The sequence below is a fragment of the Vigna radiata genome, chromosome 11 (assembly GCF_000741045.1).
Source record: "Vigna radiata var. radiata cultivar VC1973A chromosome 11, Vradiata_ver6, whole genome shotgun sequence".
In the NCBI taxonomy this organism is placed as follows: Eukaryota; Viridiplantae; Streptophyta; class Magnoliopsida; order Fabales; family Fabaceae; genus Vigna; species Vigna radiata.
The window spans coordinates 18,625,142-18,769,320 of NC_028361.1; the positions used below are offsets into that span (position 1 = coordinate 18,625,142).

Consider the following 144,179-nt stretch of genomic DNA (forward strand, 5'->3'; position numbering starts at 1 on the left):
ACCCCATAAGATGACAATAATTGTTTGTCCCGAGTAGTGATAATGACTCTGCTGCCAGGACCAAACAAACAAGGTCTTTTAATAATAGCCTGCAATTGCTCGTATTTGTCAACATCATCTAGAATCAAGATAACCTTCTTTCTTAGAAACCTACGGCGTATCACTGAAGCTCCTTGTTCTACACTAGCAAATTTTGCTTCCTTCTCTCCAAGCATTTCCCGAAGAAGGATGCTTTGGAGGTGTTGTAACCCATGCTTGTTTGATTTTTCTCTCACGTTTTGAAGAAAACACGAACAATCAAAATGGTGAACAATCAAATTATAAACTGCTAAAGCAAGTGTTGATTTTCCTATCCCACCGATTCCATAGATTCCTATCATCTGGACATCATCAGATCCAACATCCAAAAGCTTCCTTACTGCCAGTGCTTGTGACTCTAGTCCAACTGGGTAATCCGCAACAGGTAAAGGAGCGTGATTAATCTTGCTGGATACCAACTCAACTATCCTTCCAATAAACTCATGTTCATATCCATCTCTGTTTCAAACAAAAATTCTTGGTGAAAAACTAATAGAGTCAAAATGTTGTAATGGATAACAAACATTTATTTTTTCTTTAGATAGAGTCAAAATTAATAAAAAAAAAAAAGTTGAGTTAAAAGATAGGTAATGTGGGGTACCCATGTTTCAAATGAAAGCCAGACAAGTTAGCTACTTGATGCAAAGCCTTCTTCCAATTCTCCAGCTTCTCCATGCTATGGTTGAACCTTTGCTCATGCTTAGCTAATGCTTCTCCATAACTACCTTTCTGGTGTCTAACATCAGAAGGATCTACCTTAAAGAAAACTGGCAAAACGAACATATATTTTTTGTTAAAGCACTCAAGGATGTAGTCAAGTTCATTTAAGCAAAATGAGGAAGAAGTATAGTTTATAGAGAGCACAGTGATGGCAATCCTGGACTCTTCAATTGCCTTCACAAGTGCTGGTGTTATTTCCTCCCCTCTCTGAATCTCCTCATCGTCAATGAAGGTGTAGATTCCCCTGTCATGAAGGGCTTTGTAGAGGTGGCCAGTAAAACCATGGCGTGTATCTTCCCCTCTGAAGCTGAGGAAAACATCATAGGTGAAGGATCCAATTGCCATGAGAACTGTGAAGAAATGACACTATGATAGTATGATTGTGGTGGATGGAGTGTTAGGTATCCAGAACTTGTAGAATTTCCAGCTATAAGCTTTTTGTTCGTTCTTATGGCCATGCATTATAATATTATGTATCTAGGTTTGTACTATAAAGTAGAATCTTCAACTTAGATAACACTCTCTTCACTCTCTCAAGCAGACATTCTCAACACTAAAAAATATCTATCTCCGGCATCTCAAATGACTCTCTGTTTACTTATACGTATATTTTGTTTTATTAGCTACGTATCTCTTTAAATTAAAAACCACTGATATTATGTGTTATGCAAGACTTTAAAATATTAATTATTTCATTAAACCGGTACCAACTTGTCCAAATAATACATTAATATGCCTGCCATAATTGACAGATCACCTTATTTCTTGAGGATAACAACTTTTCAGGATGGGCTAGAGAGTGTACTACAAGGTATAAATTGATCAAAAATATTTTTTTAACAATTTATTTTTACAACATTCATATTCATAGTTTTGTGATTTATTTATTTCAAATATTTTTTTAAAAATAAATTTAAATATATTAATAAAATAATGACACATAATTTATTATTAAAATTTGTTATAATTAAAAATTGTCCGAGTCATACATCAAGTATGTAACGTTACGTTACAACATCACATTCTTTAGCATATGTAGATTTCATAAGCGAAGACAAAATTTAGCATAGCATATGGTTAGCATAATCAATATTGTCATTACAAGATTCAACTGTTATCAATGTTCAATGATAACTATGCAAAGAAGTTTCTACATTCTATGGGGCACTGATTTCTGCAATAACTTTCTCCTTTTTTAGAAAAAAAAAAATAAAGAAAGAAACTGAAGGTATTATCTTGGCATGTGGATAACACAACGCAGCACTTTCCTTCCTTCATGAGATTGAAAGCTTTGTTGATGTCATCAAATGGCAAATTATGTGTTATGTAGTCATCAATCTGGATTTCTTGTTTGAATTTTATTTTATTAGTTTGGATTTAGTAATATTTAGTTTGATTTTGATAAAGATAAAATAAAGATAGGTAATTTTGATATTCCTTTTATTTGAAGTAGAAGGAAATAAGAAGGTGGCATATGTAACGCCCCGACAACTTATAGGGACTATTGACTGCCCCTACACATTAACACGAGACTTTTCAGTGTACTTTATCCTCACTCACACACTTTTTGGGAGAACTTCCCAGAAGGTCACCCATCCCAAATTACTTCAAGCTAAGCACGCTTAACCATGGAGTTCTTATGGGTTAAGCTACCGAAAAACAAATGCATTTGTTGATATGAGTAGCCAAATCAATTCCTTTAAGCTATCCTTCAACTGTATAGTCCCATAACTGGATCCCTCTTATTCCGGTGTATGTTCGATTCGTCCATGTGTCCCTTCCATTGGAAGCCTGCTAGGAGCCGCTCATTGTCTGTGCCTCTTACACTCCATGCCTCTTGTACCGGCGATCACTCCCCACCCTCGTCAGTGTCCGGGTGTCACAACATACAGAAGCTAGATTAACACTTTTAAAAGAATAAAATATGAAAGAACAAGCTTCATCTATTCATTTTCTCAAATTTGGAATCTCAAATCCGCTCACACATATATGGAAATAAATGAAAAACTCACTTGTTTTTCATGAAAATGAGTGAGTTTGATGAGAAAGAAAGATAAAAATGAAGTTGTTTAGATTAAAAGAAAGATAGTGAAAAATGAAAGCACATAGAAAAATTTGTGAGGTAATTAATTTGATAGATTAAAAAAATATTTTAATTAGTAAAATTGTAAGATTATAATTTTACCTTTGTGTTTAAAAAACAATTTAAGATAAAATGTAATTAGTATATTATTATTATTATTATCTATATTATATAATAATTATAAAATTGATTACTATATATAAGGCTTAAATAATCCATTTTTATATAAGAATCGATAATCGATTATCTCAAATTTAGGAGCTTATATGTAAATACACATAAGTTGTCTTGTGTCATCTCTTCTCATCCCATCAAAGACCCTTCATCCACTTATATCAATGGAAACAAATGAAAACTTACCTCCTCTTCCATCAAAGTAAATAGTGTGGGAGGGAAAACAAACATAACATAAGACAATAGATTTATTAGTATTTCTATTTATATATTGTCGAGTTTATTCATTTTTATCTAATGTGTAACCTTAGTTTTTTTTTTTTATAAATGTATGTGGGATCCGAACTAAATAAACATATCTCGGTTAGTCTAGATTTAAAGTAATTTGTTTTGGATGTGAATTAAGTTTTTCATGAGTAAGTTTTGATAGGTTATAGGGTGATAGGACATAATGGGAAATGGGTTTAGGATAGAAGGCAAAGGAATGATATAAAAAGGACTCTCTTATTTGGTTAGAGGGGAGTTAGACATATTCTTTGTACAGACAGGTCCTTGACCTTGTGAGGGGGATTAGGCTCCCGAATCATCTTTGTAATTGTCATTCTTTGTTGTGAATACATCCAGTTCATTCATTTATTCCTTTTTTGTGTGCTTTTGGGTGAGTGAGTGTGGTGCAATAGTTAGGTTAGTTAGGTTTCAGAACCAGGAACCTAACAAATTGGTTCGACCTGCCGGATACGGAGAGAGAAACACGAGATATCCATGGAGGGAAGAGTTGACGGAAGATTCAATGTGATGGAGGGGCAGTTGGAGACGATGGAGATTACGGTTGACAGGATTAAAGTGGAGACAGGAGCGTTGCACCAAGATACGATTGCTATACTCCAAGAATTGAAGGAAATTATAGTTGATAGAATGAAGGTGCAGACAGGGGCGCTACGATCAGATTATGCAACAATTCGCCAAGATTTGTAAGAAATCATAAGGATGTTGGGTGGTCGAGGCCACAACCAGGACGACCAACATTGGGATCGGCGAGAGGAAGAAGAAGGAGAGAGAGGGGATGGACACCATGTAGTGCAACCCAATGGGAAGAAGAGAGTAGATTTACCCGTGTTCAAAGGGTTTGATCCTATGGGGTGGATTGTTAGGGCGGAGACAACTTTTGAGAACAAGGGGTGATAGAGGAAGAAAAAATGCGACGGGCATACAGTAGTATGGAGGGAAGTGTTGGGTATTGGGTGCGGGCCTGGAAGGCTAAAGCCAAGAATCGTTCTTGGGAAGGACTGAAGGGGGCAATGGTGTGGCGATTTGGAGAACGAAACAGGGGCACAACCATTAAAGGGGTGGCGACCAATAAGCAGTTGGGAACCGAGGAAGAATACGCCTCAGCATCGACCGTGAGAGAATTACAAGAATCGATACGCAACCAGGTGCGTCTTCTCGATCCTCAGGAATTGATGGCCGCAATGCCAATCGCGCGGGATGGGGAGGAATTTCACGAAAGAGCGAAGACGGGAAGAGGAGGAATGGGAAGAAACTTGACGAATTGGAGTAGGCTGAGCGGTGCGGTGTCGTGGGTTGGACCCCGTTGACAAACCCAGAACCGAACAAGGCTAGTTGAGCGTAGTGGGTCGGTACGCAAGGAGGTGATACATGCGAGCGGGGTTACGAAGACAAACTTCGATAATAGTGGGAGAAATTATGGGAATTTACCCTACTCAGAGTTTGCGAAAGGTAGGGAGGAGGGTAGTTGTTTCAGGTGTGGAGGGGCTTTCAGCCTAGGTCATCAATGGCCAGAAAGAAGTTTAAGGATGTTGATTATGGCTGAGGACGAGGAGGAAGATGGAACACGGTAGAGACAGAGTTAGCTCAGATGCAGATAGAGCTTTCTGCGTTTTCTGCTGGGGGCCTGACGCAACCCAAAACGATGAAATTGCAAGGAGAAATTGAGGGAAAACAAGTTTTAATTTTGATGGATAGTGGCGCGAGCCACACGTTTGTAGGCAAGGGATGGGTAAAGGAACCGGGTTTACCCATGGAGGATACCCCACCATACCAGGTGTGCTTGGGGGATGAACAACGAAATAAAACCAACCCAAGCCACACGGTTGAAAGAAGGGGGAAGGAACCAGACTGTAGAAGAACTTATTTTACAGGGAAGAATAAAAAGCTCCTTACCTTCAAAGAAATAATGAAGACACGAAGATGGTCCCATAAATTCGGTCTCTTATATCGACCACCACCCAAGCCCCTGGATCTGAAGTAGTAGGTATCAATAGAAGCAGTGAAAATCACATGCCACAAGTTATTGTAATTGATGAGATTGGTACAAAACATGAAGCAATGGCTGCAAGCACAATTGCACAACATGGGATTCAGCTTGTTACCACTATTCATGGAATCACAATTGAGAACGTTATAATGAATTCGTCCTTAGAAATGCTTGTTGGAGGGATACAGAGCATGACACTCGGGGATGAAGAGACCAGTCGCAGGGGTGTTCAAAAGACTGACGGTGGACCTACTAATGACAGATCTCTTCAAAAAAGTAGTGAAACTTTTGAGTTCGAAAGTGAATTAAATGAACTTTCCTCCAATGGCCAAGTGAATGACTCATTCAACACCCTGGATAGATTACCCTTACTACTCGAGGAGGCTCTCTTGGGTTGTGTTTCAAGTGCAGGTAGTAGCACCGGGTTCCCTCCTATGATCAGACCATATTACAACGCCATGGGCTCAAGCTTCACTGTTCCAACCTTTAGGACAAGGTTGTTTTGTAGAGGGGGTGTAATGATAGGTTATAAGGTGATAGGGCATAATGGGAAATAGGTTTAGGATAGAAGGCAAAGGAATGATATAAATAGGACTCTCTTATTTAGTTAGAGGGCAGTTAGTCAAATTCTTTGTACAGAGAGGTCCTTGACCTTGTGAGGGGGATTAAGCTCCCGGATCATCTTTGTAATTATCATTCTTTGTTGTGAATACATTTAGTTCATTTGTTTATTCCTTTTCTGTGTGCTTTTGGGTGAGTGGATGTGGTGTGATAGTTAGGTTAGTTAGGTTTCAGAACCAGGAACCTAACAAGTTTGGACTAACCTATAACTTCTTAGAGTTTTGTAGAATTTTTTTTTGAAGAGCACAAGATCTAAACCAAGGGAAATCAATTTAATCTGTTAAGTTTATTTTGAGTTAAAAGATACGTGGTAGATGGAAAAAATGGATTTTTTTGTTGAATTGAACCTCAGGTTAGATACATGTTAATGAACTAGTGTGGTGTTGACTGATTTTGACTAAGAAATTAGTATGATTAATTGTATGGGCAAAGATGTTGTGATGAATGAAATTCAAATTATATATATGGCTGGAAAAAAAATTTGAAGTACGTATAAGATATGTACAAATCTTTGGAATTTGAGATGAATTATGTTATGTTTAAACAAGTAGAGATATGTTTGGATGTACATTAGCAAGGCAAGTTAAGTTATTCTTTTGTCACTACTAAAACACCAATTTGACCTATATGTATTCTTCAAAAGCAAAAATCTCATGAACTCTACTTGTAATACTTCTTTTCTTTTATTCCATTTACACAGATCACAACAATAAGGATAACCAAAATCGGTTAGTGTGATATTGCAAGCCACAACATAATTTAACTTACACTAATTATGCCACTTATTTAGTTTGACTCAATTGAATTTGAATACAACTTCACAATATTATACAACTCCAACTTAATAGATGTGACTATAAAGTTGTTTCAGTACTATTAAAATTTTCTTCTAAAAGATTAGAAAACAAAATATAATTTAATTGGCATGTGCCTTTAATATATAAATACACTACCGTTTTGATAAATTTACATGGATCATGTTAGGTTGTGGTGAGCAAATTAAACTCTTATAGACAGGATTGCAAACATAAAGTCTTAATTCACTTTATTATCTAGGTATTGAAAATTCTATATTATATCAATAAGTTAACATTTTAATAAAAACAATGATATTTTAACAATTTTTTTTAATAATTTTTCGATAACAGGTGTCACTATTTTATTGATTCATATATTTGAAACGGATTAATTATAAACTGTCACATAAACGGTTGTAAAAAAATTGTTAAAAATACATTTTTCTTAAACTAATTGATAGAAATAACACCAGGCTTGCTGCTTGAAGGAGGACAGACACCACAAATTAGAAAATCCCCAACTTCAGTTTAATAAACTAGATTAATTGCTTATGCTTACATATTTTTTCAATAACATAAACTAGATTTTTAGGTGTAAAACTTATAAGTAGAAGAGTCAGCAACAATATTCCTTAAGCCACCAATAGTAGATACCAACATAATGCACACTCCAACATATATTGAACCCTGTCATTGCCAAAAGAAAACAACAATGAACTGTGATAATCGAACTTTGCATTCTCTTAGAAATGTCGAAATAAATTAATCATTACCCAGTTGATGAACCAGTTGATGCTGAATCTCTTTGGCTTCTTGATGATCAGCCACATCACACTAGGAAGCTAAACAACCGACACACCAACATTAATCTTCTATGTTCTAAATTAACTCTTGTAAATTTGGTAGTTTGACATAAGCATGAGGAATGAGATGGTAAGAGAGCCTTACAAAGTATGAAGTAGGAGCAAAACCAAAGCCACCAAAGAACCCAAGAAGATCACCAAAGAAAGGGAATGTCACCCCAACAAATAATGTAAAAGCTGTAACATTTTAACAAGCTCTCGTTAGTTCAAGAATTTTCACACAATTGTTTTAGATGGTTTCAAAAATCTCACCAACAAAAGCTGATCTAGCTACAAGTCTAAGAGATAATCCAGGAGGGAAGTTCAATCTTTTGACCATCGACCTCTCGATCAAGTCAAAAACAGGCATAGCATAAACCTGGAATCCAATGTTTCGACATTAATAAGGTAACATAATAGAGTAGTGTGAGCATGTGCTTGCTTGTGTTGCGTTTGTACCTGGTAGCTACCAACAACATGAATGAATACCATCAAGTTAGCTGAGGCTATGAGCCACGCAGGTTTTTCAAATTCCATAAGCACATTGTCCTCAACATCTCTTCCAAAGGTCCAATATCCTACCAGTGCCAGTGGGAAATAGCATATAGCATTGATGAAATATGCACCTATAGCACCTCTCCACATTGGTATCTTTGAGGGCTTCTCAGGAGTTGATGGAATTGTGGCCTGAATTTCAAGGGTCACTGCATGGCCAGCAAATGCAAATGAAATTTGACCAAGTGCATTGAAGATTCTGAACATTAAGTCCGTAGAACTGGTTTGTTTGTATGCATAGCTAACATTGTCAACACGGCCTCTAGCCAAACATGCCACCCAAGATATAGTTGAATAACTGCAATCAAAGCACCAGAAGAGTAAGTTACTGCTCTTGAAAACAGTAGAATTCATCACAGCCTAATTAGAAGCCACTGGATTCACAAAAAACAATGAGTGTTAAATAGTATATACTATATTTTATTTCAACTAATCCAACCATGTGTTCTAGCAAAGATCTTTTCTAAAAGTTGGATTTTTTCAACCGACTCTGCCAAGTTTTAAAAGTCATGCATGTGGCTCTGCTTGTTCACAAGCATAGCCAAAAGGGTAAATTTGATGATATCTTTCTACAAAATATTTAGGCTTCATATCAAATTCTGAGCTTCAGGGACAGTTTTCACATGGATAACTCATCCTGGGAAGAATCCAATCAATATTTTTCCCTGGAATCTTCCTTACATGGATGCAAAAAGCCAAGCCAGCTCAGTATAACCCCCCAAATCTGCTAAATATTGAATAATAGTGATCATGATGGAAAGCTAGTGCCAGAAAAGTGAAGACAAGGGTGGTTTTTCCAATGGTCCCAACATTTATTAAGGCCAAAAATGATCCTTTCATCAAAACATCTATTTCATAGTAATCAGAAAGATAGATATTCAATAATTCAAAAGAATGGTTAGGACCACTATGGAAATCAAGAAGTACCTCAGTGACATCACTGCAGCTGCTAAAGAAACTCCTGCAACGGAGTTGAAATTGGGAAGCTGAGACAAGAGGAAATGGATGCCACCAAAAATGACAATCCACCAAGATTGCTTGAGTTGAGTACAATTGGTGCAAGCAATCTCCATGAACTTCTTCAGGCACTTCCCTCCGGTGACCATATAAACAATATTACACCCAACTTGCACAATCAGTTGCTGGGGCAGCACAATCCATGGTCCTAACTTCGGTCCAAAAGCATGTCTACCAAGATCAATGTAACGATCAAACCGGGTTCCAGGGACACACTCATGGAGTTGGATCATTTGCCACATTGAGTTTAAGGTCAGGCACCAAGTTAGAAACAGAATCAAGGTCCCTGGTACCCTTCAAAGATAAGGAAAAAGAAAACTCAGTTACGTAATATATTTTGCTAAAGTTGCCACCTTTATGGCATTTCAAAGACTTGAAGCTATAAGTTGCAGTTTACCATCCTAGATATGCCATGGCATAGGGCAGACTGAGAACACCAGCACCAATCATGGCTGTCACAGTGTGAAAAGTTGAGTACCACCATTTGGCATTGCGAGAGGGACCATTCTCCACCCATTTCTGATCTGATTTAGCTTCCTACAAGTGTAGAACATGCAACAACATGAATAAGAAAAGAAGAAAAAAAAGATGACATAACAGAAGAGTGTTGTTGAGAAAACAAATAGAGTAAACTACGTTGATAACAGTATAGTACCATTTCCTTGGAAGGGGGAGAAGAAGCTGAGACCATTTTGCCTCAGTTGAAAAATTAGAGCAGAGGTAGAGGACTTCTGGTGAAATGTGTCTCAATTTTATGTGAAGCGGCTGATGCTATATAAACTGTTCCAAAGTTTATGCATTTATTAATGGTGAACAGATCATCATCCCTGCTTTCTGTGGTACATGCTTTTACAGTATTCAGCAATACTCAATATAGAGGAGCATTTGTGGAACCGTTTTGGTAATCCACTAACATTAATTCAGACCCATTTTTGTGTGTACCTAGTTCATATTCTGGCCACCTACATCATTGAAACCTGTAATCTCTCCATCCAAAATGCTTGGTTTAAAACTTTTTTCACACACATAATCAATATCATAAGTGATAATGAATATCATAAGTGATACTGATGAGAATTCAAGTATAAGTTTAAATTTCGATAGAAATGAGAAAGGAGGATATTATATAAAGATGAAAGATACATTAATTGTGGACAATGATATTTTAACAATTCTTTTATAATAAAATACGTGTCACCAATTTATTGGTTTATTTGAATTTATTAAAAAAAATATTTGAAACAGATAAATCACAAACTGTTACGTACGTGTTATAAAAAAGTTGTGAAAAAAGAATTGTTAAAGAAACTTATTCCTTAATTTGTTGTCAGGTTTTAAGTAAAAAATGATTTGAATCATTAGACTCATGTGTTGTCTCCCCACTTAATCCCTCTTTTTATAAACTCAATAGATAGTATATTTTGGCTTGATAGGTTCTTTTCTCCATATTTAAGGAATTTATTATATGCAATCTTTCAATTTTCCTTTTATCTTAAAAACATGTGTGGTGAGTAGAATTGAAGAGACTGAATAGTTGGAGAAGTTCAGAGTTACTCAATGTGTAGATCAATTTAACAAAAGTGATCACAATAGATGGTGACCAAATTGAAAAATCACCTTAAATAAAACCCTCAAATAATGGGAGAAAGACACCGTTTAACTATATATATTTTCTAAAATTATGGATTAAATATATTTTCATGTTTTTAAAAAAAATTAAATTATATACTTATTTTATTTCTACACTTTGTAAAAATCATGTAAAACATTATCACTAAACATAATAAATAAAGTTAAAAAAATAGTTAACACATCTTTTATGATATATAAAGATAAAATAAATATATAATTTAGTTTAAACACGATTCACAATTTTTCAAAATAGTTTACATATAAAAAAACATGTATACCCTTTAATAAGTGTATTATATATGTTGCAAGTAACAAAAATAATAGCATTTCAATTTAGTTTTCTTCAAAAGTTTGATCTTTTACGGTGTTCAAACATGGGGGTATTTTTTTATGGATTACTTTTGGTAAAGGGTAACACATGGAATTAGGAACATATTTTAATCACTCTTTGGTGCAGTTAGGAGACAGCCACAAACTTTTTTTAGTGGGTTTAGAAAATTGGTAGAGGATTACATATAGGTGTAATGCAATAGTCATTCCAATTGGATAATAGGCAATGAAATTGATATATGTATTTTTTTTAAGGTGTGTTCACTCGGTGATGATTGGGGAGGGTGATTGAATGGATCTGAGAATAATTTTTTTTATTGTGTATTTGAGTGAATTTAGAGGTAAACAAAGATGAATTCTGAAATAAAATTTGTGAAAATTAGTGTAGAATTTAATTTATATGACAAATTAAAAAAAATTACTTCAAAATTCATTCTCATTCACCTCCAAACTCATTTAAATAAATAACAAAAAAAATTATCTTCAAACCTCTTCTGATCCACTTAATTACTTATTTTTCACATACCTATTTTTCTCTTGTACTGTAATGACCTCTAATATGTTATTTAATTTTGGAATTGACTAATGATGGAAACATGTTTCTGGTGAGTGAAAGGGATCCAAAATTTCATCATTACACATCTTGACTTAGGTCTTATGAAAAAAAAAAAAAAAGCTTTTTAATTTCTGGTTGATGATTAAAGTTTAAGGGAAAGTTGGTGGAGATTCCATTGAAAAGATGATTTCTAATTTTATTTCCAATTCAATCTTATTTAATGAAATAAGTTAGTATAATTTGTTTCATCAAATTTATGACAAGTGCTATTATACTAATACATGATGCTTATTGTTCATGTTAAAGATGCTTTCGTTGAGAAGTTAACTTTTCATGTATTAATGTTGTTATTATTAATTTTATCAAAATTATGATATTGACTCGTTTTAAAAAATAATAATAATTAAGTTAGAATAAAGCTAAAGCAGGAAATATTAAAAACTATTAATTACTTAATTTGATTAAACTTCCGAATTTGACCTTTTCCACCCGAATTAAAAGTCACTACTGTATTAAAGCTGATTTATTTTTTTAATTACTTCAGAATATGTTATTTTGAATAGTTGTCGCCATAAAAAAAAATCATTTTATTTGTATTTTGATAACTTTTATTAAATACATTGATAATTTTTATGTTGAATAACTTTTTTTCATAAGATTTTCAATAAAAAATAAGACAAAAAAAACTATATATATGACGTTCTTTCTGAATCAAAATTATTTGTAAAAAATATTTGAAAGTTTTCTAAATCCTTCATTTATGTCAACATGTAAATAAATAATTTACTTTTTATTCTTAAACTAATCACGAATCATTTGTGGAAACATATGTTAATTATTCGAAGAATATATTCATAAAACTGAAAATAATATATGGTAAAGTGTTATTAGTTGGCGACGCTGATGTTTGGTTGGAGGATCCATTTCTTCACATCACATCTGTCACACATCTAAGTTCCTTTTTATGATTTATTTTTGTTTTTTATTCTTCTTTGAGAAAGAGGAATTTCCAAAAGCTATACTCACAGATTATGATTTTTTTTTAGGGTTAAATATGTTTTTCGTTCCCCAACTATTTGTCATTTTTGTGTTTAGTCCCTCCTTCAAACTATAGTACAATTTAATCCTTCAACTTTAGAAAATTATGGTTTTAGTCCTTTTTACCAAATTTTTTTAACTTTATTTGTTGTTTCAAACGCGTTTCTCAGTTAACATTGAAGCAAAAATGTGTCAAACAGTGTAAATAATTCAAATGCTATAATGTAACGTGCTTGAAACAGCAAATAAAGTTTAAAAAATTTGGTAAAAAAGACTAAAACTATAATTTTTTAAAGTTGAAGGACTAAATTGTACTATAGTTTGAAAGAGGGACTAAACACAAAAACGACCAATAGTTGAAAGACGAAAAACAAATTTAACCCCTTTTTTTTATAACTTTTTATTTTTTATTTGATTTTATTTTTCTAAAATACAAGTTAATATAATTGTTCTTATATGATCGGATAATCCTACATGACCATTCAATCTTATTTTTTTCCTGAGTTTGGATTATATAATTTAAAAAAAATATATTTATATATTAAATTGTACAATTTAAAATTATACAAATATAAATAAATATTTTATACTTGCGATAAAAAAATATATTTACTATAATGTACAAATTAAACGTTGATTAAATTATCCTTCTATCCTTTCTTTTTCAAGATTTTAAATTTTAGAAATGCTAAAAATACTAGTTTGGAGTACTAAATTCATACTTGTGCTCTAACCCAATGATAAATAACAAAATTAAAACACTAGTTTCTTTTTTATTTATTAAAATAAAATATAATTAAATATAAATATACATATTGGTCGAATAAATTATTTTATTTATTGCTCTTTTAATGTAGCACTACAAGTTTTTTTTTTTTCATTCATCCTAATAATTTCTTGTTTTCTTTTATAGTTATTATGGGTGAAAATTGTAATGTGTATTATACATGTTGGTCTCTTTTTTCATTAATGGTTTAGTTTTTTCACTATTTTTATCAATCATTTGTCTCTTTCGGTCTTTTCATGGAATTTTGCATTTTCTTTTTAATATTAGTATGAATGTTAATTTTTACATACTTCTATTTTGACATTTAAATTTGAACATGTATGTAATAAAGTTACTGAACTATTATTTTGATATAGCACATAATTATTTTATTTTTTATTGCTAAACTTGTTCCTTTGTTAATTTTAGAATATTATCCTTCAATTCACTCACCACTCAACAAAGAATCTCAATCATTATATAATATATTACATCATCATATATGAGAGTTTTATGACAAGTTTACTTATGATATGAAATACTTTTTTTAACCTTAATAGATAATTGTTGTCGTTTATTTGGATACTCTTGTTGATACATAAATATGAAGTTGTTAATGATATAAAATATATTTTTCAAATGGTAAAAAACTCACCTTAGGACTAAAATTAATTGTTTCAAGTCTTATTGATTTTTGAGTAAAGTAAAATGTCAAGATCAACTTTAACAAAACTAAATAATCGAAAGAAAACATCAACATCTCTTTCTTAAATATTTATAATATTTAATTATATTTTATTCTAATAATATGTACATAAAAATATACAACATATATAGCTATTAGATAAAAAAATAAATAAATATTTAATTTTAAATATGGAGTTCAAATGAAAAATAAAACTATGCCGACCAAAGTAAAAAAAATACTAAAAATGAAAGATAATATATATATATATATATATTGAGTTACGAAAAGTTCAGAATAAAATAATAATCTTTTATTTATGTATTATGTAATGATATCAATTTTAGAAAACACTTTTTAGAATATTTGTAATGTTTTTAAATTTGAACATGTCAAAGTTTAATGGAGGAAAACCAATATTATTAAAATAGTACATTATATGGGTTGATTTGATGTACTTAATCACAAACCGACGTGTTTTTATTTAGTTTAAATTTGATTTTATATACTTTAATGATGTATTATTCTTTACGTTAATACATTATGAATTAGACAACTCACTCATATACTATAAATTTTAGTTTCTACATAAAAGATAACAGTTACGAGCACTTTTTAAAATATTTGTTATCTTTTTAAAATTGGACTAGTTATTGAATTAGTTGTGAAATACTTCAAAGTTTAAAGGAGGAAAATCAATACTATCAACATTGTACATTACACGATTTTATTTGATGCTACTTGATCATAAACATGAGGTAAATAGACCATGACCCACCTAGGCGAGTTAGAGTGTCTTTTGTACGTACACCATGATTTATACATGAAGGAAGAGTATAAATAAAATAAGACGAAGAAAACTCACTTGATGCATAAAAGATTGAGGAAGTCCATGAAGATTATCTTCACATGATACATTCCACTCTATAAGTACAAAAATTATTTTAATAATGAAAAATATAAAGAAACATTTTAAAGTATAAGATATATATTAAATTTTTATAGTTAAAAATTAAAATAAGACTAAAATATTTATTTGATATTTTTGTTTTAATTATTTAATTTGATTTTTTTAAATTAATGTCTAATTTTTGTTAAAACAACTCAATTATGTTTTCTTTGTTAGATTAATAATAATGTCGTATTTGTATATGTCAAGTGTCCTAATATTTTTAAGTTTTTTGTCAATTTTTTTTAAGTTTCTTTTTTTATCAATTATCATGTTATTGTCCTCTTATACGTGTGTTGTGACATCCGGGCACTGACGAGAACAGAGAGTGATTATCGGTGCAAGAGGCACAACCAAAGAGTGACTCTTGGCAGACTTCCAGTGGAAGGGGCAAATGGAAGAATCGAAACATACACCAGAATGAGAGGGATCTAGAGACTGTATAGGTATGAGACTATACAGTTGAAGGATAACTTAAAGGAATTGATTTGGCTACTCATATCAACTAAATGCGTTTGCTTTTCGGTAACCTAACCCATAAGAACTCCATGGTTAAGTGTGCTTAGCCTGGAGTAATTTAAGGATGAGTGACCTTCTGGGAAGTTTTTCCGAAAAGTGTGCGAGTGAGGACAAAGCACATTGGAAAGCCTCGTGTTGATGTGTGGGGGCAATCAATATTCCTTGTAAGTTGCTAGGGCGTTACAAGTAGTATAAGACACGAAGGGCACATGGAAGAATCGAACATACACCAGAATGAAAAGGATCTAAAGACTGTATAGGTATGGGACTATACAGTCAAATGATAGGTTAAAGGAATTTGAGTACGGTGTGGTTCGAGGACGAACCAAGCGGAAGATGGTGGGCATGTGACACCCGGGCACTGACGAGGGCGGGGAGTGATCGTCGGTGCGAGAGGCACAAACAAAGAATGACTCTTGGCAGGCTTCCAGTGGAAGGGGTACATGGAAGAATCAAACATACACCAGAATGAGAGGGATCTAGAGACTGTATAGGTATGAGACTATACAGTCAAATGATAGCTTAAAGGAATTGATTTGGCTACTCATATAAACAAAATGCATTTGCTTTTCGATAGCTTAACCTATAAGAACCTCAATATTCCCTGTAAGTTGTTGGGGCGTATGCGAGTATTTTGTATTCAATTCATCCTTATATTTGAAACTTTGACTCTATTGAGTTTTATTTTTTTTTTATAAATGGAGTTCTCTCTATCATTCCAATTTTAGTAAAAAAGTCTAGTGCGAATTAAAAACAAAACATAAAAAGTTAAATAGTATTTCCCCTCTCTCGTCAATCTACTCCATTTTAGCTACATCTATAACATCATTTACTCACTTAAAGGTACGATCATCTTGGGTGGAAACCACAACCACAACATGCAAGGGTGAGCAACCAAAATAATCATCATAAAACATACAATAAAGTATAAGAACAGTAATCATAATCCAACGCATGCCATCATATCATATTACATCACAATAATAAGATAACAACCAAACCATACACGAACTCTCGTCGTTTTGTTGAACTTTGCCACACCAATCTATTTCGCAAAACATAGCGATTCGAGTCGTCTTCCATCACAACTTCAGACCTATCTGCTCAAATCCTCAAGGACTAACGAGTAAAAACTTTGATATTACTCATATCAAGGCATTATACTCAGCATGGGTTGAAGTCATTGGGCGAAGCATCCAACCCTTCCTATCCCCTCACAAAATGAAGGGTGACACTCAAATCTTTGTGTCTACTCGAGACCCAACATCCCCCTCGAATCACAATACGAAGAGCTTTAACCCTTGACAAAAGTAACAAGGTTGGCTGAGTACCTATGAGGCCATGGTTGGCAAAGCATTGGATGAGGCCAAGGTTAGCTGAATTGTTAAGATTGCGACAAAAGTTCATGAAGAACATTCAATGTTTGTCGTTAGAGATGCAATAAGAGTTCACGAAGAACATTCCATATGGACCTGTTGATGGTGCCATAAGAGTTCACGAAGAACGTTCCTTACCGACCTATTGAAGGTGCAACAAAAGTTAACGAAAAACATTCCTTGCCAACCTATTGAAGGTGCTATAGGAGTTCATGAAGAATGTTCAATGCTGACCGGTTGAAGGTGCAACATGAGTTCACAAAGAATATTCCCTACTGACTTGTTGAAGGATCAGTAGGAGTTCATGAAGAACATTCTCTGCCGATCTATTGAAGGTGCGACAAGAGTTCACGAAAAACGTTCCCTATCGACTTGTTGAAGGTGTGACAGGAGTTCACGGAGAACGTTCTCTGTCGACTTGTTCCTATTGACTGAAATTGGCATATCAGTATACAGTGTCATGTGACCTACGTAGAAAAGAAAAAAAAAATTACATTGGATGGTCAGAAATATCAAAATCGAAAGGTCTATGCAAAATGAGACTGAGTAGTGTAATATTGGAGCCAATTTAGGCTATAAGTTGAATGGTGAACCTGGAGAGGTTGAACAGTCTATGCTTAACTCTTGGACAAAGATGGTTGTACACTAGAACGAAAGCTAAGTCGTTGAGATTGAGGTTGGATGATTGCAATGGGATGCCTGCTCGGGCATCATAGTGGGTGCCAAAATGTTTTAGGGTGTAGGGGTCTTAGGTCAAATTTGAGGTTGGAGATGGTTGAGGAGCACTATAGTAGACCGAATAGGACATGTGTAGGAGGTTGACCTATCACTGTAACAGACCGGGCAAGACGTGTAGGAGACTGACTGAGCACTTAACAAACCAGGGAAGATGTGCAGGAGATTGATCGAACATTATAGCAAACTAAATTGACTATCGAGGAGGTTGACCGAACTGTTGGGAAGCTTGGCTACACTTTTTTTCTCATCTAAAACATGTGGGAGGATACCTGCATAAAGCACTTTGATGCTTAAGTTAATATATAACCATTCGGATGACTATATACATGTATGTGTGATGCTCTATAGTCATATTTGAGACCTTTATATAATAGTTAAGATGAGTTTTTATCTTTTATTAATGTCTGTCGAATCGTATCTTAATATGTATTAAGGAGATAATCTATCGGGGATAGTCATTAGGATATGGAAGAAAGAGTCAAGCTATTGAACAAATCGGTCGAGCAATTGTAAAGCTTGGTCATGCCGTGGAAGGGAGCTCTTGTGGAACTTGCGGTGGAAAAGGCTAGCCGAGCTATCATGGAACTCGGCCATACTATTGTAGAGACCGACCAAACTATTGAGAAGTTCAAGGGAAACTGGCTAAACTGGTGGAGCTAGGACTGAGAAAAAGTCGTCGTACTGGCGGAGCTTGATCTCAAGGAGACGGGCCACTGTGGAGTTCGGTCCTATAAAAGACTAGCCATTCGGTACAATATTTAAATAATCAAATTGAAGAACAATTATTACGTTGAATATCTTCTCAACTAACTTATGTGCTTGCTGAGTCAAATAGCAATATAACCAAATATAATAACGATTTGTTAAAACTAAAAATAGTTAATTGCATAGCATAATTAAATATAATTACGTTTTCTTAAAATTACAATAACTTTTAAAATAAATTAAGGAAATAATGATACAGTGGATATTAAATTGCAACAAGTCTCCTCAAAACTGAACAAGTTACTCATTCTTTTCCGGCAAAAATAAGTTAATTAACTATTTACACATAAAAAAAGACAGAAATAAATTTAGTCTATCAGTTAATCTATCTAGTTATACAATAATAACAAATTAAGCACTAACTTAATTATACTTTTTTGTTTAGTTATATTTTATTTTATATATATATATATATATATATATATATATATATATATATATATATATATGCTGTATATTTATTATTTTATATAATAGTAACATATGTTTTTAAGATATAAAAAAACGTACTATTTATTTCATCAGTTTCTTTAAAATATATAAAATTGAATATATAGTATTTTATTTAAAAAAATATGAACTCTTTTTAAATAATTAAAAATTATATATATATATATATATATATATATATATATATATATATATATAATAAGTAACATAATCCTTAAAATTTTAAGAACCTACAAATATATTCAAATTAATAGGTGTTTAATTTAAAATAATGAGAATAAATATTATAAAATTAAAATAATTTGATAATATTAATAGAATTTCTTAAACTAGTCTCATTATCTAAAACATAGTTTATCTCAATATAACTTGTTCTCTAAACACTCTCTACCTTCTCTCTAAGTTTTCTTACTCCTCGATCATCTATTTGACGATCAAGAAGTTCCTAGGAAATCACTTTTGAGTTGTCTTCAATATCTACTGATCAATTTCTATAATAGAGCAAGTAAATTTTGATTTCTTTTTTCCTTTCTCATTCCTAATATGTTTTTAGAAGATTTGAAGGTTGTTGAATGTGTGATCATGCTTCTCCTACTCGTTTTTGGTTGATTTAGAGTTTTAAGGACTTTTCTTCTTCCAATTTGGTATTTCATAAATTCGTCTAAAGTTTCTTTATGTTTCAAGAAACCAGTGGGACATTCTTAGACTTAGGTAATTTCTTGTGAGGTAAGAGAAGTTAGACTTTTTCTTTAATTGATGTTTGTGGTGTAAGTTTAGTGTTTCTATGAGTATTAAATTGATTTGGTGTGATTTCTGTTTTTGTGCTAGTGTTAACTCATTAGAATAGGTGTATTTGAGTATTTGAAGATGAAATTATGATGTGAGATATCTTGGACGATACTTTGGTCATGAATTGTATGTGAATATGTTGTATTATTGATTGGAATATGTTTTTTAAAGTTTATGGAATAAGGAGTTGAAAATCTAGGAGTTTTGGTAGTTAAAATGGAGGTTTTGATATGCATTTTGGTGAGGTAGTGTTTGGATGGAGAAATATGGTATTGCAGATCTATTTATATGTCATTTGAGGTTTGTTAGCACCATGAGTTGGTATAAATATGATAGGTAAATTGGTATGAGTCAATGTGATGGTTTTAGAAGGTTTTAAGCTTAAATAAGTGGGTTTTGACATGTGAATTTTTATGCAAGAGTTAGGAAGGAAAAACAAAGGTTTAGAGGTTAGTTATTTGGTCATTTAGAACTGGTTTTGATGATGAAATGGGGAAAATTTGATGTAAGAGTGTTTATTGGTTGATAGGTGGAGTCTAGCTTGGTTTGGAACTAGTTTTTCGAGGTTTGGACTAGTGAGATTTTTGAATTCTAAATTCTGTGTCTAATTGGTCATTTTGGAAAGTGTTGGTAAGTCATTTGTGACTTGTTCGAGTCCCTAAGTTGTTTAAAAATGAGCTATAACTTGTGGAATTCAATTTGGGTCTCTAAAGTGAGGTTTTGATTAATTTTGGATTGGAATCTTGTGATCAATCAGTTTAAAATGAGTTTAGTTTGGTTTAGATACATTTGTTTAGGTCCATTTGAGTTTAGAATACAATTTAGGAGTGTTAGAAGTTGGGAAAGATACATAGAATAGGTCATGAGTAGTTGAGGGATGCAAATTCTGTAGTTTTTGTACTGCAGAATTATGCAGTCTAGTTGAACGAGTGTATTCTAGTTGAGAGAGTAGAACAATTCTAGCTGATAGAGCGTAGTCGTTGAGCGAGTAGAACCCATTATTTTTGTTTTCGCATAATGAGTTTGGGCGTTGAGTGACCAGTCCAGAACCTGTTTTGATTCTTTCTTTCTTTATTTTCTGATAACTTTGAGCTATGCTTTGACTTTGAGATGGTGTAGAAGTGTCTATTGTATTATATTGTAGTTTATTCTTGAGGTTATGTATATATTTGATGTATGATCAATGGTGTTATATGTTGGGATTCAATGTAAAAGTGTATGGACATATGCATATGGTTTCAAATGATTTCAAGGTTTGGAAGGTGGGTTCCAAGGTGGAACCTCTTGGTGTGATTCAAGTTTGTTATAATGAATGCAGGTAGCTCAGTCTTGGGGGTTTTCTTGACACTCTAATGGTCATACATTCTTACATAGAGAGGCTTGACGCATGTGGTGAAAGTAGTAGGAGGTCTTAGTCTAGGTGCTTCCAATATGGCCTATGATGAGGCACAAACTAACCTTGTGATGTGTGGTAGGGTGAAATCCAATTGGCAAGGGCTTTGCAAAGCAATAGTGACCACCACAAGTGCATAACTCAACATCCATTCTATGTCTGGAGAGTCCAATCTAGGTCATTGCATGTTAAGATGTTTGGTTTGATGATTCATGTATGAAATGTTTTAAACTTATGATGTATTGCTTGTGTATCTAGCTTACCCTTGTTTTTTTGTTGTTTGTTATATGTTGTTTTTTCTTTTGCGATGATCACCTAATGGTATGAACTTAGGAAGTCGCCTTTTCAGTTATTCCAACGAAAGACGAAAGTGAAACAAATATGTAGTTAAATGAATTCTACAAATATAGATTTCTTTCTTGTAGTAGGTTTGTTTTATTTGGTTGATTTATTATCACATATATGTAATGTTTTATTTTAATAATTTTATACTATTAAAAAATATGTTAGAAAAATGTTATAATTATATATATATATATATATATATATATATATATATATATATATTCTTAAAAGTAAAGAATATTAAACAAATTCCTACAAATTTTCGATATGCATTTTCTAAAAATAATATTTATTTTGTCTTGGTTCTTGAATATATGTTATTATTATTTAGAATTTTGAACTGAGCCGAAATCAAAAGGTTTAAATTTAGAGATATATGAAATCAAAGAAAAATTAAAAAGTTATTTAAATATTTCTTAGTTTCACATATTGATAGAGCGAGATACTAGGAATTGAATTGATAATTTTATATAAGGAATTGAGTTGATAATACGTATTTTAAGTGTAAAAGAGAGGATAAATATCATATTTTAAAATTAAGAATATTAATTATATTAAAATAATATCTTGTCAGCTAATTTACGTGGTGGCAAGTGAAATTAGTAATATTATTAAATTTAATTACGTTTTCTAAATATTTAAATATCCAATAACTTAATATTTGTAGAAAAAAATAAAAAGTAAACTACAATAACAAGAGAATAATGATAGTGGAGATTAAAGTACGGATTCCTGTTTCTCACAAGTGAATACGTTGCTCTTTCTTTTCGGGCAAGTAATGATGAAAAATGAAAAATGAAAAATGAAAAATGAAAAATGAAAAATGAAAAATGAATATTATAGATTTTTTTTTTTGAATTTTATCTTCGTATCTAATAAATTTTTATTTAATTTTGTCCTAAAGTGATATCTAAATTACTTTTTTTTTTAAAGTGTTATTTAAATAAACTTATTGACTAAAAATAATGTCTTTATATTAAAAACTAAAATTTATTTATTTTATTAATGACCCAAAAAAGATTGGTATATTATTGCTAAAATTTATTCAATCCTATTTGAATGGATAAAAATTAGCTTGGATTAATTTCATACCAATTAAAAGCTTATAGGATGAAACTATAATGATTGTTTATATGAAATTAAGAAAGCATAAGAACCATATACTTTGAGAATAATCTAACTCAAATGAACAAAGAAGGAAGTATCCTTTATTCTTCTTTGAGAACCATGGCATCAAATCTACACAACTTTTCTTTAATTTCTTTAGCTTTTGAGGGTCTATGGATGAAATTTCTTGGGAACAATATGCTCCAACATCTATGCTTATTGTATAATAATTCTATTTTTTTAAAGTGAAAACAATAATTAATAACAAAAATATAAAGCTTGTCTTTCACTAATTGTTCAAATCACAAAAGTAGAGATTGATTAAACCCTTTATAATAAGTCAGCCAAAACAATCTCAAATCATTAATTATTACAAACAATTTTTAAAAGATTCCAAGAACATAACACTAATAATCGAATATTTTTAAATAGTTCATTTTTATATATTATTAATGTAAAATTTGTCGTTTCATTAACTATTTACAGTACATGTATAGCATATGTGGTTTCAATCAATTAGAAACAAAATATTGAAAACAACCTTCGTTTTATATATGCATAATACTTTACTATTGTTTTTTTCAAAATTGATGATTCACTTTATGATATGCCTATTTTCTTTTATAAATGGCTGCGTGTATCTTGTAAAGCCCACAATTTGGAATAACAATTTTTTACTGATAGTTTTTATTATAAAATATATTTTCAGTCAAAAAAGTTTTTATAATGGTTTGCAATTAAAAATTCATTATTTTTATATTTTTTTTTATATTGTTAGAATACAAATAAAGTCTCACATCGAATAAAAGAAGAGTTAGACATAAGTTTATATACATTTAAATACTTTTATTGATAAAAGATCTTTTGAAATAGTATCAAAAATAAATCTGTAAAACTTTATACAAAGCGAATAATACCTTCTCATTGTTTATTGTGAAATTAGTGATTATAAGAATGTCAATGAATATAACTTGACCAACAAAATTAATTGAAATTATCAAATTAAAATGACTCACTATAATACTTGAGAGACATACCATGTGAAGCTTCTTTCTGTTCTTCTTTTATGGTGGTTACCTTAGCCTGCGAACCCACCAAAAAAGACAATCACTAGAATAAACTATAGATTTTTGACACCATGTCAAGAATTTTTTTTTTTAATATTCTTTATTCATTGTTAATTTTTCTAATAGATATATTTTTTATTCTTTTAGTCTTGATGGATATTTTGATAGTACTTATTGAAAAGATAAAATATAATGAGAGAAAAACTCAATCTACATAAAATATTGATTTTATCTTCAATTCAAAAATTAAGAAATTAAGTTTATTAGTCTTTTTTAATAAGGAGTTCCCTTTTCTCTATCTAATGTGGAACTTAATACATATTTAGATACATATTTCATCGAGGGGAAATATATTTTAGGTTAAATATATTTAGTTCTCATATTTGTTCTCCATTCTCAATTAGGTCCTCATGTTTTTTTTTTGTCCCAATTGCATCCTAATATTTGTAAATTTGTAGCAATTAAGCCCTTTCCGTTAAGGGGTCACTAACGTCGTAGACCAATTGAGAGGGCTTAATTGTCTCAAATTTACAAATATTAGGATGCAATTGGGACAAAAAAAACGGAGAGGCTTAATTCCTCAAATTTACAAATATTAGGATGCAATTGGGACAAAAAAAACATGAAGACCTAATTGAAAATGGGGAACAAATATGAGGACTAAAACATATATTTAATCTATATTTTAATGATAAGTATATCAGTGGTAGACTTCTTATATTATTGTTTCACCGTAAAAGGACATACTTAAAATTCTTCATAAGAAAACTTTCAATACAAACAATTCTTACATCTAGAATTGTTCATTTATGTTGTATTATTCGTCTAATAATTACTTCAATAAAAAAATGTTTTTGTTAACAAATAAAAATAATAGAAGAACCTAAATTATTAATGAGATTTTATTTACACTATCAGTCTAGCAAAAGCAAAGAAACAAATATGACCCTAATTTAATTATTAAAGGACATCAAACGGTGAGATCCATAAATTGTGATAGGACTAGAACATTATTCATTTTACAAATAATTATCACAACATATTTATAAATAATTAATATTCATAATTATAGATCTAGAAATATAATTATATACAAATTGAAGAGGATAAATTAACTAACCATTTGTATGAAGTATTGTTAAATATGTTTTAGGTCCCTTAATTTTTAATAAAAATTAGAATTAGTCACTCTTCGAAATTTTGGTCTAATTTAGTCTTTCAACTTTAAAAATATGTGGATTTAGTCCTTTTAACCAAATTTTGCTAAGTTTATTTAATATTTCAAACATATTTCATGATAACATTTGAGTTGTTTAAACTGTTTAACATATTTTTTCTTTAATATATTGAAAAATATATTTGAAACCTCAAATAAATTTAACAAAATTTAGTTAAAGAGATCAAATTCATGCAATTTTAAAGATAAGAGACTAAATTAGTCTAAAGTTTCAAAAAGAGACTAATTCCAATTTTCACTAAAAATTAACGGACTAAAAACATATTTAAGCAATTCTTAAATAACTATATTAACATATTTAAGAAAATAAAACATTTTTAAACCCTCTACAAATTTGTAGACGTTGAAGACTATCACTTTAATTATAAGACTTATTGAGTTCATTTATCACTTTCTCTTATTCTATCTTTTGCACTCATGGAACAAGTATCTTAAAAAGTTCACAATTTCATCTTTAGCAGCATCAACTTCAAACTAGTAAGAATCCATTGTCATTTTGTCGTCATTATTCTCTACTTTGAGTTGTTCAACTTTTTAAGCCACATTATATATTGTTATTGAAATTGTTTGTGGATAAAAAAATCTAGTTTTTCAATTATAAAATTGACTAACGCCTGCTCTTTTAATGTTTAAAGTTCAAAAGATCTTTTCAATTTTTTTTAAAAAAAAAATTGTCTAAAAAGAGTTTTAAAACTACTCTAAATTATAATAAGTTGGCGGCTTAAATATATTTTTATTCTTAAAAAACTACAAATTTTATATTTAATCTTTAATAAACATATGATTATGTTTTTGTCCTTGAATTTGATTATTTATTATTTGGTCCATGTCATTACATTATCTATGCATGTATCATATGACGATAAACTATACACAGTAACAGATCTTAAAAATATAGAAGAAACCTATGAGAGAGATTTTACAAATTAACTCATACAAAAGTTAATTTTAATTTGCTGAAAAATTAATTAAAATATTCTTTATATTTTCTCTTCCAAGTTATTATAGAAAAAATTGTTCAAATAGACTCAATTTTTAGTAGTAACTTCAATTATTGAAGAAAAATGATTAAATGAGATACTTTTACGTTCATTTAATACATAGTATAAAGATAATAAAAAACTGTTTTTTTTTTTTATGTTTACTCATCATTGAATCATGGCCAATAAGCTTGAACTAAGAATAACTATAGTTGTTTGTTACCATGTACTGAATGTGTTTGGAGTTTACTAGAGTTTTGATTTGTTATTATGTTCAAATTATAAAAATGTTTTTTACTTTTGATTTTCTAGTGTCCAAAACAACCCAACGACAATCATTGTGGGTATTACGTGTGTCGATATATGAAGGAAATTATCAAATACTATGAAGGAGGAACAATAAGTGAGGTAAGTTATCTTCATTGTCATAATTAATTTGTAGTAAAAATTTAATTAACTAATTTTATATTATTTTTCTTTCTTGCAGTATTTTTCTAGTTGCAAATGTCAATAATATTGTGACAATCAAATCATTAAAGTTAGAAAAGATTGGTGTTTACATGTAATTAGTATATGCTTATAGGTTATGTTATAGTCATGTACATGCTTATAGCTATTGATGCGATTATGTTATAGTTTTATATATTATCTTATAAAGCAATGTCATGTCATGACACGTACTAGACGACTTAATGATTATATTTTGAAATATTATTGTACAAAAGTTTTTATTCATATTAATGAACATTCTTTTTTAGACCTTTGTCTTTCTTATATTTTTCTTAATATGTTACATTTTTTTGTATGTAATAGAACCAATAGATAACATAAGTTTGTACATAATAAAACCAAGATTTTATATTTTTTTATTTTGTATTTTATTTTTTAAAATATATTATTAAAAAATTATTCTTTTAAAAAAAATTTAGATCAACAGATAGCGCTTATTTAAAAAGCGCTATCTATGATAAAAAAAAAACGCTATTTATGTACTTTTTTGTAGTAGTGTAAATTGGTTTGGAATATAAAAAATTTAAGTAAAAACCTGTCTGAAATTATAAGATAACCCTTCAAATTTGTTTTGGAAATCTGTTATTTGGACGTGTACCTTTAGTTCATAAGCTTATGCTTGGGAGGGTCATGTTGTCTGGTTTCCTTCATAGTGATTTCAAATTATTAAATTGCAAAGATTTCTCGTTGAATTCTTTCTCTCAAGCTAGCTGGGGTGAAAAATTGTGAATGAGTTCCGACTTTACTTAGTACAGATTTTTAATCCATTTTTAATACTTGTCTCAAGCCTTATATTGTCATATATGTTTCATGTTTAAGCTCTTTCAGTGTTACTTTTGCTCTTAATAGCAATTGCAATTGTTCTTTATAGTAGCATTGAAGAATGAAATTTTGATTTTTTGCTTGTTACCATGCTCTTAGAGGATTTCCTTTTAGTTACATTATCATTTTGAGTTGAGGTATAGAGAATTGATATGAAAGCTGAAACATAGTGACGAGGTTTCCGATTTAAAGTACTAGGTCATTAAATTTTGTGAGGTGTCTGTATTTTTTGTATTTGTCAATACATTCAAAAATATTCATCCTTACATAAATATATATAATTCTGGCTCACTATTACTAATAATGCACACCATATTATTGGTTAAGAAAATATAAGTAATCTCACATTTATTGATTTGTTTACTTTCAAGAGAAAACAAAATTTGTAAATGAAATTGAGAAACACAAGGAGTCTCTAAAAACGTTATCTAACGAGGCCGAAAAGCTTAAGATTGTTATTGGCAATCTTTTCGGGATAAGATTTTTATGTGACTTTTAATTCACATTCTGGCTAGCTGCATTGTATTGGTTAGGTGAATAACTTGTATTTTTGAATGGTTGAAGACTTATTTCTTTGTTGTATGGTATTGGTTAGACAAATAACTTGTATTATTGTGAAACTGGTTGGAGAAGTATACGGTTGTAAAACATGACTTACTATTAGGAATTTAAACTTGTATATGGTATATAGTTGTTTGTTACCATGCACTGAATCTGTTTGGAGTTTACTGGAGTTCTGGTTTGCTGTTATGTTAAAATTATAAAGATGTTTTCTACTTTTGGTTTTCTAGTGTTCAAAACAACCCAACGACAATAATTATGGGTATTACTTGTGTCGATATATGAAGGAAATTATCACATACTGTGAAGGAGGGACAATTCCAACTTATGTAAGTTATCTTCATTTTCATAATTAATTTATAGTAAAAACTTAATTGACTAATTTTATATTATTTCTTTCTTGCAGTATTTTTCTAGTTGCAGATGTCAACAAAATCGTGATAATCAAATCATTGAAGTTAGGAAAGATTGGTGTTTATATGTAATTAGTACATGCTTATAGGTTATGTTATGGTGACGTACATGCTTATAGGTACAAATATGATATATATGTTATGGTTGTATATATTGTCTTATAAAGCAATTCCATGTCATGGCACGTACTAGACGACTCAATGGTTATATTTTGAAACATTATTGTACCAATAGTTTTTCTTCATACATTAAAATAATGAACATTCTTTTTGAGACATTTGTCACTAGTACAAAAACAACATATAACGTCGAATATTTTTGGTTCTTAACGTCAAATTCGAGAACGACGTCATATCAGGAGACGTAAAATTGACGTCGAATTTAAAAGATTTGACGTTAATTTAACATTGAATTTTGTCAATATACGACATTAATCAATTTTTTTTTATTTTTTTAATTAATTGTGATCTTTTTTACAACTCTACGAGACCTGAAAAGCAGAAAAGACAACAAATTTCAATTTTTGGTATTTTATAAAGCATGAACTATGAACATATAGGATCAATCAAAGAACAATAAGAAACAACAAAGAAGTTCAATCATAAAACAAACAAGTTCAATCAAACAATAACAACAAACAAGTTCAACCAAACAACAACAACAACAAACAAGTTTAACAAAAAAACAAACAAGTTATCAACAAATAAGTTCTTCAAAACGAAAACGAAAACGATAACGAAAACTAACCCAGATTCATCGGAATAAAGTGTTGCCACCAGTGAGAGAAAAAGCAAAATGCGCCTATGAAGGACAAGAACACGAAAATAATCGGTGAAAACAAATGAAAATCATACATAAAGTAGTTAATTAACATGCATTTGTGTCAAATGAAATAAAGATTACATGTGATGGTCGTCAAACTTCGTTCGAAAAAAGTTTGAGCAAATAAAAGGATCTCGCGCGCTAAGATAAAGTGAATGAATTTTCAATCTCCCGCTCAATTGTTTTTTTTGAATTCACTAACCTTTTAACGTCTAACGCTGGGGCATTCGACGTTTTATATCCTTTTACGTCGAATTACAATGCTAAACGATGTTTAATAATTGTATTTATTTATAAAAATGACACCGACCATTTTTAAGGTTGACTATTGAGTGGTTTGACGTTAAACGTATGACGTTATATGTTGTTTTTGCACTAGTGTGTCTTTGTCATATTTTTCTTAATATTTTATATTTTTGTTTATATAATAAAACCAATAGATAGCATAGGTTTGTACATAATAAAATCAATATTTTATATTTTCTTTTGAAAACATATTTTATATTTTTTTGAAATATTTTATTATTTTTTTAAAAATTTAGATCAATAGATAATGCTTATTTAAAAAAGCGCTATCTATTTGTCGACCACCAATTGGTGTCTGACAATAAATAACACTTATTTAAATAAGCGTTATCTATTGTTGTTTGGCAATAAATAACACTTATTTAAATAAGTGCTATATATTGTCACACATCAATAGATAACACTTTTTTTAGAAATGTTATCCATTAATATATAACGCTTAAAAAGTGTTTTCTATGATAAAAAAAAAGCGTTATTTATGCATTTTTCTGTAGTAGTAGAACTTGTTGATGATCTAACAACAAGTATGAATTCAAATATGTAACATAAAAGCACTCAAAGACACACATAAAATAGTTTTGGAAAACACCATACATATATTTTTTTTGTGATTTTTCAAAGTTCAACTGGGAAGTAAAGACATTAAAATGACTACACATGACTCTACAACATGGATGGATTTGAAATAAAAAATGACCAAACCTAAAGATGAATAAAGACTCAATAAAAACTAAGAACATGATATCCAACAAATTTAGGAGCATTTAGAAGGCACAAAACAGTTGCCAAAACTACCAAAACAGAACCTAAAAAACATTGATGATAATATTCTGGCAACTCTGACCTTTGTAGAGTGTTTTACTAATAACTTTCTTCAAAAAACTCTAAATGAAATTATTTGTTTTTTTTTTTGAAAACTAGAGTCAAAGGGCTTTAATTTGACTATAAATATGAATTTTTTGGACCGCTAAGCTAGATGCGGTTTAACTTTCAATATCGTAATAATTTATTGCCAGAACAAATGATAGATGGAAAAACACAAGTCAAGTAAGAAAATAACATCAACAACACGTAACAATAAAGGATAGATAAGGACCAAAATACTTAGCTCTTGAAGAACCAAAGCTCTAATGATAACACTCTCCCAGCTAGGTTGGGCCAAAGCTGGAAGGATGCAATGGAGATGATCCCTTAAAGATATATCGTGCAAAAATGTGATGGATCATCAAGGATAGGGGCTGGAAATGCGAAAGCTATGGTGTTTGTGAGGCTAGAAACTCACAACCATATGGTGGTGATATGGTGTTTGCAGGCTCTAAGAGAGGTTAAATAAACTCAAAGAGGAAGATGACTAGAGGGGCCTCATGAGTTACTCTAGTCTTAATCTTAAGATGAGTAATATGGCAAAAAATGGGAAACATAACTTTACTCAACATCAAATTTGATTACAAGAGTGGAGACAAACCCTATATATAGGCAAGGGTGTCTCCTAAAAACCCTAAAAGCATGATCTTCCACCTTTACACTCATTGGCAAAAAATGAGGTCTTCTAAGGAGTGGACAAGTGTCCACAAATCCTCTCTAATGAGGGGAGGACATGTGACCACTCATAAAGCAAAATCCTCTCCATTCCTAGAGTGTCATGTGGCCACTACAAAAGCTAAATCCTCTCTATTGGAAGCATGACACATGACACATACTTTCCACATGGTTTGGATGTCTAGCTTAAGGAAAAATCCTATACTAATAAGGCTTTAATACAAGCCTTAAACAAACCTACCTACTTGGCCAAAATACATGGTCTAAAGAAACCTACACTACTTGCCCAAAATACATGGCCTAAAGAAACCTATACTAATCCAAGTTATGCTCCATGATGGCTCCAAAGGTGGTCCAAAAGGTAGAGTTTAGGCCATCTCCATGGATGACTTCAACTCTTCTTGTAGATTCTTGACCATGGCTAGGGCGTATGTCATCACATCCTTTGTCGTTTCCTTGAACTTTGTTGTACAAACTTGTTCTACAAAACAAGGTGATTCAAGTCGTCTCTCGTCGCGACTTTAAACCTATATGTTAAGAAAAAAATATTTATATGTCTAAACGCTCTCACGTTTTGAACTTTAACCAAATAACATTAAACGATATAAGAATATGAAAATACCATAGGATGACACATAAGACTTAGGCTCAAAAATCCCCAACATAGAAAAACCTTAGGAAATCTCTTAAGTTTGTAGAAAATATAAAAACACCTAAATCAAAACACCCAGATGCAATACTAAATGACTAATAAGTCAAAACGTCTAAGAGAGTTATGTTAAACACGTAAGCTTACTATACCCAACGGGTATTCATTTGAGCTCTCGGGAAAACGAAGAAGTGTCAAGACAATGTCTTCAACAAAAACACTATAAAAGCTTAAACCTAAAACATTATTACTCTAAAAAGTCAAAATCATAAAAAGTGTTTACATTAGTCTAGACGATACCATGAGCCAAAAGTGTTACTTCGTCCAACGATGAAGTTCTTAGTCAACGCTTGGTATCTTTAGAAGAAAAGCTTAATTGTTAAATGTCACTTCAACAGTAGAAAATGAAAAGAACTTTGTTGTTTTGAGCAAGCATTAAATGACATTAAATGCTTAACATTCAAAACCAACAAAAGTGATAAGAGATAACACATATCTACTGCATGCACAATCTACTCTATTATTTGCAGATAACCTACTTTACACATCCACATGCTTCAATTAAAAATCAGAAGTGGACATTAGAGACAAAAAAGATATTCACGGAAAGTTCTTCACTTGAGAAACAATGTCTAAAAGGAGGTACAACCTACTTCAAGCAAAGTACTGAAAAAGAAAGTTTGCTTTGACAAGTTGACTTTAACCAACGACTATTGTACACAAAGAAAGAGAAGACAAAAGAATCAAGGTCAAGAGCTTAGTCTAATGGACATTTATCCAAAAGCCTTTAAATAGAAAATCATTCAAATGAAGAATCAAGAGAAGTGTTCAAAAGAAAATATTCATCCTAAGAAAAGTGTTCAAAAGAAAAGCATATAAAAGCTCAAGAAAAGAAAACATCTAAGCAGAAGAAAAGAAAAATAGTCGAACAATACTCTGCAGCTTCATTGTAATATTTGCTTATTGTTGTAAGAAAGAGAGAAAGAGAAAAGAGAGAAACACCTACGAGTGTTTAGACTATGTTGTATTGTACTCACATCCTTTTTACGAGAGTAATAATTTAAACGACTTGTAAGCAATCGCTGATTACAATTCTGAAGAGAATTAAAATACTTGTTGAACTCCGTGGAATTAAGGAAATCTAGGCAAAGTTGTCTAGTACTAAGAATGATGTGAATTCTTCCATTAATATTATTCAAACCTCCCCACCCCCTCTTCTAGTGTTTTAATCACTATGACCCAATTAAGTATTCTTTTAACAAGTCACTCCCAACTTCAGACATATACAATGTCTTTTATGATCAAAAGATCACAATTTATGCTCACTAAAAAAGGTAGTGTATTTTGATGTGTACAAGGTTTAGGCTTTCTCTGTTGATTTTGTTGATTTGCTTGGAGAAGCATAAAGAGTGATCTTACAAAGCTTTTCGGACAAGGAAAACATTCAATAGAGTTTTGACACTTATAAGCAATGGTTGTTCATCTTATCATCTTCAAAGAGAGTGTTTACATGGGTTCATATAGAAATAATTGAAGAAACAAATGTTGCAATCCTTTTCCATTGTAACTTTGAACTCAAATGAATGTATTCTACTTCTTTTTGCCATCATTTGTCAAGCTTAGAGGTTAAGAAGCATTGAATGTTTCCCGAAACATTAATTTCTCTTCTCTTCTTTACACAAATTTTTTAATAGCTGGCAATAGCTTTTTGCTTCAAAGAGAGATAAAAATGTGTGTCGTATTGAATAAATAGTTGAGCCAAAGTTGACGTATAACTGTGTCAAAATTTGTCAGACATTTCACAACTTTAGCTTGAATCTCAAGAAATATTTTAGTGAATCTTGAATCTTTTGACAATAGATGGTGAAAACATTCCTTGCATCATCATTCACTTACTAGATGTGGTGAAAATCTTCATGCTGCTCTCTATTCTCTGTCAAGCAAACTTTTACGCGTCTATCATACACAACTTTTTCATGTTTTAAGACTTGTTATATTTAAGCACTCAATCAAAATAACATGGCGTTAAACTTTTTCTTTAATGGTCGAACTAATTAAAAGAATGAGGAATCTTTAAAACTTAGCTTGCAAAACTTTGTCTAGATCATCTAATCTTCAAATAAAAATCATCTAATATAACATCTCAAATGGTACATTTGAAAAATTGCAAAGATTTCAAAATATAGTTCTACCCATCCTTCTTGTGTTGTTTTCTAATTTTAACATCTTCCTTTTCTTTCTTTCTCCTTAAACTCCTATCCCGTAAGCTCTTGAAACTTCTAAAGCTCCTTATACCTTATTAAGGTTTCCAGCTCCTCCAAAGTAATAGTTTGCTCATTTCTAAATAGGAAAGAATCTTTAAAATATTGAAACATAGAAAAAAAACTCTAGAAATGAAGGATTTGAATAGTTTTTAAAACTTTTCACAAATAAGTGTTTCAGTGTTTTTGCAAAATTTAGACGGTTTGAAATAGGTGTTAAACACTTAAGTATTTCTAAAAGCGTTTAGAAAAACTTTTAAAAACGAAAACAAGACAAACTTATTTTTTTATTGGTTCGTTCCATACTAAACTACATCCATTTTTCAATTTTAAGAAATTCCACTAATCTTTCAAAAGTTTACAACACGTTTAACCACTTTTAGTATATCATAATCTAACTGACTAGAGTGTTTAACTCCACTGAGTTAAACAACCAAACATTTTAATTCACTTATGAATATACAAACATAACAAATGTGTTTTTAGAAAGCAAACACAAATTATACCTCTCATAGAGAATAAGTTTTCAATACAAAGAAATCTAAAGACTTGTAATAATTTTTTTTTTCAAAGACAATGCTAGACCATGAAAACTTGAGAGTAAATGATAACATAAAACCCAAAATGTATTTTTCTTATCTTCTCTTCATACAATCTTTTTTATATAGTCTTAAAAAAAATTCGTTACACGAAAACATTAACTTTCTCGTAGGTAAATAGTCATTTGAGTTTTCAATGATAACAAAAAAAAAACACAAAAAAAAAATTGAAAGAAAGTATTTTATTTACATTGAAAGGTTTTATGACTATTCAACGAAAATTTCTTAAGACAATTATAATAGGACACATAGATAATCTAACTAACTTCAACACTGTTAGACAATCTCTAGTAAACAGTATTTTATTCCTTCTATCAAACAATTTAATCATCTGATTGAGTTCAAATCGTGATTTAAAGTCAATCATCACAACTATGTCTAAAATATATACTAATACTAGTCAATCTTTTCATCAAATTTTTGGATTCTCTTTTATGGATGTTCTTGTATTAAAAATCACACTACACAAGGAGATTATGTCGTTACTCTCCAATGCAAACAATAATAAGAACCAACATCGGAGATAATTTAAGTTCAAATGTAGGGTAACAGAAAGGGTGGTCAAGTCACCCATAGTAGAAAACAATAAATCTACAATAACTTACCTGCAGGAATACCTAAATAGACATTTAGGTTTATACATGACAAGAAAAAAGAAACGGCATCGTTTACAAGTTTTCATATTTCATCTTTACCCAACGTATTTAAGTATGCATAAATTGTTCTATCCATGTGCCCTATTTGTGAAATTGAGCAACTAGCACTACTCTCGAATTCCAACATTCTCCAGTTCAAAAATATTTTTTAAAAGACAAATCTACCTAACTTTAAAATTAACAAGCTCAAAATAACTTTCTAACATGCTTTTAATATTAACTATTTAGCCAGAGTTTTTAATGGCTAATGGCTAAATTGCAGAAGAAATTAAATGGACATCCTAACGTTTTTCTTAGATAAGGACATTTCAGATAGTAATAAATTATGAGCCAACTGGATACCTGTCACAGATGTTTCATTTCATACAAATACCATACCCTGCGTGATCATGGGGAAACCTATAAAAAATTGAGCTAACTCATGAATCCCCCTCCACCAATGTTTGTTGTTCCCTGGGAAGAAACTTGTCCCTGAGAAACCAGCTGTGACCGCCCAGGGCCTTGAACATAGGCTTGACTGATTCCTGCCCCAACCATCTGTTGCTGCTGAGGCTGCAGTTGCTGTAATTGTGGAAGCTGCTGCTGTTGCTGTAGTTGTGGAATTTGTTGTTGAAGTTGAGGTAGCTGTTGCTGTTGCTGGATTTGTGGATGCTGTTGTTGTTGCAACTGAGAAAGCTGCTGCTGCTGTTGGACCTGAGGCAGTTGTTGCTGCTGTTGTAGCTGAGGAAGCTGCTGCTGCTGTTGTTGCATCTGAGGAAGTTGCTGCTGCTGCTGGAGTTGTTGCTGCTGTTGTTGCATCTGAGGAAGTTGCTGTTGCTGCATGTGAGGAAGTGGCTGCTGCTGTTGCAACTGGGGAAGATGCTGCTGTTGTGATTGCATCTGCTGATGCTGTTGCTGTTGCTGCATTTGTTGCTGCTGCTGGGTGGACAATTGTGGCTTAAATACAACCATATCCTGCCACCATTCAAGGCTTCAAGTAAATAGGCAAGGTATAACAGGCCCAAATTATAATAGAGCCTCAATCAAATCAGCAACTAAATGTTACCCCGGGAAAAAGCATCCCAATCAAGCGGAAGGCTTTGTCAGAAACAGATAGTAGCAAAGTCTGTGATGGTAATTGAATGACTGCACACTGAAATCAAACAACAAATTCAGCACCAGAAAACAATTCCTCCTACAAGAAATGAAACCAATGGTTCATAGCCATAGGGTAATTCTTCATATACAATGTGTTGATAGCAAAGGAAAGCAACCAGAATCATGGGATTTAATCTATGGAAATCAATCAAAATAATGTGATTTTATTTGGACATCAAATTATTAGGAATTGACATGATTAGGATCTTTTTTATTTCCCTTTTTGTTTCTTTTAGACATAGCATTTATGGGAAAGATAATTGTCTGATATTTTAAGGCCTAGATAATAGTGTACAGAATTAATCTCCTCTTCCTATTTACACTTCGCTATTGCATCAATTTCAAAGAATTCAAAAATGTTCACTTTTCCGCATGGTATAATGCATAATCTGAACGTCAACTGTGATACTAAGTTTCTACCTATCTTGTGTGAATTTCAGGCTTTGGAATTGGAGGAGACGATTAGCATTGCTGAAGAATGTGGTGGACAACCTCATTTGGAGAAAAAAGCTAACTCTATCCCGTAGCAAGTTTAGGGTAAAGACCCCAAGATGTAGCCATTCTATTCCAACCACACAGCAATGAACTGCGAAATGCAATTCCAAAAGTTTCAATCTTTTTTTTTTTTGGTAAACCTTCATAACAAAGTACCCTCCAAATTAGAGGAACACATCTAACCATCTCGTAAGGGAATTCTTTAGATTTAAATAAAAATAGTCTCGGATCTTTTGCAAAAAGCTTAAACCTATAGGTTAATTGACCTTTGACTGGTCATTTATTTAGACAAACCATTGCGAGACAGACATGAATGTAACGCAACAAACATAATATTCCTTGAGTTACAAGTATTATTATTCAAAATTGTTTGAGTTAAAATGCTCATAGTACAAAACCCGAATTACATCCATCTTTCACAAGAACTTTAGAGAATACATCGAGGGTAAGTGTACAGGAAATAATTGAAATTGTGACTTAGTACGTAGGAGAAAGGGGATTTAACCGACTGGGAAAAAATAGAAACAAAACACCCAAAGATAACATACCAGCTTCTTTTCCTGCAGCTGAACAAGAAATCCATGCAGGTTCATTGCCCGAAAAACTAGGAAATCTGCCTTTCCTACATATTGTCTGCAAGAAAACAATAAGGACCAATATTAATGAGTGGTTGTGTGTGTGTGTAAGGGGGGATGAGTATGACAATAGTTGAAATAAGGAATTACTTGTTATTCATGTGGTCCTGAGATATAAGCCGAACTATTTGCATTACAGAGGGCCAATTTGCTGCAAGTCTGACATCAAAATCAATAACATATGAGAAGATCAACAAATTAATGAAGTTAACAGAAGATACTAAGGATTCCAATCAGATAATAACATCAAAATCAATGATTCATAGACTCTAACAAACATAACAAGATCTAAATTGATAGTCAAGAATTGTATATACTCCTTTGTTTGATGATGACTGTCTCAAAAAAAAAATAAAACATTCATATCTTTTATACATAAGCAGACAACTTAGAATTTCCAGAAAAAAAAAATGTTATCTTCATCATGGTCTAAACATATAGAATTCATCATATGCATATTACAATCATGAAGCTTTTTCTCCAATAGTAAAGTCTATTACAATCAGCATTGTTCTTACTCTTGCTATCTCCTACGCATGGAAATAGTTTCAACTTAATGCAATCATGCCTTTTTAAATGGTTTCTCTGAAGAAAAAGTTTATATAGCACAACCTCCTGGATTTAAAGTGAGTGACTAATCTCTTGTTTGTAAATTGGATAAAGCTATATGTTGTAATTAGAGAAAATATCTTTAGAATCTTCCTAATTAGAGGAAATAGATATATAATCTTCTATTTTATTTTGTTTTCCTAGTTTTCCTATTTCCCTTTTTAGGAAAATTAAATTATTACAAATAGAGGATATGAGAATGTATTTTTTTATGATTGAGAATAATAAAATCAGTCTTATTTTCAACTTGGTGTTAGAGCTCCCGATTTTGGGGCTCCGTTCCGCTGCACAGTCGCACCGTCACCGCTGTCCGACCGCCGTCGTTGCCGCCGTCGCCGGTTGGGGTCATTGATAGAGCAGAAAGGTGCGCCCAACACCAGCGACCACAACACCGGAAGTCGCTCCGTGAGAGGAGCCGTCACGCGCCTCCACCCTCGCCGGCACGTGTAGCCCACACACCCACCTCCGGCGAGACCCACTCGTCGTCGCCGCCATAGACAGGGTCACCGAGGCCTCTTGAGTCCGTTCCTGGGGTCGATGACGACCCGTTTGGCCTATATTTGAGTAGATATGAGTTTTAAGTTCTGCTCCTTATTTTCAGTGTGACCCACTCGCTGCCGCCGCCATAGACAGAGTCGCCGGAGCCTCCTGAGTCTGTTCCTAGGGTTGGTGACAACCCGTTTGGCCTATATTTGAGTAGATATGAGCTTTTATGTTCTGCTCCTTTTTTTCTCAGTGTGATCCACATGACCCTTTGTGTCGTCTTTAAAAAAAAGGATCTCAAGCACTTGAAAGCAATGGTTGAATCAATGAGTAAGCCCTATGGATCATGTACTCTGTCCATAAAATGTAAGATTTGTCTCAATATTGTTGGTCATATGTCTGAAGGTATTTGGATCCTTGATTCGGGTGCAACTGATCATATGACACGTTTTAGTGCGTTGTTCGACTCATGGTAAAAGAAATAAAGAACAACTTATTACAGTTGTGAATGGTCACGATATACCTATATGCGGCTCTGGGAATATAATTTTTGACTCATCTATTGTATTGAAGGATGTTTTACATGTTCCTCAATTAGCTAAGAGTCTTATCTCTGTGCAAAAACTCAAAGGATTTAAATTGTTCAATAACATTTTTTCCAACTTATTGTGTTTTTCAGGACCTTGTCACGCGAAAGACAATTTTAACTGCTAAGCAGCAGAGTGAGTTGTATTTTTTAGTGTTTGATGACCAAAGCAACGCGAAAATCATGAGTCAACAAGCAGCATCTGAGATGTGGGCAAAATCCCAAATATGGTTACATCATCAAAGGCTTGGGCACCCTTCATTTACCAAAAAGTTTGTTGAGTCTTTTAATTGTGATATTTGTCAATTTTCAAAACACCATCGTGCATCTTATCCTATTAGTCATAAAAAGAGTATTTCTCCATTTAATTTAATTCACTCTATGTTTGGGGTCTTGTCATAGATTCTATTTCTGGAGCCAAATGGTTCGTTACCTTTATTGACGATTGTACCCGTGTCACGTGGACATATCTTATGAAAAATAAATCCGAAGTTTTTCAAATTTGTTAATTTTTCCATTTTGTTCCAATATCAATTTGGAAAAAATATCAAAAGAATTAGGTTTGATAATGATACTAAATATGTGAATCATGAATTTCTCAATTTTTTGTCTCATAATGGTATTGTTCATGAGCTAACATGTGTTAACACCCTTCAACAAAATGGGGTTGCAGAAAGAAAGAATCGTCATCTTCTTGAAGTAACTAGAGCTCTTCTTTTTCAAATGTTTGTTCCAAAAAAATTACTAGAGAGAAGTTGTGTTAACTGCCACATATCTCATCAACAGGTTACCCACTCGTATCTTAAATGACATTAGTCCTATAGAGTCTCGATTGTCTTTTGTTCCTTCTTCCATACTAACGAGTCTACCTAGTCGAGTCTTTGGATATGTTGTTTTTGTTCACTTTCATCATCATAACCGTGGTAAATTAGATCCCAGAGCTCTTAAATGAGTCTTTATTGGGTATCCTTCTAATAAAAAAGGGTACAATCCTTTTATTTCAGTCCACCACTTCAAGGGGAGAAAGCATTTGAAGTGGATGAACTCTCCTTGTCATTACCATGTTTGTCTTTGCAGGATGCTCAAGACCTGAGCAATGAAGCTACCATAGTCCACAGTGAGGAAGAAGACAAATTTTTTGGCAAAAAATATGAAAGAAGAAAACAACCCACTTCGACTCTTGAGCAAGAAGAATTGTCTAATCCGGAAGTGAGGATTCCTGAAGATATCAATGAGGAGGAGGTAACTATTACTGAGGATTTACCCATTGCATTGAGAAAGAAAAGATCATGTGCTAAATGTCCTATTTCTCAGTATGTTTGCACTAACAATCTCTCTGATAAGCACAAAAGTTGTATTGCTGCCATTGATTCCAACAAAATTCCTACCTCAATCTAGGAGGCCATGAAACTTGAACATTGTTATTGAGCCATGAAAGAAGAGATAAATGCACTAGAAAGAAATTCAACTTGGAAAATTGTTGATAAGTCAAGAGACAAGAAGGCAATAGGGTGTAGATGGATATTCATAGTGAAACATAAGGCAGATGGGACAATAGAAAGATATAAAGCTAGATTCGTGACAAAAGGATATACCCAAACATATGGGATTGACTGAGGAGAAATTTGTCCCAGTGACAAAGATGAACACAGTTCGAGTTATTCTCGCTTTGGCTGCTCCTTTTGGATGGGACTTACACCAGCTGGATGTGAAGAATGCCTTTCTTCTTGGAAATCTAGAAGAGGAAGTATACATGGAGATTCCCCTAGGCTTTGAAGTGAAAAATGAAAGAAACAAGGTATGCCTCCTGAAGGAAACATTGTATGGGCTTAAGCAAATCCCCTAGAGCATGGTTTGGAAAATTTACAAAAGCAATGGTTTCCTTGAGATACAGACAAAGCCAAGGAGATCACACCCTTATCATAAAGCACTAGTCTACAGGTAAACTTACTCTATTGCTTGTCTATGTGGATGATATAATTATTGCAGGAGATGATGAAATAGAAAAATTGGCATTAAAGGATAATTTGGCAGCTCAATTTGAAATGAAAGACCTAGGAAAACTCAAATATTTTCTTGGAATAGAGGTTGCCTACTCCAAGAACAAAATTTTCATCTCCCAAAGGAAATATGTACTTGATCTCCTCAAAGAAACAGGAAAGTTAGGATGTAGAACCTCAACAGTTCCTATAGAACAGAATCACAGAATTGGAAGTGAAGAAAGTCCTCCTGTAGAGAAGGCCCAATATTAGAGATTGGTAGGAAAATTGATTTATCTATCACACACAAGACTAGACATTGCTTATGCAGTTAGTGTTGTGAGGCAATTTATGCATGATCCAAGAGAGAGACACATGCAAGCAGTTGACAATATTCTTCAATACTTGAAGTCAAGTCTAGGAAATGGGCTATTATTCATAAGGAAGACACATTGACTATGAAGATATATACTGATGCTGACTATGCATGTTTTATCACTGACAGAATATCTACTTCTGGGGTATTGTGTGTTTCTTGGAGATAGTCTAGTAACATGGAGAAGCAAAAAGAAAGGTAAAGTATCTCGTTTTGTGCAAAAGCTGAATTTCAAGCTATTGCTCAAGGAATGTGTGAAGGACTCTGGATGAAAATCATTTTGGATGATCTTAAAGTCAAAGTGGAGAACCCGACGCAACTACACTGTGACAATAAGTCTGCCATGAGCATGGCCCATAATCCAGTACAACATGATAGAACCAATTACATTGGGATTGACAGACATTTCATCAAAAATAATCTTGACAGAGGCTTTGTGATTACAACTCATGTTCCTATAGAACTTCAAATAGCAGAGATTTTTACAAAAGGGCTTCCTCTGGGTAGATTTCAAGATCTTGTAAGCAAGTTGGGAATGATTGATTGATAATAAAATCAGTCTTATTTTCAACTCTATCATTAGACTAGAAGCATGCACCACAACAAAGATTTGACAGATTGCAAACTACACTACATCAATTTCGATTTGCAAGCAATAAATGTGACTATTCTCTTTTTATTTACAGAAAACAATCTCAGGTTATATATTTTTTGGTATTTGCTGATAATATCATTATCAACGGTAGCGTTGTTACTTTGACTCAACATATTACAACCAAACTTCATGCATCTTTTCTCTTAAACAACTTCGTCATCTTGATTATTTTCTTGGTCTTGAAATTAAATATTCACTTGATAAGTCTATTATTATGACTCAAAGTAAATAGATTTGAGATTTGCTTCATTCACAGAACATATATAGCAGAAGCTCACTCCATTTCTTCCCCTATGGTTTCTAATTGCAAGTTATCCATGCTTGGGGCTGATCTATTTTCTTATCCCACTTTATATCACTCAGTAGTACGTACTTTGCAATATGTCACTCCTACAAGACCCAAAATCAGCTTTCCTGTGAACAAAGTCTGTCAATGTATGGCCAAACCACTGGATTGTCAATGGGTTGTGATAAAACGGATACCACAATATCTTAAAGATTCTTTGTTTCATGGACTACATTTCCAACTTGCGCTTCTTGTCCAATCTTTTGTGATGCTGATTGGACATCTAATATTGATGATAGACATTCTACTTCAGGATCAGCCATCTTCCTAGTGATCTCAAAAGCAACAAGTCATTGCTCGTTTTAGTAATAAGGCTATGCATAGAAGTTTGGCTCAAACTACCACTAAATTAACATGTATTTCTATGTTGGTCACTGAATTGCAAGTTTCCTTTACTACTCCTGTTCTTTGTCACAATCAAAGTGTTGTGTCTATTGCTCACAATCCAGTATTTCATAATTGCACTAAGCACATTGGAGATTGATGTTTTCTTTGTGTAGGAGACGATTATGGGAAAGCAACTCTACATCTAAGCTGTTCCCACTCTTGATCACTGGGAAAATGTGCTGACCAAGCCTCTATCTTTAACTCAGTTTGCATTTTAAAGGCAAACTCTACGTGAAGAATTTTTCTTCTGAAAAATCTTCTCCTTGAATTTGAGAGGGGAAAGGGGAGAGGGTGTTAGACTGAATAAATAATTGTTAATTTTTAAAGCTGTCAAGTATTATTAACAATAGCTTTTGCTATATATGGTGCCTGTAGCATTTTGTGGTAAGCAGTTCCTATAAATAATTCTGTACTCATCTTATTTTAAGTACGCAGAAATAATAAACAGTTTAGTTTGTTCCTCTCGTACTTGACCTACTTGGCTTCCCTGTAGGACATTTTCATTGCTCTTGTACATAATTTCCAGGCTAAATGTTGTATTTTATCACAAATTTTAGCTGCTTTGACCATTTTCTAGGCATTGAAGTAAAATCCCAAAATGACGGCTCCCTTCTCACTCAAAGCAAGTATATAAGGGATGTATATATCTGAAGCAAAGCCTATCCTCTTCCCATGGCTATAGGATGCATACTCAACACTGGGTGTGAACCCCTTTTTGACCCTTCATCATACAGATCAGCATTTGGGGCCTAGGCCCAAAATTAATGGCTCAATGAACAAAGTTGGCCAATTTATGTCTTGGCTACGAGAATTGCATTGGGAAGTTGTTGAGAAAATTCTAGGATATATCCAAGGGACTATTTCATGAAGTCTTTTCATGAAACCTATTACATATCTTGCTCCTACTCCTATTAATGCACTCTTTTATGTTGATTAGGCTTCTGATCCTGATGACAGAAAGCCCAGTCCAGGTTCAGCAGAGAATGAATATCACACTATTGCCCTTGCTAGTGTGAAAGTGTATTGGCTTTAATTCTTGTTGACAGAACTTAGAGTGAAGTATGCTGCTCCTACCATCCATTGTTGTAATGATTACGGTATCCCTTGCTCACAATCATGTTCTTCATACCCACAACAAACATGGAGTCTAACCTATTCTTTGTCCGGGATAAGGTTCTCACCAGGTCAATCCAGATTGTGCATACCCCTACATCTGATCAATATGTTGACATATTGACTAAAGCTCTCTCTCACTGAGTTGGTTTGAGTATATGCGGTCCAAGATGAGTTGGTTTAACTGCATCCCTTGTCTCTTTCAGACTCTCGTCCACCATGAGCTAGCGGTGGAGACTTAGAGTATACCTACTCGGATGTCTACCCATACATGTGTCTATAATGTACATTTTTTCTTTTTCTTTATGTTGTTATTTGACAGTTGAACAGTAACCAAAATCTGTTTATTAGTGACAGCTGAATCTTAGGAAACGTGGCTAACACACTTAGACTGCCTCTGTCTCTATATATTCAAGGATCAGCGCCCTGTAATCTTTTTCATTCTTCAGAATCAATAAAACAGAGTTTGTAGTTTTTCTCTAAATGTGAGATATCTAATAATCACTATTCCAAACAATTATAAAAATTTAACAATTTATACATACTACATAAATACAGATGCTCAAAACAATGAAAGATCATTAAAAATTTAAGACAAATTCCTTGGTAACAAAAAGGCCATTTGTTTAGGTAAACAAGCAATTATATAATAATAAAAGTCAAGGAAAAAACAAATTTCTGAAGACACCCTTTATTTCAAATACAAGACAGCTTAATCATTCAACAAAAAGGGCAGGTGTTTCTCCGTGTGAAAAAAAAAAAACAAACAAACAAAACAAAATAAAACAGGGTTGGGATTCAAAGGTAATTCAGAATAGAAAGGATACTGAAGGGTGGGTGCCACTGGAAATAGTATTGGTTGCACAGTCGGACAGTAGTACTCCCCCCTTTCAAAAACAAACTATCAAGGGTTTCTTCAAAAAATCACGCTATAGCTGCCATACTATTTCGGATGCAATTATAGCAACTGTGTATTCGAAAACAGCTATGAGGGCATAGTTGATAGTAGTTCCAAATATTCCAAAATGTGTTGTTTATGATAATAAATCTAGTCAAGTAATCGAACTTTCAGAAGTTGGTGATGGGGGACTGAAAGTCGGTGGAAAGGTACATCTATAACTCATTACCAAATACTTGATTTAAACCAAAATCAATTCAAACAAAAATAAGAATATTTTGGAACATTTTTAGTATAAATTTCAAGCACACAATATCTTCAATACTACTGGGAAGAGATAATACAATGTCCTGCACATACGTTTCAGAAGCCGAAGAATTCCTGTAACCCTGCACAAAAAAAAAATGAGCACGAGGATCATACAGGAAAGAGCTAACGAGTTGCTATAAAATTACATCAATCTCCAATACTAAGAATGAGACGAAAACAGCTATACAGGGATATGAAAATAGGCTGTCCAAATTAAAAACAGAAATAACAGACTAAAGTAAGATTAAAATAATGTTAGCATGCATATGAGAACATACTTCTAGCTTGGTGATAAAGACGGGCTGTCCTTGTCTTTGCCCAGACAAGCCTCCCTGCACAAATTTCAATTATTATATATAAAAAACCAATACAAGCATGCCAGAGTAATCCAAATTATTGCTATCATCTCAACACTTTCAGATTATTTTTCATTTCAGAATAATATAAATATAACTATAACCAACATACAGTATAAATATGATGTTTTCTATACAGTATTTTATGATTTAAAATGATAACTTAATGAGATATTAGAAAAGTTCCTATTGATAATTTAAGGTATTTGTAAAGAACCAAGGAACTAGAACTAACCTGTTGTGGACCATAAGCTAAGGGAGTATTAGACAAGGTATGGTAGTGTAAATGCAAGAATAATACAAAGGTGTGGAAAGGCACATTACTAACAAACCTTCCATAAGCAGTAATAATATTCCCACAGCCACTCACTCTCAACATGGTAGCAAGGTATTAAAAATTTCTCACTAAAGAACATAAAAGATTGATAGTTTGTCAGAGGAAAGCTCGTACAAATACTGATAACATAGCTTGAACTAGAAGATGTTTTACAACCTCTGATGTTACTCTTACTAATTTTAACCACAAACAGCAGTTGAGTCTGAGAAAACTCGGTATAAATAATGATTAGTATCATTCATGCAAGTTAGGTAATTAGCTTGAACTAACAGATTTTTCACAACCTTTCAACCATGAAACCTGTATACTTCTGTTATATGCTAGGAAACACAAACAAAATAGATATATATAGGATATAACATAATAATATAAATTATATACAGATAACAAATTATTTTTTGTTAAAATACATATATTTTTCCAAAAAATAACTTCTTATAGATTTTTGAATGATGAAAATTATAACAAATTATAATGCTAACTAAATTATATTTAACCTATTGGCAGCTACTTTCTTCAAATTTATAAAAAATGAACAACACTTTTAAAACTATAATTATTGTTCAAATATTTTTCTTCAAAACTATTTAAATATTTAACATAAAGATAGTAATGTGAATAAATATATATAAATAGAATTGTCACTAATTACTATAATTATCAGATTTACATACTTACAAATATTCCAACAATATACATTCACCAAACAACCTTTATATTTCTCCATATATGATGCATAGTTGTACATCATAAAATAGGAATGTCGAACAGACAGATATATCAAACAAATAATGCAAAATAATAAAGGAAGAAATTAATGTACTGCTGATAAATAAATAAAAAATTATTTAGTTTTAATGGTAAATACAACTCCACAACTATAAAATGAATGTTGTATAATGAAAAGATGAGGAAAACAAAAAATACGGCAAGGATCAAGATACAGTAGAAGTTAAAGGCAGAAAGACTGGTGTTCTCACCATCCAACATACTCTAAGACCATAATAGCAATAGTCAAACAAGAGATGAGACAGCAAATGTTAATACAGGGAAACCATCATTGAAAGAGAAATGCACTGAAAAAAAGAAATTGCAATCTGGAAAATAGCCCAACGCTGTAAAACATAATTCTGCCAAGTGAATTTCCATGGGAAAAGAGAACATACCTCCCAGACCTTGACATATTTCGATTGAGCAGACTGCATACCACCTGATGTTTGCTGTGACAAAGGCTTATTAACTGCAGTATTGTTCACAATGGACTGCATGCCTGATTGTTGTTGAGACATTCCAGGAATAGGAATCATTGTGGCATTCCCAGAAGACACAACTGATGGACCAAGACCACTCATTGCATTTTGGCTCATGGGAACTCCACCTTGCACCATTTGGGGCCCTGAAAGGTTTCCTTGGCTCATACCAGATGCCTGTTGTCCTATACTAACAGCCCCTTGAAGATTACCCAATGGTTGTGAAATCCCAATGTTTGAATTTGAAGACAAATTAGAAGTGTTTGAAGTTAATGAACCGAGGCCTGGGTTTTGTCCAACCTGTGCAGGAACAGAAAGAGGCCCAGAACTAGTTATTGATGTTATTCCTGACTGTCCAGATGAAAATACATTTTGAGCCGCAGGTACAGATGATGTCATCCCAGTAGATATCATGTTTGACATGTGCATGGCAACAGGAGTCTGACCCATTGATGGAATTCCCTTAGAGGTTCCACCACTTAAGGCAGCAGAGCTCATCACCTGCCGAGCTTGAGAAAGATTGTTCAATATGCTCACATTTGCTTGAGTGGGATTCACTGGACGAAGGGGCTGCAGCATTGACACTGTAGGCTTTGTATCCTGTGTATTTTCATTATTTGTTATAATATCTTGAGAAACTGAAGATGGAGAAGACGTCTGCAAGCTTGGAACTCCTTGACTAGTACTAGTAGCACGAGGAACAGACGAATTATGAGGAAAGGAAGGCCCAGATACCATGGAGGTTACAGGAACTTGCTCCTAAAGATTTATTACAGAGAATCAAAGTTCATGTGAAAAATTGAGTCGAAAAAAACAAAAACCAGTCCCATAGTTTAGACACACTATTGTATAGTCTCAAGGATCTTAGATTTACCACTTTTACAGTAGCAGGAGGAGCCACATTACCAGCAGGAACTGGTTGCCGGTTTGCAATAGATCCATTAACTAAAAATTCATAGAAAAATCATGTTAAATATATAAGAAATCCTCAATCAGAACATAGAAAAATAATAAACCTGATAGGATACAAGGTGAGAGGACTTAATGGTTTAGAATAGAAGGTGGAGGAATTCTATAAATAAGACCTGGTTATGTGTGAGGGGGATATCAAGTGTTTTGTTGTGTAAAATCAGGCTTATTGCTTGTAGAGAGGGGTTATGCCCTCAGCCAGGAAGGTTATGCTCCCAACCCAGTCATTGTAAAATAGCTTTCTTTTACTGTGAATAATATAGAAGACCCTCTCTTTCTGTTTCTATCTTTTGTGAGTGCTCACAGTTAGGTTCCAAACCCAAGAACCTAACAAAACCACTTATGTATCTTGTAAACTGCTGACCAATGACCAACTAAAAATTATAAACTAGTAACCTAAAGCAACTATCTGATTCTAAATGCTACAAATTAGTACCCTAAAGCAATGTATTGTAAACATAGATCCACAACGAAAATAAAGTTTTTGTTAGAGGATTAAAAGTATGAGAGAATAAAGAAGAAAGGAGCGACCTAAGAGCGGGAAAGGTCGTTGTTAGTTAGTTAGTAGAGGGGCAGTGGGAGTGATAATATAAATAGGAGCCTGTTTGCTTAAGGGGGGATTATTCTTTTGTAAATTTGTGTATAGACTGGATCATTGTTCCAGTCGAGGGAGAGAGGCTTCCTAGGAGGGTGTAATACTTGTATTCAATTCACATTACATCAATAAGAGGGTGTAGTACTTGTATTCAATTCACATTACATCAATAAAACCGTGTACATTCAGTTCTGTTTGTGTGTGTTGTGGTGAGAGAAGAGAGTTGATTGACTTCTAGACAAAAGAAGTCCATCAGTTTTCCATGCAAATAGTGAAGATAAACAAGAAATATAAACTAACCAAGCAAACAAGAAATATTGCAGTACATGAAAATGCCATGATTAAAGGAAGCATACACAATGCAAAAATGACCTGATGGCATAGAAGTTGGGGGTGCCCCAGTAACCGGCATTACAGAAACAGTGTCTACTTTAACCGGACTTTGATTTGAAGGCAAACTAGTGATCCCTGAACGACTCAGAGCAATGCGAGCTTCCCTGAAACCTTCTGATATTAAAATAAGAAAATGAGGTGTTTTAGCCTCAAGTGGTGGATCAGCTGCTCTATTACTTCGTTTTCCCTAAAATTCCGAAGGAATATGATCAATATTATAACAACTCTATAGAAGTAAAACATATATATTCTCTCTTTGAATATTTGCAAAATATTTCATAATATATGCATTCTATCTTCAAATAGATTAGAAATTCCTAATATCCGGTGCAATCTATAGAATATATTGTAATGTCCTTGACATATCCTAATGCAACATCCCATGTCTATGTCAAGTGCCAGGCTTCTTCGGAACCAACAAATATAGAATTTAAGAAAAGGGAGCTGAAAACATTTAGCATATACGTGGTCATTAGATTTTTCAGTAGCAACCTTTCCTTGTGAAAATTATTAAATGACAATTGTTTATTTTAGTTTATATAAATTAACTTACTATTTTGTTCAATTTACAAATCCAGAACTTAAAATGAAAATTATTTCAAACATTACAATCTTATACCATAAATTTTTTTATCTCAAAATTCAATGATGAATTCTCAATACTGAACCAAACACATTTTAGTAGAAGAGTGAGATGTCATCCTTACCGCATTGTAGATGGCTTTAATTTTGGGAAGTTGTTTTGGGCAAATAACTGACAGGGAAATAGAAAACTGCATGCACAAGATCTCATACCATTAATCAAAGTGTAAATGCTTTCACCAATGACAAAGAATTAAAATTGACATATACTAATTTCACAGCCAACAAAAACACAGTTCCATTAAAATAAATAAACAAAGAATACCTGAGGAAAAGCTTTGGCCACAGCTTCAGCATCATATAAACGGTTCCCTGAGTCAGAGTCAATGGTTTCACTCTGCTCTAGGTTCTGTGGTCGTGGAACATAAACTGGTGTCTGCAATGGATAGGGATTACTAGCTGCAATAAGTATACAATGTTTGTGCATATCCACATTCTGCTGATTAGGACCTCCGCTTTGAGAATTTGGAAACATCTATGCATTCCAACATTAGGCGTGAGGATCTAAATTAATCTTTTCAGGTCAAAGAGATGTGCATAAAGTTTAAACTATCTAAGCAATAATTTTAAATTATGTACTTCACTTTAGAAAAACCTACGACAGATTATGAATAGTGGTGTGTATCACACCAGAATTGCAGACCTTACAACCAAAAACGCATTCTAGCTATGATAAGATATCCAAAAGAAGTGTACAGAGAGCCAGTAATAAGTGCACTAATTACCTGTGTAGCAACACAAAGAAAGGCATTTAAAGAAATAAATAGAAACCTTACACACTAGTATATCCATAACCAGAAAAGAAAAGCACAAATTCAAGAAAACTGTAGCCTCAAGCCCTCAAACAAAGTACTAGCCTCAAAGAACAAATCTTGCGACCTAGAGTCTAATTGGAACAATCACTTTAGGTTGCTTAACATTTATTTTAGATTGAAATATAGTTTTTCTTCTCTAATAGGAAAAGACATTGGATAGCTTTCATGCATTGTTTTGGATTAAAAACAAATTCAAGAGAAAGAAAGAAAGAGACAAGTAAAAAAGGTTGAAGGATAAGAAATCCACAATGACAGCAAAGGAGGGGAAAGGATAGAGTTAGACTAGGGGCTCCTAAGACCTTGAGGGGGTGCTGATGGGGATTAAGAAGGAAGTATTTGGCCAGAAGAAAGGATAGTCCAAGAGGCAACCACACAACACAAAGAGTGGATTGTCTACAAAAGAAAAGGGAAAAGATCAAACATAGAAAAAGAGAATGTTGAACAGGAGGTTGTTCCTGTGGAGGGAGAGTGCTCCCTTGGGGAAAGATCGTAAACACTTCATTCTTTGATTAGAGAAACAATATACATTCATATTCTTTCTTTTGTGTGTCAGTGGGTGCTGTGAGGAGTGAAAGATTGTTTCTTGACAAAAGAAACCTAACAAATTGGTCTAACCTACCGAATCAAAGGTTGCAGATCAAGAAGTGATCCAAAAAGGGTGGAAGCATGGAAAGAAGAGACAATACCTTGAAGAGGATGACCAGCGAACAGAAAATGAGCAGGACAGAACCGAAAATGAGCATGACAGAATGGAGAAGAAATATGCAAGAAATGTGGCAGAAAATCAAAGAACTCATGTGAGTTCTTGGAGGAAGGGCGCAGAACTAGGAAAAGGGAATAGAAGGCAATCCAGATATCACCCAAATGTCAACCCACATTAAATCCTTCGCATAAGAATATTTTATCAAAATAAATATATCCATGACAGAGTACGAGAGCAAAGAACACGTGAGTTTCTGTAGAAACAGAAACAAAATATGTAGAGGGTAACAACAAACATGAATGATTCAGATCAGATATATAGACATCAAATGAACACTAAAAGAATACAGCCAAACAAGAATCTAAATGTAGACAACATGCATACCATCAGAGCTTCAGAAAGCCCTTCAGCAATTGCTGCATCATTAAAACCACCACCATTAAATGGTATAGAAGATAGCCACAGGAAGAAAACATCTGGGTCTCTAGTCCAACCTGTCCGTTGCACAAGGCAACCTGCATGCAATGATGCTCAACAAAGTGAATATACTCAATAGACTATTCCATTGAATGTAAAATCACCAGTGTAATAGCCAGAGCACAAGCAGCATATTTCAAGAGATTATATTTTCAATAAAAAGTGTGCAGATAAATTTTGTCAACTTTCTAGTTTAATTTCCAATTAAGAAAAAACCACACATAATGCACAAATTTTATATTTAGAAACTATTTGTCCTTCCAGATACAATATCAGCAGAAACTTTATATTTTAGAAATTATTTTACCTTATTTTTTAATATGTAAGGTAAGATGTGATTTGAAATGATAAACTAGGTGCAAATTAAAAAGAAAATGAACTGGCAAGGGATAGATGCAACAATATTAGTTTAAAAATTTTGTAAACAATCTAAATAAACAACCAACATGTAACATGAAAAAAGAAAACTAACAGAACTATACCAGAATAACATCCATGAGTATTATAGGTGATTAGAGCAAACTCCACATTGGGAGCCAATGACTTCTGCCAAAAAAAAGATGGAAATGTCAGATTAATAAATAAAACCATATGATCGTCATTAAGTATGATAGAAATAATATCACATCTAAAAGTATATCATCAAATTCAGCTCTGACTTCTCTAAACAATCAATAATTCCATAACAAAACCTTTTTACCGATCATAATTAATATTACTAATATACATAATAGTGTTGTTGCCACATCACAAGGAACTTTAGACTTAAAGAATAGCTACTACTGCTGGCTGCCATAAGGAAAGAATAATTTAATTTTTCTCTAAGTTTATGAAAATAGTCAATACATTCAATAAATATTATATAAGACAACTAGATCAGAAGTGTGCAATGACAAATTAGATAATAGTATATTCTTTTACTTTTGTCAAAGATTATGAAATTTTCCAGAAAGCAAAATGTGTATTACCTGCCCAGTTGAATCATTTACACCAAAAGACCTGTACAAATACCATGATTGGTTAGGACAGGCAATGACAGTATATAACCTTTAAAATAACCTCATGAGTAAGACAACATGAGAAAACTGAAATTTACATATAAACAAAAAATGGAAACTTTTGGCATAGTGGGCAATGGATGATTTACCAAAGTCCAAACCAAAGCAGGATAGAAACATGACTATCTATTTTTAGCTAAGACTTTTGTTGAATTCCAGTTCAAAAAATATTATTTACGAGTACAGGACTAATAAATATATTGTCCTACACTTTGGTACTTCATCAAACACCTTTAACTACTTACCATTGCAGAGCAGTCACTTTCATTCATTGAAAAAAATTGGATTTTTTAATTCTTGGTGAATTCAGTGTTGTAATTTGTCAGAGTTAGAACAGGTTCTTTCAGGCCTTCAGCAGAAACAAGAAGTGGATGACTTCGTGCCCACATGCTGTCAATTGGTGTATTTGACAGAAAGGAATGTTTGCATATTTTAAGTGTTCTACCCTATCTTCAGATTTCTTGTAGGACAGGATATTTTGAGCTTCTTATTTTGGTAGAATTTGGTACAAGAAAGAAATTTTATTAGTGAGATATGAATAACAAAAAAACTCAGGTGCAGATAAGAAATCCTCCAATGGAAAAATAGAAAAAACAACACAAAGACAAAAGAACTTAAGGATGTAATCAATCTTTCTAAGTCTTGGTGACAGCAACCTCCTTGGAACAACCATGACCTTAAGCAACAATAAGGAAAATAGAATCTAAACCTTAGAAAGGGAAAAAAAATGAACCATAAATAAGTGACCATTCTGCTCCAAGTGAATAAGCATAAAAAGAAGCTTCCTTTTACATGTTCTTTTTATGTCTCTATCTAGGAGGGTATATTGTCATCAACAAAAAGAAGAAAGGTGTTATTGGTCACCTATGGTCGGAGAGGAATTTTTTTCTAGCTGAGAACACCATTTTATATATTCAGCCAATATGGAAGTATTAAATGAGAACAATGAGCCTGAAAGTTCATCTTTATAAAATTCTGATAATGTTTTGGTTTATAAGCTTTTAATATATATGCTTGACAAGGATTTGTGTTTACAGTATGATTAAGAACCGTAATTGGTATCCCACTTTTTTTTAAATATTCCTTTGAGCAAGGAAAACTTGTAATGACTACCATTAAGTATTAGTTCAAGTGCTAGGATCAAATAGTGTCAACAAAAAGGCATGGTGTTGGTATCAATATAGTATGCATGTCCTATCTTTGGAACTAGGTGACCTTCACTTTTCTCAATCTAACCCACTACAAGAGAGAAGATCAACCCAAAATGAAAAAGTATTCTATTCCTATAAACTAAAATGACACAGAAAGAAACACGGTTACGTTTACCGAGTAGATATCTCGTATTCAAATAACCCAAATAAAGACGTAGTTATTGCCACTAAAGGCTAAAACAACTCCCAAACCAGAAATTCGAACCATGTTACACCTTAAAAAAAAATCATTAATAATGTTAAGAGCACAGCAACAACAAATGTATTCGTCTTTCTGTGGTTGTAAATCAATTAAAACTACTTTCAGCAGCGCAGCATTAAAACTCAGAGCCTCCACATATACACCAAAACAGAAATCCCTAACTTTTATGGAAAGGAAAGGAAAAAAAAAATACCGAAATTAATATTAAAATTGGTTGAAAATAGAGGTATGAAAAGAAACCTGATCATCTTGTCGAGATAATCCATGAGAACAGTCTCCCAATAAGGTCCCATAGCAGAGGTACTCTCGACGACAACGATAAGCTGCAACTCTGACATCTCCAAAACTCTAATTTTGATCTGGTGCGTGGGAAAGTTTAGGTCTCTAATCTTAACTCATGTTACAGAATTTGTGTAGGAATACTCGAGTCACATAATTGTAAGGTAGAAGAAGGGCGTGTTCAATCTTTCAAAAAAAAATGAATATACACACTATTTCTTGAGAATTTCGGGACTGGTCACCATAAAAAAAAAAAAAGTCTTTGGTTGTTTGCTGTTTTTGAATCTGATTCCTTTAAATTAATTAAGATGCAGCAAAAATGAAAAAGTTAGAGTCGTTTATTGTTGACGCATGTCGTTTGTGTTCGATGGTTGTCGTTTGTGTGTGCACTTCGTTGGTAGCTTTATTTAAACATTTTTAACTAATTCCATAGAAATTTGTTAAGGAACTTAGTGTTTCGAGTCTAATGGAGCATACAAAAATAAATAGGAGCTGCTCTAAATGCTCAAGTAGCAAACATAATCTAAATTAAAATTGAAATAGGAAAGAGTGGAAGATAGTGTCATCTATGTATCATGAAAGACACTTTTACACTATTAAATAAATTATATCTTTAACTGGTAAGAGTGGATTAATATGTTTCTTTTTTCTTTGTAGTTTTTTCGAACTTAATTTTGATTCTTATATTTTAAAATTGGTTAAATAATCCTCAAATTCTAACACACTTGTGTATTTAGTTTTTTTTATTAATTTTGTGATGATAAAAAGTTATTACTAAATATTAAATTTAATTATAAAGAATTATTTAAGATAGCAAAATGTGCATATTTGTTCTTTTTTTTCATCTAGTTTTATCGATAAAAATGAGATGAGGAAGGTTGTTACATTATAATTAGAAAGAATGGTCAACTAGAGAAATTGTTGACGAATTAATCATGTAAATATTTTCAAGTCTAGGATACATGTAGTTGCATTTTAAAATTTTTATTGTTTAATGTTTCAATCTTTTGATGCGTTATGATATGTTTTATCATCATTATATGTTTATGCTTCCACAAACTTTATTTAAGTAACTTGGAGGAAACTGCATGCATAATCAACTCTAGAAATGAAAATATATGATGATGAAGGATACGAGATGTAAAAAATGATGGAAATGCATTTTGAAAGAGGTTGGATCAACTTTCAAGGAAAGATTAGGAGAAGTCAAGAAGATGACTATCCTAATGAGTCTAGACGGAGGGAGATTGCAAATGGGCAGAAGTTCTCTCTATTATTCATTCTAAACTCTTCTTACAAGAGGTGGTCACTCTTATTTATAGGATATAGGAATGAATCTATATCAACATGAATACAATGAATCAGAAATATACATTGAACTTCCAAGCTTCTTGAACCTTCCTCAAGAGTAGATGCAATGTATAGGAGCTTGTTCATTTAAACCAAGTTCTAGAAGGTTCCTTCAGGCCCAAGAAAGTCCAAAACTTATTAGATTGCATCCCACTCAAGAGGATAGTCCAAAAAGACTCAAAATTAGTATGCAATAAAAAATTGATTGAAATAATCAATTATTTCGGTAAAAATTACATATTTGCTTAAAAACTCTTTTAATAATCGATTATCAAGTGAAACAATCGATTATCTCATAAGCAAATCCAAAGAAATGGCCAAAAACAAGCCTAAATGACATGAAAACTTGGCTAAAATATAAGGCCTAAAGAAATGACTTATTTACACATTTACAAAGCTTAAGAAAAGGGACAAAACAAGCTTTGAAACACCATCTTCCACAAAATAAAACTCCTTGAAGTCCTTCTTCTTCTTCTTCCATCCTCTTAGCCTTGGTGCAAGTTGTAGCTCCCTAAATGGATATCCATCAAGCTCCTTGGATGGTTTTCAATCATTGAAATACATAGATAGACACTAAGGAGGGGGGAGTGAATAATGCTTTCTAAAACTTTTCGCAAAAGGTGTTTGACGAGTTTTTAGAGGATTACCAAGTAAGGATATTCTTCAAACGATGACATAGAAAACTTTCGCAAATGCTTTTAAGGAAGAGAAACAACAAGGCAAAATTTTTTATATTGGTTCACTCTGCCAGAGTTACGTCCGATCCCTTAAAAACCTTTAAGGGGTTCCATTAATCTTATCAAAGATTTCACGAGTTTAACCCACTCCTAGTTACAAGTATTGTTACCACTCCTGGTCTCTTAGTCAATCCTGACTAGTTCGAGTATTATAAACCACTCTCGGTTGCCCTAGTCAACATGACTAGTCTAAGTATTATAAATCACTCCTCGTTCTCCTAGTCAATCATGACTAGTCTAAGTATTATAATTCACTCTTGGTTCCCCTAGTCGTCATGATTAGTTTGAGTTTACCTACTCGTGGTTGTTGAGTAGTATGATCACTCTTGGTTCCCAAATATTGTCAATCACTCCTAGTTCCATAGTCTAACTAGACTATTTCACAAATAATGTAGTGTTTTAACATAAACACACTTGGTGTTTGATTGCAAATACAAATTGAATAAACTTTAATGGAGAGGATTACAAAAATACAAATAAGTCTATAAACTCATGAGGTTTCTTCTCTTAAGTTGAAAAGCATTAGTGATGGCAATCTCCTCAGCTAGGTTGGGTCAAAGCTAGAAGAGAAAGCCATGGTAAAGGTGGAAAGGTGAGTATTTATGGAAGTATGGTGGAAAAGAGAGCTAAGCTCACGATTTTATGTGGTTTATGGGTGATGGAGATGGTGTTTAATGGTAGTCTAAGAGAGGTTAGGCTAACTCTAGAGGAAGGTGACTAGAGGAGACCACATGGGATGCTCTAGCCTTTAGTGACCTAAGATGAGTAGTATGACACAAAAATGGCAGCATAACTTTTCTCAAATTCAAAGGTAACTACATGAAGGAGAGACACTTCTATTTATAGGCTAAGGTGTCTCAAAATGGGTAGAAACTTATACCTAAAAGATCCAACTTAGTTAGCTTGGAGAGCAAGGAGAAAATCCTCTCCATTAGGAGAAGGACAAGTGGAAAAATCCTCTCCAGTAAAAGGAGGACATTTGGCCACTACTTATGGAGAATTCTCTCCATTCCTAGAGTAACATGTAGCCACTAACTAGGAGGAAAAAATCTCCAAAGAGAGGGTGAAATAAAAATTTTCTCCATTCCTAGAGTGACATGTGGCCACTAACTACACCATCTTATATGCAGAAATAAAAATGTCGTTGTAGGTTTTATAAGAAAAGTATTTAGACAAAGGTATATAAAATTGTATAGATACTTTTATACTGGTTCACTCCAACTGAGCTACGTCCAATTTCCTCCGTTCAATTGAGTATTCACATCACTCTTGTTCTCCTCAGTCAACGAATAACCTTGTGTTACCCTATACCATATGAGTATTTGCACCACTCCTAGTCTTCTCAGTCAATGAATAACCTCCTGTTACCCCAGACTGGATGAGTATTCGCACCACTCCTAGTCTTCGTAGTCAACGAATAACCTCCTATTACCCTAAACTAGATGAATATTTGCACCACTCTTGGTACTAGAACCCTTAGCCTAAATTTCCTTAATTGCACAAAGTTCAACACACGTTTTAATTCTCTTCATAATTGCAATCAACGATTGCTTACAAGTTAATTCGACTATTACTCTCGCAGAGAGGATGTGAGTATAATACAATGCAGTTCAAACACTCGTAGGTGTTTCTCTCTTTTCTCTTTCTCTCTTTCTTACAACAGTAAGAAAATATTATAATGAAACTCAAGAGTATTGCCTGACTTCTTTTCTTTTCTTCTACTCAAATGTTTTCTTTTCTTGAGATTTTATGTGCTTTTCTTTTGAACACTTTTCTTAGGATGAATATTTTTGTTGTATGTTATCTCTTAATTCTTCATATGAATGATTTTCTATTTAAAGGCTCTTGAAGAAATGTTCATTAGACTAAGCTCTTGTCCTTGATTCTTGTGTCTTCTCTTTCTTCACGTACAACAATCGTTGGTGTTAAAATCAACTTGTCAGAGCAAGCTTTCTTTTTCAGTACTTTGCTTGCAGTAGATTGTACTTCCTTTTAAAAACTGCTAGTGAAGAACATTCCGCAAATATCTTTTTATTTTTAAATGAAGCATGTGGATGCGTGTAGAGTAGGTTATCTATAAAGAATAGAGTAAATTATACATGCAACAAATATGTCTTATCTCTTATTACTTTTATTGTTTTTTGAACTTTAAGCATTTAATGTCATTTATTGAAAAGGGGAGCATTAGACTAAAAAAATATTAGTTTTTTATGATGAGTGGTTGATAATGAGTAGAAAATGTTCTAATAATTCTTACACAACCCAATTGGTACGCAATTGTTTAAAACATTAAACATGTTTGTGTTAGACGTATAAATAATGAGCAGATGAATGAAATAGGCCTATACAAGTCAATAATATATATTTTCGGTAGCACTAATTGATTACATAAGTATTCTAATATATTAAAAGAAGCCAGAACTCATAAAAAGTAAAAACAAGGTAAAATTATCTATTATAATCGATTACATAAGTAGCATAATCGATTAAAATAGAAAGTTAAGCCTAATTTGTTATGCATATAGTCTACTCTATTAGACAATATGAAAAGGAACATAACAAGGCATAATGTCATTTTAATTGATTACATTAGTTACATAATCAATTAAAACATAAACATTGGTCTAATCAATTATGTTAACTACCTAATATGTTAGGTTAGTTAAAGGAAGCAATATAAGGTATAATTGTCATTTTAATCGATTATATAAGTGACATAATCAATTAAAACAAAAATAAAAGCCTAATCGATTATGATATTAATCTAATCGATTAAATTGCGACAAAATATGATTTTCTTTATAAATCAAATTTGAAACCTAACTCAACAACTAATTCATTTGCTATTACTAACATTTTCATTGAGTTTGAGTACAAGCATGTTCAAGAAGAGTTCTTGGAGATTTCAAGTTTCATTGGTGAAGAAGTAAACAAGAAATCCATCAAGACTCAAAGAAGCTTACTTGTTCTGAATTATCTGCACTATTTGAGTGTAATTCATTCAAGTTCTTGTTCATTGCTTTGATTTGTTACTTGTGCTGGATAGGTCAGGTTGGTGAGAGTAAGTGTATTCCTCCATTGTATTGTTTGTATTAGATTTGAGTGCGGTGAGAATATCAATTGAGTGTATCATAGTATTCTTGAACTCAAATCTTGATTAGTGAATTATCCCCTACTCTAAGGTTGTTGAGGGAAGACTGGATGTATGCTTCTTGTAAGAGCTGAACCAGTATAAATCTTTGTGTGTTTTAGTATTTCTTTCACATTTATTTGCTTGATTGATTCAAACACCTTTGACTAGTGATTTCAAGATTAAAGATTCTTTAATGATTTAAAAAGCTTTTGAAATCCAATTTACCCTCCTCTTGGCTTGAGATATAGGGACTACTTTTCTAACATCATTTAATGCTTGCTTAAAATAACAAAGTGTTTTTCATTTTCTACCATTGAGGTATCATTAAAAATTAAGCTTTTCTTCTAAAGATACCAAACGTTCAGTAAGAACTTCATCATTGGACAAAGTAACAGTTTTGGCTCATGGTATCATCTAGACTTATGTAAACACTTTTTATGATTTTTTTTCTTTTTAGAGCAATGGTGTTTAACATGTTATGCTTTCTTTTGCGTTTTAGGTTTAAGATTTTATTTAAGGTTTTAAAGTGTTTTTTTCGAAGACACTATCTTGACACTTCTTTGTTTTCCTAAGAGCTCAATTGAATTCTCCTTGGATATAGTAAGCTTACGCATTTAACATACACTAGTACAAAAATATTGTATAATGTCATTGATTTTTGGTCTTTCATGTCGAATTCGAGGTCGACATCATATCGAGAGACGTTAAATTGACGTCGAATTTAAAAAATTCGACAGTAATGAAATTGACGTCGAATTTTGTCAATATTCGACGTTAACCAATTTTTTTGTTTTTTTAATTAATTGTGATCATTTTTTACAACTCTACGAGACCTAAAAAGCAGAAAAACAACCAATTTCAGTTTTTGACATTTTATAAAGCATGAACTATAAACGTGTAGTATAGTATCAACAACAAACAACAAACAAGTTCAATCAAACAATAACAACAAACAAATTCAACCAAATAACAACAACAAAAAAGTTAAAAAAAACAACAAACAAGTTCAACAAATAAGTTCTTTAAAACGAAAACGAAAACTAACCTTTTGTGGGTTCGTCAGAATAAAGTGTTTCCACCCGTGAGACAGAAAGAAGAATGTGCCTAATAAGAACAAGAACACAAAAATAATCGGTCAAAACAAATGAAAATCATACATAAAGTAGTTAATTAACATGCATTTGTATCAAATGAAAGAAAGATTACATGTGATGGTCGTCAAACTTCGTTCGAGAAAAGTTTGAAAAAAGAAGAAGGTCTCACGTGCGAAGATAAAGTGAATGAATTTCCAATCTTCCACTCAAATTAAAACGGGGAAACTTTTGTTTGATAAATAATACGTCTAAGCCTCTACAAATTTGACGTATAATTGGTGGTTTAAAAGAAAAAAGAGTTAAAAAGGGGTAACTCTTTGGCTTCTGGATGAAAAATAATACATCGAAGTCCCTAATGAATTCGACGTATTATATGTGGTTTAAAAGAAAAAAGAAAAAAAAAATTAATAAAGGTTACTTTTTGGCTTTTGGTTGACAAGTAATACGTCGAAGCCCCTACAGAACTCATGTACTATTAGTGGTTTAAAAGAAAGAAGAAAGAGAATGACGCACTAATTTAAATAATTACCATAAAATAACTTCGAATTCCATACAATTCGATGTTCTAAAATTGCATTTATTTACAAAAATGTCACCGGTCACTTTTAACGTTGGTTATTCAGTTGTTGGATGTTGAATGCGTGACATTATACGTTGTTTTTGCACTAGTGATAACTCTCTTAGACGCTTTGACTTATCAATCGCTTAACATTGCGTCTAGGTGTTTTTGATTAAGGTGTTTTTATGTTTTCTACAATCCTAAGAGTTTTCCTAAGATTTTTCTATGTTAGGGATTTTTGAGCCTAAGTCTTATGTTTCATCTTATGGTATTTTCAAATTCTTATTTCGTTTAATGTTATTTTGTTAAACTTCAAAACATGAGAGCGTTTAGACGTATAGACGATTTTTTTTCTTAATCGAAACCTATGTAGGGAACTAGATGGATATCCATTAAAGGAGCATCAACTTAAGCTAAGGCTAAGAGAGGGAAGTGGAAGAAGGACTTTAAGAAGCTCTTTCTAGTTTTTCTCTAAGCCTTAGAAGGACTTTGACTATTGAATAATTGTATATTCTTATTTTTGTAGGACTCAATGAAGCTAGGACATCATGGACCATCCAACCAATTTGGACAAAGGAAGCAAAATAGCAAACACATAGGGATTTTCTGCATAGCTTTCGGATTAGGGTGTTTGGTTTCCAGATTGGAGTTGCAAAGGAAATTGGCTTGTGGATCGGGAATTCGCCCAGCCGAAAGCCTCTGAAGCCTAGTCATGCAAGTGGCATTTTTCATGTGTGAGCTTGGTTGTCCTGTGAGCAAGCCTGGTACATATGTGTCGCTAGTTGGCCTATCCAACTGACTTTATTTGAAATTTGGAGGGAATTTGGGTTAGATTTGAGGCTCCTCTTCACCTATAAATAAAAGATCCTATGCATTGTAAATTCTCACTTTAAAGTGTAAAGAAATGCTACAGAATTATTTGTCCAACTTCTTATACCCTTTGGTCAAACTTAAATCCTTATTCTATCACTCTCCTCTAGCTTCCTTCCCTCGTAGGAAGGCCTTTTGAGCTTAAAGGCTCTAATAACCAACAATTTCTTCATTTAAACCATCATCAAACACCTTTTGTGCAACTAGTTTTCACTGCACCTATACTTATTCCATCACATCGTGGCTAAGCAAGAAGCAGAATACGATTGTATTATCAACAACATAAGCTAAATATATATTTGTCGCTCATTGTTGCTCATAGCTATTATGAATGAAGAATTAGCTGGAGGACTACAACTACTTTGATGGTAAGATCCCTATCTATTGTGATAATAATGCTGCAATTAGCTTGACTAAGAATCCTATATTTCATTCACACGTTAAACATATTGAGGTTAAACATCACTTCATACGTGATCATGTTAACAAGGGTACTATGGATTTACAATATGTAAACACAAAGGATCAACTAGCTGGCATCTTCTCTAAATCATCAGTTGAAGATAAACTTTATCATTTAATCACCCTTATTGGTAAGAGAGTCGTTTAATGAATTTAACTCAATGTGTGTTAATGTACTCATATAACTTTTAAAGTCAAACGTCAAGAACATTTTGTCCAAATGACGTCATACATAACATCTTCTAAGACAAATTATCTACAAGACATCTGCATACATGCATTAGTTTGTGTCTAAATATTGAGCCCAACTCTAGAAGCTGTCTAGGAAATTTAGGTTTGAATCCTTTCCTTGATCCCCTCATCACCTCTCCTCAATATCTTTTGCATGTCAATTAAGCCATTAATCCTAACATCAATTCTTTCTTATTTTTGTCTTCCTCGAGAAGACAAACTCTATGACTAAGCAACCTTTCCAATACTTATCCACTACAAAAGCACTTCATTCCAAAATATCTCACTCCTCGAGATATACAATATCTCTTTCCAAATCCAAGTTGTACTAAGTGCATCAAATGGACAAGAAAAATCACAACTAGCTATGACTAACCTTCCACTCTACTTAAGTCTACTCTCCTTTTCACATTCTCAACTCATTCACTCCTCCAAAAAACCTAACTCTTCACTCTCGCCTTCATGCTCTCTCAAACTCCTGAATTCTCAAACTCTAAATCATCTAAACCAATGAAGCTATCATCTAGTCCTGCAAACCATCATCATCATCTTCTCTAATCATCGGACCGGGATTAATATGATAATCCAACACTCCTTCCTACTCTCGTATTCAGAACTTACCTGCCTTTCGCAAGTAGTTCTTCCACCTAACCTACACCCTTCACCGTTAGACCTTGCTTAACCCAATTTCCATTCAGTTTCTTTATTCCCTCTCATGATCCTACTCTTCCTCCTTCTTTCTTCTTCTCCATCACCTTTTTGCCCAATCACCACGATGTTATAATATCATCTATCAGCAATAATGTGGTTTAAGGAGTGGTCCCCTCCTACGTTAGGTCGTGATGTCTTCTTTCTCTCATTTCCTTTTGATGTTTATCAAATAAGGGGGAGAAAAGGGATATACGCATCAACATCTAGGAGCATGTACTCAAGGAGAGTATGCAACAGCGCAAAAATGACCTATAACATCACACGTATAACGTCCGACCATCGAAAATCCAACGTAAAAAATGACCAACGACATTTTTGTAAATAAAACGTCATTATAAAAGTCGGTTCCCTAGGGTCAGACGTTAAATCCTCCTTTAGACTTCGGCCTCCTTAGATCAAACGTAAAAAAGGTCTAAAAATATCTCATTTTAGGCGCTAATATTTTTTTTTACGACATAGACGTCGGCCCCACCAAATAAGACGTCAAATCCTTCTTTAGAAATTGGTCCCCCTAGATCATATGTCAAAAAGGTCCAAAAATATCTCATTTTAAGCGCCATTATTAATTTTTTTATGACATAGACGTCGGGCTCCCGAAATCAGACGTCAAATCCTTCTTTAGACGTCAAATCCTCTACCAAAAAGGTTTGAAAATAAATGTCTATGACCCCCAGATCAGACGTCAAATCCTCTGCCAGAAGCTGCAAAATCAGAATTGAAAGGTCACTTGCAGACATTAGACGTCGAACGTAGAAGGGACCGACATCTAATACACATTAGACGTCAAATCCCCTTCCCCAGACGTCAATAAGCTGTGAAAATATCCTAAAAGTAGTGCAAAAATGGATTTTTTTAGCAATTAGACGTCAGATCTAGAGGGGGGCTGACGTCAAATGCCCTTTTAAACCCCAAAAACTTAGAATGAGAGCCTTATTTTCTTTCGCTTTTGAGTTTGAGTTTTTGCTTCGTTTGCGTTCGCTAGTTGCGTGTTTTCTCTCTCATTGCGTTCATCTTCTTCCACTTCTTTCTCTCGTTCACCATTAATGTTCAGGTAAGTTTTCTTCCACTCTACACCGTTTAAAATCATTTTGCACCAATTACATTACGTTCGGAACCATTATCTTTCATTTGCACCGATTAAAATTCTTTTTCATTTGTTTTGGTGTAATTCTTGGGCGCATTCTAGGACAATTGTGACGATGATTTTTGAACCGTTATTGTGCGCGTTTTTCTCCTCACCCTTACAGCGGCACCTATCGACTCCCTCACCTTCACAATGACAATTTTATTTTAAAAAAGCCCATAAATTGACGTATGTTGTTCTTACAACATACCTTAATTAACGTATGTTATAAATGCAACAGATGTGAATTGACGTCTGTTCAAAGACAACAGACGTCAATTTAACTTCTTTCGCTATGACGTCAGACATTTAACATACGTCAAAAGCCTAAAATAACATACGTTAAAAGTTATTTTTGTATTAGTGATGCTAGACGATAGGATAACACAAAATCAATGGGAGTCTCCAGATTTGTAGAAGTTCATGCATAACTTTGTACACATTCATGTAATATGTTTATATGTTTAAATAGCAGTCTTTATTTAATTTTTGCTTTGATTTCAATTGTTTCCTTATTTGTTTATCATGCTTTAGTTATTTGTTCTTTATTTATTTCAACTGTTCAGACCACTAACATACATGCATAAGACAAAACAATAATAGAGATAAAAACTCAAAAATATTTAAATAACTAAAAACTATAAATGTATAAAATTGCACTTCTGCGCTAAACTGAGAAAAATCATATCGTTTAAATGTGTATTTGTTAAACATAAAAAAGGGTGAGATTGTTAAGACAAAATTGTCTATAAGACTTATATGTCTAAACAGTCTCATATGTTTTAAAGTTTAACAAAATAACATTAAACGAAATAAAATGTTGAAGATGTTATAACTAGAATATAAAGATAGTAGAAACGTAAGTGTTAGGCACAAAATCTCTATTCATCTAGTAACATAAGAAAAGCCTTAGAAAAACACTTAGACCTAAACAAGACGTAACACCAAAAGATTCCCAAATCAAAGTGTTTATGAGAGTTATGCTAAACGCAAAAGCTATATTGTACCAAACGGTAATCAGTTAAACTCTAAAAAAAGATAAGGATGTTAAAGTTTCTAGACAACGCTTTTGGTTAAGCTCTTTAAGAGTCTCAAGTAATATTCCAAAAACACGAAGAAAGAAATCTTGCAAAACGCTATAGCTAAAGAAAGTAGAATCTCAAAAGTGCTTACAATAGACTAGACGATACCGTGAGCTAAACCCTTCACTTCGTTTAACGGGTAAGTTCTTATTCAACGCTTGGTATGTTAGTGAAAATCTTATGATTAAATGCTACCTCAATGGTAGAAAACGTAAAATGAACTTTATTGTTCTGAACAAGCATTAAATGCTCAACGTTCAAAAACAACAAAAGTAATAAGAGGAAAGACATATTTATTGCATGCACATCTACTTTATTCTATGCAGATAACCTACTACAGACATCCACATGCTATATTAGAAATATATCAAAAGTGGACGTTAGAGACAAAGAAGACATTCACAAAATGTTCTCACCATCAAGAGTCATGCCAGAAAAATAGTATAACCTAATTCCATTAAAGTACTGAAAAAGAAAGCCTACTCTAACAAGTTGACTTTAACCAATGACTGTTTCACACGACAAGACAAAGAAGACACAAGAATCAAGGCAAGTGCTCAGTTTAATGTGTATCTTTTGAAGAACCTTTAAATAGAAGATGATTTGAAGAAAGAATCAAAATAATAGCTTGAAATAGAGAATATCAATATCGTCAAGAAGAAAAAGCACAAAAGAGCTCAAGATCAAAAGAAAATACCTGAGAGAAAGATAAAAGGAAAACGTTGAGCAATAGTCTCTAGTTTCATTATAATATTAGCTTACTATTTATAAAGAGAGAGAAAAGAGAGAAACATCTATCGACGTTGTAGACTTCTTTGTATTGAACATATATCCTCTATGTGAGAGTACTCATCTTAGTTTAATGTGTGTAACTATTTGTTTGAAAATGCATGAATTATGTGAACATGGTATGCTCAAATCCAAGGTGAATTTGACATATAATTCTTTAGGGTATGCATTGAAGTAAGGATTAAAAAATGGAGGTTGTCTTAATATTTTAATAACCATTTAGACTCATGTAGAGGAGAATTAGTTAAGTATTTAGAGTAGTAGGAGGTCCTAGTCTAAGAACGATTTCAAGATTCTTATGAGAGGAGGGGATTAATCTTGTGTGTGGTAGGGTGAAACTCATCGACAATGACTTTATAAAGCAGTAAAAGCCACTACAAGTGCATAACTTGCCAAAGTTTGACATCAATACGTGTATGGAGACAATCAAGTTTAGAAGGAATGATTTTATGCCTTAGGATTTGGTTGATATAACTTTGTATATGTGTTAGCTTTTATATTTTTTTGTATGAATGTTCTTTTGATAAATTAACTTACCTTTTTTTCTCTTTGTTTGTATGTTTGCTTGTTTTTCTGTTTATTATGATCACTTTAATGATACGAGCAAATAAAGATATATCTATTGAACAAGTGCTAGATAGTGATGGAGTTGAAACGTAGAGTAAGATATTAGTTTCTCTGGATAATATCTATTTTGTAAAACTCTAATATTACATATAGAGTTGTGATAGAGCTCTTAATTGTATAACTATAAAAACATCTTGTATTTTATCTTCAGTTAATGGTTTTTTATATTAAATGTGTGATGATTTCTTTAATAGTTAAATATTATTAAAATAAGATGTTATAGTTTTTTTTAGTTGAATTCATTAAATAATATACTATTAGTAATTTGTCGATTTATTAGATTTGGTTTGTTAGACTAGTAAATTTTTTTATCACAATAAAGGATCTTTGAGTTTTCTCAACTAGTAGATTTCCTAAAAAAGGTATTCTCAAGGAAATTAATCTAAAAATATATTAGGTTATGAGTTAAGAAGATATTATATATTTTAAAACTTAAATATTGATCGTGTTGAGATAGTTGATTTTCTTAATGATATATACTTCCATTTTATTTAAATTTGTAAATAATTAAATACATATTTTATATTTAATAACCATAAAAAAGTAAGCTTAAGATGCAAACGCGAATTGTTAAGAACAGGTCAAACTCATCCCATTTCTTCATCCTTACAGCCTAAGAAAACAAGATCTGAAAGTGCAAGAAATTATAGCAGAAAATGACCTTCAACTAAAAATGCTTAAACAATTCAATTATTATAGTGATTGATGTTTACATAAAATAGATATTTATTTTCTACCATCAATAATAAACAGATATTTTTAAATACAACTTTTTTTCAATAACCATCACTTAAGATAAAGATTTATCTTAATTATAATATATATATATCTATATATATATATATATATATATATATATATATATGAATTATGTAAAATAAACTTTTAATCTAAAGTTTCTTAATCAGTTATGTATGTGTTATAATATAAACTTAGAAATAAGTAGAATACATGGTGAACTTCACTCCCTCGTCCTCAATTTTGCATTCTATATTTCTCTGATGAATTTTTGGCTTCTGCGTTTGCACTGATTTGTTCTTAAAATTTTCAGACTCTGTTAGAATGCTAATGCAGTTGGGACTCTAACCATGCTCTACCATTATTTTCGCTGCAGTTTTTTTTTTAATTACTTAAAAGTTTCCCCTTTTTTCTTTCTTTCTTTTGACTCATAAATGCTGTTAGAGAATTTAGGAAAGCGAAGTGCTTGTGGGAATTCAACAATTTTTCGAGTTTTCTTTATTGATCGTGCTTTGTTGTGTGATTGGATCATTGTGGTGGTGTACAGGGTTTAAGGGGTTGAAAATGATGCTGCATTTTGTAAAACCATCAAAGCTGAAAACTAAAAAGGTATTTGATACAGGGCTTTGTATAGTTAGAAACTCTGTTATTTCCGTTTTCTTGGTTACATTTTCGTTATTGGGAACTGTTGTTAGTCACTATCTTTAAATTAGAAAATCCAAATCTGAACCGCGCATTCGGATCAGGCTCAATTGTACAGATTCTCAATTCCCTCTTAATTTAATCCAATTTATAATTTCGTTCTTTCATTGGAGTTCTTGTTTCCTGCAATTATTCAAGTAAATTTTTGACCATTAATTGTCTATATCAGTATTTTGGACAAAAGGGGTATTGTAAAGGGTTTGGAGTTTCACTTTATTTGATTTCTGGGTCAGTGATATTGGTTTTTGATTGTTTGATCAGTATGTAGTTTATTAAGTACTGGATAATTGGAAAGATGAAAGGAGAGGATTTCGGGGTATTTTTTGTCTATTAAAATTAGTGGTTTATGTCTTGTATTGGAATGATGATTTCGTCATTATTACTTAGTAGCACTAATTGTAGATTTTCATGTTTTCAGATAGTGTTTGAGGATGTTTTTCCTGCCTATAATCTTGTAACACTTGAACATCTTAAGGAATTAAGCTCTAAGCGTAAAGCGATTGAAGATTCTATTAATGAGAGCAGCTTCATTACAGAAGCTATTGCAAAAGAAATGTCTGGAGGGTTGGAATCTCGCTATGAACAGGTAACGGTTTATGCTGTGCTATCTTTATCAGCTCCTTACCACCATTTTTCTGTGCACAGTATGCAAAAGTCTGTATCTTCTCTTTGTCCTTTTACTTTAATTTAGTTAAATTTTCTTTTTTCTTTTGGTAAGTGAATGTTAACATGAACCCTGTGGAAAGGGAAGGAGAAAATAGATGTCTAGTTGTCTGAACTTTCTTTATGTGTATTTTATTAGGTCAATATGAAATGACTCAGGTGAAATGGGCCCAGTGTGAAATGAACTGTGAAGTGTTATTTTTGTTTGTGAGCAATTAAGGATTATACCCAGTACTTCGTAAATCATCAAATTTCAATTAATATTGACAAATTGTTCTCTTTTTCTGTCAATATTTAATTTTATCTTTTTTTGTCTGCATCAGGATATTCAAAAAATAGAGCAGTATCTTCCATTACTGGAAAATTTGATTTCCTGTGCTGCTGTAATAAGCACCTATGGTGGAATCCAAATGGCTCAATGGACAGTGGCTCTTAAGATACGCTGGAGTAGTTCCCTCAGCACATCTTCTTTCTTCAATTTCAAGGGCTCTAAATTTTTCCAAGTTGATAGTCTGCAATTTGAACTTGGTATGACCCTTTTTCTTTGTGGTGGTATCCTGCGCGAAAGGGCCTTAGAAGTTCTATCAACTGGTACGTGTTGAGAAACTCAAAATACCATTTTATATGATGAACTAGTCCAGTTGAATATGATTGTAAATGCCATCATTTTTGTTCTACAGATTTGGTTCGATCCACCACCATTTTCAGAGAAGCTGCTGGCATTTATCATCATCTAGCGCAAGAGGTTCTCCCCCCCTTACAGCCTGAATTGCCACCGCAAAAGCCCCCGGAAGCTCTTGCTGAAGTATCCACCATTATGAGTCTCATTTGCTTAGCTGAGGCCCAGGTTGGTGTTATGTACTTTTCTGTGTCGTTTCATTTTTGTCTCAAGTTGCATACTGTCATATCATAAAACTTAGCTGCATTTCTTCTGACAGAAATCATATTGCATATCCCAGTTTCTTAGCTTGAAGTTCATTATGTTCTTTGGTTGTAAATAACGAATGTGTAGCAATTGTATAGGCAGTAACTGCAAGGAAGGCTGAAGAGAAAGGTACTTCGTCAAGTCTCTTGGCAAAGTTGCATCATGGTGTCACACTTTTTCTTGAAGAAGCTATTGGAATTTTTCATACCGTTGTCACACAGTGCAAAGACATTTCACCGCACTTACTGGTATGTAAAGCTACCCTAAGCTTATTGCGTTCCTTTTATCTCATCATTTGATGCAAATTCTGACCTAGAGTATGTTTGAGAGCAATCTAAAAGAGCTTTTGAGAGGTTCTCACTTGTATCCAAACAGACCTAGTATCTTTAACTATGTCAAAATAACAGGATGCAGGATGTGTAATTGCTTACAGGTGGTCTGTTTTTCCTTTATCTTGAATTCATTTTAAACTCTTTTTTCCCCTGATCCTTACTCAGGTCAGAAAGAATAAAAAGGGAATGTAACTAGTGAACCTTGATATTCTTGTAATGGTGACAAAGAAGAAGACTGAATATGTAGGAGTGAAATAGTAATGTTACTTGTCAAGCATAACCTATCTCAGATACTGTATCCAAATATTTTTGTTGATGAACAATTTCGTATTAAGGTGGCTGTTTTTCTTATTTTAATTAATCATTTTGTTTGTTTTTACATTTTGATCTTCTATTATGGTATTGAGAAACTCTATGTATACAGGAATTTATGTATTTCTGCAAATGTTTACATGAGTTGAAAGGTCAGCAACATCTTGCAGAAAGCCTGAAGGTCTCTGGTCAAATAGGCGTTGCTATCGGTGTTCTTTATTCTGTGTTGACTAATGTTAAAAAGAAGATACCAGGAGAAGAGCCTTGGAAATCCCTTTACCAGAAGCAAATTCAAGATTCTTCTGAAGTGCTCAGAAAGTTTGTACATGAGAATGATTTTGTTTGGCATGAGAAGATCCCTTCAGGAGATGAGTTACCCTTGCCTGAGGGTAATAAAATAGTCAATTTTATAACATATAGTCCCAAAAAATTGGAAAGAAAACTTTCTCTCAAGGTAAAACTGTAGAGAGAAAAAATAAATAAATAAAAGGAAGAGGTTCTTTTCCAATGAATGTGAAGGTGGGTCTGAACAAATGTGATGTGAAATAATTATTTGTGGAGAAAAAAATCATCTGAATCTCTCTTAATTTAGCCGTATTTTTAATCTTTTATATTTAATTATGACATATTTTTGGGATGGGGTGTCAGAGATTAGAGTTAGCAAAATAAATTTGGCCAGACGAAGAGGTCCGAAAAAGCCACAGAACAAGTCAAGACAAATTAATAGATTATGACCTAAATCTATAAGAATCCAGTTATGAATTTGCTTAATTAGTCTAAGAATTTAAGGATTCTCAACAATGAAAAAAAAAAAAATCAATGTTAATTACTGAACACGAATTTAATGCAGAAATTTGCATTTATGGATAGAATAAGAATGGAAAAACTCAATGAATTAAACAAGAACAAGACCATGGTGGAAATGAAAGAAAATAAGAAAAAGAAAAAGAATAATGTATGACTTGCAAAGACATCAAGTATGTATGTGTGTGTGAAAAGTAACCCTTTACCGTTATATATCTTTTTAGATGGATTATTACTTGAGTGGGAATGATGTACAATATTAGTTGTGACATAGTACAATATTATACCCTTTAATCTCGAAGAACGTAGAAAGGAAGAGATTGAGAAGTCATGATTATATAAGTGATGGTTGAGAGGTGAAAAAATGGATCATTGTAGCTGCTAGATAAAAGAGATCCGACTGAGAAAAGTGGAGATAACTGCTTCATAACGTAACATTGTCCTATAAACAAGGGAAAGCACACCTGAGGGCCCCACCAGTCCAATAGTAGAGATAACACAACTAAGAAAAGTCGACCCTATTTCTTGATCACGTATGTTTCATTCATCCTGTTTAACTATTTAAGTTCTTGTTCATTTATGTGGATATCTTGTTCATTTATGTGGATATGGAACAGAATAATTGAAAGGATTTGAAGATAATTTTTTTTGTTGTTTATTTGAATAGATATTGAGATAAATGAGAATGAATTTGGAAGTAAATTTTTTTAATCTGTCACATAAATTAAATCCTACACTAATTCTCATAAACTTTATTTCCAAATCCACTCTCATTTACCTCCAAATTCACTCAAATAAACAACAAAAGAATTACCTTCAAATCCACTCAATTACTCTCCCTTAAATCCACTCAAGTGAACAAGGCCTAAGTGATTATTTGTCAATATTCGAGGATTATGGGGATGATTAGGCCACATAGGTGTCGACTTCATCTTCACTTAAGGGTAGTGATGAAAGTCCCTCAACTAGTAAGGATAATGATGCCAATGTGTTGTTTTGTGGGGGTTATGAGTGGACAGATCCTAGAGTCAAAGTGATAGGCTCCTCTTTGAGCAAGAAGATGAAGCTATGGTAGTAGAACTAGCATGGAAGCTATGAGGATGGTAGTGGTTGTTCTCAATTTTTTTTTCTGGTTGTGGTGGGATGAAGGTGGTTGATGCTTCTTTTGAGAGGTTGGGCCAACTCTAGAGAATGGTGACTAGAGAAGACCACAGAACGTTTTAGCCTTAACTTTATAGACAAGTTTGAATGGCTCAAAATTTTGGCAGCATTAGATTATTAATCTCTGTTTGGAAGCACAGTGTTAGCTAAACCCAATTCCTGTGATATGTGTTTTTGATGATGACAACACATTGTTAATAAAAACACATGTGTATATATTGTGTATTGTGTTATATGTGTTTATGCTTATTGTGAAATGTGCACATGTTGTGATTATCACATTTGACATATTGTATTGATTGATGCATACTAGTGTGTTTATAAAGTGATAATCACAATATATGTTTTGGAAATAGAAAAACCACATGCACAAAAGTATATCTGTATGACTTAATTGATTACAGAGTTGTGATAATCAATTAAGGTCATCAGACAGTTTGAGTTTTAAACTGTGGCAAAACAACTAGTTTTGAATTAATTACATTAGTTGTTGAGTCGATTAAAACTCGTGTATTTACATATATCTTTTTCAAATGTGTTGTGAACTTTGGAAAGAAAAGTTTTCAAAAATCTACTAAGTGTTGAAGCTTAATCGATTACATTGTTCATGTATTCAATTAAGTATGTTAAGATTTGAAAATTGTCTCATGCTTGTTATAATTGTTTCAACGGTCATATTTTTAACTGTTTTTACCAACCATTTAATGAAAATCGATTATATTTATTGAACATTCAATTATGTTCTTTCATTGTTGGTAATATGTTACAAGTGTTTATTGTAACCGATTAGATTAATAGAGTAATCGATTAAATTGTGTCAGAATTGACTAAAACTATATATAAACGCATTGATTGTATTTTCAAAAAGATAATTGATTAACACTTTCATATATGATTCAATTTGAGTTTAAAAGTTTTACAAAGGTGATCAAATGCTCCAAGAAACAAGAACTTGACGTGGTGTACTAGTCTTGAAGATTTCTTGAGAGACAAGCTTGACTGATTTGAAGAGACTGATCTTTCTTCACAACTGAGGTGCTTGTTGTATGATCAGGAGAAGATTCGCAAACATTGTGTTGCTATTCCCTGTGCGTGTTGCCAGGAAGAAGAACATATGGTTCATGTACTTTGAGAGGGTTCTCAAAGGGATGACTGGATGAGAGGATTGTTCTTGCTGCATGTCTTTTGTATTTGGCTATATTAGATTAGTGAGTTAGAGAGGTGATTTACATTTTGACAGTGTGGTCGTTGTAAAGCCCTTGTTGTAAAATCTCAGATTTTTATAGTGCAATTGGATTTCAATCTCGGGTTGATTGGAAGGACACTATATGTAAGCAATTGAGACCGAACTAGTATAAAACTCAGAGTTTGATATTTCTTCTCCCTAACTCTCTGCATTAATCGATTACATTCTGTCTTTAATTGATTACGCATATTGTTACATTGCATGCACAATTGCTTACTGTCCAAGAAAGGTTTAAAGATTCATACTATTTGCGAAAAATATTTCAAAAGCAATTATTTTTATAAAACACCAATTCACCCCCTCTTGGTGTTGAAAAACAAAGTTCATCTATTCTAACAATCTCAAAGTGGGTTTAAATGGGGGAAAACACCTCTATTTATAGATGAAAGTGTTTCCAAAGTAGACAAAATCCCTAAAATCCTATCTTGCACCAAACCCTAAAACTCCTATTTTGGTGAAGGATAGCTTGACAGGTGGCAGTCTAACTTTTAGAAAAATTCTTCACTCCTAGAGTGCCATTTGGAAAGACACTTTAGCAAAACTTTCCACTAGAAAAATGACACATGACCACTACCTAATGGAAACCCATCTAGGGACCTTAATGGATACCCATCCAGGGAGCTACAACTTAAAATAAGGCTAGGAGAGTGGAAGAAAGAGAAGGACTTCGAAGCACACTTTTCTTGTGGAGTATAATATTTTAGCTTGTCTCTCCCTTCTCTTAAGTCTTGTAATTATGTAATAAGTCTTTTCTTTAAGCCTTGTATTTTGGCCAAGTCTACATTTCATTTGGGTTTGTATTTTGGCCAATTATGTTGTTCAGGTATTAATTTAATCGATTAAAGCAGTACATAATTGATTAAAACAGTCAATTTTTCTGAAAAACAACAATTTTGTTGATTTAATCAAATATGAAATTTATATAATCAATTAAAATAGAAATATTGCATCAAAAAACTAAAGTTTTGGCTTTTCAACTCACTTCTTGAGTGCAATGCAAACCAAGTGCGTTTTTGGGCTTGCTTGGGCCTTAAGAAACCCTTAGGAACCTTGCTTAGTGGTGAAGGGACCTTGTGCAATGTATATACTCTTGAAAAAAGGTTCTTGAAGCTCCTAGGTTCATTGAACTTTTATAATTCAATGTACTTCCTTTCAAATAGGTTCACTCCTCCATCGTATAAATAGGAGTGCCCAAACATTTGTACATTTGACTTGGAATAATATTAGAGGTTTTTTTTCCAAATTTGTAGTCTCAATTTCTCTAAGTTCATTAGGATAATCATCTTCTTGACTTCTCCTAACATTTTCCTTGATGGTTGGCCTAATCTCCTTCAAGAAACACTTCAAACCCACTCCTCAAACACCATATCCCTCATCTTTTCAAGCTTTCGCTTCCATGTCATCACTCCATGGTGTCTTATTGAAGTCGGGGTGGTCGAGCTATGTTTAGGAAGGCTAGTTTGCCCGAGCTATGTCTAGCAAGGCTAGGTTGATCAGGCTCCAAGGTGTAGAGCTAGGTTGTTTGGTCGAACTAGCCAAATTGTAGGGTGGTTGCCTTGGGCTAGTTGGAATGTATTGTTTGAGTTGTTTAGGACCTCAGTTTTAAGGTTCATAAACTCGTTTCAAGGCATTTTATAGGTCGGTTTGGAGGTTTTTGACCCTTACCAAGCTGTTAGTGATTTTGGACGAGCTGTTTGAGTTGGTGGATGAATTGATTTATGCATTGGGAAAGTTGTCTAATGGGTTATTTTTATACCTTGACTTCGGGGCTTTGGAGATCATTTCTAGAAGGTCTATAGGTTGGCCTAGGGGTTGTAAACCATGGTCGAGATGTTGGTGGAGGTTACCGAGCTATTTCTCATGGTGGCAGAGCTTATGGGTGTAATACATAGTTATTGATTATGTTTTCTGAGTCTTATGGATGTTGGTCGAGGCACTTTGAGTGATTACCGAATTGCCTAACTTGTTGGGCATGTTCGTCGAGCTGTTAGGTATTTTAATGATGTGTGAATGTTTTGTCTCCTTATCGTACTTCATAAATTTGGGGTTGTACCTTTCGTCTTGCGATACAGTAGAAAGGTACTCACATTTCCTCTTTCTATGGGGTAGAAAAGTGGATTGATTCGTCTATGAGAGGCGGTAGAAAAGATAAGGTTCAAAAGTTGCCCTTTCCTCTTTCGATGAGATAGAAAAGGATGAATGTCTTGCTCGTAGGTTTTTTTTATTAAGTATAGTGCTTGTTTTAAGTAGCAATGGAGTTTTTACATATGAGCCTTTAAGGAGCAACGGAGATAGGTCCAAATTTGCGGTGGAGGACCACTCAAATAGGTGTACTGTTTTGGTAAACAAATTTGCTACGATAGAGTATGGAAGGACGCCATTTGTTTTGGCATTGCTTGATTGCGGTTTTTATTGGGGTAACTTACCATTGGGATGACATAAGGTCTTAGAGATTATTTGAGGTTACCATGGTTTGTTTTTGAAAAAAAAAAAGAATTAGATTGGAGATTCGTTGACTATCATAACATTTTTTAATTGATTTTGGTGAGGGTCATAAAATCATAGTATTGACTTGATGATTGAGTTTAATAATATCTTCTAATGATATTTTGATGTTTATTCTGTTAGCTCACCCTTGTTTTTTTGTGTTTGTGCGATGATCATATAACTTGTGTTATTATAGGGAACAAATAATCTTACAGAGTTCCAGTAAAGGAGTAAAGCAACAAGATTTGGAGAGTGATTGAGGAGTTTTCTGGTTATTTTACATGATTTTTGTTTAAATATTGTGTGACAGTTTAGTACAAATTAACATTTTTATTACGACAGTTTTTTAGATGTAATTCGATTTTAAATTTATGAAAATAAAAAAGGTTTTATATGTTAAGACAAGATCGTCTAGAGTATAAATTATCTATGTAACTCAAGTTTTGAAGTTTAACAAAATATATTAAACGAAATATCGTTGTGTATGAAAAAATGATTTAGAATAAATAACGTCTAAGAGAAAAATATTTTGTAACATCCTTTATAGACAAAATAAAGCTTACAATAATGTTTTTTAGATTGAACGGCATGATGAACATAGTTTATGAACAACATATGAGGAAAGAAAACGTTTTTCAAATGAATCATCTAATAGACGATATGAGTAAACAAGCTAGTGTTTTGTGACTAAGAAAGTTTATTTGTTTTGTAACACTGAAGCTAAAAGAAAGTTTTATTTGATATAGTGTTAACTCAAGCAAAACGTCATAAGAATACACCGTCTAACATACGACCACTAAACACTACTCTCTCAAATAGCCTTTGATAAAGCATCTAACGTATTACACTAATATGATGAATATATATGTTGCATGCTTTACCAAGCGATGCATTTATTAATGACATAATAAGAGATAAAATATTTTGAACATGCAATATAGCCTAACGCTTACCAATTTTTGAAATATTTAATGCATGTACGAAAAAAGTGCTTCCATGCTTGTGTACCTTATTCTTGATAATTGTGGAGATCACTAAAGCAGAAAGATATTATAAGAATCACTGCACCTAAAAAAAGACGTTGTGAGATATGAAGAACGTTTTAGGAATGTTTCCCTTAAAGCCTTCTGCTCTATCACATCGTGCAAGCTCGATTTTGTTAAAGGATATGATAAAGCTCTAAACCTCTACAAAGTAGACTAAAGATTGACTTTCCACCTAAAGGCTACCTTCTTTCCTGAAGTCAACTCCTTTGTCTAATGGTCATCTATCAATAAAAGTTATATATAGATGAAAGCTTGAAGAGAAGACAAGAAGAATATAATAGTGAATGTGTGAACGCTAAAAAAAAGCTTACTATGCTCATATATAATCCAAAGTTGAATATTTTTGTACAAAAGAGAAAAACCATAGCAAATCATAGAATTCTTTGTATTGTTTATATTCCCTCTTTGAGAGTTATCATCTGTAACTTTGCTCACAACACTATTAGTGTTGTAAATTCTGAAGAGAAATAAAACACTTGGTGTGTAGCTTAGTTGAGTTAAATAGTCTAGATGTGTTGCTAGGGTTAAGACCAGAAGTGGTGAAGATACTTGTAAAATAGGAGTGATTAAACTTGTCCTAGTCGTATTGACTAGGTGAATCAAGAGTGGTTAGAATACTCATGAAGTGGTAAAACTCGTGTAACTTGTTGAAGATTAGTAGAAACTCTTAAGAGTTCTTAGGAGAGAACTGGGTGTAGTTTAAGTTGAGTGAATTAGTATAAAATTTGTACTTTACTCTTTAAAATATTTCTTTTGAAGCACTTTATAAAAACCAACATCTAAACATCTTATACAATTATATATCTTTTACAAGCTCTTAGATGTTACTTTGAAAAAGGATTTCAAAAACATTATTCAACGTCCTTTTAATGTTTTCTTGTCTTTTCATTATACTTTACTCGTGACATCCTAAATTGGGGTGTTACACTCCTAGTAGACTTGGACAAAGAAGCACCTAAGTGTCACAAAGAGAGTAAACACTTAAGGATTGGAAGAACAAGACAATTTTAAGCTTTGTCTCTTTTGACTTATATCACAGAACATTTGTGTATTTTGCTTTGTTGTTTTATAAAGTTTTTGTTAATTTTCTTCTTTGCTTTGGTGTCTTAGAAAAATTCCTTTGGTGCAATCTCATCTCCTTGGCTAAAACATTGTAATAGTTACACACACATTAGAAGTGGAAGTATGTTAAGCGACTTTAAGTGTCACTTGCACTTTCACATAGGAGCCACCTAGTTTAGTGAAGCATTTTACATTTTTGTTATGCTTTTAATTATTATTTCCCTTTTAGGTCTCCATGGTTTATAGGGTGTTTCCTTGTTTGCAAATAGATAAACCTTTTTTTGGTTTCTATGAACACTCTACACACACTAATAGGAAAAGTTATTTTGGAAGATTTTTACTTAGAAGCTTTGATAAAAAGTAATCTAAGAAAACTTAGTCTAGAAAGGACTTGGTTTCTAAGCTTATCCACTTATTACTCAACTCTCCTTCTTGGGAGTTATTTGGGACACTTTCATCGTTAGTTTCTTTCTAGAAATCCTCCACCAAAAAGGGAAATCTTTTTATGAAAATTTATCTTTCATAGCTGTGAAAATTTTGAAAATCTTTGTGAAAAAAATTTCTTTTTCACTACAACATGAGTGTTCATTCACATCATTTTAGTTTGCATGATAGTTTTTAGGATCGTAGTAGTTTGCATTATATGTATAGTGAGGATGAGTTGCATTTAAGAGCTGAGAATGATATTTCATATTGTGGATAGTGGTTGTAGTTGTAATTATTATAGTCCAATGTTGGTTGAAAAGTTAGATTTTATTATTAAACCTATCCAAAGCCTTACAAACCTGAGTAGATTAAAGATTATGGTAGTATAATAGTTAAAGACCAAGTGAGTATACCTATTTCTATAAATGAAAATATTTTTTGTGACATTATTCCTATGGAAATTGATCTTATTTGTCAAAATGTTCATATATTTATCCATGATGGATACAACAATAAAATAACTTTCTTTCATGACGGATGCAAACTATTTTTTTCTTAAATAAATTCATTTAAAAAATACAAAAAGGCTTTATTCATTTGTTCTTTACTTTGGATATGTTCTTACTTTGATACAAAAATTCATTCAATTTCTGTTTGATGGTTATTGTAGGTACATCTTTGATCTTGGAGAAAATAAACAACCAAACCAATGCTTCCTAGATATCTTTTTGTTTTGAGGACAAATCATTTTCAAGATGGAAACCCAACTAGGGAGCTTGATGAACACCCATCCAGGGAGCTACAAATTTAAACAGGGATGGGAGAATGAAAGAAGAAGAAGGACTTCAACGCACTCTACTCTTGTGGAAGGCAGTGTTTTGGCTTGTTTTTCCCTTCTCTTAAGTCTTTAAATATGTAAATAAGTCTTTCCTTTAGACCTTGTATTTGGCCATGGCTACATTTCATTTGGGTTTGTATTTTAGTGAATTTTGTTGTTTAGGTACTGATTTAATCGATTAAAATAGTTAGTTTTTTGAAAAACAACAACTTTGTTGATTTAATTGATTATGATTTTACACAATAGATTAAAATAAGCAGACTGCATCAGAAACTATAGTTTTGGCTTTTCAACATGCTTCTTGAGTGGAATACAAACCAAGTGGATTTTTGGGCTTGCTTAGGCCTTAAGGAACCCTTAAGAACCTTGCTTAGAAGTGAAGAGACCTTGTATAATACATATACTCTTGAAAGAAGGTTCTTGAAACTCTTAGGTTCATTAAACTTTTCTTATTCAATGTACTTTTCTTCAAATGGGTTCATTCCTCGATCCTATAAATAGGACTGACCAACCTTTATACATTCAACTTGGAACAATATTAGAGAATTTTTGCCAAAATTTGCAGTTTCTTTTTTCCTAAGTTCATTAAAATAATCATCTTCTTGAGTGCTCCTAACCTTTCATTGATGGTTGACCCAACCTCCTTCAAGAAACACTCCAAAATCACTCTCCAAACACCATATCCCTCATCATTTCAAGCTTTCACTTCCATCTCATTCTCTCCATGGAGTCTTCTTCAACTTGTATGAGGAAGGTTTCCATCATTACCTTTGTACGAAAACTTTCCACTAAGAGTTTTGCATATGGAAAGTCACTATAGAAAAAGTTTTGACTAGGAAAATGACACATGATCATTACCTTTGTAAGAAAACTCTCCACTAAGTGTTTGTCATGTTGAAAGTCATTTTAGCAAAAGTTTCCCATTAGGAAAATGACACATGGCCCTACACTACTTGTAAGAAAACTCTTTACTAAAAGATTGTCATATGACCACCGTGTCTAATGTAGGACACCCTCCACTAAGCTAGGGTTACAAAAACCCTACACTACTTAGCCCTTAATACTCCATGATGGCCCAAGAGAAAGAGATTTGTTTCACCTTGCATAAATGACTCTACCTCTTCTTGAATATGCTTGCGTCATGGCTAAGGTGTATGCCATCATCTCCTCTCTCTTCAAAAGGGTTTGACCTCAAATCTTCAAGTTGTCATGTGAACATCTTTCCTACTTAGGAGATGTTTATCTTTTTTCTCTTCTACAAAAAACAATAGACAAAGTAAGTGTTATTAGAATAATCATCCAAAGCATTTAGCTTCTAAGGATCACACACCTTTGATCTAATGAATAATCAAGGCATTACAGTTTAGGAGGATTTCCCTTTAAGTTCTTGTTTGCCTTGTGTTAAATGCATGTGCTTTTAGAGTGACTTCCTTTCTCAACACAAGATCTTATTTGGTCTTATTTTTCCATTTTATTAGACGAGGATGAAAAGAAGACCTCTTTTGAATCTTCACACAAGCCTTTAGCCCTTAATGCGAGTATTCTTTTGCTGGGGCACTTATTGGACTTGTGTGTCTTACTTTCACACTCTGAACATTTCATTTCATTTTTGTGTGTAAGTGTCATCTCTTTCTTTTTCTCTCTTCTTCCTCATTTGTACTTGGTCCTCTTCTAGTTAATAAGGTGTGATAAGATGAAGTACAAACTTTCTATCCTTGTAGGTGAAGGTTATCTCGTTGGTATAGCCATTTAAACACCCAAATATGGGATGTTGTGGTTACGAGTAAAATTTAAAATTTTTAAAGCATAATATTATTACAAAAATCCAAATTCAATGTCTTTACAATTAGCCAGAAACAAACAATAATTCTAATTAAGTACAAAATAAAACTTCAACTAAAATAGTTTAGTCAAAATACACTCATAAATTCTCCAACTGTCTCAATCAACTCGCTACGATATACAACATCCAAACTATCTACATGATCATTTTGTCCTGTATAAAACAATCATCGAGGATGGAAACCACAACCACAAACATAAGGGTGAGCGAACTAAGAATCAATCATAAGCAAAATAATACAATTCAAAAATGTTAAACGTTGATCACAATAATAAACACAACAACAACAACAACACACCAAAAACTTAAACCCTGGCATACATCATCATCACAACCCAATGGTCTATCCCCTGTGCCCTACCAAACCACATGTTCATAAAAATCAATCAATGAGTTGTCCTTCCATTTTGTACCAAACTTGTCCTCTTCTTGCCTTCAGTTTCATAAGTTATCAACACTCAAACCTATCCTCTTCCTACATCCACGATCAAAGAGAATTTCTTTCCTGCACCACGACCGAAAGAGTCATCATCACCCAAACTCATCGTCTTCCCACATCATAGAATAGTCATCAATAAAAGTAAGAAAATATTGAAAACCTAAATCAGACTTATCATGACTAGATCCTTAAATATCATAATGGACTAAGGCAAAAGGAGACTAAACACGTGGTGAGACACTATGAGGAAAGAAACTACAAATATGTTTTCTTAATTGACACAACTCACAGACCAAATTAGACAGCTTGGATAAGTTAGGAACAAGCTGCTACAATTTGGAAAAACTAGGATGACCTAACTAAGCATGAAGAAGATATAAAGACTCCATAATTATGTCAATATATGCAGAAGGAAAGAGATGATAAGACCATGACACTCACATATGGTGTCAATCACTTGTCTCGAACTTTGATCCAGCAAAGGAACAAAATAAAGTGAAAGCTACCCTTGCAAATAATGCATAACTAAACATCAATTTTCAATCAATAGGTAGCAAAATCAATAAGTCCCATGTTCTAAGTAATATGATCAACATACCCCTAATTCTTAAGTCAAAGTTTAACGTTTGATGTTCAAATCACATTATTAGTATCATCTAACTTATGAATAGATAAATGCATATTGACATAATTAGTATGTTTGACGAATCAAGACATTATGGTGATAATAGAGATGTTAGAAAGGGAAGAAGTCGTAAACAAGCAAGAGAAATAAAACATTAAAGGAAATCTAAAACACGAGCCAAACAACATAAAAAGACCACAATCAGAAAGATGAGACTGCAAGAAGTCTAACAGAGTTGACCGACAATGGAGATGATGACACACATACTACTACCACAAGTCGCTAGAAGTGACGATAGAAGTGAATTGTGATCGACGTGTAAGAGCACATCTGGACTCTAATGACAACTATTTAGATAACATTGTGGTCACTTGCCATGATGAGCAAAATCGTGTGATTATTGGTCAAAAACAATGGTTGTAGTAGACAAGAGAGACAAAAAATTTAAAAGAACCTAACTCTAAATACAATGTTAAAAATAATAAAAATTATGTATGAAATTAATCTCTTTTATATTTAATATACACATAGAATACTCTATTTGTAATAGAAAAAATATGAATTAAACTTAAAATACAAATAAAAAATAATAATAAACTAACTAAAAAAATAAGATATATAATAATCTAATATATATATATATATATATATATATATATATATATATATATATATATATATATATATATATATATATATATATAACAATCTTTACCCAATGTAGTTAAGTATGCTGAGATTGATCTATCCACGAGTCGTATTTGTGAAATTAAGCAACTAGCCCTGCTCTCGAATTTCAACATTTTGCTAGGTTGCTAAACACAATCAATCCTACACACTTACAAATTCCATTCTTTAGTTCAAAAATATTTTTTAGAAGACAATTCTACCTAACTTTAAAATTAACAAGCTCAAAATAACTTTCTAACATGCTTTTAATATTAACTATTTAACCTGAGCTTTTAATGGCTAATGGCTAAATTGCAGAAGAAATTAAATGGACATTCTAACGTTTTTCTGAGATAAGGACAAATCACAGAGTGATAAATTATGAGCTAACTGGATACCTGTCACAAATGTTTCATTTCATACAAATACCATACCCTTTGTGACCATGGGGAAACCTATAAAAAATTGAGCTAACTCATGAATCCCCCTCCACCAATGTTTGTTGTTCCCTGGGAAGAAACTTGTCCCTGAGAAACTAGCTGTGACCGCCCAGGGCCTTGAACATAGGCTTGACCCATTCCTGCCCCAACAATCTGTTGCTGCTGAGGCTGAAGTTGTGGAATTTGTTGTTGAAGTTGAGGTAGCTGTTGCTGTTGCTGGATTTGTGGATGCTGTTGTTGTTGCAATTGAGAAAGCTGCTGCTGCTGCTGCTGTTGTTGTAGCTGAGGCAGTTGTTGCTGCTGTTGTAGCTGAGGAAGCTGCTGCTGCTGTTGTTGCATCTGAGGAAGTTGCTGCTGCTGTTGTTGCATCTGAGGAAGTTGCTGCTGCTGGAGTTGTTGCTGCTGTTGTTGCATCTGAGGAAGTTGCTGCTGCTGCTGGAGTTGTTGCTGCTGTTGTTGCATCTGAGGAAGTTGCATCTGAGGAAGTTGCTGTTGCTGCATGTGAGGAAGTGGCTGCTGCTGTTGCAACTGGGGAAGATGCTGCTGTTGTGATTGCATCTGCTGATGCTGTTGCTGCATTTGTTGCTGCTGCTGGCTGGACAATTGTGGCTTAAATACAACCATATCCTGCCAGCATTCAAGGCTTCAAGTAAATAGGCAAGATATAACAGGCTCATAATTATAATCGAGCCTCAATCAAATCAGCAACTCAAATGTTACCCCGGGAAAAAGCATCCCAATTAAGCGGAAGGCTTTGTCAGAAACAGATAGAAGCAACGTCTGTGATGGTAATTGAATGACTGCACACTGAAATCAAACAACAAATTCAGCAACACAAAAAAATTCCTCGTGTAAGAAATAAAACCAATGGTCCACAGCCATAGGGTAATTCTTCATATACAAACATGAGATTTGATCTATGGAAATCAATCAAAATTATGTGATTTTATTTGTACATCAAATTATTAGGAATTGACAAGATTAGATTCTGTTTTATTTCCATTTTTGTTTCTTTTAGACATAGCATTTATGGGAAAAGTTATTGCCTGATATTTTAAGGCCCAGATAATAGTGTACAGAATTAATCTCCTCTTCCTATTTATACTTCCCTATTGCATCAATTTCAAAGAATTCAAAAATGTTCACTTTTCCGCATGGTATAATGCACAATCTGAACCTCAACTCTGTAGCCATTCTATTCCAACCACACAGCAATGAACTGCAAAACTGCAATTCCAAAAATTTCAATCTTCTTTTTCGGTAAACCATCATAACGAAGTATCCTCCAAAGTAGAGGAACATCTAACCATCTCCGAAGGGATTTATTTAGATTTAAATAAAAGTAGTCTCAGATCTTTTTCAAACAGCTTAAACCTATAGGTTAATTGACTTTTGACTGGTCATTAACTCAAATCACTACAAGACGGACATGAACGTATCGCAACATACATAATATTCCTTGAGTTACAAGTATTATTAATTCAAAATTGTTTGCCATTAAGTTGTTGAGTTAAAATGCTCATAGTACTAAATCTTAATTACATCCATCTTTCACAAGATCTTTAGAGAAGACATCGAGGGTAAGAGTTCAGGAAATAATTGAAATCGTGACTGAGTACGAACAGCATTTAGAAAAAGGGGGATTTGCTGGACTGGGAAAAAATAGAAACATCCAAAGATAACATACCAGCTTCTTTTCCTGCAGCTGAACAAGAAATCCATGTGGGTTCATTGCCCGAAAAACTAGGAAATCTGCCTTTCCTACATATTGTCTACAAGAAAACATTAAGGACCAATATTAATGAGTGGTTGTGTGTGTGCGTAATGGGGAATGAGTATGACAATAGTTGAAATAAGGAATTACTTGTTATTCATGTGGTCCTGAGATATAAGCCGAACTATTTGCATTACAGAGGGCCAATTTGCGGCAAGTCTGACGTCAAAATCAATAACATGTGAGAAGATCAACAAATTAATGAATTTAACAGAAGATACGAAGCATTTCAGTCAGATATTAACATCAAAATCAACTATTTGTTAGAATCTGTTTTAGCTGTATTATTTCTGTCAATCTTTGTTTTTTATTAGTAATATTTTTTTCTTATTTAGCAGATTATAATTATTGTGAATAATGGATATATCCCTGAATCATAGGGATCCGGTTGTCTAGAAATTATTATTATGCTTCCTAAAATAGCTTTCTAGCCTTGTATATATAGATTGTATTCTCAGCATAATAAAATATATGATTCTACCCTAAATTATGAGATGCCATCAGGGCTCTCAATTTCTAGGAACCATCTCTGACTGAACACACCAAAACTCTAGATGGAAGCCTTCATTGTTGTCACAAACGAAAACCTAGATGACAGCCTTCATTGCTGACAATTGTTTGGGTAGTCAGCCTTCATTGTTGTTGTGGTTTTGCAGTGCATCCTTCATTGTTGTTGTGGTTTTGCAGTACTATTTCTTAGTTGTAGCCGTAACAATCAAATCCCTTCTCGCTGCATTACGGTTGGGTGGGCATGGCAGACCAACTTACTAAAGTGGTGAATATTGGGTCTCAAAGCAATCATGAACAACTACAGAATCTCAACACTGCCAATTGCTTGGATGCGAAGGATTATTTGAAACGGACCTAGCTTGTTCACAGAACTTTGAAAGGTAAAGCGAAAGCTAACCACTTGACTGAAGATGCCCTTAAAGAAGATCCCAGATTTACAAAATAGAATGAAAAGGATTCTATTATCATTGCATGGCTATGGAATTCCATGATCCCAGAAATCACAAATACTTGCATGTTTCTTAATTGTGCAAAGGATATTTAGAATGCCATGGAACAGACATACTCCAAAGCTAAAGATGTTGCTCAAATATACGATGTGAAGGTGAAGATTGTCGCTGCATAATAGGGCAACAAGACTGTTACAAAGTACGCCAATCAACTCAAATCCTTGTGGATGGAATTAGACCATTATAGGATCATCAAAGCCAAGTGCTCAAATGATTCTACAATGCTTAAAAGAATATATTGAGCAAGATAGAGTCTATGATTTCCTAGTGGGGCTTAACTCTGATTTTGATCAAGTGAAAGTCCAGATCCTTGGAAAAGAACAAATTCCAGGAATTAATGTAGTATGGCTAGAAGTGAAGAAAGTAGATGGGGAATAATTATAGAAACCCCAACCATGAAAAATTCAGCCATGGTAGCTGTCGAATCGGCCATGATGGTTGACCTAAAAAATGGGGGAATAGCCAATATGGAGATGAAAGGTGCGTACCTTTTGTAACAAGACACTCCACACTTGTGATAAATGTTGGAAGTTGCATGGAAAGCCACCTAAAAGAGATTGGGGATCCCAACACCATGACAAGGAGTAGGGAAAAAAAGAAGACAACTCTAGAATGGGCGGACAAGCACACATAGGTGCTACAACCAATGAAGAAAACAAAGGACGAGTGCTTCAACTTAACTAGGATGAGGTAGAGTAGATGAGATCATTCCTCAACAAGTTGGATAAGTCACCAAGTAGTTGTTCTCTGGGATTCATGTACGTTTGGTGAGTTCCTTTTTTTTGGACTTAATGCCTAGATAAAAACTCTAACCCATATTGGATACTAGATTCTGGAACTACCAACCACATGACACCCTTACCTAAACATTTCTCTTCTTACACCCCTTGCCCTAGCAACAAGAAAATATCCACAGTCGATGGCTCTTTGATGACTATAGCAGGTCAAGGAGTAATTCAAATAAGCCCCATCTATAACTCTTAAAAGTATCCTTCATATTCCTAAATTGTTTGTCAATTAAGTTTCTCTAAAAAAACTCATACAGGATCTATCATGTAATGCTATTTTTTCTGACAATGTTTGTATTCTACAAAACAAGTACTCGGGGAGAACGAGTGGACATGATAGAGAATGGAATAGCTTATATTACTTGGACCATCCAAATCTACCACCAGACCTAGAAAATAACACCTCTTTCTTCAATGATTCAGAAAAGACCAGCAAGGAAAAGGTCTTCCTACATCACTATAGCCTTGGACATCCTTCTTTAAGGGTTATAAAATTGTTATTCCCTTCCCTTTTTAGCAAATTAGATGTGGCAAGTCACAATTGTGAAGTATATGAGCTTGCTAAGCACAAACGTGTTCCTTTTCCAACTAGTAATAATACAAGCACTTTTCCCTTCTATTTAATTCATACTAATGTGTGGGGTCCCTCAACTGTCCCAAATGTTTCTGGTGCTCGTTGGTCCCTCAACTTGATCCTAGAGCCTTAAAATGTGTTTTCATAGGATATTCATCAACCAAGAAAATATATCAAAGGCTAGTTGGTAGATGGATTTATTTATTTCACACTAGACCTGATGTTGCATTCACTATCTAGTTAGCCAGTTCATACACCAACCGAACGAGGTTCACTTACAAGTTGCACTAAGAATTATGCAATATTTCAAAGGAACCGCAGGTAGGGGAATTTTGTTTGAACAAAATGGGAATGTAAGTCTGGAAGTAGATACTGATGTAGACTATGCAAGGTAAAATGTGGATAAGAGGCCAACTACGGGATATTGCACTATTCTTGGAAGGAATCTTGTGACTTGGAAGAGTAAAAAAAATGTGATAGCAAGATCCAATGTTGAAGCATAGTTCAGGACAATGACACAAGGGATATGTGAACTACTTTGGCTGAAGAACGTCTTGGAAGACTTAAGAAAAAAAACGAATGAACCAATGAGTCTTTATTGTGATAACAAATCTGCTATTAGCATAGCTCATAATCTAATGCAGCATGATAAAACCAAACATATTGAGGTTGCTAGACATTTTATCAAAGAAAAATTACACATTGGTCTGATATGCACTCCATATGTCTCCTCACAAGACAACCTTGCACATATTTGAACGAAGGGGCTGAATAGCAACAACTTTGAGAGTATTGTTTCCAAGCTAGGAATGGAAAATACTTATTCACTAGCTTGAGAGGGAGTGTTAAAATCTGTTTTAGTTGAATTATTTTGTTAGAATCTTTGTTTTTTATTAGTTGTAATTTTTCCTTATTTAGCATACTATAATTATTGTGAATAATGGGGATATCCCTAAATCATATTATAATCTTTGTCTATGAGCTATTATTGTGCTTTCTATAATAGCTTTTGATAGGTATTGCAGACTTATATGAATCAACTTGGCTAAACTGTAAAATATTATATAACATTCACTGAACTTCCTCTAAAGAAAGGACTCAAACAACATACAAGTTTCTGGTTATTAGAGAGAACCAGACTCTCCCTCCCTAACATTCACAAGATACAAAATAAAGATAGAAACTGCAAAAGCTGTCCACTCTGACTTTATAGAAGTCAAATGTAACTTATTACAGCACATAACTACCTTACAGAAAGTTAAAACTGTCTGTTCATACAAAAACTAACTCATACAGTTTTTCTTCTACTTTACACCTTTCCTTTATACCTATCAGCTTTCTAGTCTTGTATATATGGATTATATTACCAACATAATAAAATATATGATTCTACCCTAAATTATGAGACTATTCATAGACTATAACAAACATAAGATCTAAATTGACAGTCAGGAATTGTATATACACCTCTGTTTGATGATGGCTGTCTGACAAAAATTAAAACATTCATATGTTATATACTTAAGCAGACAACTTAGAATTTCTAGAAAAAAAAAAGTGATTTTCATCATGCTCTAAACATATAGAATTCATCATATGCGTATTACAATAATGAAGCGTTTTCTCTACTAGTGAAGTCTACTACAATAAAAATTGTTCTTACTCTTGCTATCTCCTAAGCACAACCTCCTAGATTTAAAGTGAGTGACTAATCTATTGTTTGTAAATTGAATAAAGCTCTCAGTGGACTAGAAACATGCCACAAAAATGATTTGACAGATTGCAAACTACACTTCATCAATTTGGATTCATTAGCAATAAATGTGACTCTTCTATTATTTACAGAAAAAAATCTCACTATATATATTTTTTGATATACGTTGATGATATCATTATCAATGGTAGCGTTGTTACTCTTATTCAACATATTACAACCAAACTTCATGCAACTTTTTTTCATAAACAACTTGGTCATTTTGATTATTTTCTTGGTCTTGAAGTTAAATATTCACTTGATAAGTCTATTATTATGACTCAAAGTAAGTATATTTGAGATTTGCTTCATTCACAAAACTACATGGCAGAAGCTCACACCATTTCTTCCCCTATGGTTTCTAATTGGAAGATATCCAAGATTGGGGCTGATCTATTTTCATATCCACTTTATATAACTCAGTGGTACGTGCTTTGCAATATGTCACTCCTATCAGACCCGAAATCAGCTTTGCTGTGAACAAAGTTTGTCAATGTATGGCCAAACCACTGGATTCTCAATGGTTTGTGTTGGAAATCCTACATCGACTAGAGATAAAGTCAATTTATAATATATAAGTGAAATGCAAACTTCACCTTATAAGCCGGTTTTGTTGGCTTGAGTTAGGCTTAAAGTCCACTTCTAAGATGATATCAGAACCATGATTAGAGCCTATCCTAGCGATATTTGTTGTTGTTGAGCATATTGTTCCACCCGCTATCGGACCGTATCGGACCACCCATTAATGTCTAGTCTCATGCTCGAGATGTATATACCTCGACGTGAGGGGAGGGTGTTGGAAGTCCCACATCGATTAGAGATAAGGCCAATTCATAGTATATAAGTGGGTGCAAACCTCACCTTACAAGTCGGTTTTGTGGGGTTGAGTTAGACTTAAAAACCCACTTTCTAATATGGTATCAGAGCCATCGTTAAAGCCTATCCTAGCGATATTTCTTGTTTCTTGGGCATTACTATTCCATTCGTTATCGGATTGCTATTGGACCACCCAATTTCTAATATACGCACGAGATGAGTATACCTCGGCGTGAAGGGAGTGTGTTGGAAGTCCCACATCGACTAGAGATAAGGCCAATTTATAATATATAAGTGAGGTGCAAACCTCACCTTACAAACCGGTTTTATGAGATTAAGTTAAGCTTAAAGTCCATTTCTAACAGCTTGTGATAAAACGCATACTACAGTATCTTAAAGGTTCTTTTGATTCATGGACTACATCGGCAAAGCAACTCTACGTCAAATATGTTCCGACACTTGATCACTGTGCAAACGTGCTAACCAAGCCTCTATCTTTAGCTGAGTTTGCATTTTAGAGGCAAACTCTACGTGAAGAGTTTTTTTTTTAAATTTTCTAGAGTTTGAGAGGGGAAAGGGGAGGTGGTGTTAGACTGAATAAATAATTGTTAATTTTTAAATGTGAAAAGTATTATTAACAATAGCTTTTTCTATGTGGTACATATAGCTTTTTGCGGTAATATAAATAACTATGTACTTATCTTCTTTCAAGTATACAAAAAATAAACAGTTTAGTTTGTTCCTCCTGTTCCTTTTCTTTAAGAGACTTGACCTACTTGGCTTCCCTGTAAGACATTTTCATTGCTCTTGTACATAATTTCCAGACTAAATGTTGTATTTTCTCTCAAGACTTTTGGCTGCTTTGACCATTTTCTAGGCATTGAAGTAAAATCCCAAAATGACGGCTCCCTTCTCACTCAAAGCAAGAATATAAGGGATGTTAATGTGAATCCAATTAATAATGGTGATGTGCCACTTTGCTACAGTTTTTAAGTAATTAGTTTGTTTAAATAATAACTATATTCTTTGTAAAATTGGTTGACTAAATTACTTTTGGGTTAATCAATTAAATGGGTCTTAATTTTTGGTTTTATTTCAAGTTGTAATAAGAGTCTAGTTGACCACTTAGTCATCAGTATTTGGGAGACCAAAAAGATGCAAAACTGAATGCTTTTGGGTGACTTTTGGTTACCACAGTAACCAAAATCTGTTTATTAGTGAAAGCTGAATCTTAGTTAGCAAACGTGGCTAACACACTTAGACTGCCTCTGTCTCTATATATTCAAGGATCAGCGCCCTGTAATCTTTTTCATTCTTCAGAGTCAATGAAAGAGTATGTAGTTTTTCTCTAAATGTGAGATATCTAATAATCACTATTCCAAACAATTATAAAAATTTAACAATTCATATATACTACATAAATACAGATGCTCAAAACAATAAAAGATTAATAAAAATTCAAGACAAATTCGTTAGTAACAAAAAAAACATTTGTTTAGGTAAACATACAATTATATAATAATAAGTCAAGAGAAAAAAAGTTACTGAAGACATCCATTATTTCAAATACATGACATCTAAATTATTCAACAAAAAGGGCGGGTGTGCTCAGTGTAAAAAAAGAAATAGAGGCTGGAGCTTCAAAGGTAATTCAGAGTAGAGAGGATATTGAAGGGTTGGTGCCACTGGAAATGTATTGGTTTGCACAAAATGAAAGGTAGGTGGGTGATGGTTGCACAGTCAGACAGTAGTACTCCCCCCTTTCAAAAACAAGGTTTCAAGGGTTTCTACAAAAAATTCATGCTACAGCTGCCATACTATTTCGGATGCAATTGTAGCAACTGTTTATTCGAAAACAACTATCAGGGTATAGTTGATAGTAGTTTCAAATAGTTGGAAGTCTCACATTGACTAGAGATAAGGTCAATTCAGTGTATATAAGTAGGGGTTACAAACCTCACCCTACAAGCCGGTTTTGTGAAATTGAGTTAGGCTTAAAGTCCACTTCTAACATAGTATCAGAGCTATCGGTTAAAGCCTATCCTAACGATATTTGTTGTTTGTTGGGCATATTGTTTCATCCGCTATCGGGCCGTTATCGGACCACCCATTAATGTTTAGTCCCACACTCGAGATGTATATACTTCGGCTTGAGGGGAGTGTGTTGGAAGTCCCACATCGACTAGAGATAAAGCCAATTCAATGTATATAAGTGGGTACAAACCTCACCCTACAAGCCGGTTTTGTGGGGTTGAGTTAGGCTTAAAGTCCACTTCTAACATAGTATCGTCGGTTAAAGCCTATCCTAGCGATATTTGTTGTTTGTTGGGCATATTGTTCCACCCGCTATTGGGCCGCTATCAGACCACCCATTAATGTCTAGTCCCACACTCGAGATATATATACTTCGGCGTGAGGGGGTTGTGTTGGAAGTCCCACATCGATTAAAGATAAGGTCAATTTATAGTATATAAATGGGTACAAACCTCACCTTACAAACCGGTTTTGTGGGATTGAGTTAGACTTAAAGTCCACTTCTAACTCAAATATTCCAAAATGTGATGTTTATGATAATAAATTTAGTCAAGTAATTGAACTTTCAAAAGTTGGTGATGGCGGACTGAGTCGGTGGAAACATACATCTAGAACTTATTACCTAATATTTGATTCAAACCAAAATCAATTCAACCAAAAATTAGAATATTTTGGAACGTTTTTAGAATAAATTTCAAGCACAAAATATTTTCTATACTGCTGGGAAGAGATAATACAATGTCCTGAACTTACGTTTCAGAGGCAGAAGAATTCCTGTAACCCTGCATACAAAAACAAATGAGCATCAGGATCATAAAAGAAAGAGCTAACGAGGTGCTCTAAAATTACATCAATCTCCATTACTAAGAATGAGACGAAAACAGCTATACAGGGATATGAAAATAGGCTGTCCAAATTAAAAACAGAAATAACAGATTAAAGTAAGATTAAAATAATTTTAGCATGCATATGAGAACATACTTCTAGCTTGGTGATAAAGACGGGCTGTCCTTGTCTTTGCCCAGACAAGCTTCCCTGCACAAATTTCAAATATCATATATACAAAACCAATACAAGCATGCCAGAGTAATTCAAATTATTCTTATCACCTCAACACTTTCAAATTATTCTTCATCTAGGAATAATTAAATATAAATATAACCAGCATACAGTGTAAATATGATGTTTTCTATACAGTATTTTATGATTTAAAAAGATAACTTAATGAGGTATTAGAAAAGTTCCTATTGATAATTTAAGGTATTTGTAAAGAACCAAGGAACTAGAAATCACCTGTTGTGGACCATAAGGGAGTACTAGAATAGGTATGGTAGTGTAAATGCAAGAATAATACAAAGATGTGGAATGGCACATTACTAACAAACCTTCCATAATCATTAATAATATTCCCACAGCCAGTCACTCTCAACATGGTAGCAAAGATTTAAAAGTTTCTCATTAAAGAACATAAAAAGAGGTTGATAGTTTGTCAGGGGAAAGCTCCTACAAATACTGATTAGAAGTAATTAGTTTGAACTAGCATATTTTTTACAACCTCTGATGTTACTCTTACTCATTTTAACCATAAACAGTGGTTGAGAGTCAGCAAAAAGCTGGTATAATTAATGATTAGTATCATTCATGCAAGTTAGGTAATTAGCTTGAACTAACAGGTTTTTCACAACCTTTCAACCAAGACACCTGTGTACTTCTGTTATATGCTAGGAAACACCAACATTCCTACAAAATAGAATGTAAACATTATGTGTCTAACGTCCCTCAACCTCGCAAATGAAAAATGATTTTGGCTGGGTCATCTCTTCAACACATCTTAGACACTTCTTTGACACAACTTGAGCACAATTAGAGTGGGTCGACTATCTAAATACTTTTTAGACACTACTATAATAGAAAGGTAAAATGAATTAAAAATCAAACTATCTTATAAGTATTGCAAGAATCAACATTTGTTTTTCCATAGGAGTTAAACCGGTTATTTTAATTAATAAGATATATTGTTCTTAATATTTTACTGAAAGGATAGTTATTATATGAAAATCATAAAGCTTACCAAATTTCATTTTACAATGTGAATTAAATAATTTTTTATTCCCAAGAGAGATTTTTCATGTTGATTATATATATATGCAATGTCTTTATATCCTATATTTTGGACATTAGCATGGTCTTGGTGTCCATGGTGTCTCATATCCGGCATCTGAATCAGGGCTTCATACATTATATGACATTACGCATCGGTGTCATATTCACACAATAAACAAAACGCTTGTTTGGTAGTGAGGATATGTTAACAAATTTACTATATCATATACATTTCAAACAAAATTACAAACAAGGCTTGTTTGGAACTAAGGATGAGAGCAGGATAAGACAGGATGAAGTATGTATCATATCTATTGTATGGTGTACACCTAACAAAATAGATATATAGAGGATATAATATAATAATATAAACTATATACAAATGAAATATTATTTTTGTTAAAATACATAAATTTTTCTAAAGAAATAACTTCTTATACATTTTTGAATAATGAAAATTATAACATTATAATGTTAACTGAATTATATTTAACCTATAGACAGTTACTTTCTTTAAATTTATAAAAAAAGGAACAATACTTTTAAAACAATTATTAGATATTTAATTTAATTTTAAATAAATTAAATATGCATCAAAATTATTATTATTATTATTATTATCATTATTATTATATATATACATATATATATATATATATATATATATATATATATATATATGAGACAATATGATGAATACAAAATTATAAAATATAAGTATATTAATATTGTTAAAAATTGGACTTTAAACCTAATTCAACTTCATAAAATCAGTTTGCAAGGTGGGGTTTGCACCTATTTATATACTCAAAATTGATCAAATATTTAGTCAATGTAGAACTTTCAGCACACCCGTCACACTAAGGTATATACATCTTGTGCGTGGAACTAGACATTAATGAGTAGTCCTATAAGGGATAGTAGTTCAACATGTTAACTATTGTAAAATTCCTTGGGAAGATAAAAATGAAGAAAACGCTGTAGAAAAATATTCCTCACCATTATCACTTTTAGGATAGGAAAATCTAACATGTTTTTCCAACTGACAAGACTCACAACGTAAGACTTGAATGATTTTGAGACTCGGAACCATCATCTTCAACCTGGAAAACTTAGGTGGCCCAAACAATCATGCAAAAGTTTTGGGGATGAAGTTGTAAAATTGGAAATTGAAGAACTAGGTTTAAGATATAAAGTCCTCGAGACTCATGTCTTTCTCCAATCAAATGACCCATACCATGTTCTTGTATAGCAAAGGAATTAGCAGTAAAGGTTATAGAACAATTTAAGGAGGGAGTCAATTGATTCAAGAAAATTAAATTGTAAGGACAATAAGGAATATACAAAACATAATTTAAATTTAGTGAAGGATATAAGGAAATTGTGCCAATTCCCTGAGATGCAACTTTGGATCCATTGAGAAGAGTAATAAAATGAGGAATTTTCGGAGAGGACATGGAAGAAAATGAAGGAATGTTACCAGAGGTATGGTCTGAGGCAATTGAGTCAAGAATCCATGGACTATGACCTTCCACAGATTGAGATATGCAGGCAGTTGACACATTTGACATGGAGGAGGATTGGCCAAGATTAGAAGAATTTCTAGACTTATGCCTCAAAAATTCTTGGTACTCTTCATTTGAAACTATGGATTCTAGATTATTAGATTTAGAAACATGAGCAGCTTTGTCTGGATAGCCATGTAAGGCATAACATTTCTCTTGGGTATGGCCTATTTTCTTACAATATGTGCATTAAGGATGCATACTACGATCACCACGTCCTCCCCGGTTGCTTCTGCCTCCTCTTCCTTGTAGGGCTACCATATCTGATATTTCAATACCATCAATTAAATTCTCATCCTTTACTAATATAGGTACCTAAAGAAGTCGCGTAACTAAGTTGTCCATTGATGGGACTTGATCACCAGCTAAAATTTGATCATGAACATGATCAAAATCTGAGGGCAGACTTCTTAGAATTAGAACCACGTAAAACTTATCAAGCTTCTTGTTGATACCTTCTAAAGAACCAACCTCAAAGAAATGCTTCAGCACCTCTACAATAGCAAAAGCCTTTCCTATGTGAGCGACCATATCATGATTGGCTTGTTTGAGAGAAGTCAGTCTTTGAGTTGCATAACTCCACAGAAGAAGACAAAGTTGAATAGTTTTTCCAGTTGAGTTTTGCAGAAGTAATGGTAGGAGTAGCAGATAAAGAAGGTGTTCCAAAAACAGAAGTCATTCCAAAGCCAAACAGATGAAGGGATATTTGATTTTGAGATTAGAAACCCTAGATATGAGCTATTGTCAACGAAACAGCAAAACATGGACCAAAACACACTTAGGGGACTCCAGTGAAACAACCGACAGTGACGCAGTGATGTTCCGGCACGGAGAAGGCGGCGCGTGAGGAACACGAACCAGAAGCTGGATGGAGATAGGCAATGCGTGAAAGCACGTGTGGAGGCGAATGAGGCGAAAACCACTAGGGGTGAGCTGTGCTTCTCAAGGTGCACATAACCTTGACTTCGCCAGAGAAAGAGCGACAACGACGGTGGCAACAAAGAACGATGGTGGCGGATAGCGACGGCGGACAGTAGCAACGACGACAAGAACTAAAAGCCCAAGTGGCTGGCTCGGATACCAACTTAAAGAGTTTAGAGAAACTAAAAATTTTATTACTCACTTCTCTAAACCCTAATACACCATACTACCCTATTTATAAGGGATAGTAGTTCAACATACAAGGAATATAAGGAAGCTCCTAAAAACCTACTAGAAATACATTACATTTCAATAGAACTAGCCATTCATGAGTGGTCCTATAACGATTCGATAACGGGTGGAACAATATGTCCAACAAACAACAAATTTCACTAAAATAGGCTCTAACCATAGTTCTGATACCATGTTAAAAAATGGACGTTAAACCTAACTCAATTCCACAAAACCAACTTGTAATATGAGGTTTGCATTCACTTATATATTCTGAATTGGCTTTATCTATAACCAATATAGGACTTCAACCAATTATGAATAAATATATATAAATAAAATATTCACTAATTACCATAATTATCAAATATACATTCACCGAACAACCTTTATATTTCTCCATATATGATGCATAATTGTATATCACAAAATAAGAATGTCGAACAGAGAGTTATATCAAACAAATAATGCAAAATGATAAAGCAAGAAATCAATGTACTGCTGATAAATAAAAAAATGGTTTAGTTTTAACGGTAAATACAACTCTGCAACTATAAAATGAAGTTGTATCATGAAAAGATGAGGAAAATGAAAGATACAGCAAGGATCAAGATACTGTAGAAGTTACTGGCAAAAAGACTGATGTTCTCAACATCAAATATATACTCTAAGACCATAATAGGAATAGTCAAACAAGAGATGAGACGCCAAATGTTACTACAGGGAAACCATAATAGCAGAGAAATGCACTGATAAATAGAAATTGCAATCTGGAAAATAGTCCAATGCTGTAAAACATAATTCTGACAAGTGAATTTCCATGGAGGAAGGGAACATACCTCCCAGACCTTGACATATTTCGATTGAGAAGACTGCATACCACCTGATGTTTGCTGTGACAAAGGCATATTAGCTGCACCATTGTTCACAATGGGCGGCATGCCTGATTGCTGTTGAGACATTCCAGGAGTAGGAATCATTGTGCCATTCCCAGAAGAGACAACTGATGGACCAAGACCACTCATTGCACTTTGGCTCATAGGAACTCCACCTTGCACCATTTGAGGCCCTGAAAGGTTTCCTTGGCTCATACCAGGTGCCTGTTGTCCCATACTAACAGCCCCTTGAAGATTACCCAATGGTTGTGAAATCCCAATGTTTGAAGTTGAAGACAAATTAGAAGTGTTTGAAGTTAATGAACCGAGACCTGGGTTTTGTCCAACCTGTGCAGGAACAGAAAGAGGCCCAGAACTAGTTATTGATGTTATTCCTGACTGTCCAGATGAAAACACATTTTGAGCTGCAGGTACAGAAGATGTCATCCCACTAGATATCATGTTTGACATGTGCATGGCAACAGGAGTCTGACCCATTGATGGAAGTCCCATAGAGGTTCCACCACTTAAGGCAGCAGAGCTCATCACCTGCCGGGCTTGAGAAAGATTGTTCAATATGCTTTGAGTGGGATTCACTGGGCGAAGGGGCTGCAACATTGACACTGTAGGCTTTGTATCTTGTGTATTTTCATTATTTGTTACAATATCTTGAGAAACTGAAGATGGAGAAGACGTCTGCAAGCTTGGAACTCCTTGACTAGTACTATTAGCACGAGGAACAGACGAGTTATGAGGAAAGGAAGGCCCAGATACCACGGAGGTTAGAGGAACTTGCTCCTACAGATTTATTGCATAGAATCAAGGATCATGGAAAATTGAGTCGGAAAAAAACTAAAACCAGTCCCATAGTTTAGACACGCTATTGGATAGTCTCAAGGAAATTAGGTTTACCACTTTTACAGTAGCAGGTGGAGCCACATTACCAGCAGGAACTGGTTGCCGATTCACAATAGATCCATTAACTAAAATTTCATAGAAAAATCATGTTAAATATATGACAAATCCACAACCAGAACATAGAAAAATAAGAAACAACTTATGTATATGTAAAACGCTGACCGGGGACCAACCAAAAATAATAAACTAGTAACCTAAAGCAACTATCTAATTCTGAATTCTACAAATTAGTACCCTAAGGCAATGTATTGTAAACATAGATCAACAATGAAGTTTCTAAAATATAATTTGCCATGCAAAAGGTGAAGATAAACAAGAAATATAAACTAACCAAGCAAACAAGAAATATTGCAGTTCCTGAAAATGCCTTGATTAAAGGAAGCATACACAGAATGTAAATATGACCTGACGGCAAAGAAGTTGGGGGTGCCCCAGTAACCGGTGTTACAGGAACAGTGTCTACTTTAACGGGACTTTGATTTGAAGCCAAACTAGTGATCCCAGAACGACTCAGAGCAATGCGAGCTTCCCTGAAACCTTCTGATATTAAAATAAGAAAATGAGGGGTTTTAGCCTCAAGAGGTGGATCAGCTGCTCTATTACTTCGTTTTCCCTAAAATATCAAAGGAATATGATCAATATTATAACAACCCCGTAGAAGTAAAAACTAGTTAGTCTCTCTTTGAATGTTGGCAAAATATTTCAGAATTTATGCATTCTATCTTCAAATAGATTAGAAATTTCTAATATCCGGTGCAATCTATAGAATATATTGTCATGTCCTTGACATATCTTAATGCAACATCCCATGTCTGTGCCAAGTGTCAGGCTTCTTCGGAACCAACAAATATAGAATTTGAGAAAAAGGAGCTGAAAACGTTCAGCATATACGTGGTCATTAGATTTTTTCAGTAGCAACCTTTCCTTGTGAAAATTATTAAATGAGAATTGTTCATTTTAGTTCATATAAATTAATTTACTATTTTGTTCAATTTACGAATCCAGAACTTAAAATGAAAATTATTTCAAACATTACAACCTTACAGCATAAAAAATTTTTAACTCAAAATTCAGTGATGAATTCTCAATACTGAACCAAACACATTTTAGTAGAAGAGTGAGATGTCATCCTTACCGCATTGTATATGGCTTTAATTTTGGGAAGTTGTTTTGGGCAAATAACTGACAGGGAAATAGAAAACTGCATGCACAAATCTCATACCATTAATCAAAGTGTAAATGCTTTCACCACTGACAAAGAATTAAAACTGACATATACTAAATTCACAGCCAACAAAAACACAGTTCCATTAAAATAAGTAAACAAAGAATACCTGAGGAAAAGCTTTGGCCACAGCTTCAGCATCATATAAACGGTTCCCTGAGTCAGAGTCAATGGTTTCACTCTGCTCTAGGTTCTGTGGTCGTGGAACATAAACTGGTGTCTGCAATGGATAGGGATTACTAGCTGCAATAAGGATACAATGTTTGTGCATATCCACACTCTGCTGATTAGGACCTCCGCTTTGAGAATTTGGAAACATCTATGCATTCCAACATTAGGCGTGAGGATCTAAATTAATCTTTTCAGGTCAAAGAGATGTGCATAAAGTTTAAACTATCTAAATAATAATTTTAAATTACGTACTTCACTTTAGAAAATCCTACGACAGATTATGAATAGTTGTGTGTATCACACCAGAATTGCAGACCTTACAAACAAAAATGCATTCTAGCTATGATAAGATATCCAAAAGAAGTGTACAGAGAGCCAGTAATAAGTGCACTAATTACCTGTGCAGTAATACAAAGAAAGGAATTTAAAGAAATAAATAGAATCCTTACACACTAGTCTATCCATAACCAGAAAAGAAAAGCACAAATTCAAGAAAACTGTAGCCTCAAGCCCTCAAACAAAGTACTAGCCTCAAAGAACAAATCTTGTGACCTAGAGTCTAATTGGAACAATCACTTTAGGTTGCTAAACATTTCTTTTAGATTGAAATATAGTTTTTCTTCTCTAATAGGAAAAGACATTTCCCTGAGTCAGAGTCAATGGTTTCACTCTGCTCTAGGTTCTGTGCTCGTGGAACATAAACTGGTGTCTGCAACGGATAGGGATTACTAGCTGCAATAAGGATACAATGTTTGTGCATATCCACACTCTGCTGATTAGGACCTCCGCTTTGAGAATTTGGGAACATCTAAGCATTCCAAAATTAGGTGTGAGGATCTAAATTAATCTTTTCAGGTCAAAGAGATGCGCATAAAGTTTATACTATCTAAATAACAAGAAAAACCTACTACAGATTATGAATAGTGGTGTGTATCACACCAGAATTGCAGACCTTATAAACAAAAATACATTCTAGCTATCATAAGATATCCAAAAGAAGTGTACAGAGAGCCAGTTATAAGTGCACTAGATACCTGTGTAGTAACACAAAGAAAGGCATTTAAAGAAATAAATAGAATCCCTAGACACTAGACTATCCATAACCAGAAAAGAAAAGCACAAATTCAAGAAAACTGTAGCCTCAAGCCCTCAACCAAAGTAGTAGCCTCAAAGAACAAATCTTGCCACCTTCAGTCTAATTGGAGCTATCACTTTAGGTTGCTTGTTTTAGATTGAAATGAAGTTTTTCTTCTGTAATAGGAAAAGACATTGCACAGCTTTCATGCAATATTTGGGATTAAAAACAAACTCAAGAGAAAGAAAGAAAGAGACAAGTAAAAAAGGTTGAAGGATAAGAAGTCCACAATGACAGCAAGAGGAGGGGAAAGGATAGAGTTAGACTAGGGACTCCTAAGACCTTGAGGAGGGGCTGATAGGGATCAAGAAGTATTTGGCCAGAAGAAAGGATAGTCAAAGAGGTAACCACAAAGAGTGGATTGTCTACAAAAGAAAAGGGAAAAGATTAAAGATAGAAAAAGAGAATGTTGAGCTGGCAAAATTAGTTATAGAGAGTAGAATTCCATTATTTAAGCAGTACGAGAGTGTGGGAAAAGGAGAGGCTGTTGACGTTTCTATGGAGGGACCGAGTAGCTTTTACGCTTTTCTGTAAGGAGCTATGCACTGGGGTATTAGAAAGGTATATCCTTTCTAGTGCATTTTTTGTTTTCGTCTTTCAGTGATAAATAATGCATCCGTCATTTCTACTCACTTAGATTTGGGAGAGAAACTGAAAATATTTTATTATTACGGTTCACTTTACCCTAAGACACATACTACCCTATTTAAGGGATATTCGATCAACATAAAAAAGGAAAAACAGAATGCTCCTAAAAAGCTCACCCTAAAAAGCCTATTAGAAAATACATTATATTTCAACACTCCCCTTCAAGCAGGAGCATATAGATTATATGCACCAAGCTTGAAACATATAAATTGAATTCTAGGCCCCCTTAGAGATTTGGTCAGAATGTCTCCGAGTTGTTCATTAAAGTTGACAAACTTAGTAACAAGTTCCTTGGACAACAACTTCTCTCTAATAAAATGACAATCAATTTCTATGTGTTTAGTTCTCTCATGAAACACTGAATTGGAGGCAATATGAAGGGTTGCTTGGTTGTTACAGTACAGTTTCAACGGCTCATTTTCACAAAATTTCAATTCTTGAAGAAGTTGTTTGATCCACACAAGTTCGCATGTAATTAAAGCCATAGATCGATATTCAGCTTCAGCACTAGATCGAGCAACAACACTTTGTTTCTTACTTTTCCAAGATACAAGGTTCCCTCCAAGTAAAACACAATATCCTATAATAGATCTTCGATCAATTGGAGAACCAGCCCAATCTGCATCACAATATCCTTCGATCTGAGTGCTTCCCTTGTTCTCGTACAACAATCCTTGTCCTAGGTTTCCTTTTACGTATCTGAGAATGCGAATCACTGCATTCCAATGGTCAACATGTGGATGTTGAATAAATTGACTCACAACTCCCACTGGATAAAAAGGATCAAGTCTTGTTATTGTAAGATAGATGAGTTTTCCAACCAGCCTTCTATATTTCTTTGGGTCTGAGAAAGGTTTACCTTGATCTCTCATTAACTTTTGATTCGAGTCCATAGGACTATCAATGGGCTTGCAATTTGTCAAGCCTGTGTCTTGAGTGGCCTTTGTCTTCCTTGTATAAACAAGTTTTTTCCAAAATCTTATAGCAGCTCCATCTTGAGTGGGTTCCTTCTCAGCTACTACACTTTTACTCCCTATTTCTCGTCCTAAACTTAAGTTAGGGAGCATAAGAAGATCATCTTAATTTCTTGCAGTCTGCCCTTTAAGATGATCTTGGTGGAAGTAACTTTGGTGTTCAAAAAAGGTGACATCTCTGGACAAAAAAAAATGGATAATGGGTGATAACATTTATACCCTTTGTGTCGATGAGTACCTATGAAAACACATTTTAAGGTTCTAGGATCAAGCTGACCTCTATCACCACTTTGCACATGGAGAAAAGAAACACACCCAAATATTCTTGGAATAAGATGGTTGGGTGTGGACACATTAGAATAAAAGGAGGACAAAACTTCCATAGGGCTTTCCGAAGCTAGAATACTAGAAGGTAGTCTATTAATTAGATAAGAGGCAATGAGAACAACCTCCCCCCAAAACATTTTAGGAACCTTATGTTGAAAAAGAAGGACTCGAGTTTGGTCTAGAAGGTGTCCATTATTCCTCTCAGCAATCCCATTTTGTTGAGGTGTTTTGACAAAAGGAAATAAGCCCATGATTAAAGTAATCTTTTGCATTATCGGATCTAATCCTCTTACTGCTAACACCAAATTGATTTCATGGAGAAAAAACGTTGAACCATGTAGCTAACTTCAGATTTTTGTTTTAGTATGAAAACCCATGTGACACGAGTACAATCGTCTATAGAGGTAAGAAACCAACGGACACCAGAAACATTTGGGATAGTTGAGGAACCCCACACATCAGTATGAATTAAATAGAAGGGAAAAGTGCTTTTATTATTGTTAACTGGAAAAGGAACGTGTTTCTGCATACCAAGTTCACACACTTCACAATTGAGACTTGCCACATCTTATTTGCTAGAAAGGGAAGGGAATATCAATTTTATCACCCTAAAGGAAGGATGTCAAAGGTGACAGTAACATAGGAAGACCTTTTACCTACTAGTCTTTACTGAATCATAGAAAAAAGAGGTGTTATTTTCCAGATCTGGTGGCAGATTTGGATGGTCCAAGTAATACAAGCCATTCCATTCTCTAGCAAGTGGTCCTCCCCAAATAGTTGTTCTGTAAAATACAAACAATGTCATAAAAAATACCATTACATGATATATCTTGTATGAGTTTTTTTACGGAAACTAAACTAACATACAATTTAGGAATATGAAGGACATTTTTAAGGGTTATAGATGGACTTATTTGAACTACTCCTTGACCTGTTGCAGTCATCAGAGAGCCATCGGTTGTGGATATTTTCTTGTTGCTAGGGCAAGGGGTGTAAGAAGAGAAATGTTTAGGTAGGGGTGCCATGTGGTCAGTAGCCCCAGAATCTAGTATCCAATATGGGTTAGAGTTTTTATCTAACGCATTAAGTCCAATAGAAAGGAACTCACCAAACGTACTTGAATGTGCCAGAGAACAACTACCTGGTGACTTATCCAACTTGTTGAGGAATGATCTCATCTGCTCTACCTCATCCTAGTTAAGTTGAAGCACTCCTCTTTTTCTTCATTGGTTGTGGCACCTATGTGTGCTTGTTCGCCATTTCTAGTGTTTTCTCCTTTTTTTCCCCACTCCTTGTTTGGGATCCCCAATCTCTACTAGGTGGCTTTCCATTCAGCTTCCAACATTTATCACGAGTGTGGAGAGGCTTGTTACAGAAGGTACACCACACTCCTTCACCTTTCTTCTACATTGGTTGTTCCCCCTTTTTTGAATCAACCATCATGGCCAATCCGACAGCTACCATGGCTGAATTTTCCATTGTTGGAGTTTCTAGCATTATTCCCCTTCTACTTTCTTCCCTTCTGACCATAGCCACTACTTCATTAATTCCTAGAATTTTTTCTTTTCCAAGGATCTGGACTCTCACTTGATCAAAATCAGAGTTAATCCCCACCAAGAAATCATAGACTTTGTCTTGCTTTTGAGCATTGCAAAATCATTTGAGCACTTGGCTTTGATGACCCTGAAATGGTCTAATTCCATCCACAAGGATTTGAGTAGATTGGCATACTTTGTAATAGTCTTGTTGCCTTCTTTTGCAGTAAAAGGCTTCACCTTCACATCATATATTTGAGTAACATCTTTAGCTTTTGAGTATGTCTGCTCCATGGCATTCCAAATCTCCTTTGCAGAATTAAGAAACATGCAAGTATCACGGGATTATGGAATTCCATAGTCATGCCATGATCATAGAATCCTCTTCATCCCATTTTGTAAATCTGGGATCTTCTTCTTTAGGAACATCTTCAGTCAAGTGGTTAGCTTTCCCTTTACCTTTCAAAGTTCGGCGAACAAATTGGGTTCATTTCAAACAATTCTTACCATCCAATCTGTAGGTAGTGTTGAGGTTCTGTAGTTGCTCCCGATTGCTCTATGACCCATTATTCACCACTTTAGTAAGTTGGTCTCTCATGCCCATACAGTCGTAATGCAGCAAGAAAGGAGAATACAATCCATATATTTTAGAGTAGAATCATATATTTTATTATGTAGAGAATACAATTCATATATACAAAGCTAGAAAACTATTTTAGGATGCATAATAATAGCTCCTAGACAACCGGATCCCTGTGATTCAGGGATATCCCCATTATTCACAATAATTATAATATGTTAAATATGGAAAAAAAATACAACTAATAAAACACAAAGATTCTAACAGAAATAATACAGCTAAAACAGATTCTACAAAACTCATCAGTCTTCTTAGTCATTTGCTCTATTATTGCATCTTTTGACTTCAATTTTGGAAACTAAAATACCAAAAAAATCCCTAATGTGTCACTGTCTCTGTTAAGAGGGACTTCTTTGGAATCAAAAACATAGCACCACTTTAGTGGCTTCAACAGCCACTACTTTCTCTACCACCTACAGTATAACAGGCTATTTAAAACCCCTAGCTTTCACCTACATTCCTTTAATCTGTATAAGAAATACTTTTTCTTAGATTCTTTTCTGTTTTCTTCCATTATCCCAGCCAGTACTCTTCTATTTTTTATCCAATTTGGTATGATGTTTTTGTAGTAATTTTAGAATCATCTTCCATTTCTTTCCCACAGTAGTCATTACTATGTTCTGTCTACTCCAATGTTGAGAGTGACTTTTTTCCGTATAAACTGTGACTGTTTACTTAAAATGAATTTCTTTAATTTTGGGCTATTTGTGTTTCTTTTGAGTATTTGCTTAAATTATTCAGTTTGCATATATTTAAAATAGTTGTCAACCCACTTCCTGCTATCCGATTGGGTATTGCAATTTCAAAGTTAGCCACTGTCTGAAAATGGTAATTAAGCATGAAACAGAGTGTATGTCACTTTGTTATCACACGAAGCAAAGAACTGTGCATATGTCAGTATATAACAGAAAACAGAATGTCTGTATGTACACAAAGGGGAAAAAGTGTGACCCTCCCTTTGTACACAGAACAAAAAAGAGATTAAAATTAAGAAGCAAACTAAAAGCAATACAAATGTAATGAGACTTTCAATGTCTAATTAAGAATACAGAAGAATAGAGAAAAATTCCATACTTTAGTTTGTTCTGTTAGTTGTATCATTATATACACTGTTTAAATAGTTATATATGATTTACAAAATAATATATTTGAAATGGAAGTCCAAAACTGGCAGAGATAAGATCAACAAACCTAAACATTAACCAAAGAGATCTTGTTTAACTACTTTATAACAAAGTATAAAACATGAAAGTGTACTTGTTTTATGCCAACAATCTCTATGAAAGGACTATTTGTCACCTCTACATGGACTATCCAACTTGTACAGTCTTGACATCTTCTCAATAAGAATTAAAAGGTATTGAACCTAGGCCTAATAAGTCATGCAGAGTATCAAAATGTTTCTTAACGAAGAAGATTGCATTAAATGTTGAATGAAGAGCATTTAGTACAACCCTCATCATCTACGGTTATCAGACGCAGCTCAACAAACGAAGAACTTCTCAAGACTCGATGGCTTGTAAAGATTTGCAATGACTATCTTCCAAGATCTTATAAGTAAAGGCTACCTTTGAAGAAGAAAAAACTTTTGCTCACTAACAAGCCAACAATGTTATAGAGATCAAAAATCTCAAGTGCAAAAGCCTTACAATTTAGGCTCTTGATAGAACATTATAGTGTGACTTAGCAACCTAAAAACGAGAACATTATCTTGAATTCCTCTTAGGGTGCAATACCTCTTTTAGTTAGCAACCCATTTCTCATAAACGAATGCTTTAGCCAAGAGTGACTATTATTTAAAAGAATACTCGGTGTCTTAGCCAGGAACTTGTTCTGAAAAATACTCAGTTGTTTAACGAGGAGTGGCTGAAGTCCCAAGAATATTTGGTTTGTAATTTGTAGCATTGTCTCCATCGTGGAACTTGATCATGTTGATCAAAAACTAGATGTAGTCTTAACACAAACCAATATAAGAAAAAAAGTGTAAATCTTTCTTTATCCTTAACTCTTTGAGATTATATATTGTTGGAACATCCCATCTAACAGTAAAGAAGAAACTCCTTTTAAACAAGATTTATGAAAATATTTGTTTACAGTGAATCTATCAAATGAAAATTGCATTTGATCATTTGATAAGACATTGCACTTACAAATTATTGCAAAAACTTTTAATACACAATTCAATCCTCTCTTATGTATTTGACATGTTTTCACCAAAACGTGTAATACAATATGGAATATCTTGTGAAACTTAGCTTGTAGTAACACTATATTTTCATAGAAACTAGCAAGCCAGGCAAAACTCTGCTTGATGGCTAAATCAATACTGGGAGAAAAAAGACATTTTCCAACAACTTGAGCAAAAGGAGAAATCAATTTCATGGATTGGACTTTGGTTAAAGACAAAGTTTGGGTGATATTACTTATTGTTAAGAATTGGACTTTAAGCCTAACTCAACCTCACAAAACCGGCTTATAAGATCAGGTTTATCTCCATTTATATACTTTAAATTGGTTTTATCTTTAATTGATGTGAAATTTCCAACACACCTCCCTTAAACCGAGGTATATACATCACGTGCATGGGACTAAACATTAATAGGTGGTCCGATAGTGATCTAATAGCGGGTGGAATAATATGCCCAACAAATACAAATCTCGTTAGGGTAGGTTTTAATCCATGGCTCTAATAATACCATGTTAAGAGGACTTTAAACATAATTCAATCTCACAAAACCGGCTTGTAAGGTGAGGTTTGCACCCACTTGTCGGACTTCCAATACTTCATGAGATCCCTTTTAACAAGTTCCTAAAATGTCCTCCTAGTTCTCCCGCTGCAGCTCAACAAATTTTCCCCATGCTATAAAACACACAATCCACTATCCTCAAAGTTGCCTCTAATGAGCTTTATTGAATCACCTTAACAAACTTCTGGTCATCCTTTCCTAAACCTATATTCACACACACACACATATAAGAACCGCCACTCATCAAATTACAGGAACAATTTTATACAAGCAGTAACCAAATTCTTAATGAACATTCCAACTGAGCTTGTTAACTGCAAAACTACTACTTTTCAGTTATTCTGAACATTCCTACTCAGCTTGTTATCTCAAATAATACGAATTAAGGACCAAATTGGCATAAATTAGCCAATATGAACCAATCAAGCCAATGTAGCTCCTGAACATTTATTCTGTCAGCCTTATGAAATTAATTTAGTTCAAAATTGTTGTAATTAGAGAAAACATCTTCTTAATTAAAGAAGATATCTATAGAATCTTCCTAATTAGAAAAAATAGATGTGTAATCTTCTAGATTATTTTGTTTCCCTATTTCCCTATTTTAGAAGATTAGATTGTTACAAATAGAGCAAAGGAGAATGTAATTGATATGATTGAGAAAAATAAAATCATTCTTATTTTTCAACTAAAATGGATTCATCCAACAAATAAAAGTGCACAAAAATATCACTATCATTGTTATCAACCATTAATGTACTGAAATACATTATCTGTAAAGTTATATGCACTAATAAAGTATTATTGAACATGGGGGAATTTCCAAGTACCAAAACTTTCAGTGTATCGGTCATGTATCACCCAAATGTCAACCCCCATTCAATCCTTCGCATAAGAGTATTTTTATCAAAATAAATAAATCCATGACAGAGTAAGAGAGCACCCAAATGTCAACCCCCATTCAATCCTTCGCATAAGAATATTTTTATCAAAATAAATAAATCCATGACAGAGTAAGAGAGCAAAGAACACGTGTGTTTCTGTAGAAACAGAAAATAAATATGTAGAGGGAAACAACAAGAAGGAATGATCCAGATCAGATATATAGACATCAAATGAACACTGAAAGAATACAGGCAAACAAGAATGTAAATGTAGACAACATGCATACCATCAGAGCTTCAGAAAGCCCTTCAGCAATTGCTGCATCATTAAAACCACCACCATTAAATGGTATAGAAGATAGCCACAAGAAGAAAACATCTGGATCTCTAGTCCAACCTGTCCGTTGCACAAGGCAACCTGCATGCAATGATGCTCAACAAAGTGAATATACTCAATAGACTAGTCAATTGAATATAAATTCACCAGTGTAATATCCAGAGCTCAAGCAGCATATTTCAAGAGATTGTATTTTCAATAAAAAGTGTGTAGATAAATTTTGTCTACTTTCTAGTTTAACTTCCAATTAAGAAAAAAACCAGACACAATGCAAAAATTTTATATTTAGAAACTATTTGTCCTTCCAGACACAAAATCAGCAGAAACTTTAAATTTGGAAATTATTTTACCTTTTCTGTTTTTTTTAATATGTAATAAGAAGTGATTTGAAATGAACAACTATGTGCAAATTAAAAAGAAAATGAACTGGCAAGGGATAGATGCAACAATATTACTTTAAAAATTTTGTAAACAATCTAAATAAACAACCAACATGTAACATGTAACATGAAAAAAGAAAGCTAGCAGAACTATACCAGAATAACATCCATGAGTATTATAGGTGATTAGAGCAAACTCTACATTGGGAGCCGACGACTTCTGCCAAAAGAAGGGGGAAATGTAAGATTAAGAGATAAAACCATATGATCATCATTCAGTAAGATATAAATAATATTACATCTACAAGTATATCATCAAATTCAGTTCTGACCTCTCTGAACAATCAATAATTCCGTAACAAAACCTTTTTACTGTTTGTAAATAATATTACTAATATACATAATAGTGTTTTTGTCACATCACAAGGAACTTGAACTTTAGACTTACAGCATAGCTACTACTGCTGGCAGCCACAAGGAAGGAATAATTTAATTATTCTCTATGTTTATGAAAATAGCCAATAAATTCAATAAATAAGATATAAGACAACTAAATCAGAAGTGTGAATGACAAATTACATACTAGTATATTCTTTTACTTTTGTCAAAGATTATGAAATTTTCCAGAAAGCAAAATGTGTATTACCTGCCCAGTTGAATCGTTTACACCAAAAGACCTGTACAAATAGCATAATTGGTTAAGACAGGCGATGACAGTATATAACCTTTAAAATAACCTCTTGAGTAAGACAACATGAGAAAACTGAAATTTACATATAAACAAAAAATAGAAACTTTTGGCATAGTGCGCAATGCATGGTTTACCAAAGTTCAAACCAAAGCAGGTTAGGAACATGACTATCTATTTTTAGCTAAGACTTCTGTTGAATTCCAGTTCAAAAACTATTGTTTACAAGTACAGGACTAATAAATATATTGTCCAACACTTTGGCACTTGATCAGACACCTTTACCTACTTACCATTGCAGAGCAATCACTTTCATTCATTAAAAAGAAATTGGATTTTTTAATTCTTGGTGAACTCAGTTTTGTAATTTGTCAGAGTTAGAGCAGGTTCTTTCAGGCCTTCAGCAGAAACAAGAAGATGACTTCTTGCCCACATGCTACCAATTGGTATATTTGACTGAAAGGAATGATTGGATATTTTAAGTGTTCTACCCTATCTTCAGATTTCTTGTAGGACAGGTTATTTTGAGCTTCTTTTGAAATATCTGTCCATGGCCTCTAAGGGACAAGGTCAGAGAGCACTATAGTATTCTTATTTTGGTAGAATTTGGTACAAAAAGGAAATTTTATTAGTGAAATATGAAGAACACAAAAACCCAGGTGCAGATAAGAAATCCTCCAACGGAAAAATAGACAAGACAACACAGACTAAAAAACTTAAGGATGTAATCAATCTTTCTAAGTCTTGGTGACAGCAACCTCCTTGGAACAACCATGACCTTAAGCAACAATAAGGAAAACAGCAGCTTCCTTTTACATGTTCTTTTTATGTTTCCATCTAGGAGGGTATATTGTCATCAACAAAAAGAAGAAAGGTGTTATTGGTCACCTATGGTTGGAGAGGAACTTTTCTAGTTGAGTACACCATTTTATATATTTATGCAGCCAATATGAAAGTATTAAATTCAAACAATGAGCCTGAAAGTTCATCTTTATAAAATTCTGATAATGTTTTGGTTTATAAACTTTTAATATATATGTTTGACAAGGTTTCTTTTTACAGTATGATTAGGAACCGTAATTGGTATCCCACTTTTTTTAAATATTCCTTTGTGCAAAGAAACCTTGTAATGATTACCATTAGTTCAACTGCTAGGATCAAATAGCGTCAACAAAAGGTCATGGTGTTGGTATCATTGCTCCTAGAAACTAAAATGACACGAGTCCTCCTTCAAATAACCCAAATAAAGACATCAATACTTTATTGTCACTAAAGGCTAAAACATCTCTCAAACCAGAAATTCGAACCATGGTTGAAGTAAAAGCTATATTACACCTTAGAAAAAGAAATCAATACTAAGAGCAAGATTTCCCTAGAGCAACAACATGTTCTTCTCTTTCCAAATCAATTAAAACCACTTTTAGCATCACACCATTAAAACCAAATTCAGAACCTCCACACACACGCCAAAAGAATAAGAAAACAGAAATCCCTAATTTTTATCGAAAGAAAAAAAAAATAGCAAAATTAATATTAAAATTGGTGAAAAAGAGAAGTGTGAACCGAAACCTGATCATCTTGTCGAGATAATCCATAAGAACAGTCTCCCAATAAGGTCCCATAGCAGCAGTACTTTCTACGACAACGATGAGCTGGAACTCTGACATCTCCAAAACTCTAATATCGATCTGGTCTCGCAGAGAAAGTTTAGGTCTCGAATCTTAACTTATATCAGAAATTGATCACTCATGTTATAGAATTTGTGTAGGAAATTCAATACTCTTGTCACAGAAAGAAGCGCCTTCAATCTTTTAAAAAATAATGAATATTCACACTATTACTTGAGAATTTCGGGACTGGCCAGGCAGTGACCATCAAGAAAAAGTCTTTGTTTGTTCGCTGTTTTTGAATCTGATTCCTTCAGATTAACTACGATGCACCAAAGATAAAAAAGAAAAAAGCTAGAGTCGTTTGTTGTTGAGGCATGTCGTTTCTGTTTGTTGGTTGTCGTTTGTGTATGCATGTCGCTGGTAGCTTTATTTAAACATTTTTAACCAATGCCCTAGAAATTTGTTAAGGAACATAGTGTTTGGAGTCTGATGGAGCACACAAAAATAAATAGGAACTCATCTGAATGCTCAAGGAGCAAACATAATCTAAATAAAAATTGAAATATAAAAGAGTTAGAAAAGAAAAAAAAATGTGCGAATATTAGAGGGGAAGATCGTGTCATCTATGTAGCATGAAAGACACTTTTACACCATTAAATAAATTATATTTTTAACCCGTAAGAATGGATAAATATGTTTCTTTTCTCTTTGTAGTTTTTTCGAACTTAATTTTGATTCTTATATTTTAAAATTGGTTAAATAATCCTCACATTCTAACACACTTGTGTATTTAGTTTTTTATTAATTTTATGATGATAAAAAATTATTACTAAATATTAAATTTATTAATAAAGAATTATTAAAGATAGCAAAATGAGCATATTTGTTCTTTTTTTCATCTAGTTTTATCCATAAAAATCAATTGAGGAAGGTTGTTCTTTATAATTAAAAAGCAAGATGAATTTTATTTTGAAAAAACAATGAAATCAACTTATTCTCTTTTTCATTTGTTTTTTTATCTTTTTATATTTTTTATAAATTTTTTTTAATCTCGTTCTTTAATCTTTTCTTTATTTATATATATATCTTCAAAGGTATATTAATTGAGGTTTTTACCATGTAAATATTTGTTGTGAAGAATCATATGATGATCATATGTAGTATATTAGGTTTGTTTGAGTTCTAATATGCAATGTGATGGGTTTTTGATGATTCAAGTGACATAATGTATGTATTGAGATTTGTTCATAAGGGTATGTGAAGCTTGAATGTATGTATGATGGATTGGGTATGTTCCCTCGTGATTTAAGGTTGATATATGTGTGTTTTGAACATTTGAATTATGTCCAGGATGTGTTTCGATTCAGGAATAATCGATTATAACTAGTTATAATCTAGGTTTAATCATTCACTAAGTCCCTATTTTCACGTGGAATCTCAATTTAGTCTCTTTCTTTCTGAAAATCTTTGGATCCCAAATTTAACAAAATTGTAACAATTGGATCCTTTCCGTTAAATTAACTATAACGGCGTTAGTAGTCATTTTATGTGGCACCTAACGTGGATGAGTGAGGTATAACAGATTAAGGCACGTGGATAATTGAATTTTTAATGAATTATAAACCAAAATTAAATAAAACGAAAATGAAAGTTATAAACATAAAATCGTATTGGGAATCATATTATATCGAATTAGGGATTGAGATTGTTCTGAGTTTCTCTAGGGTTCAACAAAAGCTCAATCCATTTCAGAAATTAGGTTATCAATTTGGGGATTTAGGGTTTCGTTTTGTAAATTGGGGTTCTTTGCTTTGAAATAGTGGTTGTGCAAAGAGTGTTATTGTGGTATAAAACTTTCTTCCTATAAGAGCAGTGGTCGAGCGAGACAAAAAGAAGACCACGAATGAAAAAGAGAAAAACAAAAACAAAGAGTAGCAGGTGAAGACTAAATTAAATAAAAAACAAGATGAAAAAAAATTTAGCCATATGTCTCTGCCAAACGAATTCTAAATTTTACTTTTATTAAAAATTGCTTTTCAGAATGTGATTTCTAGAAAAACTCTATTCTGACGGTAATAAACGCACAGTACATATGAGAAATAAAAAACGTAAATTAATGAAAAAAATCTACCTAATTCTAAGGTCAGAAGAAGCTACAGTTCAAAAAGTGAAACTTGCTGGTCCTTTTGCCTCACATGGAATAGATGGTCCCTATATTCATTAACTCTTGAACCTGGATGATGTAGTCACTTGTTTAGTTCTTCTGATGGCTTCCAACGCAGTCCGAGTGTTATCGTTTTGCTTTGAACTCCTTTTTCTCATCCTTCAACTCCCTTTCTCTTTTGTGCTACAACCTGGCACGACCCATGGATTCTCAATCGAAGAAGCAATTGTTTACGATCTCCAACTTGCTTTCCACAAAAACCAATTAAGCTCTAAGCAACTCGTTGAATTCTACCATAAACAAATAGAAATCCAACACCATGTTCTAAGAGGGGTGTTGGAGTTAAACCCAGATGCTCTGGCATATGCAGACACTGCAACTATAAATCCCCAAATTGATACCCTAATTTCTGAAATGGATTGAGCTTTTGTCGAACTCCAGAAAAACTCAGAACAATCCCAATCCCTAATTCGATATAATATGATTCCCAATTCGATTTTATGTTTATAACTTTCATTTTGGTTTTATTTAATTTTGGTTTATAATTCATTAAAAATTCAATTATCCACGTGCCTTGATCTGTCATACCTCACTCATCCACGTCAGTTGACAAATTGACTACAACGTGCCACATAAAATGACCACTAACGCCGTTACAGATAATTTAACGGAAAGGATCCAATTGTTGCAATTTTGATAAATTTGGGATCCAATTGAGATTTTCAGAAAGAAAGGGACTAAATTGAGATTCGACGCGAAAATAGGGACTTGGTGAATGATTAAACCTATAATCTATTATCTACACATTGCTTTTAAGTGTTGTTTCGGGAATAATCGATTATTTGAGACGATAATCAATTATCCTTTCACATGTGATGAATTTGGGAATTTATTGTGTCAAAACCACTGAAATAATCGATTATCTTAAGTGATAATCGATTATCACGGTGTATTTTGTGTAAACGTGACCTTTCGGGAATAATCGATTATCACTTATGATAATCGATTATCACTTATGATAATCGATTATCCTAATGTATTTTTACTAGAAAAGTGTATTTTTATGAAGAAAGAACGTGGACCAAGCTTGGGGAGCTAGAATGTGATGATAATTAGAGAATAGGATTTGTGGTTATGTTTAGGGTCAGTTTTGATTGGTGGTTGAGATTGGAGCATGAGTGAGTGTTGTACCTAAGTATGTCGTTGATAAGCATGAGAGTGAAGGATAAATCTACTAGTTGTACCTAGTAAATCCTGGTTCTATCTACGGATATGTGCTTCCTTTTGCCTCGTGTGCAAAGGAAGGGTTGTTCGGGTATTGAACCTTCCTTGTATGAGGGTAATGGTGTGTTCCTTGTCCTTGTGTGACAGGATTACTGGTTCCTTAACTGAATTACGGGACTACTCGAGCAGTTCTGTAGGGGAAACTATAAATTGGTCTGTAAGAGCAGCTACAAGCGGGTGAGGTAAGGTACAAGAGTGAGATTGACTTTTTCTACTATGAGGTTCATGGTACAATGATGCTCATGGTTTTATTCATGACTAGGATAGTCATGATGGTGATGTATCTATGATGATGATTATTGTATTGGAGATGCTCCAGGTGATGCTATGTTGATAGTGGTGTTACTATATATAATGGTTATAGTAAGTATTTGGCGTAGGTGCTAATGAGTGGATAAACCAAGAATCTATGTGTGAGATGTTAGGAATGACACCAAGGGTTAGGAAATCAAGGATCGAAGAACAAGGACCGAGAATTGAGTAATTCATTGTAATTAAATTGTCATGCTGGAGAATTAGGAATATTATTGTTATTACCAACGGGTATGAGGTGGTTTATGATTGATATATTCGTGTGTTTATATCTTATTATTATTATTATGATTGTTTTATAGATAGCTTAACTTATATACATTTGTGTTTGTATGTTATAAATGAAATTATCGATAATGATCGTATAATGTATTATACGTAAGTAATATATTTTTAAATATTCACGAATATTTATGAGTATCCATAAATTTTAAAATATTCATAAATTTCTTCTAAATAGATATCCAACTACACCAAAATAATAAGTGAATATTTTGTTACATATAACATATAAATATTATTTGTGAATATTTTGTTATATCATGTAAAGTCAACCTGTTTTTATCCTTAAGTACTATAACTCTACTCTATAACTCTATAATTTTTTAATCAGACCACTTTTAAAAATATAAATGTTTAAATACTTAATTTATATATATATATATATATATATATATATTTTTTTTTTTTTTTTTTTTTTTTTCACTTTCATGCGCCGTATGTGAACCCCAAATGAAAGTGATTAAGTCGATAGATGATGAAAGAAGAAGCTAAAGAGTACGGTGTATTATGTGATACGTGGGAAACTTAGGATCATATATTACATGTTTGTTTTTTTAACTGTTCTAAAATAATTATTTCACATTTATCGTACTGCATAAAAATAACTACATATTTAACTATTTATATAAAATATTATTCTTCACTTTGTTTTTTTTTACTTGTAGTGTTTAATAAAATTATCCTACTTTATTTTATATAGTTGAGTTGAATGGAGAGTTTTATTATTTACAATCATTTTATGTATAAAAACTCGTGGAGTTCAGTTACAATTACGAACAAAATTAACTCAAAACTGCTATCATTAATCTATATTATTATAAAAAAATTCTTTTATTTGGTATTAATATAATTTTTTAATTTACTTTTTAAGTTTACCTTTTGTTTTTTCTAATTTTACTTTTCAGGTAATCGTTCTTTTTTAAATTTAATAATTTTTTAAAATTTAATTATCCTTTTTAAATTAAATAAATAAAAATTATCTATAAAATAAATAAAAATAGTTTATAATAAATTGTAAAATTTATTTATATAATTATAACTTTTTTATTAAAAAGAAAGGAAAGTTGACGTGTGCTTTCATTTTTAACATAAAAAGATATATTAACTCAATCGTTGAAAGTTTGAAAAATTGAAGATAAATATGATGACAATAATAGGAAAGAAAAAACTATGGAACCAAAAAAATAGTAACTAAATATAATTAATAACGGATAACCGTAGTCGCTGGTGGATGAGCGAAGCAACAAAGGTTCAAGAATGGCAACGTTACAGTGCAACTGCAATTCTATTGCGCTGAACAAACCCTGCTACCCCACACAAAGAAGACTCTTATTGCAACCCTTTTCTTCATCTACCCGCTTGGTTTCAAGAACTTCAATCTGCACTAGTTACAAGGCCTCAACTTCAAGGTATGTTTTTTCTCCCTGATCAGTTTTCACTCCGTCTTTGTAGTTTTTGATTGGAGGAATATTCAATTAATGATGCGGTTTATTTGCAGGTGGCGTAGTGTTGTTTCTGCTGTTGTCTCAGAAGAGAACGCTGTTGGCTCTACTTTCTCTCCAGCTGATGTCTTCAAACTCACATATTTAGAGGTAACATTCTTTACTTGTGTTAGCTCAGCTAAAAAGAAAAGTAATCGCAAGAGTTTGAAAGTAATCTGTTAGGAGTTAATTCCTAATACTGGAGAACGGTCTGCAGCCGTTGGTGGTATTGATAGTGAAATAAGGTTCAATACAATAGTAACACTAAACCGGTAAAAGTAGCATAACGTAAATGACACTAACGAGCTTGCAGCCACTGCTCACTCCATTTGCTTGACACCTGAGGAGGAGTATGAAGATTAGAAAGGGGTTTTTCAAGAGAGGGGAGAGAGAATACTATGAGAGAGGAAAATTACAACAACTTTCCTTTCAGACAAAGTCATGTAGCCGAGTATTTGAGACTCTCCTCCTACTGCTCTTCCTTGGCTCCATGATTCCAGGATCGGTTGCCACCTGTCCCTTCCTTGTAACTAACTTTGAATTTATCTCATTGTGCACTAGACCTTCCATGTGAGCATACCTTTCAGCATTTGCATTAGTAGCCACTTCAGCAATATTTTTCTTCCTTACATAATCCTAAAAGGGTGTGTTTGATTTCTGTTTTAAAGACTGTTTTTAAGTTTTCAAAATGCTGCCAAGTGAAGTTGTTAAGGCGGTTGGTGGAGGATGGTGCTGGGCACAGAGTGTGGAATTGAGAGAGAAGTTTAACAAGATGGAAACATGGAAAAATGGAAAGACATCTATCAGTTGTTTTTGTTTTTTTTTTTTTTTAAATACGTGTTTTGGAAATAATTTTCACATCTTAAAAGATCTTGGATGAGAAGTTGATTGTTAAGTAATGTAGAATTGTTTTAAAACCAAAAAGTTGTAAGAGAATCGAACATGCTCTACATTATTGTTTCTAGAATTTCCTGTTTAATTCTTTCAATAGAAGAAATAAATTGAAAATAATGTAGTATTTTGTAGTTATTATGATACTGCTTTGCCTTTTCAAGTTTAAACAGAATTTTGGCTTGTTTTACTCTTTCCTTTCACATGGGTTAAGTGCTGGATTTAGGGAAACAGTTGGCTCTGGAATGTGGGTGGGACAAACATATTGGTTGATCCAATTTTGGTTGGTAACTTGGATTTTGGAATTCCTTGGCTATATGATGCTGCTAAGAAAGTGTTAAAGCAATTCCAGGTATCTTTTGATGGATGCTAACTAGTTACTAGTTGATTGTGTTACCTCTACGTTATGCCTGTGTGTTGTTTTGTCATGTACTTTAACTTCAGCTTGTGGAAAATTGTGATCTGGCTATAACTGTATGCTTTTGTAGTGCAGCTCAGTGATCTTCCGGAAATCAGTTGCTTACTCATTACTCAAAGCCTTGATGATCACTGCCACTTGAAGACCTTAAAGCCCTTCTCTCAGAAATTCCCAAATATTAAAGTTATAGCAACCCCTAATGCCAAAGGCTTGTTGGATCCTCTTTTCAGAAATGTAAGTATATTTTCTTCTTTTTTTTTTTTTCCTTACTTTTCTTTTCTTTGGATCATGAAAACGCCATTGTTTGTGTATTTGAATTTGAACCTTTGGTTTAATTACTTCATATTGATATATCCAATCTATGTAGTTTGATTGCTCATAGATGTTGATTAAAGGTTCTTGAATGATACAGTCATTTTATGTAGCTAATTAAATTATTATTCCGTACTGAAGTGGTTTAAATTGTTACAAATGAGAGCCTACACTGATGTGTCCCCGATTTATTACACTTTGGAGGACTGGTATAAGAACATTTGGTACAGAAGCTCTTTCTTAGTATCCATTATTCAATACCAAGACAAAGTGTTGGAACCTAGACCTTCACATTTGAATGAAAAACTTTTTGTTTCAGATCTTTAATTATTTCATAACAAAGCATATATCCCTTGTTTGAATATTTAACCAACTTGAAAAAAAATTAAGCCTTTTTGCACCTTTTTTCTCATTTTATATATCAGACTCCTAGAGAGAATCCCAGAAAGACATTTGTATCCTTTTGTGATAGGTTGAGTATCCTAGAAAAGTGCACTCATAAGACTTATTTTCAAGTTCATGTTTATTGTATGCTCTAAGAAAGGGAAAACAAGAACAGCCAAAGGTCTTGTGAAAATTATAATCTGGTGACTGTTTAAATAGAACAAAATAAGGGACATCAAAGTTAAGAGAGGTTGTAGAAGTCTATTAAGGAGATATAATGTTGTGGCAAAGGCAAAGTCCCAAAACTGTCTAGGCCGAGGCATGATTAAGAAGAGTTAGACCAAGTTCAACTACATGTCTATGTTTTCTTTCCACTACATTTTTGGTGATAAGTATGGGGACAAATAATTATGTAATAAAAGCCATGACTGGTAAGCTACGAGTTTGAAGGTCTAAACTTGTCTCCCCAATCTGAAGGTTAGCCATAGCCGTGAATTTATGAATGGCTTATGTTTACGAAGATATATCCAACTAAAGTTTTAGTAAGCATCTGCAAATGTTATGTGATAAAGATAACCATTTGTAGAAGGTGTACATATATTTGAGGGTCCTGAAAAGTCACGAGACACCAATTCCAAAGGATCAGTATAAACAGTGTTAGACAGAGAAGAAGGAAGTCTATTAGACTTCCGAACACAACAAGGAAAAGAAAACTCTTGCATTTTTATTAGAAATGGGTATATTATAGTGTTGCATAACCATTTTTAAAACATGAGGATTATGATGGCTAAGTCTAGCATGGTAGAGTTTGAGAACTAGATGTACAACAAGAATTCACACTTGTATAATTATTTAAATTAGTAATGAAACAAGATGTAGGTCCAACAGAAGAGTGTTGTAGATGAATATTTGGCAAGAAATACAAACCATCAAGACCAACAAAACATTGCACCAAGACTTCATTGGTAACCTGTGATTTAACATCACCATGTTTATGATGCAATTCAGAGAATACATAGTTGTCTTTAACAAGTTTACTTACACTAATAAGCACCTTCATCTAGAATCCATATAGATGCAATGTCTTGAAAAAAGAATGAATTTTATTATTATCATTCATATCTATTACATTCTTCTTATCTCTATTTTTAACAATCTATTGGAAGTCCCACATCGACTAGAGATAAAGCCAATTTATAACATATAAGTGGAGTGCAAACCTCACTTTACAAGCTGGTTTTGTAAGGTTGAGTTAGGCTTAAAACTCCACTTCTTAATATGGTATCAGAGCTATAGTTAGAGCCCATCTTAACGAGATCTATGTGAACATTCTATTCCATCCTAGCGAGATCTATGTGGAAATAAGGAAACAATATACTGAAAAATAAACTAGAAGATCCTATAGATATTTTCATAAGGTATGTTGCGTGATACGTCAGAGTGAATTAAATCAAATGGAGAAGTACTTTTTTTATTACTAATAGGATAAGATGCACAATGGTGTTTTGACAACTGACAAATATCATAATCAAAAGACTCAACAAACTCCTTGGTAACAAATGGGGAAATAAGGACTTGATAAGATTGAATGAAGGATGCCCAAGCCTTTTATGATGTAACCATATTTGGGAATTTGCCCACGTCTCAGATGTAGCTAGCTTGTTGAATCATGATTTTTGTTTTGCTTTGTTCATTAGACTCTAATAGATACAACCCACTCTACTCCTTAATAGTTAAAATCGTCTTCCCCATGACAAGTTCTTGAAAAACACAATATGTTGATAAAAATGTTATTGAACAATTTAAATCCTTTATGAGTTTTTGCACAAAGATAAGACTATTGGCTAATTGTGGAACATGTAAAATATCCTTTAATACAATAGATGAGTCCAAAATTATATTCCCAGAACCACATATAGGTATACCCTGACCATTCACAACTATAATAAGTTGTTCTCTATTTCTTTTACCATATGAGTCAAAGGACAGACGAAAAGGTATCATATCATCAGTTACTCCTGAATCAAGAATCCAAATACCTTGAGACACAAGACCAACCATATTGAGACAAATTTTACTTTTCATGAACAAAGTAGATGATCCAGAGGGCTTACTTATTGATTCAACCATTGCTTTCAAGCACTCGAGTTCCTTCTTATAAGTTTTCATATAAAGATATGGTGGTGGTGAGGTACTAGATTGATTGGTGGCTTCCTATTTTGAAATAGTAAGATTTACCCATCTTTGAGGAGACCCTTTGTTATTTCCTATGCGCTCGAGAACATCATTTCTTCCATGGAGTTTGAAGCATGTTTTCTTGGTATGTCTAGATCTTCTACCATGTGAACAATAGTCTCCACGATTACCTTTTTCAAACAACTTTCCTCCTTGTTCCCTTGTGGACTCCCTTTTCTAGTTGTCGTGACAGTGTTGGAGATCCCCCTATCAAGCATGACAACTCTCCTAGTTTCTTCATCTCTTACCATAAAAAATACTTCTGATGGGGATGTTAATTTTTCTCTTCCTAAGATTTGTACTCGGATTGGGTCGTAATTCAGGCCATGGAAAAAATTAAAGATTCTTCCTCTTTCCATGGGCTACAATGAGAAAAAGGAGTCGAACTCAAAACTCATATCTACTCAAATCTGGGTCAAATGGGATGTCACCGATCTGTGGAACAGACTCAGGAGACTCTGACAATCCTTTCTATGACAGCAGCAGCGAGTGGGTCTCGTCAGAACTATGCATGTGGACTACATGAGTCGGCGACGATGGTGGCGCGTAGCGGTTTGTGGCGGCGTCTTTCCCAGAGCGATTTCCGGCGTTGTGTTCGCTGAAGTTGGGCACACGTTTCTACCATATCAACAACCCCAATGGCTACGGCAACAACCACAATGGTCAAACAACAACAGCGGTGGTTACTGTTGCTCTTGGATGTGGCATTCCATGATTTATGAGATAATAGTAAAAGCTGATAGGAGCTCCCAAGGTCAAGAGTTCTAATACCATCTTGAAAAGTGAATGAATTTTATTATTATCATTCATATCTATTATATTTTCTTTACTTCTATTTGTAACAATTTAATCTTAAAACAAAAAAAAGAAAACAATATACTGAAAAATAAACTAGAAGATCCTATATATATTTTCTTTAATTAGAAAGATTTTCCTCTAATTACAACACAACGCAAGATCGAGTGCTTGAATTAACTATCATAGAAATAGGTTGTGATGAATCCTAGAGGAGGTCTGGTCTTTTTTGGATTCTAGTCCAAGTATTAGGATGAAGAAAATTATTACGGTGAATAAAGCTTATAGGAGAGTTGTTCTGCAAATTTTGGTTATTCTGAAAAATGTTATTGGGTAGATGGATCTTGTAAGAGTAAGAGAAGCATGAGGCTAATAATGTTCATAAAACCAATAGTAACAAAAAGATTTGGCATGTCTACATTTGAGACACACTTGGCACTGAAAATTAGAAAAGTCCTCTGCAGCCTCGAGTACCACCTTGTTGTCCACTGCGACCAAAGCCACTACTACATCCAGAATCACTTCGTGAATTAAACTAAGACTAAATTTTCAAAGTGTTGTTGCTTAGGTCTATGGAACACGCACACACATTTGTAGATGAAAGTAATTGTGTATTTTCTCCAATACCTTGTAGGAATGAATACTGCCTAAGATACAAGAAAGAGTAGATGAAGAAAGCATCAACAGAAGCCAGGTTAGAAGCAATTGATCTTGATGTTCCTAACAGAATCTGCAGGATTTTCTGTTCTGGTTGGATGATTTCTTTAGTGAGAATCATCATGGTATCAAAAGATTCACAACGAAATGATGTTGGTGTGATTTGATAACTGGTTCTACTTGTTGCTTTCATAACATGAAATTGGAATCATCGAGCTTTTCCAGTATAGGGTAAGGAAAGGTTTTGGGAGTGAAAGAGGTGGGAAATGGATTGGACTTAGGCATATTTGGGTCTGACTGAGCTGTAAATACAATATTAGAAATCCTTAGAAAAGACTATTCAGAAGAAAGCAAGAAAAGCGAGAGAGAAATTGAATCTTTTTTCTCTTGATGAAAGATACGTACAAATACATTTAAGAATTTATACAGTGGATAGGTGTTACAAACAGGTAATGACAGCTAGCATATTGTAACTGTAAGCTGTCACCAGTAACTATACAACTAACAAGAATAACAAACTTCCAAGCGGATGCAGTTGAGATCTGCATCTCTTTAGCACTACTCTCATTCTAAAATCTGTTCAGGGGTTATTGTCAAACACTTCCAATTCCAATCCTGCTGATAAGTTAGTAGTTGTTAAAACAATCAACCTTTTTGAGTGTACAAATATGAAAAATAGGGTTATTTTTGGACCGTAGGGGAAACTTCAACCGATAGACCACTGTTCCTAACATCTCATCTTTGTGGGGCTCATAAAATTCAGCAGCCAATTTGGGATATTTGTGTCACACTGTTTTCTGCGGAATCTTATGCCTCAAGAGAGGCTTAATCATACCTCAGGATTGAAAACTCCTCTTCCTGTCTGTGCATATTTCTTAACATGTCTTGTGTGTCAATGAATGTATTATCTGTGCACAGAGGTGGTTTTTTTCACTTTCGATCCACTTCTTCTATTGTTGTTTCTTCTTTTCCCCAATCCTTCATTTAGATGTTCTTTACCTGACAATCACCTACCTTATTCTGCTCTTAACTATATCATGTCAACAAATAGCATGAACTAATTCGGTTATAATTGAATAATTGGTTTACCATTTAAGTTTTCACATTGTTTCAGTTATTTTCAGGTTACGTATTTAGAACCTGGGCAGAGCTCTGATGTTGAAACAAATTATGGTTCCAAGATCAATATTAAGGCTACAGCAGGACCAGTTCTTGGACCTCCTTGGCAACGTCCTGAGAATGGGTAAATAAATACTATCAAACCTTTTCTATCATATATATATATATATATATATATATATATATATATATATATATATATATTTTTTTTTTTTTTTTATCTGCGTTTTGTTGGATAAAATTAAATTTAGGATAGTTTAGTAAGTTCGTTTGAGTCTTTGTTTTTAATTGATTTTGGGTCCAATAATGTTAGTTTGATTCTGATACAGATAAGATAGAGACTGGTAGCTTTGATTTTCCATTATTAGATTGGGGTGTAATATTATTTTATTGTTGATGTAGATAAAGATAGATTAGGTAGTAGTATTTAGATTAAGTAGTTGATATATTATCTTTTGTTTTTATTCTCTGTACTTCGCCCAAGGTCTTATGTCCACCCATTTAAAGGATGCCATGGTTCAATGGAAAATCACCACAGTAAATTTCAGCACATCTATTTCTTTTGTGTGTCATGGTTATTTTTCTACATGTTTTAGGTTCTGTATCCCCTTATTTGTTGATGTACTAACCTTTTTGTATTTTCATTGAAATGCAGTTTAACAGACTTTAATGGCTTTGTGCTGTTTATGTCATAGGTATCTTGTTACATCCCCCCAAGGTCAATTGTCTCTCTACTACGAACCCCACTGTGTATATAATCAAAGTTACATTGAGAAGGAAAAGGCAGATATTGTAATAACGCCAGTCATAAAACAGCTTTTGCCCAATTTTACCTTGGTTTCTGGACAAGAAGATGCAGTGAAACTTGCAAAGCTGCTTCAAGCCAAGTAAACTTTTGAATTTACAGGCAGCATCACAATAAAAAGCTCTTAATTTTATTTTGTCATTATAACAAACTCTAAACAATTCATTCACAAAATATACTGAAATGGGAAAGATTGTTAACTGTGAGAAAACGTGCAGGCAGAAGGCAGTAATGGTGGAATATTTTTCCTTGATTCCAAAGCAAAACAACACATTGTATTTAAACGAAAAACGTAATCCTAATTTAAGGAAATAAATCTACTGAAATAAAGGAAATAAAGTTCTTGAATAAAGACTCTAGATTAGGAGCAAATCTACCAAATAAACTCCTAATCCCAAACCCCTTAATTTTGGGGATTTCGTACAACCAAAATCTGTATTTATTACACTATAAATGTACAAATTTGCATCCACATTTTGACACCCCCTCAAGGTAAGGAATAGATATCCTCAATTCTCTGCTTGCTTGAGGTTATGGAAGCTTGAGCTATTGAGTCTTTCTGTTATCACATCAGCCACCTGCAGCTGGAAAGAAATGTATGACATGGATACTAGACCTGCTATTTTTCCCTTATTGAAGTGTCCGTCTATTTCAATATGTTTTATCTTGCCTTGCTGAATGAGATTATGTGCAATGTCTATTGTGTTACCTTATTATCATAGTAGAGCTTCATGGAACCCTCCAAATTAATCTTGCCACTACATTTTATTTTTTTCTCCTCCTTGTCACTAAGTTCCCACCTAAGAAAGTACAATATTCAGTTGTTGATATTTTATCAACAAGAGAACCTACTTAATCAAATCACTGTAGGCTTCAATATTCTGGCTTCCATTCCTTTTGAACAATATTCCCTTTCCATGGTTTCCCTCCAAGGTGCTACAAAATTCTAAAAGCAGCTTGAATTGGGTTATGACACTCATTGAAGGGGCAATGTCTGGTTAGGTGTGAGTAAGGTATATTATTTTTTCGACCAGTGTATGATACATCCACGTGTCTAGTGTTAGTTCCTCTTCAACTTTACGTAAATTTTTTGCTAGTATATGAACATTCCTTTGGTAGAGTATGCTATTTCAATCCTTGGGAAATACTTTAGTCTTCCAAGCTTTATTAGTTCAAATTCTTGGACTAGTCTTTGTTTCAAGTATTCCTTCTCTTTTTCATAATTTCCAATCACTATAATATTGTCAACATAAACTAGAAAGACTATTACTCCTCTTTCCCTGAATGTTTAACAAACAAAATGTCTCCTTGGCTTTGTTTGAAGCCCAAACCTATCACAACTTCAGTAAACCTTCTAAATCATGTATGTGGTGATTGTTTTTGTCCATACAATGCCTTTTTCAATTTGTAGACAGTATTGGCAGCAGTTTTCCCACTTTATCCAGGGGGCAATTCCATGTAAATCTCCTCTTCAAGTTCCCTATGAAGGAAGATATTTTTTATATCAAATTGTTGCAAGTTCCCACCACAACTAGCAAATAGAGATACTATCACCCTGGCTGTATTCATTTTTGCAGTTGGAACAAATGTTTCCTAGTAATTCATTCCATAAGTTTGAGTGAATCCCTTGGCTACTAAACTTGCTTTGTACCTTTCAATGGATCTTGTGAGGCTTGATTTTATTCTATATACCCATTTGCATCACTTGAAAGAATTAAACATAAAAGAAAACTTGGAAGAATTAATATGAAAGAAAGAAGATTTTTAATCAATTGATTGATTTGAAACAGTGCATTAGTCTTTATATATAGAAAACTCTAACCCTAAATTAATAATTACAGAGAGATCTCCAAAATCTTCTAACAACTTCTATTAGGTTCTATCAAGGTTGGGAATGTGAGATCCCACGAGTTGCTGGGATAACAGTTCTTCACGAACCAAAAAAACATTAATCTCCATATGCTAGTCTTTGAGTGAAAAGCAAGGTTGTGGGCAATAGGCAAAAGGCAATAACTGTGGAATTATTTTCCTTGATTCCAAAGTGAAATAATACATGTGTATTTATGATGCAATAAATGTACAATATTTACATCCATATCTCCTTGATAGCTTCTAATACTAGAACTTAAATGACTACATTTACATAGAAGTATCAACATTCAAACAAAGTATTTGCATGAATAAACTTTTGCGAGCTGGGAAGCAGGAAATTCTATTCTAGGTAAAAGGTATTTCCCATTTAGGGACAATAAATCACTAATGCAAATTACATCATTTAGTATTTCTTCTTTACCCCTTCTTTAATATTGTTAGCTAGTTATGTTAAAGGTTTAAACCCTTTTTTGGTCCCTAAGTTAAGTTCTGATGTTCAGTTTAGTCCCCGCTTTTAAAAATGTCAACCTTTAGTCCCTATGATATGAAAAATGTATCAAATCAATCCTCATGACAACACTTAATGAACAATAAATCATAAGTTTTCATACCTAGGTATCCAATATTTTGTGATTTGTTAACGGAAGGTGTTATGAACAACAAATCACTTAATGAAAAATGAATAGGACTGATTTGATACATTTTTCATATCATAGGGACTAAAGATTGACATTTTAAAAACGAAGACTAAATTGAACATCAGAACTTAACTTAGGGACCAAAAAAGGGTTTAAACCTATGTTAAACTTAGAGAAGATTGAGCCAAAAAACTGTCTCCCTCTTGTTGGAGAATTTTCATATAAATACAAATTATTACAATCTTATCAAGCTGATTTTCAGCCCACTAAACAAGCTAAACTGTCATATATACATATACTACACCTAATTATCCTAATTAAGAGAATAACTGTTACAAATAAATATACAATTTCATATTTTTTGCCATTCATTCTGTTGACAAGTTAAGTGGTTAATAATTCCTAAATCGAAAACATATTTAAAACTCATTTTGGTTATTTACCTATAATTTTGGTTCCTTTGGAAGAATACTTTTGAAGTTAAGCTCAATTTAGTGATTTTGACCTTTTATATTCTCTTGTTAGAAGTGTAACAATATTTAATATTCTTCTTAACATAAATGTTCTTTCCTTGTTCGATAGGTTCATTGTGCCAATGAAAAATGGAGACCTGGATAGCAAAGGGCTTCTTGCCAGCTTAGTTAGTGGTGAAGGATCAGTCGAATCATTCAAGGTTAGCTTCTTCTTTTAGAAATAGAAAAAATATTTTATTCTTCTCAAGTATTCAGAATAATAGTAGATAGGGTATTTAGGCAGAATTAAATGATTGATTATGCTATAAATATGGAAATAAATAGAAAAAAAAAACAAATCTCCAAAACATATGGAACTGGTTTAATTCAAATTTTTAGCTTTAGAAAAGTTACAATGAATTGAGACAAATTCCTCTAACTAATCCGACACCTTCTTCAACTTAGTGCATAGATATGTTTCATGCCAAACTTGCTCACAAGAAGCTAATGGTTACGTCTAAGAATCCCTTTGGTGGGAGGGAATATCAGTCACTTATTATGCAGTTGGAATGAACGACATATAAATAACTCTTTCATTGACCTTCTCTTTAGTGTGGTCTGAGCTAGATTTTGTGTTATGCTTATTGCTGCCTTATTGTGGCAACATAGCTTAAACAGTAGACAAATGGGGTTCATAACTCCTCAAGAATTCTTTTCAGCTACACATGATAAGGCCAACTTATATTATATAAGAGGGGACAAACCTCACCTTACAAGTTAGTTTTTATCAATTTGATTTAGGCATAAACTCACTAAGAAACATATGCCAAGTGTAGTCTTCACGTTTCTCAGGATCTAATAGACAACTTCAACATGTTCCTCATAGGATGAATGCATGAGTTGACTTACTAGGCTGATTGCAAATGCAATCTGTGGTTGAGTATGTGACATGTGTATTGGTTTTCCTACCAACCTTCATTAACTAGAAGTGTGCATAGGTTCCCTACTTATTGGGTGATGAACACTTCGTAAATTTGGGTTTGGATTTTGAAATGAGTTGGGTGAAGTTTGAAGTATGCTGATTTGCATCCAAACATACTTATTTCTTTTAGAAGATCAAGAAAAATACTTTGAGAAAGGTCAATCCCTTTTTTCAGCATGTTGTTTCCATTCCAATAACTATCTTAAGAATCCCATATCCTTTATCTCAAATTTTGGAACAAGAGCCTCTTTCAAGCTATTCATTTTTGCTAAGCCATCTCCTAGGGCAATTATGTCATCCGCATATTGCCACTTCATCCCCATCAAATATCCTTACACTACAAGAGCTATTGTTCATTTTTTGTTAAAGAGGTGGTAAGTTGCATTGCATGATATTCCATATGCTATTGTTAGAGATATTGACCTAACCTTTTTTAGCCTTTTTTGGAAGGAATTTTTCAGATCAAATGGTACAATACTAAAAATGAGTATTGCTTACCATTTAGAGATTGATGGGCAAGTTGAGGTGTTCTAAATGGGACGTTAGGGTTTTGCTTCTACATTTTGGAGACAGTTCTAGGGTTACTAAAGGTTAGAACACACCTTCTATGTTTCCTCTAATCACCTTTCCTTTAGAGTTGGCCCAATCTCTCTCTCGAGCACCTAAACACCACCATCTCATCACCATTAAACCACCAAATCGAGCCATATTCCACCACTCGTGCACCACTTCACCATTGGAGTCTTGAACTTGGCTTGAGTCATATAGTTTGTTAGGAGCCCTCCCATTATTATGTCAGAGAAAAAAAAATGTCTTTTGAATTAGACACTTCTCCAATATGTGTTGGTATGATTGTTGATGTCCAATAGATGTTGAACATAGGGACATGCCATTTGTGAGGCATGTTGGAGCTTCATAGACAATACTAGTTTTAAATGGGTAAGTGCAGACCGTTTGAAATCTTGTGTGGTAGAGCTCCACCTTCTTTGGCCAGATTTGTACCAATGGAAATGGTTATGGAAACTGTAACACAAGATTTTATGATAAGAGATGAAGCCCTCAAGAGGCTAAAATTTCATTTGGGTAGAGCTCAAGGACAAATGGTTAAATTTGCTAATCATCACAGATTAAAGTAGGTGCTTGGCTGTACCTAGAAATTTGCTCTTATAGACATACTTCTATGCTTATAATGTTACACCCTGTCAGCACATGATTACGGACAATACGTTGTTCTCAAACAAGTGGGATCCGTGCCTTATTGATTACAACTTCCCAAGACTTCCTACACACATCCAGTTTCCCATGCATCTCAATTGAAATTAGCAGTAGGAACCCATCAAGCAGAGAAAAAACTACCAAATAAACAGCAGGCACAAGTTTTTGTTTGTTTTCCAAGCCAGATTTTGGATAAGGATGAGCCAATACAACAAGTGATGGTGCAATGGCAGGAGGAACCTGTAGAAGCAGCTATAATGGAAGACATTTCCACCTTACAAGACAAAATTCCAGAATTTAACCTTGAGGACAAAGTTGTTAAAGCAGCTGCAGATAATGATAGGTAGAGAAGTAATGAGAACGGTTGGAAAGTGTACAATAGGTAGACGTTTAAGAATAAAAATAGTTAGTAGGGGGGTGAGACTTTTTGATGAAGTCTTCATACTCTTATCTTGCAGGGTGTTGAGATGGGAAGGAACTTTTTATCCTAGTAATGTGCCCTTTACAACATTGATATATATATACCATTTCTATAAAGTCCATAAAAAATTTATCACCTTTGGGATCTAACAATAAGCCTATTAGAGCCTGGAAAGAATGCGGACTGAGTGAACAATGATAGAGAAATTGCTTGAGCAGGAATCTCTTCTGGATTTGAGAATAGAATGAAAGTGTCACTTTTTCCATTCCTTGGGTGCTGTCAAAATTACTTATTTGTGGGGATAACTTTGAAGGGACCTCATAACTTTCTATTTTTTGTTCAATCGTCTGCTAGCTTGATCATCTTTACCTTTTTCCAGCTAGCTCATTTCCCCAAGAAACAAAAAGCTTGTTTGTGAGTGATTGTTTATGGTTGTTTGGTTCTATACAAGTCCTTTTTATGTTTATCACAGGATCATATACATACAGCAATTCCATTTTCATTTTGCATTTAAAAAAGAAATTTAAAACATAAAGAAGATAGTGTTTCTCATATACAATTAACAATGAAATTATTGTTACTTTGAAAATAATTTGTTTGAATAAAATCGTTTTATGTACGGAAGAAAGTAAGAAAGAAAAATAGAATACGTTTCTCAATAAGTTTATGCAAAAGTTATAGAAATGAATACTTATTGTTATATGCCAATTGATTCTATCTTTTGAACAATTATGAATGCAGGAACTTTTATCAAAAGAATTACCAAATGCAAAGGTTGTAGAACCTACTCCAGGAGTACCAGTGGAAATTTCAGCAAATTAAAGTTTTAGTAATTCTGGTCCCCATTCCCCTCTCTTCATTTTTGTATTTGGGACCAAATGGAACAACACTTTTTTCAGGCAAAGGATACATTATTTCATCCCAGTGATTACTTCTTCCCATTTATATGTGTTACATGTTGAAGATACTATGTACTTGCTGATTTGATTGGGATATATATATCCAAGTGGTTTATTACTATATCTTTGAATTGCACTCCTCTTAAGACATTAACCAAGGTATTATTAGCAAATGGACAAAGATTCTCGGAATCTGATAATAGATATGGAATAAATTAGGCAACTTGAATGACCACTCTATTGGCGATATCTTTTTCAACATAGTTTTAGATTATTTCTTTCCAAAATATAATTAAAATTAACATTGTATCACAATAAATGTTGCTAAATGCAGATATAGATATTCGATTTCAATCTTCATCATTCCTATGTTTGGTTAAGTCAAGCAAACACAGGTATTTTAAATTAAAACATATTTAAAATACGTTTTAGTTTAAATTTTTCTATAACTCTACGGACGTTTATAAAGAAATGAGAGTCGAGGATGAAAAGACTTCCAGTTTTCTTTCCTCTTCGGGTATGGGACGCTCAGATTTTTTATTTATTTATGGGTATTGCTTCTTGCACTCCCACATTAATAAAAAAAACTAAAACATATACTCCTCTCACCACTGTTATAATTTTTACCATAGTCACGATGTTAGCAGTTTGAATTATATATATATATATATATATATATATATATATATATATATATATATATATAATTAAATGTATTTGAATTATTATACTATTAGTAAAAGTACTAAAGTAATTTAGTTAATTATATTTATAGCTAATAAGATATATGTTATAAAATATTAAAGCAATACAGAGACACCCTCTCAATGTATCTTTCTCTCTAATTTCAAATCTACTATAGTCAAACACACAAAAAGAACAATCCTCTTTTTACAACTTCTATGAGATACCTTTCTCAAAGAAACCAAAACTCTACACTCTCTTCTTGGCCACTGGCAACATGGAAACCACAATCCACAAATTGCAAAATCAACACTGGACTAATTCAAAACACCTAAAAGTGCACATGGTGATCAATAAATGAAAGCACAAAACAATTCCTTCAAGAATCCTTTGAATCTTCCAGAGTAAACGTTTCTTTATTCTTAGAGAATGAACACTACTGCAAGTTTTAATCTCAACTAACTTTGTTAGATTATTAACGATAACATTACAAAAGTCTTATTAATGTAGAGAGTTATGCGTCAATATAAAGTTTTCTCAAGTTGATGCATCTTAATCGATTACAATATTAATGTAATCGGTTAAGCATTTAACACTGCTATATAATAATTACATTAAACCCTAAACCTTAAACCCTAAACCGTAAACCCTAAACCCTAAACCCTAAACACTAAACCCAAAAACCCTAAACCCTAAACTCTAAACCCCAAAACCCTAACCCTACACCCCTAAACCCTAAACCCTAAATCCTAAACCCTAAACTGTAAACCTTAAACCCTAAACCTTAAACCATAAACCCTAAACCCTAAACCCTAAAACCCTAAACCCTAAATATTACACCCTAAACGCTAAAATCTAACCCTAAACCGTAAACCGTAAATCGTAAAACCTAAACCCTAAACCCTAAACCATAAACCCTAAACCCTTAACACTAAACCCTTAACCCTAAACCCTAAACCCTTAACCCTAAACCATAAACCCTCAACCATAAACCCTAAACCCTAAACCCAAAACCCTAAAACCATAAACCCTAAACCCCAAACCCTAAAAACCTAAAATCGTAAACCCTAAACCCTAAACCGTAAACCCTAAACCCTAAACCTTAAACCCTAAACTCTAAACCCCAAAACCCAAAACCCTACACCCCTAAACCCTAAATCCTAAACCCTAAAACCCTAAACCCTAAACATTAAACCCTAAACGCTAAACTCTAAACCCTAAACCATAAACCCTAAAACCCTAAACCCTAAACCCCGTAAATCCTAAACCCTAAACCGTAAACCGTAAATCCTAAACCGTAAACCCTAAACCGTAAACCCTAAACCCTAAAACCCTAAAACCATAAACCCTAAACCCTTAACTCTAAACCCTAAACCCTAAACCCTAAACCGTAAACCATAATACCTAAACCGTAAAGCCTAAACCCTATATCCTAAATCGTAAACCATAAACCCTAAATAGTAAACCCTAAACCGTAAACCCTAAACCCTAAACTGAAACCCTAAACCCTAAAACCCTAAACCCTAAAACCCTAAACCCTAAACCCTAAAACCCTAAACCCTAAATCGTATACCCTAAACCCTAAATCCTAAACCGTATACCCTGAACCCTGAAACCTAAACCCTAAACCGTAACCCGTAAACCGTAAATCCTAAACCCTAAATCATAAACCCTAATCTGTAAACCCTAAACCCTAGTCCGTAAACCCTCAACCCTAAACCGTAAACCCTAAACCCTAAACCTTAAACTGTAAACCCTAAACCTTAAACTGTAAACCCTAAACCCTAAAACCGTAAACCGTAAACCCTAAACCCTAAACACTAAACATTAAACCCTAAACCCTAAACCGTAAATCGTAAACCATAAACCCTAAATTCTAAACCCTAAACCTTAAACCCTAAACCATAAACCATAAACCCTTAACCCTAAACCATAAACAATAAACCCTCAACCCTAAATTCTAAACCCTAAACCCTAAAACCCAAACCCTAAAACCCTAAACCCCAAAGCCCTAAACCCTAAACCCTCAACCCTAAACCGTAAACCCTAAACCCTAAACCCTAAACCCTAAACCCTAAAGCCTAAAACCCTAAACCCTAAACCCCAAACCCTAAAAACCTAAAACCGTAAACGCTACACCTTGAATCGTAAAACGTAAACCCTAAACCATAAACAGTAAACCCTTAACCCTTAACCCTAAACCCTTAACCAAAAATTCTAAACCCAAAACCCTAAAACCCTAAATCCTAAACCCTAAACACTAAACCCTAAAACCTAAACCCTAATCCCTAAACCCTAAACCCTAAACCTTAAACCGTAAACCCTAAACCGTAAACCGTAAATCGTAAACCCTAAACCCTAAATCGTAAACCCAAAATCCTAAACCCTTAAACCCTAAAACCGTAAACCGTAAGCCGTAAACCCTAAACCCTAAACCCTAAACCGTAAACCGTAAACCCTAAACCGTAAACCGTAAACCGTAAACGCTAAACCCTAAAACCCTAAAACCATAAACCCTAAACCCTAACGTAAATCCTAAACCCTAAACTGTAAACCTTAAACCCTAAATCTTATACCATAAACCATAAACCATAAACAGTAAACACTAAACCGTAAACCCTAAACTGTAAACCCTAAACCCTAAAACCCTAAACCCTAGATTCTAAACCCTAAACCCTAAACCGTATACCATAAAGCCTAAACCCTAAACCCTAAACCCTGAACCCTGAACCCTGAAACCTAAACTATAAACCGCAAACCGTAAATCCTAAACCCTAAATCATAAACCCTAAACCCTAAACCCTCATCCATAAACCGTAAACCGTAAACCTTAAACCCTAAACCCTAAACACTAAACCCTAAACCCTAAACCCTAAACCTTAAAACCCAAAACCCTAAACCCTAAACCCTAAATCGTAAACCCAAAACCCTAAACCCTAAATCATAAACCATAAACCCTAAACCCTTAACCCGAAACCTTTAACCCGAAACATTTAACCCGAAACCCTAAACCCTAAACCCTAAAACCCTAAATCCCTAAACCCTAAACCCTAAACCCTAAACCCCAAACCCTAAAAATTTAAAACCCTAAACCGTAAACCGTAAACCCTAAACCCTTAACCCAAAACCCTAAAGCCTAAAACCCTAAACCCTAATTAAGCATATAGCAAACAAGTATAAGTAAAGGCACGAGTTTTAATCGATTATACATATAATGTAATCGGTTAAAACTTGCAGTTTGCCATAATTAAGCATTTCTTGATATCTGATTAATCTAATTGATCACGTAAACACTGTAATTAATTAATTCATACATATATGCATCGTGCAAAGAGTTTTATCATTCAAAACCATGAATATGCATACCACATATATAAATTCATGTATAACCACAATAAGTATGCAAAACAAACAGTTCAAGCACAAACAAAATTATAAACTTTGCATAATGTGTGCAAGAAACTATTAAAACATTTTTGTAGTTGTCATCAGCAAAAACAAACAAGGCTTATTGTTTAGCTTTCACATAACTCCCCCTATCAACATTATGTTTTATTTTATTTAATAAAATAAATTTTCCTTTTTGCTTATTCTGTCTTATTTTATTTATGGATTATATAAAGGGGCTTTCCCTAATTTCTTTTTAATTATGATTAAAAAAGGGAGAGAAATATTTTTAAAGGCTTAATTATATTGATCTTTTTTCTACTAAACCCTTTTCTTTAAGTTATGTATGAGTTACAGACGAGTATAAGTTACAAAATTTAAAGAGGTTTTATCATCATAAAAAAGGAGGAGATTGTTAGCACAAAGCTGAAGAGAAGAAGTTTTGATGATGTCTTAAAGTCAAGTCTCAAGTGCTCTTGTTACAAGAAGATATTCACGAAGACTTGTTTTCTATGTTAAAGATTTTTTAATTTAGTAGTTTAATGTATAGGGTGTGGTTTATCTTTGATTCTATGTATTGTTTGCCTTAGGTTGCGTTTAAATTTGTTTTGAATTAAACTTCATTTTATACTCAAATCGATAACCAACTTATGATAATTAATTTTCAGTAATCAATTATGACTTGCCATAATTGATTGTCACGAGCAATTATGAGAATTTTCAAGCAAGTTTTTGATCGTTGTGCATTCATTGATGCATAATCAATTATCATAAGTGGCTAATCGATTATTACACGCTAAATAGCTGACAACAGATTTTTGGAGGTATCCTTGAGTAAGATCTCTATAAATTAGATTGAGACTCTTATTCTAACATACATTATACGAAATAAGTGTATTTTGAAATTCTTATCTGTTGTGTGTTGTGATAAGCGTTCTAGGGTTTGTGTAACCCTTGTGTTGTGCCTTTGAGAACTTGGCATTGGGCATAAAGTGAGAACTTTCACTGGGAGTGCGATTAAGTGTTGTTGTTGCTGAGTTGAAAGTTTGTCATCCTTTGTGAAGATTCAAAGGAGGTGTTCATCCTTTGTGAAGATTCAAAGGAGGTGTTCATCTTTCGTGAAACATTCAGAGGAGAGATGTTCATCTCTTGTGGGTTTCAAGGGAAGCGAGTTGCATCTCTTGGGGTAACAAGAGGTGTTCTAACTTTAAATTATTTTATTTTCTTTGTGATTGTAACAGTTTTTTGGTTTATACTAGTGAAGCATTAATTCTCGATTGAGATTAACAACTGGATATAGAATCCATGTGATCCGAACCAATATAAAAATCACCTGTGCCATTTTCTCTCTTGCTTACTCTTTAAATTGTTTTTAAGGAATTTATATTTACGGGAAAATTATTAAAAGAATGATTTGTTATAAGAAACCAATTCACCCCCTCTTGGTTTGTTGAACGCGCTAACCATTCTACTACACCGCTCTAAAACAGCTAAAGTATGAAATTACGAGAAACACTAGAAGAGGGGTTGAATTGTGTTTCTGGAAATCTTTTTTGGCGTAAATACTAAATTATGCATACAGGCAAATATGTCCCTTTTTCCTTTCAGTTTTGTTGGTTTGAGACGTTTTGCATTCAATGCCATTTAATGCACTTTCGGAACAACTATAAACATTTCAATATCTCATTGCTCAAACAATATTTGATCGTTTAAGCATTCTAGTAGAGACACTTAGAAATTCATGATGGTTTCATCAATGGATGAAAACTTCGTTTAACATGGGGTATCGTTTAGCCTATGCAAGACGTTTAGAGCAGATTTTACCTTTTAGCACGTCTACCAAAAAACATCGTTTTATATATCTTAGTGAGAGCTCATCTAGCTTTGTTTAGCAAAGTATAGTACAAATGCGTTTAGCAAGACTCACATACAACACATTGACGCATTTAGAGGGAAATCGTTTAGTATTGTATCTACTTGTGTATTAGCGTGTTTACTAAAGTTTTGTCTTTCATAGGAGGCCTTTTCATTTAGCAATATGAGTTTTACAAAGATAGTACTTTGTTAATCATCTATTTGGCTTATAGTATAATTTATTAGTCCTTAAGCCATGTGAAGATGCTAAACAATCTTGATCTTCTCTTAGCAAACTTCATTTCTTCTTGTAGTACTATTTGTTGCACAACACCATCGTTTTGTATTATATATCTTTTTAGGAATGAATTATTGTCTTTTAGGCTAAAGATATATTCTTTTATTTTACAAATATTTTCTTTGAACAATACCCGCTACAAGGCATGTGTTACTTGATTGATTCTTGTGCTTAATGTTTTGTTAGTTTTATTTGGACACTTCTTATGCTCCTTACTTTGTGATTGTATATTTTTAGGCATAGTATGTGTAGACTTCTTCTATGCTTCTATGTTATTTCAGCTCATCTCTTTTGTTGTTTAACACCTTATGTAACTTTAGATGCAATCTTGATTTTTACCCTGATTTGGCTTAACACATAAATGCTTCTAATCTTTAGACGCGTTTCTTTTTAGACATCTTTTTCACGCTAAGTGGGTAACTAGATGGTTTATGCCTAGATGATTTTGTGATGTACATTTTTTAGTGTTCAAACGTTCTTTCTTTTGTAATCATTAAAGAATGTAATTTTATTCTTTTGTTTTTTTTTTTTGTGTCTATGCTTTTTTGACATCTAATTACTTAAGATTATTTTATTTAATTTTATTTGTTAAACTTCTAAACCAGATATGCTTTAGACGATTCACCCTTTCTCTTAGACGATCTCATTTTTCTCTAAGACGATATTTTCTTAACAAAGTACATTATTACTCTCCTAGAATCTCTAGGAACCTAATTTCTCATACACCTTTTATTTTGGTGGTTCTTAAACAATATATCTTAATCATGGCTCAGTGTTTATGATGATGAAATAATTTCAATCATAAAAAGATTAAATTATTTCCATTACGAGTGGGTCTGGAAATCCCAACTACGTAAACCTCGAAACTATCAGTGGTTTTGGGGAACCCTCACAGGTATCAGAAGTTTTGTAGAACTCCAACAAATACCAGTGATTTTCATGAACTCTCACAAGAACCGACAATTTCAAAGAACCCTGCAAGTACTGACAGTTTTTAAAAATCCTTGTAAGTAGCGACAATTTTTAAGAACTCCCATAAATAACGGTGATTTTAAAAACTCCTGATTGTGCTTTTCCTAACAGTTTTCTTAACCACGGTAAATATATTTACTAAGAATTAAAACCGTGAATAATGTAGATAAAATCTCATATTTTTGTAGTAGTATGATATGCAAATATACAATTGAATTCAACCGCATTCGGCTAAATAATATTTGAATATCTATAAGATCTAAAGTACAAACGTTTTTGTTAGAATATATTAATTAGTTCAACACATATATATGTCATATGCAATGCAAGCTACTTTGTTGTTTGTAGTTTCTACTAGCTCATAATGCAGGGGATAAATTATTGGAACTGACAGTGCAACTAATGAGAAACAGTTTAATATGATGTTGTGAGGAGTTAGCTGCAAGTACATTCACAAAAATATAGGGTTTCAACTTTCATGATTGAACTTGAACATTGACAAAAAATACATCATATTATAATTATTGATCTTGATCACCAATGTCAAGTTTCCATGACGACAAATCCATCATGTGCTTAATTGTGAGTGCAATAACACGAAAAGGTCGTAAGCTAGTTTTGATGTTGACAACCCAACAACAAACGTTTGATTATTAATTGTTAGGTTCTAAGTGTTGATAGAACATTACCATTTTCTCTTCCATACTAGTTATGATTTGGTTAAATTTCGGACATTTGAAAAGACATTCCCCCAATCCTCCACATCTAAGTTATGAAACACATGAAGGATGATACACACTAACTTTTTTCTTAATAATTTTTTTATAATAGATCACGTATTATTATTTTATTAGTTTGTAAATATGGATCAATCACAAACTATCACATAAACAGTTATAAAAAAATTATTAAAACAAATTGTTATAAAAACATTTTTTCGACCGATATATACCCTTTTCAGATATGACATATACATTACTTTTAGTCTAGATTTTAATTTTGATATGCCATGTTTAAGTAATAAAGCAACATTTGTTAGAAGATTTTTAATTTTTCCAATGTTGAAAAATACCTTATTAGATTTGGTTTACTTAACTTTTTGAAAAACAGCTTTTAGTAAAATTTTATTAAAAAAAAAAATTAGATTACTCATAAAAAATCGCGATAAAAAATTAAATATTTTATTGAAAAATAATACCTTACACTTTTTAATGATTTAATAGTATTTTCAGTTTTTATATTTTTAGCAATTATTTAATAGTTTTATTCTATTTTTTTTATTCAAGATAGTCTCCATATTTTTCTAAAGAAGAATGAATGTGATTTTTCACAAAAATATAATTCTCACAAATAGAGTGACAAAAAATTATATTAAACATTTATTAATTATTTAAGAAAATTTATGTAAACAGTCATAATAATATGTTTTTGTTATTTTTAAGTATTAATTCTTAGCAATCCGTGTATTTTCATTTGTTAATAATTTTTTCATTAATATTTGTTATGTAATAAGAAGTTGATAGTTAAAGTCTATAATATTGCAATTAAAGTATTTCATAGAAAAATTTATCAGTAAGAAAATTGAATTATAATAAAGTGTGCAAAGAAAAAAAAAATAGAGAATTGACAAACATATAATAAGAATGGATCAATAATTAAAACAATAGTGAATAATCAATAATTGAGTATAGAAATGGAACAATCACATCCCCAGACAAATATGAAACAGAGATTTCCGTATAGAAAAGATGAAGATGCATCTATCTCCATTGCATAATGAGTTGTCAACATGCATATAAAAACCTATAATTTCAAGAACTCTAGAATTACTTTTTATGGAATATTAATTATTTTCCATCATTAAATGTATATAATTTTCGGGAAATAAACGTTCAATTATTTGTATACTTCTCATGCAATAGTTTGTTTCTTTTTTTCCCGAAATTACAAATTATTTTGCGTTTTCTTAAGAAAATTATTGATTGAAAATTCTAAGTTAATTTCTCTTATGATAAATCAAAGTGTAGGATAGGAGTTAATTAAGGATTTATTTTTAAATTATTTTTATTTTATTTTTAATTACAATGATAACAAATCATTTTTATTTTCACCTGTTCGAGAGTTTATATAAAAGCATTGAAAATAATAATTTTATATGATTATTTAAAAATATAATATAAAAGGGATTTTTTAATTTTAAAGTTAAAAACATTAAAATAAAATACTTTCCAAAATCAAATAATTCCAGTAAAATACCAATACATGTTAGTACTCATAGAAAGTAAATTAATCAATGTTTTATTAGTTTTCTAAATTCATAAATATTCTGAAACAGACTAAAATTAATAAAGAATAATTTACTCTTAACACCAAATGTTTAAAAAAATCTAAAGAGTGCTTTTGTACTACATTGTCATGATAACTTGTCCAAAATAATCAAAGTTTATATTTTTCTGAAATTATTCTAATGTCAACTTAAAATTCCATATAAATACTTAGGATGATGATATTTAGACAATATTTTTTTTATAACATTTGAACATTGATTACGTGTCAATCTGTGATTGGTCAAAAATTACTCCATAATAATGTTTATAATTATTATTATTATTGATTGTAGAATGATTTTTGACCAATCACAGATTGACACGTAATGAATGTTCAAATGTTGTAAAAAAAAAAATGTTGTCAAAATGTCATTATCCAAATACTTAATGGAAATAATGATGATCAGAACAAAAATGGACATTTAATTAAGGTGCATCAAATCCAAACGCTGTAAACATCTAGAGTAGGTGTGATCCATTTCAAATTTGACTAATATATATATATATATATATATATATATATATATATATATATATATATATATATATATATATATATATATATATATATATTCTCAACTAGTATTATTAAAGATAAGAAAATATATAACTAATTATTAAATTTATTTATCTATGCATCTCAATTTTTTAAAGTGTCTCCTTCTAATGTATCCATATAAACACTATAAATAAAAAAGTTCATTCACAATTATTGTACAAAAATATTTTTAAAATAGGTCTATATAAAGGAAAAGACTCTTATACATGAATTACAAATTATTTTAACCTCTAATTCGTAGTTAGGTCAATAATTTTATATTTGAAGTATTATTCGATTAAGAGTTTAAAATTATTTCAGAGTTTTATATTTTAATAAAAGTTTTAAAAGTATAAAGACAGCACTTAAATTATTCTTAAACCCGACTATATAAAATTATTACATATTTGCGAAAACAAACTAATTTTATTAAATGCAATTTTACTTGGATTAACTTTCTGTATTACTTTTTGGCACTTTTCTTTTCTTGTTTGATAATTGAGACAGCTCGGTAATAACATAACATCTGGCCATTGAATCCACAGTAAGGAAAACTACAAGCTTCCAAATGTTTTCCTTGTGATCCAACTTAAAAAAGCAATGCTAATTAGTGATATATATAAATTAGTTGTCACACGCATAAATATGTGGTGATCATATATTTCCCACTTTAACCTGATACATATATTACAAATATTTTTTGGTAGAACTAATCTTATTCAACCATACTATTATAAAAAATTGACTGAAACATGATTATTTCTTCATTTATTAAACTTTTATTGTGTCTTAATGTTTTTTAAATGATTTATTAGTTTAAAAGCTTTTTACATGTTTGTAATTGTTAAGAAATGAACTTTAAATATATCTCTCTCATGTTGTAATATTGATAGGTTCTAATCATATTAAACTTTAAATCTAATTCAATCTCATAAAACCAGTTTTTTATGATGAAGTTTGCATCCACTTATATATTTTAAATTCTCTCATCTTTAATTGATGTAGAATTTCTAACAATAATAAATTGAACTTCTTTTTTGTTCGATTCATTAAAAAGAAACACCAATGTTGTTTATAAATCGTAGAGCAGTCAAAATGGGTCACAACCCGCGGGTCAACCCGATCCGTCACAGGTTCGAGCCGGGTTGCGTTTGAAAAACACAACCCATTTATATGCGGGTCAGATTTCAACCCAGCTCATTTAGACCCGGCTCATGCGGGTTGAACCTGTGGTGAACTGGGTTTGCCCACCAACCCACCTACCTAATTTTATTTTTTTAATTTATTATTTTATTTATGAAACCCTAAAAAATAAAATACTTTCTTCGCTCACTGTGTATACCAAAAAAGTAACCTCTGCTCTCACAAATCACTCTCACGTACTTGCTCTCATTTGACGGTTCTCTCACCCTCACTTCACTGAGATTCTTCAAGGAGCAGGTAAAACACCCTTCCTTTTTTCTTCCCTTTTCTCCACATTTTTGTTTTCTCACTTCTCTTTCTTTTTTTTTTTCAAAAACCCTATAAGGACAAAAATAAGGGTTTGCGAATTTATTTTTTGTTCTGGGGGATTTGAAGACATGGAATGATTTTTTTTCATGTTCTGACATGCTTGTATGAGATTTTGTTCATTTTATTTAAACAATTTGAGTATACATTATTTGAACAAGCTCTTTTTGATATCTTTGAATTTGGGAAATTATATTACAGATTAAAATATTAACTTTTTGTTGATGTTATTGAGTACTGGTTCTCTTTTTTTTTTTACTAATATTTTTTTTATTGATTGTCCGAATTGTTCTGACATTAGAAAAATCTTTATTAGTGAATTTGGAGACAACAAGAACAAGGGTCAAGGGTTACAACAATATTAATGTGATCAACTACATTCAGGTTGGTTTGACATTCAGGATGATTCAAGAGAGCAAAATATTGTGAATTTATCTATTCAAGATTCTAATATCGTAAATGGATAAGGAACAAAAAAT

The 144,179-nt window shown here is 33.0% G+C and overlaps 4 protein-coding genes and 1 pseudogene across 9 annotated transcripts; 2 read left to right on the plus strand and 3 right to left on the minus strand.

Annotated features, from left to right (window-relative positions):
• The window catches only part of LOC106776864, a 2,860-nt pseudogene extending 1,504 nt beyond the window's left edge, over positions 1 to 1,356 (minus strand).
• A 5,867-nt stretch (positions 1,357 to 7,223) lies between these two features.
• Positions 7,224 to 10,206, minus strand: LOC106776458 (lysine histidine transporter-like 6). Its single transcript, XM_014663921.2, has 8 exons — positions 9,818 to 10,206; positions 9,560 to 9,699; positions 9,073 to 9,456; positions 8,050 to 8,443; positions 7,864 to 7,969; positions 7,697 to 7,788; positions 7,522 to 7,590; positions 7,224 to 7,435 (listed from the first exon to the last, which is right to left on the minus strand). The coding sequence occupies exons 1-8, from the start codon at positions 9,851 to 9,853 to the stop codon at positions 7,337 to 7,339; spliced, it is 1,320 nt and encodes a 439-aa protein (XP_014519407.1). The 5' UTR covers positions 9,854 to 10,206; the 3' UTR covers positions 7,224 to 7,336.
• A 24,825-nt stretch (positions 10,207 to 35,031) lies between these two features.
• On the minus strand, positions 35,032 to 113,002 carry LOC106777592 (mediator of RNA polymerase II transcription subunit 25). Of its 5 annotated transcripts, none has more exons than XM_022787393.1 (15): positions 112,473 to 113,002; positions 52,537 to 52,567; positions 52,051 to 52,114; positions 51,476 to 51,606; positions 49,839 to 50,048; positions 49,639 to 49,704; positions 48,911 to 49,118; positions 47,849 to 47,919; positions 46,891 to 47,733; positions 45,310 to 45,363; positions 45,083 to 45,111; positions 37,381 to 37,449; positions 37,204 to 37,288; positions 36,069 to 36,155; positions 35,032 to 35,977 (listed from the first exon to the last, which is right to left on the minus strand). In XM_022787393.1, exons 1-15 carry the CDS (start codon positions 112,568 to 112,570, stop codon positions 35,438 to 35,440), a joined length of 2,586 nt encoding a protein of 861 aa, XP_022643114.1. In that variant the 5' UTR covers positions 112,571 to 113,002; the 3' UTR covers positions 35,032 to 35,437. The 5 variants fall into 5 exon arrangements, 4 of the variants coding, with proteins under 4 accessions (XP_022643114.1, XP_014520722.1, XP_014520714.1 ...); XM_014665236.2 differs by lacking the exon at positions 112,473 to 113,002 and adding an exon at positions 54,280 to 54,588; XR_001376967.2 differs by lacking the exons at positions 35,032 to 35,977; positions 112,473 to 113,002 and adding exons at positions 36,581 to 36,746; positions 54,280 to 54,589.
• Positions 68,011 to 71,345, plus strand: LOC106777163 (programmed cell death 6-interacting protein). The gene is made up of 7 exons (XM_022787395.1): positions 68,011 to 68,040; positions 68,372 to 68,433; positions 68,945 to 69,112; positions 69,513 to 69,780; positions 69,870 to 70,036; positions 70,213 to 70,362; positions 70,871 to 71,345. The coding sequence occupies exons 2-7, from the start codon at positions 68,389 to 68,391 to the stop codon at positions 71,222 to 71,224; spliced, it is 1,152 nt and encodes a 383-aa protein (XP_022643116.1). The 5' UTR covers positions 68,011 to 68,040; positions 68,372 to 68,388; the 3' UTR covers positions 71,225 to 71,345.
• A 4,720-nt stretch (positions 113,003 to 117,722) lies between the features above and the next one.
• LOC106777754 lies at positions 117,723 to 132,256 on the plus strand. Of its 2 annotated transcripts, XM_014665492.2 has the most exons (8): positions 117,724 to 117,964; positions 118,054 to 118,147; positions 119,154 to 119,279; positions 119,421 to 119,579; positions 124,853 to 124,971; positions 125,543 to 125,734; positions 128,745 to 128,835; positions 131,974 to 132,256. In XM_014665492.2, exons 1-8 carry the CDS (start codon positions 117,813 to 117,815, stop codon positions 132,052 to 132,054), a joined length of 1,014 nt encoding a protein of 337 aa, XP_014520978.1. In that variant the 5' UTR covers positions 117,724 to 117,812; the 3' UTR covers positions 132,055 to 132,256. The 2 variants fall into 2 exon arrangements, with proteins under 2 accessions (XP_014520979.1, XP_014520978.1); XM_014665493.2 differs by lacking the exon at positions 119,154 to 119,279 and having other exon boundaries at positions 117,723 to 117,964.
• Positions 132,257 to 144,179: the final 11,923 nt, after the last annotated feature.

Bases quoted from the DNA above. Each gene is read 5' to 3' on its own strand.
- LOC106777163 (XM_022787395.1), top strand. From the start codon at position 68,389: ATGATGCTGCATTTTGTAAAACCATCAAAGCTGAAAACTAAAAAG. The intron at 68,434-68,944 runs GTATTTGATACA...TCATGTTTTCAG, and splicing joins CAAAGCTGAAAACTAAAAAG to ATAGTGTTTGAGGATGTTTT. The intron at 70,363-70,870 runs GTATGTAAAGCT...CTATGTATACAG, and splicing joins ACATTTCACCGCACTTACTG to GAATTTATGTATTTCTGCAA.
- LOC106777592 (XM_014665228.2), bottom strand. From the start codon at position 112,570: ATGTCAGAGTTCCAGCTCATCGTTGTCGTAGAAAGTACTGCTGCTATG. The intron at 99,829-100,350 runs GTAAGGATGACA...TTGATATTTTAG, and splicing joins TTAAAGCCATATACAATGCG to GGAAAACGAAGTAATAGAGC. The intron at 93,385-93,583 runs GTATGTTCTCAT...TTTTGTATGCAG, and splicing joins TCTTTATCACCAAGCTAGAA to GGTTACAGGAATTCTTCTGC.
- LOC106776458 (XM_014663921.2), bottom strand. From the start codon at position 9,853: ATGGTCTCAGCTTCTTCTCCCCCTTCCAAGGAAATG. The intron at 9,457-9,559 runs GTAAACTGCAAC...TTATCTTTGAAG, and splicing joins GCCATGGCATATCTAGGATG to GGTACCAGGGACCTTGATTC. The intron at 7,436-7,521 runs GTAATGATTAAT...TGGCAATGACAG, and splicing joins TCAACTGGTTCATCAACTGG to GGTTCAATATATGTTGGAGT.
- LOC106777754 (XM_014665492.2), top strand. From the start codon at position 117,813: ATGGCAACGTTACAGTGCAACTGCAATTCTATTGCGCTGAACAAACCC. The intron at 119,280-119,420 runs GTATCTTTTGAT...TTTGTAGTGCAG, and splicing joins AAGTGTTAAAGCAATTCCAG to CTCAGTGATCTTCCGGAAAT. The intron at 125,735-128,744 runs GTAAACTTTTGA...CTTGTTCGATAG, and splicing joins GCAAAGCTGCTTCAAGCCAA to GTTCATTGTGCCAATGAAAA.